This window comes from Staurois parvus, unplaced genomic scaffold, assembly GCF_062004578.1.
Source record: "Staurois parvus isolate SC_StPar_1 unplaced genomic scaffold, SC_StPar_1.0 ptg000311l, whole genome shotgun sequence".
NCBI classification, from domain to species: Eukaryota; Metazoa; Chordata; class Amphibia; order Anura; family Ranidae; genus Staurois; species Staurois parvus.
Window position 1 is genome coordinate 833,939 of NW_028318107.1, and position 136,132 is coordinate 970,070.

At 45.8% G+C, this 136,132-nt stretch overlaps 2 protein-coding genes across 4 annotated transcripts; both read right to left on the minus strand.

Moving 5' to 3' along the window:
- Positions 1-9,375: 9,375 nt before the first annotated feature.
- Positions 9,376-21,548, minus strand: LOC149457609 (uncharacterized). Of its 3 annotated transcripts, none has more exons than XM_089683464.1 (5): positions 21,447-21,548; positions 17,708-18,053; positions 14,932-15,138; positions 12,224-12,243; positions 9,376-9,707 (listed from the first exon to the last, which is right to left on the minus strand). In XM_089683464.1, exons 2-5 carry the CDS (start codon positions 17,973-17,975, stop codon positions 9,558-9,560), a joined length of 645 nt encoding a protein of 214 aa, XP_089539590.1. In that variant the 5' UTR covers positions 17,976-18,053; positions 21,447-21,548; the 3' UTR covers positions 9,376-9,557. The 3 variants fall into 3 exon arrangements, with proteins under 3 accessions (XP_089539590.1, XP_089539592.1, XP_089539593.1); XM_089683466.1 differs by having other exon boundaries at positions 21,400-21,465; XM_089683467.1 differs by lacking the exon at positions 21,447-21,548 and adding an exon at positions 21,282-21,386.
- Positions 21,549-52,065: 30,517 nt separating this feature from the next.
- Positions 52,066-121,562, minus strand: LOC149457610 (uncharacterized). Its single transcript, XM_089683447.1, has 11 exons — positions 121,410-121,562; positions 115,000-115,290; positions 111,121-111,312; positions 108,358-108,377; positions 95,409-95,579; positions 76,335-76,406; positions 76,237-76,243; positions 69,024-69,323; positions 67,591-67,770; positions 63,616-63,635; positions 52,066-53,121 (listed from the first exon to the last, which is right to left on the minus strand). Exons 2-11 carry the CDS (start codon positions 115,256-115,258, stop codon positions 52,978-52,980), a joined length of 1,365 nt encoding a protein of 454 aa, XP_089539573.1. The 5' UTR covers positions 115,259-115,290; positions 121,410-121,562; the 3' UTR covers positions 52,066-52,977.
- Positions 121,563-136,132: the final 14,570 nt, after the last annotated feature.

Sequence of the window (136,132 nt, forward strand, 5' to 3'; positions counted from 1 at the left end):
CCTCCCGTACTTTATCATAGAAGCAGACCTCTTATACCAGGTGTCACAGAAGGCGGGGGAAACCATAGAGCAACTGGTGGTACCTAAATCTTACCGCAAATTGGTCTTAGAGCTGGCCCATGGGCACATTCTAGGGGGACATTTAGAAGCTGAAAAGACCCGAGACAGAATCATACAGAGGTTCTATTGGCCTGGGGTCAACAAGGAAGTGGAAATGTACTGCTCTTCTTGTCCCGTGTGTCAGATTTTAGCCCCGATGCCACATTTTCGCAGTCCTTTGGTTCCTCTGCCCATCATTGAGGTCCGTTTGAAAGGATCGCCATGGATTTGGTTGGCCCCTTGCTAAAGTCTGCAAGGGGGCACCAACATATCTTGGTGATAATGGACTATGCCACCCGTTACCCAGAGGCAATTCCTCTCCGAAACACCTCTACCAAAACCATTGCCAAAGAACTATTTCAGGTCTTCAGCCATGTAGGCCTACCCAAGGAGGTACTAACCGACCAGGGCACCCCGTTTATGTCTAGGGTAACCAAAGAACTTTGTAAATTTCTGAAGGTGACACAACTCCGTACTTCAGTGTATCACCCTCAGACAGATGGGTTAGTAGAAAGGTTTAACAAAACGTTAAAACAAATGCTAAAGAAGGTGGTTGATAAAGATGGAAAAATTGGGATTGTTTACTACCGTATTTAATGTTTGCGATCCAAGAGGTTCCCCAATCATCCACGGGGTTCTCTCCCTTTGAGTTGTTGTATGGGACTATTGGACATTGCGAGGGAAACATGGGAGAGTGAGAGTTCCCCTCATAGAAATGTCATTGAACATGTGGCCCAAATGCAAGACAGAATTACACAAGTAATGCCTATTGTGAAGGAACACATGGCTCAAGCCCAGTTGGCTCAACAAAGAATTTACAACCGTGGAGCTCGGATCTGTTCTTTTTCACCTGGTGATAGGGTGTTGGTGTTGGTCCCCACGGTTGAAAGTAAATTCTTGGCCAAATGGCAGGGCCCTCATGAAGTGTTAGAAAAAATGGGGGACGTGAATTATAAAATTAGCCAACCAGGAAGGTAAAAACCTGAGCAGGTGTACCATGTGAATTTGCTAAAACCCTGGAAGGATAAGGAATCCTTGGTCGCTGAAACTTCCCCGATTCCAGCTCCGCCTACCTTGGAAGTCCCAGAGGTCGGGGTAGCGGAGACTCTATCAAAATCACAGAGATTGTTTCTCACCATAGGTTGGTTTGGTTGCTCCCCAGTCTGTCTTACACAGCCAACTGGTTCCAGGGTGGAGCATTCTCCCTATGCAGCCTGGGAGTTTTATAGAGCCCAGAGCCCTTAACCACTTGCCGACCGGCCGTTGTATATAAACGGCCGGACGGTGGCACTGCAGGGTCGGGTGGCCGTCAATAAACGGCCTCCCCGCACCCTGCTTGTGCGCGCTCCCTGGGAGCGCGCAGCACCGCGATCCGGTGCCCGCTGTGTCCTCCGGACACAGCGAAACACCGATCGTCGGACGGGACCTCTGTACGAGGTCCCGATCATGTGATCACTGATTGGCCAATCAGTGATCACATGCAAAGTAGTAAGCAAGATGTCACTTGTGACATCATTGCTTACTACGTGTGAAATCTGTGAATGATCACAGAGATCACATGGTACAAGGCTATTCACAAAAGCCTTGTACCATGTGACAGGATGTGACCAATCACAGCTCACTCAGTTCTTCTCAATGAGTGCATGAATGCACACAGAGAGAAAGAGAAATGATTGCTTTTACATCCTATATGGGTGTAAAAGCAATCAGTGTAAAAAAAAAAAAAAAAATCTTCATCACCCCTCACAAGTAGTACAGTGTCACCATGGTGACACTGTACTGCTAGGGTGACAGTATGTAAAAAATAAAAATAAAAATAAAAAATAATAATATAAAAAAATAAAATAAAAATGTAAAATAAAATGTTTAAAAATTATAATTTTTGCTTATAAACTAATTTGGATTTTTTTTTTTTTACTAAAAAGATAACGGAATAAATTTTGGCTAAGATTTATGATGAAATATTATTTATTTGCAAAATTTTATAAAAAAAACACTTTTTTTCAAAATTTTTGGACATTTCATTTACATAGCAAAAAAAATACAAATCCCAGTGGTGAATAAATACCACCAAAATAAAGCTTTATCTATCTCAAAAAAATGGTAAAAAATTCATTTGGGTACAGTGTTGCATGACCGCGCAATTGTCATTCAAAGTGTGATAGCGCTAAAAGCTGAAAATTGCCCTGGTCAGGAAGGGGGTAAAAGTGTCCGGTCTGAAAGTGGTTAATGCACTACACCTGAGCTCCATAACTCATCAAGGAGCCACACAGGATCACTACACAGCACAACAGGAAAAATAGTCTGTGTAGAGCAGGAACCTGGGGCAAATATATCTCCCATCCTGAACACATCCCCTAGTTCTTCCTGACCTCCTGTCACAATATATATATATATATATATATATATATATATATATATATATATTTTTTTTTTTTTTTTTGATTGCCAGATCCTAGTCCCATGATCTGAGGAACCTGAAACATGTTATCATGATGACCGGCTTCTCTCCTTTGGCTTGACATGGTTTGTGTTCTCCTAGGCTTCCAGTTAGCCCTCACCAGCTCTTGTTTGGCGGTCTTCTGCCTGGTTTGGAGAAACATGACTCATGAGGGGACGAGCCATCTCAGTGATCCCAGAGACCACCATACACACACTCCTACCATTGTCCTGAGGCTTCTGGGCTGAGCATCCAACCGTTGGGTCCAGGATTGTGTGTCATCCTCCAGCTTCTGGGAATCTGTGTCTCTCCTGTCCACTGACTTGGTGATGTATCAACGTGGGCACTCCTACATGTCATGCTTTTTAACTCAACATTAAAGTGAATTTCGGTTTTAATTGTTCCTGGGCTTGTGACTCTACTGACTTCCACAGGATTGGGAGCGCTCCATTAGTTGTTTTGTGCTCAGGTCTCATTGCTGGTCAGATGAGTAGTTGGAGCCGCCTATACTGAGGTCATCCACATATCCCCTGGAACCTCATTGCACTTGGAGTTTGCATTTTTTTAAACGCTCTGTCCCTGTCTTCCAGTTTATGCTCCTGTGTTATCACCCTGTCATATGGGCTTCCCACAGAGATTCCAATCAGTAGTCATTCAACACACATTACGCCAGCATGGTCCTCTGTTGTCACCATCAGGAAACCCGTCCTAAAAGTCATTTGGTTCATTAAGAAACGAGATTTAGAAGAGATTTTCATTATTCAGAGATTCAGATGTATCTGAATTTCCAAATCACAATAGTAAAGAATTTCAAAGATTCTTTAGAACAAAATGAATTATCCAAATTCAAAAATGAATGTGAATTTGAAATGGAAACATATTGTAATAAATACAGTAAGGAATAAAAGAAAAATAAGATGATGGTTCCTACTAAGGCTGCATTATAGAATAGAAAATAAAAAAGTAACAAAATCGAATAGAGAATAAAGTTATAGAATAGAGTAGAAAATAAAAGAATAGAATACAAAAAATAGAATAGAATACAGTAGAATAGAATAGAACAGGACAGAACAGAACAGCATAGAACAGAAAAAATAGAATAAATATAGCCGTCTTCTGGAATTTGAATTTCAGAAGATGGTTATATTCATCCAATTCTATTTTATTCTATTCAGCAGTCTAGGTAGGAATCATCATCATATTTCACTTTTATACCTTAAAGTGTTCCTAAACCCCGGACCCTGCATTCACTATATCCGGTCTCCCCGGACCCCGCATTCACTATATCCGCTCTCCCCGGACCCCGCATTCACTATATCCGCTCTCCCCGGACCCCGCATTCACTATATCTGGTCCCCCCCGACCCCACATTCACTATCTCTGGTCCCCCCCGGACCCCGCATTCACTATATCTGGTCCCCCCCGGACCCTGCATTCACTAAATCTGGTCCCCCACAGTATAAAGAACATGGAAATGCATTTATCCCAACGCTCCTTCAGTGTTATCCACTCTCCCCGGACCCTGCATTCACTATATCCACTCTCCCCGGACCCCGCATTCACTATATCCGCTCTCCCCGGACCCCGCATTCACTATATCCACTCTCCCCGGACCCTGCATTCACTATATCCACTCTCCCCGGACCCCGCATTCACTATATCCTCTCTCCCCGGACCCCGCATTCACTATATCCGTTCTCCCCGGACCCCGCATTCACCATATCCGCTCTCCCCGGACCCCGCATTCACTATATCCGCTCTCCCCGGACCCCGCATTCACTATATCCGCTCTCCCCGGACCCCGCATTCACTATATCTGGTCCCCCCCGACCCCACATTCACTATCTCTGGTCCCCCCCGGACCCCGCATTCACTATATCTGGTCCCCCCCGGACCCTGCATTCACTAAATCTGGTCCCCCACAGTATAAAGAACATGGAAATGCATTTATCCCAACGCTCCTTCAGTGTTATCCACTCTCCCCGGACCCTGCATTCACTATATCCACTCTCCCCGGACCCCGCATTCACTATATCCGCTCTCCCCGGACCCCGCATTCACTATATCCACTCTCCCCGGACCCTGCATTCACTATATCCACTCTCCCCGGACCCCGCATTCACTATATCCTCTCTCCCCGGACCCCGCATTCACTATATCCGTTCTCCCCGGACCCCGCATTCACCATATCCGCTCTCCCCGGACCCCGCATTCACTATATCCGCTCTCCCCGGACCCCGCATTCACTATATCCGCTCTCCCCGGACCCTGCATTCACCATATCCGCTCTCCCCGGACCCCGCATTCACTATATCCGCTCTCCCCGGACCCCGCATTCACTATATCTGCTCTCCCCGGACCCTGCATTCACTATATCCGCTCTCCCCGGACCCTGCATTCACTATATCCTCTCTCCCCGGACCCCGCATTCACTATATCTGGTCCCCCCCGGACCCCACATTCACTATATCTGGTCCCCCCCCGGACCCTGCATTCACTAAATCTGGTCCCCCACAGTATAAAGAACATGGAAATGCATTTATCCCAATGCTCCTTCAGTGTTACCTATAACGCTACCACCTCCCCCTCTCTCCTCCTCTCTGTTGGGGTCCCCCAAGGCTCGGTCCTTGGGCCCCTTCTCTTCTCCATCTACACCTCCTCCCTCAGCAAACTGATACACTCCCACGGCTTTAACTATCACCTCTACGCTGATGACATGCAAATTTACCTCTCCCCCCCTCGCCTCACCCCTTCAGTCTCCGTCCGTATCACCCACCTCTTGAACGACATATCAGACTGGATGTCACTCCATTTCTTCAAATTGAACCTTTCCAAAACCGAGCTCCTGATTTTCCCCCCAGCCCACACCTCCCCCCCCACCCTCTCCATCACGACCAACAACGCCACCATCAGTCCCACCCCGCAAGCCAAAGTCCTGGGTGTCACTCTAGACTCAAACCTGTCCTTCCAAGCCCATGTCCACTCGTTGGCAAACTCATGCAGGCTCCACCTCCGCAACATCTCCAAAATACGTTCATTCCTAACCCCAGACACTACTAAACAACTCGTTCACTCCCTTATTATCTCACGTCTGGACTACTGCAACTCCCTCCTCACTGGCCTCCCTCATCACAGACTATCCTCGCTTCAGTCTATCCTGAATTCAGACTCATCCACCTTACCACCCGCTCCGCATCTGCCACCCCCCTCTGTCATTCCCTCCACTGGCTCCCGATTGCCCAACGCATTAAATTCAAACTACTAACACAGACATACAAAGCCATTCATATCGCTGCCCCAAACTACCTCACCGACCTGATACCCAAATACCACCCAACCCGTAATCTTCGCTCCTCACAAGACCTCCTACTTTCTAGCTCCCTGTTCTCCACCACCCACGCCTGACTGCAGGACTTCTCCAGGACTTCCCCCATCCTCTGGAACTCACTACCCTAATCCATCAGACTGTCACCTACCCTCCGCACCTTTAGGCGCACCCTGGAAACCCATCTCTTCAAGGAAGCCTTCCCCGCCCTAACCTAACAGCCAATCTCCTCCACTCCTCCTACCACTCCATCCCCCACAGCCACTTCCTCCTGTACCTCTACCCCCTCCCTCCTAGATTGTAAGCTCCAAGGAGCAGGGCCCTCTCGAACCCCTCGTGTATTGTATTGTTACTGTATTCATCAAAATATAGAACTTGATTACCATCTAATCACACTATAGTGTAAATATACAAACACAAACCCCAAAAAAATTAAATAATCATCCCCAAAAAAAATATAATAAAATAATTAAATAAAAAAATAATAAAAAAATAAAAAATAAAAATAAAAAAATCACAATCCAAAACACCCAAAAAAGTCCAAAAAGGGGAGTCCCAAAATTTTCCAAATCTTTATCTGTGATATCTTAATTCTTCATATCTTCCAACATACTTAGTGATATACTTCAAACCCGATCTTCATATACCTCAAGAAAAAAGAGCTCAACATGTGTGATATCTTCAAAAAAAAAAAAGGTATCTAAACAACTGTGCCACACGTGTTTCATGCACATAAAGATAAATGTGCCACCATAACCGTGAGAAAGAAGATAACCCTCAGCCTTAGGAGTCAATCCACTGCATACCACCAACGGGAGTTCATAGTTACCCTCACATTAATATCAAGGGTCTGAGTATTTCCTTCACTTTGTAGGTATTCTTTCAGCCTTTCCAGCCACTTCCCACAGACCTCAATAACAGACCATGGATCAGTATATATCAAAAAACTTATAACACTTTATTGTAGCAACTTACATTCAAGTAAGATGACATCAGCTTCACAAACGGTATGTTCACAATCCTTCCTCTCATCGCAAGTGTACAGATGCCACACTATCTCACCTCCGAGGGAGGAACGATTGCCGTGGGTTCCCAGTCCCTCAAAGCCCCATGAGGATTGCAGTAAAACACATCCGCATGTACCAGGATCAAAGATGGCCGTCGCCGCACTTCCGGAAGAGCATGCCTACGTCACCACGTCACGTGCCCCGGACGCGTTTCGTCACATCCGACTTTTTCAACAGGGATCCCTGTTGAAAAAGTCGGATGTGACGAAACGCGTCCGGGGCACGTGACGTGGTGACGTAGGCATGCTCTTCCGGAAGTGCGGCGACGGCCATCTTTGATCCTGGTACATGCGGATGTGTTTTACTGCAATCCTCATGGGGCTTTGAGGGACTGGGAACCCACGGCAATCGTTCCTCCCTCGGAGGTGAGATAGTGTGGCATCTGTACACTTGCGATGAGAGGAAGGATTGTGAACATACCGTTTGTGAAGCTGATGTCATCTTACTTGAATGTAAGTTGCTACAATAAAGTGTTATAAGTTTTTTGATATATACTGATCCATGGTCTGTTATTGAGGTCTGTGGGAAGTGGCTGGAAAGGCTGAAAGAATACCTACAAAGTGAAGGAAATACTCAGACCCTTGATATTAATGTGAGGGTAACTATGAACTCCCGTTGGTGGTATGCAGTGGATTGACTCCTAAGGCTGAGGGTTATCTTCTTTCTCACGGTTATGGTGGCACATTTATCTTTATGTGCATGAAACACGTGTGGCACAGTTGTTTAGATACCTTTTTTTTTTTTGAAGATATCACACATGTTGAGCTCTTTTTTCTTGAGGTATATGAAGATCGGGTTTGAAGTATATCACTAAGTATGTTGGAAGATATGAAGAATTAAGATATCACAGATAAAGATTTGGAAAATTTTGGGACTCCCCTTTTTGGACTTTTTTGGGTGTTTTGGATTGTGATTTTTTTATTTTTATTTTTTATTTTTTTATTATTTTTTTATTTAATTATTTTATTATATTTTTTTTGGGGATGATTATTTAATTTTTTTGGGGTTTGTGTTTGTATATTTACACTATAGTGTGATTAGATGGTAATCAAGTTCTATATTTTGATGATTTTCTGTACTTCAGGGGAAGGATTGTGGTAGTAACTTGATGGGGATTTTATTTTGAGAAAGGATAGTGCTATTCCTTCTATATTGTTACTGTATTGTCTCATGTTCTGTCCCCCACTATAATGTACAGCGCTGAGCAAACCTTTTAGTGCTATATAAATACTATATAATAATAATAATTTATTTTAGTAAATATAAACTGCTAAATACCTTTTCTCATCAACAGTATATTGCAGTCTTGTAACTTCTATCAGTATCCAGCAGAGCAATCATTAAAGCTTGTAGGAGTTTTCTTTCTGCTCTAGGAGGATGCAGAACCCCTTACCACTGTTTGGGAAGTGGTGATTGGCCCTGCACTCTCCCAAGAAATAAAAACTCTCTACCAATACACACCAAACTGAGCATGTGCAGGGTGGCTTCATACGATATGTCTTATCAGGAGATAAGAGGGGAGCATTGGAAGAAGGGGAGGATCAGAGAAGACAGGATCAACCAGTCTTTGTGCGCAATGCAGAGGATTAACCCCTTAGGTTCCACAGTGAGTATAACAAGCATGCTTTACTGCATCTACAGACTGATTGTACTGTTGGGGGTTTAGTAACACTTTAATGTATTTATTAAAATATGTTTCCATTTCAAGTTCTAAATAATTTTCGCATTTTAATTCACATTCAAATAATTTCAAATTGATTTGTAAAATAACGAATATACGTAACGGATCCGAAGATACAAAACAAATTCTGAAAATGAATCATTCTAATGAACAAATATGACAAAACTAAATTATTAATCTAATGAACGAATTTGAAACAAAACAAATGTTTTCTGTGGTCACATCTCCAGGCGGGCAGTCATCGCTGGATTGTAGGTAGGAAGGAAGTAGCTGTAACAATGCTTCAGGAGATGAAACATCGTCACCACTGTTGTCACCGTACTCTCGGTTTTTCATTTTGTATGATTGTGAGCTGCAGTAGGACCCACAAAGGAAGCTCCTTTCAGCCGAGGGATTGTAGCTGATGATGGTATGTGGACAACCCCGCGCATGTGTCCTGCAGAGAGCTGCCACTTCCAGTATTGGGTCAGTGGAGAGATGGCTGAGCATTAGGTTTCCTTACTCAAATGATACTGGTGTGGTCTGGAGGCAGGTGTGGTCCTGGACAGTGACATCTAAGGAGTGTTGGAGTAACTAGAAGAACCCGGGAGGGGAGATATCCACAAGTCTGGATATCTCGTATACTAACAGCAGGAGGTCAGAGATCTCTGGTGAGTGCAGGAGCACCTGAGGGGGGTCACAGATTGGTCATAGAGGTCACCATGAATGAATATATCATTGCACCATACTAGAGGACTTCTCTTCCACAGACTGTAACTAGAAATTGAGAGACTTCATTCTTTATTGATCATATGTTGGTTATACACAGCATGTTATTCATGAGTTCAGAAACTAGACAGCACTGTGAACGATTACTTATTAACAGTATAAAGTGCCTGAAAGTATGACATGCCTGTTCTAGAGGAAGGATTATTTTACAATTCCAGAAGCTGAGTAGATCTGTTGTCAGCCATGTTTGTGTCCGCTCTTTATGTGCCATGTCTTGTAGGGATGATGAAGGACTACATACACTATCAATGCATAACCCACGATAGAACAAAATAAAATGAGAAATAAAGCCAGAAAAAGCCATCTGTATTTCCAACATTCTGTGACCTGAAAAAGAGGAAAGACATAAATGCCCTGCAGCGGTAAGACCCAATAAATAGTTGACCAAATTTCTAGCATCTATGGAAGCTTAGGTTGACTTGGAGTCATGGATACAGTTTGCAGGAAACAACCCAATGTCAGGTTATATGGATACAGGAAATTGCCCAATATCAGGTTATATGGTTACAGGAAACCATCTCAATACCAGGTTATGGGATACAGGAAACTGCCCCAATGTCACATTATGGGTTATAGGAAACCACCCCAATGTCAGGTTATGGGTTATAGGAAACTACTCCAATGTCAGGTTATGGATTACAGGAAACTGCTTCAAAACCAGGTTATAGGATACAGGAAACTACCCCAATATCAGGTTAAAAGGAACAGGAAACTATCAAAATCTCAGGTTATGGGTTACAGGAAACTGCTTCAATACCAGGTTATGGGTTACAGGAAACCACCACAATCTCAGGTTGTGGGTAACAGGAAACTGCCGCAATGAAGGTTATGAGTTTGTAGGGAGGTGCTGTGTGGTACAAGCAGTAAATACAGAGTCCAGTTACAGTAAAACTTGGAACTTGTATTAGACAGAATGCTAATGTTACTAACACACTGGCAGAAGAGCATCGCTGGGGGAATAACTCATAGTCAGATGTGGCGGAGGAGAGGTGCCAACAGCATCTGTTTCAGAAGGTGCAGCCCGGCCTGGCTAATCTGATCCCAAGAGGGAAGTTTCTTCCCTAATCTTTCCCTGCTCATCAGGAACCTTTTCCTACCACTAGTTACTTTTCCTAACAAGCGGGGTCTCTCTCTCTCTCTACACCAGCCACACACCAGAAGAGTACCAAAACCCAGAGGGCAGGGACAGATAGACTTTGCTGAACCCAGGTGGCCGCCAAGGGTCACATGGGTTCACTGTAGCCAACTGGAACACTGCTCCATTGACCCAGGAAACCCAAGAGAAATGTTGTTATTCTTGGACTTCCTCTCCAGGCTGAGGTGTCACTTGATTTGAGCATCACCAACAGTGGAGAAAACCTACCTGCCTACAAGTTACAGGAAATCGCCCCAATGTCACATAATTGGTTACAGGAAACCACCTCAATGTCAGGTTAAATATTACTGGAAACCATCCAAATCTCAGGTTATGGGTCATAGATAACCTTCCCAATGAAGTTTATGAGTTACAGGAAACTGCCCCAATGTCACATGATGGGTTATAGGAAACTACCCCAATGTTATATTACAGGAAACTACCTCAATGTCAAGTTACAGGGAACTGCCCCAATGTCACATTATGGATTATAGGAAACTACCCCAATGTTAGGTTATGGATTACAGGAAACTGCCCCAATGTCACATGACGGGTTATAGGAAATCACAGCAATGTCAGGTTATGAGTTACAGAAAACCACCTCAATCTTTGGTTATGTGTTACAGGAAACCACCACCATCTTGGGTTTTGGGTAAAAGGAAGCTGCCACAATGTCACTTTATGGGTTTCTGAAACCACCTCAATCTCAGCATATGGGTTACAAGAAACAACCACTATGTTGGGTTTTAGGTTACAGGAAACTGCCCCAATGTCACATTATGAGTTATAGGAAATCACCACAATGCCAGAAAATGGGTTACAGGAAACCTTCCCAATTTTAAGTTACAGGAAGCCACCACAATCTCAGGTTTTTGGTTACAGAAAACTATCCAATGTCACTTTATGGGTTACAGGAAACCACCCCAATGTCAGGTGATGGGTTACAGGACACCACCCCAATGTCAGGTGATGGGTTACAGGATACCACCCCAATGTCAGGTGATGGGTTACAGGATACCACCCCAATGTCAGGTGATGGGTTACAGGATACCACCCCAATTTTAGGGTTTAGGAAACGACTTCAATGTCAGGTTATGGGTTATGGGAAAGTGCCTCAATTTCAGGTTTTGGGCTACAGAAAATCACCCCAATGCCATATTAGGGGTTACAGAATACCAACTTCCCAATTGTTTCCCACATTGGACACTCAATAACGTTACATAGTTACATAGTTAGTCTGACTGAAAAAAGACAAAAGTCCATCCAGTTCAACCATAAAAAAAAAAGTTATAATCCTATATCCACAGTTGATCCAGAGGAAGGAAAAAAACCCAGCAAAGCACGATCCAATTTTCTCCTGCAGGGAAAAAAATTCCTTCCTGATCCCATGAGAGGCAATCAGATATTCCCGGGATCAACTTTATCTATGGATGTTACTATCCAGTTATATTCTGTGTATCCAAGAAAGATTATTACCATATTAACTGTCATTTCTTTATTTTATATCCTCACTGTAAAGTCATCACCTCTGTATTGTGGATTGCAGTAATGATTGTACACTTGTATCACTGCTCAGAGCTGTACATTATTAATGGAGACACGGCCAGAAATAGGTCAGTGGGCATTGCGTGTCACCATGTATTGGGCTAATAGTGAGCCATCACTGTGATGTCACAGATAAAAGTTGTCACCCGATGTTATGACTTACCCACAGTCTTCTGTTGTGAGCTGTAAAAGGTAAAAAGAGAGGAAATCAATACAGAGAACTCAGTGGCCTTTCATCTTTTTGTCTTTCATTATTCTGTACATTTTTCTATCCATGGTGAGTCGAACTGATGAATCAAACACCTTTTTTTTTTTTAGAGGGTTCACAGTATTATGTTAATAAGGACCTGGTCACTCTACCATCCAGCCACAGCAGACAGCAGGGAAAAAGCTCACCTACTTCATGCGTTGCTCCCTTTCACGCCATAAAAGTGAAGTGTCTCCTCCTCAATGACAGGAAACTCTAGAGAACATCAGTGACCAGCAATGGAGGGCATCCAGCCGGTGAGGAAGTGACACATAGAAACAGCTGAGTATTTCACTTGCACTGCATAGCCCTGCAGGGCAGTAGATAGTTATTTTTCCTGGGGGGGTCAGATCTCAGACTCTAAGAGAGATACAAGATGGTGCCTCTTGCATTGCTCAGTAAGGTTGGCTATGGGGGTGTTTCTGAAAGCAGTGGTCCTGTGTGCATGCGGAAATAAAGTGTGGTGCAACGAATATTGGAGTTGGTTCTCATAGTGCTGAATATTGGCCGTGGCTTATATGGACACAGAGTTCAGGTGTCAGTAGTAAGTGTGTGTTACATTTCTGAGAGTAGTTATGGTTAGGCAGGAATACCACTTTAGGAATAAATGAAAGAACATGCCAGCCACATAGGGAGTGCATTGTTTTATTGTTGACTGTTTGTCACAAATAATACATTTCCAGTGTGACAAGCATGGCAGAATGAGGTGTGTAAGGGGCTCTGACTGGGGAGGAAGGTTTAGGAGAGTAGGAGAGAGGTGAAATTAGTGGGAGATGGGTGGAAGTACCTATAACCTGGGTGGGACTAGATGGGTGACAGGGATGCACAGTGATTAGGAAGGGATAGAGGAAGGTGCTAGACCTGGAAGAGAGAAGGTGAGGTGGTATGGAGGGGGTGAAGCAGTATGGGGGGTAGGTGAGGAAGTATGGGGGGTAGGTGAAGTGGTATGAGGGGTAGGTGAGGTTGGTGAGATGGCATGGGGGGTAGGTGAAGTGGTATAAGGGGGAAGGGGAGGCAGTATGGGGGGGTAGGTGAAGCCGTATGAGGGGTAGCTGAGGTGGTATGGGAGGTTGGAGAGATGGTGTGGGGGGTAGGTGAGGAGGTATCAGGGTAAGTGAAGTGGCATAGGGGGATAGGTGAGGAACTATAGGGGGATAGGTAAGGCAGTATTGGGGGTGGATGAAGTGGTATGAGAGGGTAAATGAGACAGTATGGAGGGTAAATGAGGTGGTATGGGGAATAGGTGAAGTAGTATGAGGGGGTAGGTGAGGTAGTATGAGGAATAGGTGAGGAAGTATGGAGGGGGTAGGTGAAGCAGTTCCGAGGTAGGTGAAGTGGTATGAGGGGATAGGTGAGGTGGTATGGGGGGGTAGATGAAGTAGATTGGGGGGGTAGGTGAGGCGGTATGGGGGGGTAGGTGAAGTGGTATGAGAGGGTGGGTGAGGCAGTATGGGGGGCGTAGATGAAGTAGATTGGGGGGGTAGGTGAGGCGGTATGGGGGGGTAGGTGAAGTGGTATGAGGGGGTAGGTGAGATAGTATGGGGTAGATAAAGAATTTTGGGGTTGTAAGTGAGGTGGTATGGGGAAGGGGGGGAAGTGGAATGGTATGGAAGGTAGGTGAAGTGGTATGAGGGGGTAGGTGAGATAGTATTGGGGGTAGGTGAATTGGTATGAGGGAGTAGGTGAGGCAGTATGTGGGGTAGATGAGTGGTATGAGGAGGTAGGTGAGGCAGTTTGGGGGGGTTACACACAGAGTGCAGGGTTCAGTACTGCACTGCATACAGAGTGCAAAGTTGGACCTTCTTCCACAGCTACTTACCTCTGCATCCCCCATCCACATCTCACTTTCACCCCTCATCATCTCTGACCTCTGCATACAAACCCCCCCCCCCCCCCTCCACTGCCCCCATTTTCTCCCTCTCCATCTTCCACATCTTACCTTTGTTGCTGTATTAAGCTGAAGCACCCAGCTGGATCTAGTAACTCCTCCCACACTGTAGGTGGCTCCACCTCTCTTACTTGCGGGGCGATCATCGTGTGGGGGTGTCGGCATCCGCACTGCACCTGCATCTCCTTTGTCCCCATTCTGCACTCAGTGGGAGCCACTCAGGATATCAGATCTATGGGATCCACTGGGGGACAAGCTGTCCCTTGTAAGCACAGAAGCCAGACTTCTGCCTTTACAAGTGATATCGGTGAGCGGGGAGCAGAGGGGCGGAGACAGAGGTGGGGGAAGTTACAGCTGAGAAAAGTCCTGATTGGCATGTTAATTCAATTTATAAAGTAATTTTATTGTTTTTTTTCTAAACTATAACTTTCACTAAATAATCCCGCTGATTTTGACTACTCCAGGCACTTCCTGTTACAAGCTGACAACACTCTGTTCCTGTCTCCTAATTGTTCTCTTGTGTTGTCACCATGTCACATGCTCTTCCACTGCAGACTCCAAGTAGCCGTGCACTTTTCCCCAATACATGGGCCCAAAATCATACTAGTAGATTTAATACACGAAACACAAATATGGCCATAGCTTGTCCGTGTGTTTCTATGATTGTGGTGCGGGCATTAGAGTGTAAGCTCTTCTGAGGAGGGAAACAGCAACACAACACAGATGAATTCATTACCTCGAATGATGTGTTGGATCTGTTGATGCTTTTTCCAAGATGCTTTTGTTTTTATCTGGTTAATGAAAATTTTCTTGTCCTCTTTTCCAAAAAGGATAAGTTCCTGGGCCAGTTCCTCTATACTTGGCTGACTTTCCAGAATCCTCATCTTCTCTTCATCACTGGCGCTCTCCACATCATCGATCACCACAATCACATTCCTCCTCCCTGTGGGGAAATGATTGCCTTATTGATGATCAGGTTTGTATTATTACATTGCACAGATCTGTGTAGCAGAGCTTTATTGTCTATACAGTACATACTCCATGCAGAGGAGTAACTAGAGCCTTTCATGCAAGAAACCATAAAGGGCCCCCCTGACCCCCGGCCAGAAAACTTCCCACACTGTGGTGGAATGCCAGGGCCCGGTCACAAGTACAACCTTTGTGACCCTGGTAGTTCAGCAACTGGTGCCAGTAGTTTTTTTTTTACGTTTTTGTCATTTAATTTTTTTGTCATTTTGTTGGGGGCTTTGGTGAGATATCAGGGGTCTAAACAGACCTCTGATGTTCCACCTTTGAGACAGAAAGAGGAGATTGATGGCACAGCCCTCAATCTCCATCTCTGCAGCCTCAGCTACACAAAATGAATGGACAGGAATAGCTCTGTACAGAGGCGTCCTATTCATTCACAAACTGAAGCATAGGAAACACAGTTTTCTATGCCTTTGTTACTGTATGAATGAACAGAATCAGCAATCAGTACGGATCACTGACTCTATTCATTAACCATTAGCCGCCAGTCCAATGGCCGTTTGGTGGCTTCAAAAGTGCTTCGGCATTCCGGGTGCACACCATTTGGCGTGCTCCCGCACATGCGCAGTTTGCGCTAATGCAGAGCCTAGCAGCGGCGCGATCTGTCACCGGCCGTGCACCTCGGACACGGCCGATGACAGATCTGAGTACCGGCCCCCGTTGCTGGTACCATGTGACCTGCTGTGACCAATCAAAGCAGGTCACATGACCTTTGTATACAATGGATGGCTTCATTCATGATGCCATCCATTGTATACTAGTGCCTAGCTGTGAATGGTCACAGCTAATCACATGCACATGTCATGTGATTAGCTGTGACCAAATCACAGCTAAGCACAAAAAAAAAAAAAAAAACCTGAATGAATCGATTTCATTCAGGTAAATGCTTGCTTATAGCAAAGTAATTCTTTGCTATAAGCAAATTGTGTAAAAAAAAAAAATACTGATCACTTCCCCAAAGTAGTACAATGTTACTATGGTAACATTGTACTACTTTGGTCATAGTAAAATATGAAAAAAAATCTTAAAAAAAAAAAAAAATGTAATAAAAAATTAAAAAAAATAAAAAAAATAAAAATATATATATATATTTTTTTTTTTTTCATACTGTCACCAGTCAGTGTCCCTGTTCACTGCCATGCCAGTTATATGATGACGCTGTACTGCACTGGTGACAGTATGTAAAAAAAAAATAGTGAAAATAATTTTTTTAATTTTTTCATTTTCTGAAAAATTATGACAAAAAAAATACAACTTCAAAAAACTCGCCATGCCTCTTATGAAGTACGTCAGACTGTCTACTCTGCAAAAAGGGGTCATTTGGGGATATCTGTACTATTCTGACATTCTTGGACCTCAAGAAATTAGATTGGCCGTCAGTACTTCAGGATTGATCAATATTCAGATCTATACCATAGTCTGTGAACTCTATAACTTTCCTACAAACTAAAAAATACATCCTAATTTGGGTTATTTTCACCAAAGACATGTAGCAGAATACATCTCGGCCTAAATTTATGAAGAACAATTATTTATTTGTAAACTTTTATAACAGAAACAAAGAAAAACGTGTTTTTTTTTCAAAATTTTTGGTCTATTTTTGTTAATTTAGCAAAAAATAAAAACCCCAGCAGTGATTAAATACCACCAAAAGAAAGCTCTAGTTGTGTGAAGAAAATGATAAAATTTTAGTTTGGGTACAATGTTGTATGACCGCGCAATTGTCATTCAAAGTGTGAGAGCGCTGAAACCTGAAAAATGGCCTGGGGGCAGGAAGGTGTAAAATTGCTCGGTATTGAAATGGTTAAATCAAGGAAGGGCTGGTAAATTACAAATTTACAGGCCCCTTCCCCACTTTCCATTCTGACACATCCCATACAGTAGGTGACGGGAGAGGGGAGGGGGGAACGCTGGGGGTGGGGGGGGGGGGGGGGGTGAGGAGAGCTTGGGGAATACACAGGGGCCTGATCACATCACAACAGGAGGTGGATAGGAAAGGCGGCGGTGCAGCATAGAGAGGAACCGATCCACTCCATTAACCTCCTGCATCCCCTGAAAAGCTGGATGGGATTGGACCCTCTAAATGCCAGCCCCATTGCCCCCTTCACAGCCCCCTGCAGCATGGGGCTGTGTCACAATTGTGACCCTTGCAACCCCTGTTCATATGCTCCTGACTCTATGTCATTCCTTGACTCCATGATGTCTGGGTAACAGTGTCAAGCTGTTCTTGGCTCAACTTAGTATAAATAAAGACAGAAATGTTTTTTTAAACACACAAATAGCCTGAGATCTATTGTAGATATATGTTTGTGAAAGACACTCGGTGGCCCTGGTCAAGGACATGTTTCGTCCTCATCCCTGTGGTGTCCCCCTGTAGTCACCACCTTACAGAAGGAAGTTTTGGCTCATTTTAGCAGATGAGAAAGATTATAAGTACAGCGATCATCACAAATAAAGTTTAGAAGAAATCTTAGTCCTTTCACCTAGGATGTCTGATAGAGCCTTCAGTTCCTCATCGTACAAAGAGTCTTTGACATCGGTGACATTAATTCTTCCTCTGTTCTTGGTGTGGTAGAGAATACCAAACGTACATTGGCGTATTTCCTGTCTGAGGCTCCGGGTTGTATTTGAGATGTAGATGCGGCGGACATCTCTCACAAGGGATGAATCCATGAGTAAATCAATCAGCCATTCAAAGCAGCTGGCATGTTCTCTGGAGAAGATCCCAACCAGCCCCTTCTTCTGACACATCTCCCTTCTTATCCAAGGAGACTCCTGAAGTCCTGGATCTCACCATCGGCTCCTAATAAAGACGGTTCTCCATGATTTCTGTAGAGTATATAGAAAATGGCAATGTAATCTCGTGGTGCTAATTCCTCATATTACATTTATGAGGCTTCCTACGATGGCTGCAAGGAGGATGAACATTTTTTATAGTCTAAATTCTACTGGTGGTGTTCCTCTCTTCCGAAACTGAATTGAAATGCCATTTTGCTGGACAAAATTTGTTCTAAATGTTAATCAATTTGTTAAAGATAAATTACTTGATACAGTACAAAAAGAATAATAACGCCACACAATCATTCAATGCAAACCCTTTTGGATGACACTTAGGGGGTTATTTACTAAAACTGGAGAGTGCAAAATCTGGTGCAGCTCTGCATAGAAACCAATCAGCTTCCAGGATTTATTGCCAAAGCTTAATTGAAGAAGCTGAAGTTAGAAGCTGATTGGCTATCATGCACAGCTGCACAAGTTTTAGTAAATGTCCCCCATAGCTTGCTCTGTGCACTGCATATGATAAACAATTGTCAAAAATTCCTGCTTTCCACCTTTTTTAATCCTTTGTTCCATCTCAGTGCTGCTGATTGCAGTCTCTATAAAGCCCCTTCCTGTCTATGTGCATTGCTGCATTGGCTACATGACATTTCTAGGGCGGGTTTACTGATGACCACAGTGGATCATGTCACTTGCAATGTTCTATTAGAAGCCCATGTGGGGGGGACCACTAGACTTGTGTGTTTCGTTTCATAACGATTCAGTTTTCGGAGGAAATTTAGATTTCCGAATATTTCGATGTATCTGAATTTCCAAATGCACATAATGTAACAAATGTTAATGAATCTGAGAAAAAGTTATAACTGCCCCCCTTTTCAAATCTATACCAGGCCCATCAAGTCTTGTATGGATTTTGAGGGGAACCCCACAACATTTTTTTTTTAAATGGCATGGTGTTCTCCTTAAAATCCATACCAAACCCATATCTGAACATGTGGCCTGGCAGGCCAGTAAAGAGGGGGAGGCAAGCAAGCACCTCCCCTCTTGAAGCATACCAGGCCCCTCACGACCCGCACAAACATAAAAAAAACACGTGAACATGACAGATATCATCGAGAGATGTTGCTCTGAGACCCGTTTCCATGACTTCATAGGGAGATTGATCACCCGGGACATCATGGGTCACCACGCTCCCATGTTTACTTGCTGGCACGTGCCTGTCATTCCGCGAGTATTTGGCTAGTATGGATTCAGGAATGGAAGGGGCTGGTAAGTGTGACATATTGGACACACATCCAGCACCTCCTGTGCTCAGGGACCAAGATCAGAAGAAGGCCAATTGAATAAAATGATAAATGTTCATCCAACACTGATCAAAGGTTGTGGGGCTTTGAAACACGTCAACTTGACCAAGAGTTTATCTCCCTTCCGGATGGGACTTGCACGTGTCTCCTAACCCTCTGTTTGGTTTTGGATGTTATTTGCCTTTTTTACTGCTACTCTTGTGAGTATAATTTATCAATAAATTTAGGAATTACTGAATTAATGCTCAAGGTTGGTGCGCTTTGTTTTTTGTTCTCTACTAAAGTGTGGCATATGTACAGGACCCCTCCCCCACTCTGCATCCTGAAGGATCCTATTGTGTGCTTGCAGCTGCCAGTAGGAAGGAGAGGAGGGAAGCCGGCACCACTGCAGGGGTAGGGGGCACACAGGGGGGATTCAAAAAAGGGGGGTTTGTGAAAAGAGATTCACAGAAAAGCGGCTACATTATGAACAGACCGTGACACTCAGAAAATTTTCCAAAAATTATGCTTTATTACACAGATATAAATATGACATATGGGCATTCGCCCTGGTTTACCATCACCTCAGTATGAGACAATAACACACAGACCTAAAACCATATAAAATGACATCAAGACCGGTCTAAGTGTATGTGCAACAGAAAAGTGACTGCAAGAGTCTAATATCTCTGTAGTACAAACACATAGGTAAACACTTCCCTAAAGAGGTGTATCCAAAAATTATACCATAGGTATACCATAATATTAAATAATGAATTTACACCAATATCATAATGGTGAATCCCGAAAAGGGAATCCAAAAATTGTACTATGGATATACGTATATCACATGTATGAAATGCATGGAAATAAATGGGGCTTATTTCCATTTAAGAGCTTTATGATACAGCTGTTCACATAACAGATGAACGGGCCCCAACCACGTGTGCCGGCACAGGAATGTATTGCATCATATATTTGACATTTATGTCTTTTTCCAAACAGGCCTGAGGCTTACTGTTCCCCTCTTTTACGCTTATTGTGCTTACTGCATTTCATGGGTGTCACGGTCTGTTCATAATGTAGCCGCTTTTCTGTGAATCTCTTTTCACAAACCCCCCTTTTTTGAATGCCTTCTTTGGCTACTGAATGGAAACCAAACATTGGGTGACACGATAATTTAATTAACAACCTCTTAATAACTACCTATAATATATAGGCACACAGGGGGGGCCTGGACAGCAGAGGGAATTGTATGGTGCACAGGGAGGGTGATTGGTGTGGCGGGGGGGGGGGGGGGAAAATTACTGGAACACCCCCCTGTATGGCTTTTTCTGCAGCAGCTGAAAACCAGCGGGAGGAAGAGAAGAAGCCAGCTTTCAGCTGCTGCAGAGAAAGCCATACAGGAGGTTGGTTCCAGTAATCCCCCGCTCTGTGCCGATCACCCTCCCCGCCTACATCTGATTCACCCAGCTGCCTGGGCCCTATACAGGGGGATTGGTAACACCCTCCCATCTACAGCCCTGATACACAGTACACAGAGCAAACTAAATGTTCTTCAATTTACATCAACAGTAAAGGGCGACCTTACTCTTCCTAGCAAGTTTACAGACTTTTTCTCAGCCCCTCCTTCTCCAAAATGATTGTAATTTTTTTAGGGGGGAGGTATAAACACAGGGACCCCCTCCCTGCACGTCATTATTTCTGGCCTAGTTCTTAAAGACCGATGCTACCGTTGTTCACATCCTATGTGGCCCAGGGTAACCTACAGCTCATGACTCCAAAGAAACAGCCCCCCCGGAGATATCAGGACAAGAAGATGGGATGTTTACTGTGGTGAAGAGACAGATCCCTAAGGAACACCCTGGATTGCCAGATTTGTGAGTATACTTTTGGGGAATAACCCGGCTACACAGGTAAGGGGGGGGGGGGATGATAAGCTCTTCCTTAAAAGACATCGTAGACTTACTGCTGGCTTGGCTTCCCATCTACTTACTGTAGTTACCGTCTCATCTGATTTACATAAGAATCCATTGTTCCTCTAAACTACAATCTGGGCTCTCCAGTCTTCTGGAGCTTCAACAATAACATGAAAATAATCAGCCGGTGCTTACCATCCATAATGGCTTCCCAACCGCTGTACCCTCCCGCTTCGGCTTACCTGTGTGCACCTCTCCGACTGCCACGTTTGCTGATCATTAAAGGGTTTTTCTTCTTTAAACTTTCTTCTGATCTGCAAGAATAACAATTGTGAATGGTGAAATGTGGAAAAACCAGTCCCCAGCCTGATATTTCCCCTAGCTGCTGTAGGGCACATCACATCTTTACCTCTCTTCCATCCACCAACATTTTAAAAGAAAAAGAACCTTTTTCTTCGATCTGATCGATATATATTGTCCAAAGTATGCAGATCACTTCATACCCGGCTGTGATGAGCATGTTATGTAGAAATACAGACAGACTTGTATTCAATGTGATATATTTTAACCACTTGCCTACCAGGCACTTATACCCCCTTATTTACCAGGCCAATTTTCAGCTTTCAGCGCTGCCGCACTTTGATTGACAATTGCGCGGTCATGCAACATTGTACTCATATGAAATTTTGATCATTTTTTTCTCACAAATAGAGCTTTCTTTTGGTGGTACTTAATCGCCACTGGGTGCTTTACTTTTTGCGCTATAAATAAAAAAAGTACAAAAAATTAGAAAAAAAAAAAGTTTCTTTGTTTCTATTATACAATTTTTCAAACAGGTAATTTTTCTCCTTCACTGATGTGCGTTGATGAGGCAGCACTGATGGGAACTGATAGGCGGCACTGAAGGGCACTGATAGGCAGCAGTAAAGGGCACTGATAGGCAGTACTAATGAGGCGGCACTGATAGGCAGCACTAATGAGGTGTCACGGATAGGCGGCACTAATATGCAGCACTGATAGGCGGCACTGATAGGTGACACTGATGATGGGTACTGATAGACGGCACTGACTGGCATCACTGCTGGGTACTGACTGGCGGCACTGACTGGCACAACCGCTGGGCACTGACTGGTGACACTGACTGGCAGCACTGCTGGGCTGCACTGGTGGGTGGCACTGGTGGGCAGCACTGGTGGGTGGGCACAGGTGGGTGGCACTGGTGGGCACAGGTGGGTGGGCACAGGTGGGTGGCACTGCTGGGCACAGGTAGGTGGCACTTCTGGGCACAGGTGTGTGACACTGCAGAGTGGCACAGGTGGGTGCACTGCTGGGCACAGGTGGGTGCACTGCTGGGCACAGGTGGGCGGAGCTAGTGGGCGCACTGCTGGGCACAGGTGGGCGGAACTTGTGGGTGGCACTGCTGGGCACCGATCATCAGGGCACTGATCATCAGTGCCCTGATGATCGGTGCCGATCCCCGCTCTGGCAACTGCCGGTTCTCGGCAGTACTTTCCTCACGATCTGACAGCGTGAGGAAAGTGCAGCCGAGAACCGGCACTTGCATTTCCCTGTGATCAGCGTGTCATTGGACACCGCTGATCACATGGTAAAAGGCCGCTGTGATTGGCCTTTTACCACATCACGTGATCAGCTGTGTCCGTAGGACACAGCGATCACGGAGATCGCCAGGTGCGCGCCCCCTGGGGCGTGCAGGAGAGAGCATTCTGGGAGGACGTCATATGACGTCCACTCAGAACTGGCCGGCCGCAGTGCAGCCGCCATTCGGCTATCTGCGGTCAGCAACTAGTTAATGTAGATATAAACCCAACTGGTAAAATCTCTAACTTGTTAATTTTATTCCAAGTATAGTTTCCAAATGTTTCAACTGTGCATCTCACATTAAAATAATTCCTGGTGATCCTGCCATAAATGTCCTTGTCTAGCTATTTCCTGTAATAGTGTGACACAGCTCTGTTACTGTCTCCCAATTGCTCTCTTGTGTTGTCACCCTGTTACATGGCCCCTGGTGGAGAATACAAACACCTGTCTTCACATACATTGTGAGGGTGAAAAGGAAATATAATATATAGCTACTGGTCAGGATCAGACACCAGTAGTCATAGCAGTTGAGAGATTCCCAGTGACCAGCAGGATAAATACATGAGCAGATCATCTTGGCAGATGACACGGGCTTACCTGAGGTGTGAGATCTAAGCACTAGCCACAATTCACCAGAGCTCCTGATGGTGGGGATGGGTTTTGCTACATGTTAGTACAAGGTTTTAGTCTTCAAGATCGCCCCACCAGGAGGTAAGCAAGCCACAATCCAAATGCAGATGTAGCAGTTAGGGATCGCAGAAGCATAGAAAGAACACAAGCCAAAGGTCAGTAACAAGTGGCTGAAGGTTAAGATTAGACAGAAGTGTAGTCGAGGATCAAGTCAAGGTCAGTACAAATGATTGGAGGTTGGGATTAAGCAAAAGTGTCAAGGAACCAGCCAAAGATCATTAACAAGTGGTAGCAAAGATATGAATGGCAGAATGAGTAAAAGGAGCAAGATATTGGCTGGAGTTAGCTCAATAATCTGGCAAACGGGAAGTGCAAAGGCATGGCTTAAAAAGGAAGTTCACAGGAGGAGCAAGGAGTTCAAGGTTCACAAGAAACAATAAGTGCATTATCCAAGGTTTATTTAAAAATGATTCAAAAGCGATAACATACAAACATGGAAGTCTATAAAGCCATTAAGATGACCCAACGTGGTAGCAGAGTTTGCAACTGGTTTTGAAGTTAGCCTGCTGACGTGTTTCGGGGAGGTGTCTCCTTCCTCAGAGCTCTGAGCTCTGCTACCACGTTGGGTCATCTCAATGGCTTTATAGGCCTTTATGCTTCCATGTTTGTGAGTATGTTATCGCTCTTTTATGTTTTTAAATAAACCTTGGATAATGCGCTTGGTGTTTGAGCTCACTGTGTGCTTCTTTTTCCAGTTTGCGGTTTGATCCCCCAGTCACAGGAGGGCTGCACCACCAAGACCTGTTCCAAGGCTAGTTGCACTTTTGAATCTCTTACCCATTGTCTGCTTTCCGGTGTCGATCCCTTTGGAGTGCTGGAGAGATGGTTCTTTTGTGTCACAAGAAACAATGTACAAGGGCAAGATTATCTTAAGATACAAGCAAGATGTTGTCCAGCATCCCAGGTGGCTGAATAAGGGGAGCTACTGCCAGATGCAGTGGATCTTGAGGGGTCAGATCCTGGCCCTGACATCTAATGAATAAATAACAATAGAACATGCTTACAGTGGGGCAAAAAATTATTTAGTCAGCCACCAATTGTACAAGTTCTCCCACTTACAAAGATGAGAGAGGCCTGTAATTGGCATCATAGGGAGACCTCAACTATGAGAGACAAAATGAGAAAAAAAATCCAGACAATCACATTGGCTGATTTGGAAAGAATTTATTTGCAAATTATGGTGGAAAATAAGTATTTGGTCAATATGAAAAGTTCATGTCAATACTTTGTTATATATCCTTTGTTGGCAATGACAGAGGTCAAACGTTTCCTGGAAGTCTTCACAAGGTTGGCACACACTGTTGCTGGTATGTTGGCCCATCCTCCATGCAGATCTCCTCCTCCATGCAGATCTCCTCTAGAGCAGTGATGTTTTGGGGCTGTCGCTGGGCAACACAGACTTTCAACTCCCTCCAAAGGTTTTCTATGGGGTTGAGATCTGGAGACTGGCTAGGCCACTCCAGGACCTTGAAATGCTTCTTACGAAGCCACTCCTTCGTTGCCCGGGCGGTATGTTTGGGATCATTGTCATGTTGGAAGACCCAGCCACGTTTCATCTTCAATGCCCTTGCTAATGGAAGGAGGTTTGCACTCAAAATCTCACGATACATGGCCCCATTCATTCTGTCCTGTACATGGATCAGTCGTCCTGGTCCCTTTGTGGAGAAACATCCCCAGAGCATGATGTTTCCACCCCCATGCTTCACAGTAGGTATGGTGTTCTTTGGATGCAACTCAGCATTCTCTCTCCTCCAAACACGACGAGTTGTGTTTCTACCAAACAGTCCTATTTTGGTTTCATCTGACCATATGACATTCTCCCAATCCTCTTCTGGATCATCCAAATGCTCTCTAGCAAACTTCAGATGGGCCCCGGACATGTACTGGCTTAAGCAGGGGGACACGTCTGGCACTGCAGGATCTGAGTCCCTGGCGGCGTAGTGTGTTACTGATGGTAGCCTTTGTTACGTTGGTCCCAGCTCTCTGCAGGTCATTCACTAGGTCCCCCCGTGTGGTCCTGGGATTTTTGCTCACCGTTCTTGTGATCATTTTGACCCCACGGAGTGAGATCTTGCGTGGAGCCCCAGATCGAGGGAGATTATAAGTGGTCTTGTATGTCTTCCATTTTCTAATTATTGCTCCCACTGTTGATTTGTTCACACCAAGCTGCTTGCCTATTGCAGATTCAGTCTTCCCAGCCTGGTGCAGGTCTACAATTTTGTTTCTGGTGTCCTTCGACAGCTCTTTGGTCTTCACCATAGTGGAGTTTGGAGTGTGACTGTTTGAGGTTGTGGACAGATGTCTTTTATACTGATAACAAGTTCAAACAGGTGCCATTGATACAGGTAATGAGTGCAGGACGGAGGAGCCTCTTAAAGAAGAAGATACAGGTCTGTGAGAGCCAGAAATCTTGCTCGTTTGTAGGTGACCAAATACTTATTTTCCACCATAATTTGCAAATAAATTCTTTCCAAATCAGCCAATGTGATTGTCTGGATTTGTTTTCTCATTTTGTCTCTTATAGTTGAGGTCTCCCTATGATGCCAATTACAGGCCTCTCTCATCTTTGTAAGTGGGAAAACTTGCACAATTGGTGGCGACTAAATACTTTTTTGCCCCACTGTATATGCTAATGTTAGGTTCTTTGCAAAATAAAAGGTTTGTTTGCTAGAATGTCTTTGCAGCGAGATGTTATCAGAACATTTTGTTGTTCCCCATTCTTGGAATGTCCTGTTTTTCTAAAATTGTAGATATAGTTATACTCCATATATTCTATAGCGAGGCATGTCAGCGTTTGGGTTAGACATTTGCAGTTTGTTCCATTATGAATTGAAATTTGTTCAACATTTTTGTAATTCAGCGATTTGAATGTATCGGCATTTCCAAATCACAAAAGTAACACATTTCAATGAATCTGAAATAAATAATATTTTGAATTTGAAGTAAATTGAACGAATATAAAAAACAAATCCGAATATACAAAACAAATTCTGAAAACAAATCATTTGAACATAACGAATATAACAAAACAAAATGATTAACTTATTGTAATGAACGAATCTGAAGCAAAACTATTTTTTTGCTCTGTGGGGGTCGCAGTCCCACTGATAAGGTGTTCCAAAATAACAGAAATGAACATCTCTTCAAATTGTTGATATGGTGGAAATTCCTCAGTGAATGAGTTTGTGCTTTGGGGGTCCTACATGATAACAGTCCAGGATTAAAGCTTAAAAGCCTCCCCTTAAATCCTTGGTATACTTATTATATCCAGAACCTCCATGTGCATGAATCTCTCTGCTAAACTTTACTTTTACTTTTTAACTTTTCTCTTCTAAATGTACTTTCAAAACTTTTCACCGTTAGCAGAGGTTGATGATTTACTTATTAGTTGGTGGAGAATGCGGGTCTGTCCACAACCTCAGCTGACATGTCAAATGTGTCACTGCCATGGCAAAGTAAGAAACAGACAACTGGGAGAAAATCATAAAGTCCACACATTTCTCTGCTCATTTCTGAGCAAAATGGCAATAATGGCCACAAGTGTAGCAAGTATGTGTCAGGGCTCCGGGTATGACCAGAGGTATGTGAACTGACGCAGGGAAACGCAGGCTTCAGATATGTTATAAACAATATAATTTATTAATACCAACAATACAAACGCAGTGCAATACTAAAACATAACACAGTGCAAACAAACCAAACCAAACCACCCACAGATAACAATACATACAATGCAAGCGTCGTCAGGCAGGCCGGGTCAATAACAATCGGGCAGGTAGGAACAGGAGGAGCAGGCAGAGAGTAGTCAGGTCACGAGCCGGGTACAGCAACTAACGGGCAGGTAGGTACAGGGGGTCAGGCAGAGAATGGTCGGGGTCACAAGCCAGGGATCAAACAGGAGAAGTCAGCAGAGGTCAGGATCAGGCAGGGTCGGCAAAGAGTCAGTCAGGCAGGAACAGGAAGATACAGGGGCCCATAGAAAAACACACACCAAGGCACAGACTGCAGGTCTGGCCATTCCTTAAATACACCTCCGTAATCAGCTTCAGGTGTTTGGCTGACTACAGGGTTGAGTCTCTGATTGCTGAGAGCACCCGCTGGCCAGCCCTGGTACTGCAGCCCACAAGGCAGGTGAGTCCCACCATTACTGGCAAGTCCATTCCTGACAGTACCCCCCCCTCAAGGAGCGGCCTCAGGACTCTCCAAACAGTCCTAGCTGGGCAAAATGTTCCACCACCCTGGTCTGGTAACTGGCGGGATATCAAAGACTGGCACATCGGGCTGGACTCCGGGCAGCGGCACATCGGCCTGGACTCCGGGCAGCGGCACATCGGCCTGGACTCCAGGCAGCGGCACATCGGCCTGGACTCCGGGCAGCGGCACATCGGGCTGGACTCCGGGCAGAGGCACAGGGCCCCCAGGAGGAGCGGCAGGCACAGGGCCCCCAGGCAGGGCGACAGGCACAGGGCCCCCAGGCGGAGCGGCAGGCACAGGGCCCCCAGGCGGAGCGGCAGGCACAGGGCCCCCAGGCGGAGCGGCGGGCGCCGGATCATCAGGCACGACAGCGGGCATCAGGTCACCAGGCATCAGGTCATTTGGCTCGCCAGCGGGCACCGCGTCATCTGGCAAGGCAGTGGGCACCGAGTCACCAGGCACGACAGTGGGTTCCAAGTCAACTGGCATGACCGCGGGCACTGGGTCAGAGATTGGATCGTCTGGCTCGACAGCGGGCATCGGGTCACCAGGCATCAGGTCATTTGGCTCGACAGCGGGCACCGCGTCATCTGGCAAGGCAGTGGGCACCGAGTCACCAGGCACGACAGTGGGCTCTGAGTCAATTGGCACGACAGCGAGCACTGGGTCATCAGGCATTGGATCGTCTGGCTCGACAGCGGGCATCGGGTCATCAGGTACCGGATCGTCTGGATCGACAGCGGGCACCGGGTCATCTGGCGTTGGATCGTCTGGCTCAACAGCGGGCATCGGGTCACCAGGCATGACAGCAGGCACTGGGTCATCAGGTACCGGGTTGTCAGGATCGACAGCGGGCACCGGGTCATCTGGTGCTGGATTGTCTGGCTCGACAGCGGGCATCGGGTCACCAGGCATGACAGCGGGCACTGAGTCATCAGGCATTGGATCGACTGGCTCGACAGCGGACAGCGGGTCACCAGGCATGACAGCGGGCACTGGGTCATCAGGCATTGGATTGTCTGGCTCGACAGCGGGCCACCAGGTATGACAGCGGGCACTGGGTCATCAGGCGTGATAGGATCATCAGGCTGGATCAGTTCATCAGGCTGGGTACAGACATCAGGCTGGGTAGAGACATCAGGCTGAAGTGCGGGTGCCGAGGCAACAGGCTGAACCACGGAAGGCAGGCTCACCGGTTTGGATACTGGCAGGATGGTACTGGTTGGAAAGAATTTTCGCTTTTTTCTGGTTTTAACTACTGGAGCACTGCAAGTAAACGCAGGTCTGCAAACGAATGGAGCAGCTGGAGACAGAGAAGAGCTGGAGGACGGAACAGAGGAGGGAGCAGTTGCTACAGAGGACTTCTTTACAAGGTTAAAGAAAGGATAGGTGCAGTGAGTGGGAGCAGAGGACTGGTATGTGGTAGTTAGAGTATACTGGGCAGTCACTGGGGGTGCTGTCAGGGATGCAGGAAGAGTGCCTTGAGTGGAGGAATGATGTTGTAAGCTGACTGAGGCTGGGTGCAACAAGTCTGACCATGTCTGCAGTATGGGTTGAACAAAGCTCAGCTTACACAAAGCCTGTCTGGTCAAAGACTGCACTGCGTTTATACAATCTCTTAGTATCTGTTGTGAACATGCAGAATAATGCTCCAGAAAGTAACCCACATCATCCTCTAATAACCACACCAGGGACTCTACCTGGTCTGCACTAAATAGCGGCAAAAATTCATCCCTGCATTCGGGGGTACCAGATGAAACCAACTCAGCACAAACCTGAATCAATGGCTGCACCTCAGAGAATTCTGTGCCCTGATCTACTAGGCAATGAGCGATCCGTATACATTCTAGCAGTTGATCCCGGGGATACTCCCTCAGAGTCTGATAAGCATATTCTCTGTCATCAAACACTAGCAGAGATAAATACACAACCTCATCAAGATGCATCCTTCCCAGCAACAAGCCAAGATGGCTTCCCTGTGCAGCCACTTCTGGTCAGGATTGGCCTTGGTGTAATGTCAGGGCTCCGGGTATGACCAGAAGTATGTGAACTAACGCAGGGAAACGCAGGCTTCAGATATGTGATAAACAATATAATTTATTAATACCAACAATACAAACGCAGTGCAATACTAAAACATAAAACACAGTGCAAACGAACCAAGCCAAACCACCCACAGATAACAGTACATACAATGCAAGCGTAGTCAGGCAGGCCGGGTCAATAACAATCGGGCAGGTAGGAACAGGAGGAGCAGGCAGAGAGTAGTCAGGTCACGAGCCGGGTACAGCAACTAATGGGCAGGTAGGTACAGGGGGTCAGGCAGAGAATGGTCGGGGTCACAAGCCAGGGATCAAACAGGAGAAGTCAGCAGAGGTCAGGATCAGGCAGGGTCAGCAACGAGTCAGTCAGGCAGGAACAGGAATGCAGGTAACAAGATACAGGGGCCCATAGAAAAACACACACCAAGGCACAGACTGCAGGTCTGGCCATCCCTTAAATACACCTCCGTAATCAGCTTCAGGTGTTTGGCTGACTACAGGGTTGAGTCTCTGATTGCTGAGAGCACCCGCTGGCCAGCCCTGGTACTGCAGCCCACAAGGCAGGTGAGTCCCACCATTACTGGCAAGTCCATTCCTGACAGTATGTCTCCTGGCCTGTCCACCCCAACTGGGACGATTACAAGGGCAAATACAATTTAAATGTTGGGTAAAGCCATACGGGTTGGAAGAGAGGTCTCTTTCATATTGGCCCTCAAATCCTGGATGTCTGTGGTACCTAATGTTTTAAGGTTACTTTGAATCCCTCCTCTTCTGTAGTAAAGACCCTTACTGAAATCATAATAATGAGGTTGGCAGAGCCAATTTGTTGGAATGAGCACTGACTTTACACTCTGCAGAATCCCTGCCTCTGAAGAATGGGTACAGTCTACATACATCTCCTTCAATTGAAATATAATATAGCCACTACAGTCCATTAAACCCATTACATGAGAGAGTGGAAACATGAATGCATTAACCTATTTGATGGCACTCTCGGAAGAAGTCATAACATCCTCCATGCTCCCAGGGGCATATTTACCATGAGGCAAACATCATGAGAGGACTTCCCCGAGGTGGGTTCTTCTGGGCTGTGCTAGGCAGGGTCACTACTTTACACATGGGGTACTTTTACTTAATGGACTAAATGCAATTTCTCCTGCGCTCCGGGACCCAGGGCCGGTGGTGAGTAGATCAAATCCCAACAAAACAACCACCGGGGCATACAAGGTCGTGCAGCTCCAAACCAAGGCTGGGGAAGCCCGAACAGAACTGTGAAGTAAAACAAGAAGAAGGGCACCAACCTTGCGCATTACCTCAGTAACCAAATTTATTTAGTAAAAGAATGGTACTCACAAACAGCGAATAAAAACAGGCATGTAAGTCCTCCCAGGGACTTCAAAGGCAAGAGGCCAGCGCGAATCCCATCATGGGGGTGGACACTTAAACCATGCTCATGACCCAGTAGATGACAAACATGAATGAACTCTAGTAAACTCTCTTGATGTAATATACACCAACACTTAGAGGGACATGCAGAGCCAATGTCCCCTCCATCGGTCTAGTGTATCACCACTACCTCACTCCCAGGAATGGTATGGGGTGTGTGCACTTCACTTAACTCTTTGTCTTCTATACCTGTGTACAGGATGTGGGCCCTGGTGGTACAGATCTGCTCCTGTTGCTATGGGAGACAGACCGCTGCTGAACATCTCACTCACTGCCAATGGTTATCTCACCTGCCACATCTACACACTTAATGAAAGACTTCATGTGAACCCTTTATTACCCTTGGTAACCACTGTATCTGCATGCTGTATTAACTCTTGTAGTGACGTCTTCATACCCCAATGTGTTTAGTGATCCGAGCTGTAGACTATATGTACTGGTTAATTACATTGCACCCCTTTAGTAACATCAGACCAGGCAAGGGCAAAGTTTCAAAAGCTTTATTTAAAGAATACAATAACATGATGGCAATCACAAGTAAGAGTTCATAATAAAGTTCAGACATTCCCCTAGCATCCCTAGTCCCTAACTAGAGGCTTGTGGCTGCCCCAGCATACCTGCTTAGATTAAATCCATAATTGGATGAATCCATAGTGGGGTTAAACTTTGATTTCAGCAATTCTCTGGTCCTCCAGACTCTGATGGCAGCATGGCAGCATTCCATTCCCTGCGTCTCTGGGCCCCATTTGACTTTGGCAATCTCTTATTCTTTTCCCCTTTTTTTGGCTCAGGCTTTATCTCCTGGGTGCGGACCCTCATTTTCCTATTTATATCACACCTGGGCCGTACCCAGCAAAACCCACCATACAGGAAACCTGAGAACATACTTAACGCTTCCTGACTTGGCAGTGTAAATAGCCAGCTGGAACCTCAGCCTGACTACAAGTGTGTGCAAATAGCTGCAGTCCAACTGCTGGCTATGGAGGGCCTTCAATTTGCCGAGTATTGATCTGCTGCATATCATAGTGTCACCTACTTGTAGCCTAATGGATGATAATGACACTGAGTGTACCTGAAGGCATTAAATAAGGTGATAACAATTCACAGGGCAAAGGTAAGTCTAATATGTGTCTGTAGTGCTGTCCCCAGATGCCTGGGGCCACTAATCAAAACTTCGGCCATAGACCATGTTACTGCTTATCCCATACAACAGCAGTGGTGAAGAGAGCCCCAAACTCATTCTTAGCAACCAGATTAATTTAGCAAAAAGGTTAACGAGAATTCAGAGAAATATTCACTGTGAGAGGGACTGAAGCTTCCCTATCAGCATACCTTTCCACTACAAGCCCTGCAGCAAGTTCTACCCGCAGCCATTGAGTGTCAGTCCCAATCCACCAGTCCCAGTGGAGGAAACCCCTGTCAGTAGATGAATAGATGCATGACTAGTTGGAAAAGTGACAGCCCAACTACTACCTGGAATTTGCTGTCAGAAATAGTTTGTAGTTTCAGGTAGTGCAGCTGATAATGGATGATTTGTGCAGACATTAGCAGCTTTAAACTGATGTTCACCCAACAGCAAAGGGTAATGTTGAGCATTACAAATTAAGTTTGAAAAATGAAAAAAGCAAAGTTTCCTGAGCAGTCAAGTCTAAAACGAGATGAAGCCCCCAGTTTGCCACTGATATCTATAGGCCCCAACCCTATGAACTGATCTCCTTTTGAGATAATCGTAAGTTCAAGCTCCTAAGACTGGACTTCGTTGTATTCTTTATCTTGCTTTTTAGAGCTTAGAACTGAACAAGGAATACATGTGAATCTTATACTCTGACCTGCGTCCCCAAAGTATTTTCTTCATTGCCAGATCCTGAACTAAGGACACTCAACATTACCTCTGTACCAGAGATTGGGGATTGGTCCAGTAACACCTTGCCAAGCCTCTGCAGCATCACTGAGACGGACCTTTCCAGGTTCTGTGGACTAATTCTACATCAGTCAAGGATGAAGGGTTTAAATCACATAGTAAATTGCAGTGCTACAGTAACTACAAAGAATACACACAAATCACTCCGGACCCTCTCAAATCAATCAAAAAGGAAAAAGTGCATCCAGTGTCCAATGTTCAATATGCCAGCCAATGATTGCGGCAAAAAAAAAAGTCTCAGTGTTCAAGTAATTAAAGTGTTCACCATGTGATATATAAACACTCCATAGTGTGGCCTCCACCTTTACATAAAATGCAGACTCACCAGAACAACTTGCTGTCTAATTATAGAACAGCAATGAGTGCCTAAAACATAGAAAATCTCTCTCTCCCCCTCCCAAGGTCCAGGAGAACATACACTCTGAAGCCAGGAATGGGGCATCTGGTCACATCTCCAGCTTTCCCGGGATCAAATACACTCACATCAACAAGGATACACCGATTAAACTGAAACATTCCTCGCAGTGTAGTCACTTTAATGGAAATCGAACATGAGTGCGACATTTCAATAAAAAAATGGTTTAAAAAAAATAATAAAATACATTTATATACACATGCCTCTGTACAAAAGTTACACAGGAGGCCACAGACCAACAAGGAATGGCGGCACGAACTTCGGCAATACACCTCAAACCCAACGCCATTTTGTGCGATCTTCAGGGGTATAGGATGAAGGTATGTCAATCTGGAGCCACACTGTTAGGGATCCGGGTATGACCAGAAATGTGTGGACTGACACAGTGAAGTAGCAGGCTTCAGGAACACAGGCGTAGTCAGGCTGGAGAGGTGGAATGGTCAGGCCTGGCAGTGTCGCCAGGCAGTGTCTCTAGCAGCCCACAGCATGGATTTCCTCAGGGCACGGGGTCATCAGGCCGGATTGGGTCATCGGGCATCAGTGCATCAGGCTGGACAACAGAAGGCGGGTCCTCAGACGTCAGGCTGACTGGTTTGGATACTAGCAGGATGGTACTGGTTGGAAAGAATTTTCACTTCTTCTTGGGTTTAGTTACTGGAGCACTGTAAGTGAATGCAGGTCTGTAAACAGATGGAACAGCTGAGGACAGGGAAGAGCTGGAGGATGGAACAAAGGAGGGAGCAGTTGCTACAGAGGACTTCTTTACAGGGTATAAGGCAGGATAGGTGCAGTGAGTGGGAACAGGGTACTGACATGTGGTAGCTAGCAGAGTATACTGGGCTGTCACTGGGGGTGCTGTGGGAATGCAGGAAGAGTGCCTTGAGCAGAGGAATGGTTAGAAGCAGGACTGGGTTGTTGCAAGCTGACTGAGGCTGGATGTAACAAATCCGACCATGTCTGCAGTACTGGCTGAACAAAGCTCAGCTTACACAAAGCCTGTCTGACCAAAGACTGCACTGCGTTTATACAATCCCTTAATACCTGTGGTGAATATGCAGCATAATTCTCCAAGAAGTAATCCACATCATCCTCTAATAACCATACCAGGGACTCTACCTGGTCGGCACTAAATGGTGGCAAAAAGTCATCCCTTCCCTCAGGGGCACCAGACGAAGCCAACTCTACACAAACCTGAATCAAAGGTTGCACCTCAGAGAACTCTGTGCCCTGATCCACTAGAAAATGAGCAATCCGTATGCATTCTAGAAGCTGATCCCGGGTATACTCCTGCAGAGTCTCATAGGCATAATCTCTGTCATCAAAGACTAGCAGACACAAATATACAACCTCCTCAGGATGCATCCTTCCCAACAAGCCAAGATGGCTTCCCTGCGCAGCCACTTCTGGTCAGGACTGGCCTTGGTGCTCTGTCACGGATCCGGGTGTGACCAGAAATGTGTGGACTGACACAGGGAAGTATCAGGCTTCAGGAACACAGGCGTAGTCAGGCTGGAGAGGTGGAATGGTCAGGCAGGCCGTAAGGTACTGTCAGGTGCCGCCTGGCAGTGTCTCTAGCAGCCCACAGCACGGATTTCCTCAGGGCGCGGGGTCTAAGTCCCAGCCTGCTATTCACCAGGGCCCCTGATGGTGGGGATGGACTTGGTGCAGACTGGAACCAGGTCGCGACCCCTGAGTGCATCCGGCTGTGGTAGAGAGTACTGGCAGGGGAGTGCAGGAACGGAGTCTGATGGGAAGAGGCAGGCAGACTTACTAAAGGTGATCCATGCGGGATGGATGGATCGTCGGGTGAAGTAAGTGTAGTCAGACAGGCCGGGTTGGTATCATGCGGGCAGCGTGGTACAGGAGGAGCAAGCAGAGAATGGTCGGGGTCAAAAGCCAGGTTCAGCAGGTAGCGGGCAGCGCGGTACTGAGGATCAGGCAGAAGGATGGTCAGGCAAGCCAGGGGTTCAACAGGAGATGGTCAGCAAAGATCAGGATCAAAGCAGGGTCAGCAACGAGGCAGGAACACAGGATACCAGGTACAGGGGCTCATGGGAAACATACACCAAGGCCCAGATCACAGGCCTGGTCATTCCTTAAATACACTTCCTGCAATCAGCTTCAGGTGTTGGCTGACTGTAGGAGTGAGCTTCTGGCTGCTGAGAGCACCCGCTGGTAAGCCCTGGTACTGCAGCCCACACGGCAGGTGAGTCCCACCACCAGTGCTGAGTCCATTCCTGACACACACCTACTATTGGAACCTCTATGATGTCAGCAATCCAGGCAGCTCATGTGATTGAGTTACCAGCCAAGTCACTGCTTGGTGAGAAGCTACTTTCTAAGTTGAATGGAAATTTCCTACAAGTGTTTGTTTGTAATTTTCTGCTATTTATGTGCTACCTTTTAGTAATGTTGCTTAAAGTGTTACTAAACCCCGGACTATATCCCCTCTCCCTGGACCCCGCATTCACTATATCCAGTCTCTTCTGACCCTGAATTCACTATATCCGCTCTCCCCGGACCCTGCATTCACTATATCCGCTCTATCCCGGACCCCGTATTCACTATATCCGCTCTCCCTGGACCCTGCATTCACTATATCCCCTCTCCCTGGACCCCGCATTCACTATATCCGCTCTGCCTGGACCCCACATTCACTATGTCCGCTCTCCCCGGACCCCGCATTCACTATATCCGCTCTCCCTGGACCCCGCATTCACTATATTCGCTCTGCTCAGACCCCGCATTCACTATATCCGCTCTCCCCGGACCCCGCATTCACTATATCTGCTCTCCCAGGACCCCACATTCACTATATTCGCTCTCCTCAGACCCCGCATTCACTATATCCGCTCTCCCAGGACCCTGCATTCACTATATCCGCTCTCCCCGGACCCTGCATTCACTATATCCGCTCTCCCCGGACTCTGCATTCACTATATCCGCTCTCCCCGGACCCCGCATTCACTATATCCGCTCTCCCCGGACCCTGCATTCACTATATCCCCTCTCCCTGGACCCCGCATTCACTATATCCGCTCTGCCTGGACCCCACATTCACTATATCCGCTCTCCCCGGACCCCGCATTCACTATATCCGCTCTCCCTGGACCCCGCATTCACTATATTCGCTCTCCTCAGACCCCGCATTCACTATATCCGCTCTCCCCGGACCCCGCATTCACTATATCCGCTCTCCCTGGACCCCACATTCACTATATTCGCTCTCCTCAGACCCCGCATTCACTATATCCGCTCTCCCAGGACCCTGCATTCACTATATCCGCTCTCCCCGGACCCTGCATTCACTATATCCGCTCTCCCCGGACTCTGCATTCACTATATCCGCTCTCCCCGGACCCCGCATTCACTATATTCGCTCTCCCCGGACCCCGCATACACTATATCCGCTCTCCCGGACCCCGCATTCACTATATCCGCTCTCCCCGGACTCTGCATTCACTATATCCGCTCTCCCCGGACCCCGCATTCACTATATCCGCTCTCCCCGGACTCTGCATTCACTATATCCGCTCTTCCCGGACCCCGCATTCACTATATCCGCTCTCCCCGGACTCTGCATTCACTATATCCACTCTCCCCGGACCCCGCATTCAGTATCGTGATTTGTCTATTACCAAGACTATTGGACTCCCTGCCCAGTGCAGAATCTGCCAGCCACTGACATAGTTCCATGCACACCAACAATACAGATTCAGTCTTGGGGATGTCTTTGTAGAGTTTTGATGAAAAACTTGGAATGGGAGGAGTTTAGGGGTCCAGGATATTCCAAAACGATCACAGGTAATCCTTTAGCACAAACCCTTCTAGCTGCAGACACACATGAAAGTCTCACAGTAGGCCTTACTCACAATGTCCCAGGATCTGGCTGCCACCCAGCTTTCACAGGAAGTTCCTCTGTGAGCGAGATAAAAGATCCTTCTGCAGACCAGGGCTTCAGAACAATGTCTTCCAGAAAAACCCTTTAGAAATCTTCTCCAGGTCATCAGCACAACTCCTGCTAAGGCTCAAACTGCAGTTCTTGTCTCAGTATAGCTGCCTCCAAGGATAGCAGCCCCAGGAGAACAGGAACCCTTCCTAGCAGAGGAAGGCTCCTCTGGAAAGGCCTCCCAAACATTTATTGACCCTCCAGCCACATGTTGGATGCCCCTCTTCCAGGGATTGGCTGAGGAATTATAAATATTCATTACTGCATATCTGACTCCCCCTGCCCTATGTTCTGGAATCTTCTCCAAGAAGTAGGAGGGAAAAATCAAACACCCAGCTCAGAAAGCCCTGACTAGACAAAAACAATAGATCCATGCTCCACTGGCTACAGTGAAGTCAGCAACTAACAGCCTAAGTAGAGGAAGGTGACACTGTCTGTATGTTTTGAAGTATATCTACATTTATATTATAAGTTCATTAGTCAATGGGGTTGTAGTGGATAAACAAAAAATATATATATATACTGTATGTATTCTACCTATAAATGTAGTTTTGCATATTCTACACATAAACCTTTCTTTGTTTTCTTATACCATATATAATCACTTAAATGAACGAATGTTTATGAACAGGATCATTCTATTTCCACATGAAGCATTTCCTAGCACGTGCATTTTTATGTTTCCTGATTGAAGATCTCATTAACCGTTAGAATGTTGTTCCTTCAGATAAGAAACAAGACACATGTTCTGTTATTTGCTTTTGATTTCTCATCACTACGGTCAAAATTGACCTTCCATTTGTCCCTATTAGCCTTTCCAACTTTGTATCAAAAAAATTTCCCACTCACATGTAAAACAGCATACTCCAGCTTTTACCCATATCATGGGTGTATGTGCATGGTTGTGGGTGATCCAAGATGGCCCCCATGCTGGAACTGATATGGGTAAAAGCTGGATTATGCTGTTTTACATGTGAGTGGGAAATTTTTTTGATACTTGAGTATTAAAATACTGATTTACACTATGGAGGATCTCTGTTTGTTTCTGCTATGATCCTCTGTAAGAGAACGACCAGTTGAGTTGGAGTACTAAAGAGGATTGCTGATCTGTGGGAATTTCCAGGAGGGTCCATCTGGTGGTGATGAGGATATCCCTGTGAAAGTGTGACTTAACCTTAAAAAGCGAGCTGGCCCTTGTGGTCACTGTAAGGAGGTGAGGGGGCATTTTGGCTAATTCTGGATTCATGGTTTGGCACTGGATTCACTTCACGTTGGGTTGAGTTTACACGTGATTTATTTTTGTGGAGCACTATTTAATATTATAAGTGCAGCGTGTGGACTTGGAGTGGACATTTATTTTCACTGAGCGTGGTTTGTACACTTGCACTGTGTTTTTATGTTCACATATATATTTTTTGATCCCTTAAATTGAGGGAATCATCCGAAATGTATTTAATGTAGTGTTTTGCACTTTATTATATAACATTTATTTATATTTTATTTTTATACACGGTTTAATGAGTGATATTTAGAATTGTGATGCACATGTTAGTATTTATTTAGCGCTAGACCAAGTTATTTATTTACTTTTACTTTGTACCTTTTCTCTTTTAAATAAACGTTCACAACTTTCAACCCTGAGTAGAGGTCGTTGATCTCCTTATCACAGGCATGGTCCACCATTGTCACTGTGTGGGGGGGGGGGGGGGGGGGGGGCAGCCCAGAACTATGATGTACAATCATGTGAGACTATAGTGATTGGGTTTACTTCTACATTGTATTTTAACAGATGCAGATATGGTAGCACACAATGCCTGCTTACTGGCTGCTCTCTACCTCTGGAACACGTTCTCACTTCAGGGCTGCCATATAAAATCCTAGTAATTGTCTCAGGTATGACATACGATGGAGCAATGAAACATGAAGTAAAGAAAATATTATTATACAGGATTTATGGCTCCAACAGTTTGCTCAGCGCTTTACAATATAACGGGAGACAATACAGCAACAATACAGTTCAATACAAGAGGGATAGGAGGACCCGATCCTGGGAGCTTACAATCTAGGAGGGAGGGGCTAGTGGTACAAAAGGTAATAACTGTGTGGGATGGACTGGTAGGAGGAGTAGAAGATTCCATTATTAGCTGAGAGCAGGATATGCTTCCCTGAAGAGACAGGTTTTCAGAGATTGCCTAAACGAGGGCAGAGTAGGAGATAGTCTGATAAATTGGGATAGAGAGTTCCAGAGGATGGGGGAGGCTCTGGAGAAGTCCTGGAGATGAGCATGGGAGGAGGAGACAAGGGAGCTAGAGTGTAGGAGGTGATGCGAGGAGCGGAGAGTACGTTTGGGTGATACTTGGAGACAAGATTGGTGATGTAATATGGGGCAGGGTTATAAATGGTTTTATATGTTAATGTTTTGAATTTTATCTGTTGGGCAATGGGAAGCCAGTGGAGGGATTGGCAGAGAGGGGTGGAGGACACTGATTGGAGGCCAGCGGAGGGATTGGTAGAGAGGGATGGAGGACACTGAGTGGAGGCCAGTGGAGGGATTGGTAGAGAGGGTTGGAGGACACTGAGTGGAGGCCAGTGGAGGGATTTGCAGACAGGGGTGGAGGACACTGAGTGGAGGCCAGTGGAGGGATTTGCAGACAGGGGTGGAGGACACTGAGTGGAGGCCAGTGGAGGGATTTGCAGACAGGGGTGGAGGCCAGTGGTGGGATTGGATTGACAGAGAGTGAGTTACAATAGTCAAGGCGAGAGATAACCAGGGAGTGAATACGTTGCTTAGTGGTTTCCGAGGTTAGGAACGGGCGTATCTTGGAGATGTTGTGGAGGTGAAGTCTACAAGATTTGGACGGCGATTGGATTTGGCACTGAAAGGACAGATAGGCATTCGGGATTACACCTAGTACCCTGGCATGAGGGGAGGGACTGATGGTTGTATTATTGGTCGTATATTCTGATAAGTGTGGTACATGGCTCCTCCTCTGCACCCGGGATAAGGACACCTTACCATAGAACACAGTATAAGGGTGTCTCATCTTTCCCAAGAGAACTAATGCTGCTGCCTATATCAATATAAAATACACACATTTATCACTCATACTGGCATTTTTTTATTTTCTTGTATCAGTTCATGAGTTCATTAACCACCTCCCATCCGATCCCAATGTTTATAAACGGCTGGACGGTGGCAGTGCAGGGTTGGGTGGCCGTTTCTAAACGGCCTCCCCGCACCCTGCTTGTGTGCGCTCCCTGGGAACGTGCAGCACCGCAATCCGGACACAGTGAAACACCGATCGTCGGATGGGACCTCAGTACAAGGTCCCGATCATGTGATCACTGATTGGCCAATCAGTGATCACATGCAGAGTAGTAAGCAATAATGTCACTTGTGACATTATTGCTTACTACATGTGAAATCTGTGAATGATCACAGAGGTCACATGGTACAGGGCTATTCACAACAGCCTTATACCATGTGACAAGCTGTGACCAATCACAGCTCATTCATTAGTTCTCAATGGCTGCAAGAATGCAGACAGAGAGAAAGAGAAATGATTGCTTTTACATCCTATATAGGTGTAAAAGCAATCAATGTAAAAAAAAAAAAAAATCTTCATCACCCCCACAAGTAGTAGTGTCCCCATGGTGACCCTGTACTGCTAGGGTGACAGTATGTAAAAAAAAAAAAACCATAAATAATAAAAAAATAAAATAAAAATTTCAAAAATGTTTTAAAAATTATCATTTTTGGTTATAAACTAATTTCACTTATTTTCTTTTTTTACTAAAAAGATAACAGAATAAATTTTGGCCACGATTTATGATGAAATATTATTTATTTGCAAAATTTTATAAGAAAAATACTTTTTTTCAAAATTCTTGGACTTTTTCATTTACATAGCAAAAAAAATAAATATCCCAGCGGTGAATAAATACCACCAAAATAAAGCTTTATCTGTCTCAAAAAAATGGTAAAAATTCATATGGGTACAGTGTTGCATGACCGCGCAATTCTCATTCAAAGTGTGATAGCACAGAAAGCTGAAAATTGCCCTGAACAGGAAGGGGGTGAAAGTGTCCGGACTGGAAGGGGTTGAAAGTGTCCAGACTGGAAGGGGGTGAAAGTGTCCAGACTGGAAGGGGGTAAAAGTGTCCGGACTGGAAGGGGTGAAAAGTGTCCGGACAGGAAGGGGGTAAAAGTGTCCGGACAGGAAGGGGGTGAAAATGTCCGGACAGGAATGGGGGAAAAGTGTCCGGACAGGAATGGGGGAAAAGTGTCCGGACTGGAAGGGGGGAAAAGTGTCCGGACAGGAAGGGGGTAAAAGTGTCCGGACTGGAAGGGGGGAAAAGTGTCCGGACAGGAAGGGGGTAAAAGTGTCCGGGCTGGAAGGGGGGGAAAGTGTCCGGACTGGAAGGGGGGGAAAGTGTCCGGACTGGAAGGGGGGGAAAGTGTCCGGACTGGAAGGAGGGAAAGTGTCCGGAATGGAAGGGGGTAAAAGTGTCCGGACTGGAAGGGGGGAAAGTGTCCGGACTGGAAGGGGGGGAAAGTGTCCGGACTGGAAGGGGGGAAAGTGTCCGGACTGGAAGGGGGGGAAAGTGTCCAGACTGGAAGGGGGGGAAAGTGTCCAGACTGGAAGGGGGGGAAAGTGTCCAGACTGGAAGGGGGGGAAAGTGTCCGGACTGGAAGGGGGGGGAAAGTGTCCGGACTGGAAGGGGGGGTAAGTGTCCGGACTGGAAGGGGGGGAAAGTGTCCGGACTGGAAGGGGGGGAAAGTGTCCGGACTGGAAGGGGGGGGAAGTGTCCGGACTGGAAGGGGGGGGAAGTGTCCGGACTGGAAGGGGGGGGGAAGTGTCCGGACTGGAAGGGGGGGAAAGTGTCCGGACTGGAAGGGGGGGAAAGTGTCCGGACTGGAAGGGGGGGAAAGTGTCCGGACTGGAAGGGGGGGAAAGTGTCCGGACTGGAAGGGGGGGAAAGTGTCCGGACTGGAAGGGGGGGAAAGTGTCCGGACTGGAAGGGGGGGAAAGTGTCCGGACTGGAAGGGGGGGAAAGTGTCCGGACTGGAAGGGGGGGAAAGTGTCCGGACTGGAAGGGGGGGAAAGTGTCCGGACTGGAAGGGGGGGAAAGTGTCCGGACTGGAAGGGGGGGAAAGTGTCCGGACTGGAATGGGGTGAAAGTGTCCGGACTGGAAGGGGGTGAAAGTGTCCGGACTGGAAGGGGGGGAAAGTGTCCGGACTGGAAGGGGGGGAAAGTGTCTGGACTGGAAGGGGGGGGGAAAGTGTCTGGACAGGAAGGGGGTAAAAGTGTCTGGACAGGAAGGGGGTAAAAGTGTCTGGACAGGAAGGGGGTAAAAGTGTCCGGACTAGAAGGGGGTAAAAGTGTCTGGACAGGAAGGGGGTAAAAGTGTCCGGACTGGAAGTTAATAGCAATAAGTGTATAGAAAATGCAATGCAATAAGGAAAAAGTCATCGGTTTAATTATCAGCACAATTCGAGGTCTCCTGTGACTGTATTGATAATCAGAGCTGACCCTGAACCCCACATCACTGAACATTCGGGGTAACAACTCTCGTCTTTATAATCCTGGAACTCTGGGCAGGATACAAAGTCACCAGAGCACTTCCATCATCTATGGCAATGTTTCTCAACCTTATTTCAGGCAAGGCACCCTTTAAAATTATGGACAGTCTGGAGGCGCCCCATTCTAAAATGTGAAAAACTATTCTAATGGTTTTATATAATGCAGCAACATCCACACATGTAGGACACCCAATGTTAGAGGTGATTTATTCTTTCAAAGCAAATACACTTTTGTACACTGGTACTGACTAGTATTCCCATGTTTCTCTTCTCCCTCAGTTTTTCTCTATCACTGAGCTAATGTGACCCCAGCACTGATGGAGAGGGGTAGAGGAGTATCAAACTAGGATGTTGTGCAGGCAGATGACATCCTCCCTATCAACTGGTGATGTCATTGGTTGTCAGGACATTGGTGGATAAAAGGTCATAATGGCGCACAATGAAAACCTGTGGCTTTTGTGTAACTAAAAGGCCGGCTTGTTCCACCTGCAGGCTTGTATACAAGTTTTGGGCAATTTTTAGACATTTTACCAAGGCACCCCTGAAGAATTCTCAAGGCACCCTGGTTGAGAAAGGCTGATCTATGGTTACCTGTACTTGGAATATCTCCTGTAATGGTGAGCTACAGTGACGCCTGCACTGAATATTCCAAATCTTTTCACAATGGCTGAAGGAATTTCCTCCAATGAAAGGCAAGTAAAAGGAATAAGCCAGTTATTGATTACTCTAGAGCAGTGGGCTCCAAACTGCGGCCCGAGGGCCAGATGCAGCCCTTTGCTTGCTTTAATTCGGCCCTTGGGGCACTATTTCCTCCTCTGATACCAACAATGGGGCATAATTCCCCCTACTGACACCAAATGATGGGGCACAATTCTTCCCAATGACACCAATGATGGGGCACAATTTCTCCCAATGACACCAACAAGGGGGGCCCAGTGACCCCACTGATGGGGCACATTTCCCCTCACTGGCACCAACAATGGGGCACAATTCCTCCCACTGACTAAAGATGGGGCATTGTTTTCTTCCCCGCTGACATCAGGACCTTTGCTACTCCCAGTGACCACAGTCTGTCCCCCTCTAAAGTCTGAAGGATAGGAAATTGGCCCTTTGTCTAAAAAGTTTGGAGGTCCCTGTTGTAGAGTGTTCTAATACAATGATATTTTTACTTTTTTGTGGAAAAGGGAAGGGAAAGATAAAGAGAAAGGTAAGGGGGAAAGGAAGTAAAGGAAAGGGATGCGCAAGGGAAGGGGATGGAAAGGGAAAGGAAAGGGTAATGGATGAGCCCTCCCTGGACCCCAATGACCCGAACAATCTCAGACCCATCTCCCTGCTCCCACTTACATCTAAACTCCTCGAGCGCCTCGTCTACACCCGCCTATGCTCTCACCTCAACGACAACAACCTCCTCGATCCCCTACAGTCTGGCTTCCGCCCCCTACACTCCACCGAAACCGCCTTACTCAAACTCTCCAACGACCTTCTAACCGCCAAAGCTAATGGCCACTATTCAGTGCTCCTACTCCTTGACCTCTCTGCGGCCTTCGACACAGTTGACCACCCCCTCCTCCTCAAAATACTACACTCCCTCGGCCTCAGAGATTCTGCTCTCTCCTGGCTCTCATCCTACCTGTCACAACGCTCTTTCAGCGTTACCTATAATGCTACCACCTCCCCCTCACTCCCCCTCTCTGTTGGGGTCCCTCAAGGCTCTGTCCTCGGGCCCCTTCTCTTCTCCATCTACACCTCCTCCCTTGGCCAACTCATACACTCTCACGGCTTCAACTACCACCTCTATGCCGACGACACACAAATCTATCTCTCAACCCCCCACCTCACCCCCTCGGTCTCTGCCCAAATCACACACCTACTGAGCGACATATCAGATTGGATGTCGCTCCACTTCCTTAAACTGAATCTCTCCAAAACCGAGCTCCTTGTCTTCCCCCCAGCCCGAACCCCACCCCCCATTGACTTCTACATCACATCCAACAACGCCAATATCAAACCCGCTCTGCAGGCCAGAGTACTTGGTGTCATTGTCAGGGACCACGGCTCCAGGGTCCGCTATCGCGGCTCCGTCCCTCGCGCATGCGCAGTGGCGGCGGCTCGCGCCGGGACACGGGCACTTGGTCCCGGCGAGCCGCGGATGACAGGACGCCGCGCATGCGCAGTAGGAGCCGCGGGCGCGCCTCAGGCGTCCAATGACAGCCGGGGGCGCGTCCTAGCCGGCCAATGACAGTGCAGGGCGCACTATTTAAAGATGCCCTGCACTGTCACAGATTGCCGCAAGGTCTTCTGTGATCCTGAGTTCCTGCACCTATCCTGTGACCCTGATTGACCCTGACTATTCTGCCTGCTCCTGCATTTGACCCGGATTGTCCTGACTACTCTGCCTGCTCCTGCGTTTTGACCCGGATTGTCCTGACTATTCTGCCTGCTCCTGCGTTTGACCCGGATTGCCCTGACCATTCTACGGATTGACTTCCCTGCTGACCCTGCGTGTGACCTGACTACTCTCGCCTACCGATTCTGTACCCCGCTTACCCCCACGGGCCCACAATCCGTTACTACCCTGCTGGGGCCGCCATCCTCTTCATATCTGGCTCTCCCGGTACCTGTCCCCAAGGGTCTCCTCAGCCACTGGCGGGCCTGCTCGGAGGTCGTGACCTGGCCCGGGACTGTTTCAAGTCCATCCCCACCATCAGGGGCTCTGGTGAAAGCACAGCCCGGGCTTAGACCCCACGCTCTGAGTAGGTCTGTCAGTTGGCAGCCTGAGGCACCACCTGGCGGATCATAACAGTACCTTGCGGCCATGACAGAGCCAGGAAGTGGACCGGCGTCCCTAGAGGATATTTGTCAGCACCTGGCCACCTTGACCCAGGCTTTTCAGAACTTCCACAGTCGCTGCGCCCGACTGGAGGACCGCATGGAGTCAATAGCCCCCCTGACTCCCCCTGCTCAGAGTCCTCCACCTGCAGGACCTCCCGCTAACCCGGTATCCGGAGCGGTTGCCACATCCCCAGCTCCTGAACCCCGCGTTCCTCTGCCGGAACGGTTCCGTGGTGATCGGAGCCGCTTCCGGGCCTTCCGGAACGCCTGCACCCTATACTTTGACTTACAACCCCGCACGTTCACCACTGAGACCGTCAAGGTGGGGTTTATAGTCTCCCTCCTTCAGGATGAGCCCCAGGATTGGGCTCACCGTCTGATGGAGAAGCACGACCCCCATCTTGAATCCGTGACCGAATTCTTTCGGGCCATGGCCGTCTTGTATGACGACCCTCAGCGAGCTGCTTCCGCTGAAGCGACTCTATACTCCCTGCGGCAGGGCCGCCGGACAGCCGAAGAATACGCGTCCGATTTTAGGCGCTGCATGGGCGACACCAGATGGAACGATGCGGCCTTATGCCACCAGTTCCGCATCGGGCTGTCTGAGCCTCTCAAGGACGAACTAGCGCGAGTAGGCCTACCTGACTCCCTGGAAAAACTGATTGAGTTGGCCATTCAAATCGACCGTAGACTAAGGGAACGTCGGCTGGAAAGGAGCGGTCAGGGTCAAAGGGTGGCATGGATTCCTTCCAGGGATACAGCTCCAACCCCAGGGAACCATCCGCGAAGCACGGAAACAGGGGACAACCCGGAACCCATGCAGCTGGGATTGGCCCGTTCTCACTTATCGGTCGAGGAACGTCAAAGGAGACTATCACAGAACCTATGTCTGTACTGCGGGGAAGCTGGTCATCAGGTGCGCTCCTGTCCTGCTAAAATGAGTAAGTCCACGCCCGTTTCTTTTTCTCTACCCGCAGGAAGGGATGATCTGTCGAGTTACCTGGCCATTCCTGTGTCTTTACAGCTCCCCGGAGGAACATTGTCGGTGACTGCAATCGTTGACTCAGGAGCCTGTAGTTGCTTCATCGATCTGACTTTTGCCCACCGGCAAAAAATCCCTCTCCAGACCAAAGAAAGGGGGTTCAATATCTTCTTGGCAGATGGGTCTCGTATAAATTCAGGGGTGGTGGACCAGGAGACACCACCCATTCTCACCACGATGGCAGACCATCACCAGGAGTTCCTCCGTTTGGATGCCATCGCATCCCCCCTTTTTCCAGTCATTCTGGGCCTCCCTTGGCTGAGGGCCCATAACCCCCAGATTGACTGGGAAAAGGGAACAGTTCAATTTTGCTCACCCTACTGTTTAAGTCACTGCCACGTCACAGGATCCGTAGTCCCCCGGTTCCTCCTGTGCTTGGATGGTGACACCGATCTTTCCCAGGTTATTCCCCCGGCCTACCATGACTTCTTAGACGTCTTTAGTAAGCGAGGAGCTGACGTTCTCCCTCCGCACCGTTCCTACGACTGCCCCATAGACCTCCTACCCGGATCTGAAATCTCTTTCGGCCGTATCTTTCCCTTGTCCGAAGCAGAATCAGGAGTACTGAGGGAATACATTGATGAGAACCTTCGGAAGGGATTTATTCGTCCATCCACATCCCCAGCCGGGGCCGGGTTATTCTTCGTAGAGAAGAAGGACAAGTCATTACGGCCCTGCATAGACTACCGTGACCTGAACAAAATAACGGTAAAGAATCGTTATCCTTTACCCCTAGTCCCCGAGCTCCTCCAGAGATTGAGATCGGCAACGATATTCACTAAGTTAGACCTGCGGGGGGCCTATAACCTTGTCCGTATCAGGGAGGGGGATGAGTGGAAGACGGCGTTCCGTACGAGATTCGGTCACTACGAGTACTTGGTGATGCCGTTCGGGCTCTGTAATGCACCGGCGACCTTTCAGCACTTTATCAATGATGTTTTTCGTGACCTTCTTGATATTTTTGTGGTGGTTTATTTGGATGACATCTTAATTTTTTCCCCTTCACTGGAGGTTCATCGGGGTCATGTGATACGGGTATTAGAACGGTTGCGTCAACACGGGCTATACGCAAAGGCAGAAAAGTGCTGTTTCGAACAGCACGAAACCACATTCTTGGGACTGGTTCTCTCTTCCGCGGGGGTCGCGATGGATCCCCAGAAAGTCACGGCGATCTTAGATTGGCCAATACCCGCCGACAAAAAGGGGGTACAGCGTTTCATCGGTTTTTCCAATTTTTACAGGAAGTTTATTAGGAACTTCTCCGGTCTGGTCTCCCCGATCACGCAACTGACGAAACAAGGGGTCCGCTTTAAGTGGACTCCCGAAGCGCAGACAGCCTTCGAAAAGCTCAAAGAATTGTTCACCTCTGCTCCCATTCTCTGCCATCCAGATGCTTCTCTCCCATATGTGTTGGAAGTGGACGCCTCCGAAAATGCTGTAGGGGCGGTTTTGTCCCAAAGGAATGGTACCAAGGAACTTCTGCACCCTGTGGCGTTCTTCTCCAGGAAGTTGACTCCAGCGGAACGCAACTACGACATTGGAGATCGGGAGCTCCTGGCCATTAAAACTGCTCTAGAAGAATGGAGGTATTTACTGGAAGGAGCCACACACCCAATCCTAATATTCACAGATCACAAAAACCTCGAATATTTGAGAACGGCAAAACGACTGAGACCTCGCCAAGCGAGATGGGCACTTTTCTTCTCTCGATTCTCATTCCATATAACGTACCGACCCGGTACTAAGAACACTAAGCCAGACACTCTGTCCCGCATGTTTGAGGACCCCGACGACGCTGTGCTACCTGACACCATCTTACCTTCTGGGAGTTTCCTCGCTCTACAAACGGAACTTCGCTCTCGACTTCTTGATGCTTCTGTAGGACTACCAGTTCCGTCAGAATCACCCCTCCAGAGCCACGGTGGGCTAATTTGGAAGGAAGACCGGATCATGGTCCCAGAAGAAGTGCGAACCCTGGTCCTAGGGCACTGCCACGACCATCCTATGGCGGGCCACTTCGGGGTAACGAAGACGCTGGATCTGCTACGGCGCTCGTTCTGGTGGCCAGACATGATCAAGGACTGTGAGCAGTACGTCCGAACGTGTTCCACCTGTCAAAGGAACAAGCCCTCCAGGAGCAGGGCATGGGGATTGTTACGTCCTTTACCCATACCCAAGCGGGCTTGGCAAATGATAGCCATGGATTTCGTGGTCGAACTTCCACCATCCCAGGGCTACACTGCAATAATGGTGATCGTTGACCGCTTCTCAAAGATGGCACATTTCGTGCCCCTGGAGAAGACCCCATCAGCACCGGAAACGGCACGGATCTTCATCAAGGAAGTGGTTAGGCTTCATGGTGTTCCCGAAGATATAGTATCAGATCGGGGGGTCCAATTCACCTCCAGGTTCTGGAACGCCTTGTGTAAATCGCTGGGAATCAAGCTGTCGCTTTCATCCGCCTACCATCCACAGACCAACGGCCAAACTGAAAGAACAAACCAGACGCTGGAACAGTACTTACGGTGCTACACATCCTACCTTCAGGACGACTGGCTGTCATTGCTGCCTTCCGCGGAATTCGCGTACAACAACTCGAGTCACTCAGCCACGGGTCAATCCCCGTTCTTTTCCAATTATGGGTATCATCCCACATTCCTCCCTGATCTGATGCCTGAGAATCCGGTACCAGCTTCTCAAGACATCTTGAACTTCTTTTCTGTCAATAACAAGACAATTCAGGAAGCCATCGCTAAAGCCCAAGAGGACAGTAAGAGGGCATTCGACAGAAAGAGAAGAGGAGAATTACTGCTTCAACCAGGGGATCAGGTTTGGCTGGCAACGACCAACTTGAAGATGCTATGTCCTTCAAGGAAGCTGGGACCCAAGTTCATCGGCCCCTTTCCGGTAAAACGAGTGGTTAACGAGGTGGCCTACGAGCTCGAGCTTCCGCAGACCTTCAAAATACATCCTGTCTTCCATGTATCTCTCCTGAAGCCATCCAGACCAGATCCCTTCCCGGACCGTGAATCCAGACCTCCCGAGGCAGTCACTATAGGTGACCAGGAGGAATTTGAAGTGGAGACTATCCTCAGTTGCCGAAGGAGGGGGGGCCAGACGCAGTTCCTGATAAAATGGAAGGGGTATGGCCCTGAGGAGAACTCATGGGAACCCGCCCAGAACGTCCACGCGCCCAGGCTCATCCGGGAGTTTTTTCGTGCTCACCCGCGGTGGAGAGATCAGTGGGGCTCCCGGAGGGTGCCCATTGGGGGGGGGGCAATGTCAGGGACCACGGCTCCAGGGTCCGCGATCGCGGCTCCGTCCCTCGCGCATGCGCAGTGGCGGCGGCTCGCGCCGGGACACGGGCACTTGGTCCCGGCGAGCCGCGGATGACAGGACGCCGCGCATGCGCAGTAGGAGCCGCGGGCGCGCCGCAGGCGTCCAATGACAGCCGGGGGCGCGTCCTAGCCGGCCAATGACAGTGCAGGGCGCACTATTTAAAGATGCCCTGCACTGTCACAGATTGCCGCAAGGTCTTCTGTGATCCTGAGTTCCTGCACCTATCCTGTGACCCTGATTGACCCTGACTATTCTGCCTGCTCCTGCGTTTGACCCGGATTGTCCTGACTACTCTGCCTGCTCCTGCGTTTTGACCCGGATTGTCCTGACTATTCTGCCTGCTCCTGCGTTTGACCCGGATTGCCCTGACCATTCTACGGATTGACTTCCCTGCTGACCCTGCGTGTGACCCGACTACTCTCGCCTACCGATTCTGTACCCCGCTTACCCCCACGGGCCCACAATCCGTTACTACCCTGCTGGGGCCGCCATCCTCTTCATATCTGGCTCTCCCGGTACCTGTCCCCAAGGGTCTCCTCAGCCACTGGCGGGCCTGCTCGGAGGTCGTGACCTGGCCCGGGACTGTTTCAAGTCCATCCCCACCATCAGGGGCTCTGGTGAAAGCACAGCCCGGGCTTAGACCCCACGCTCTGAGTAGGTCTGTCAGTTGGCAGCCTGAGGCACCACCTGGCGGATCATAACAGTCATTCTGGACTCCAACCTATCCTTCCAGCCCCAAGTCCAATCTTTAACAAACTCGTGCAGACTCCACCTCTGCAACATCGCCAAAATCCGCACGTTCCTAACCCCAGAAACCACTAAACAGCTCATCCACTCCCTCATCATATCACGACTCGACTACTGCAACTCCCTCCTCACTGGCCTGCCTCGCCGCTGGCTATCCCCGCTTCAGTCGATCCTGAATACGGCTGCCAGACTCATTCACCTTTCCAACCGCTCCATTTCCGCCACCCCCCTCTGCCAATCCCTCCACTGGCTTCCGATTGCGCAACGGATCAAATTTAAAATCCTAACACTGACGTACAAAGCCGTCCACCATACTGCCCCGAACTACATCACTGACCTAATATCCAAGTACCGCCCAGCACGCACACTCCGCTCCTCACAAGACCTCCTTCTCACAAGACCTCCTCCTCCCATGCCCGCCTCCAGGACTTCTCCAGGGTGTCACCCATCCTCTGGAACTCCCTGCCCCAACCCATCAGATTATCACCTACTCTCCTCTCCTTTAGGCGCACCCTGAAAACCCATCTCTTCAGGGAAGCCTACCTCATCCCCTGCTAACTTGCTGACCTCCTCCACTCTTCCTACCACTCCATCCCCCACAGCTATCTCCTCCTGTACCACCATCCCCTCCCTCCTAGATTGTAAGCTCGAAAGAGCAGGGCCCTCAATCCCCTCATGTTTTGCATTGTATTGGTATTGTTCTGTCACATGTTCTGTCCCCCTCTGTAATGTACAGCGCTGAGCGAACTATTGGCACTTTATAAATACTGTATAATAATAATAATAATAATGAGGAAGAGATGGGAAAGGAAAGGAAAGGAAAGGATAGGAAAAGGGAAGTGGAAGGGGAAAGGGAAGGGAAAGGAAGGAAAGAGAAGGGGAGGAGAGGGCAGTAGGAAGGGGAAGAGATGAGGAAGTGAAGGGGATGGGTAGGAGAGGAGATTTAGAAGGGGAGTAAGGGAAGGGGAAGGGAAGGGAAAGGAGATGGAACAATATTTTAGTCTGGCGTCTAAAGGAAAAAAAGTTACAATTAGAAACAAACCACTCATAACACCTCAAATCCATTAATATATTTACTTTTTTAATTTTTACAGGTACTTATATAATATCAGGTATAACATGCAAGTTTACAACAATATATTTTCCCATCTTCCCTTTCTCTTGTATGGATAAAGGATTCTGAGCTTTGCATTAACCAACTCAACATGTGTGGTATATACCGTATACAGGATATGTTATTACAAACTTTTCTTTATTTTTTTTTTTATAGATGTAAAAAAAAATATTTTCACCCAAGACTTCTACTGAGGATCTTTTTCTTTTCTCTCCACCTGTCACCCATAAATTTATGTGCATAATATATACTATATATAAAAAAGCGGAAACATTTTGACGACCCCTCGTATATATTAGAATCTACTTATGAATACAATTTTGCATGTGCTTTACGTAAACCTTTGTATCGTTCTTTCATACATTTTTATACCATACATGATCATTTAAATTATAATCATTTTACACAAATCTTCATAAACATGAAAGTTCTAATTCTGGAATAAACCTTTCCTAGCACATACATATTACAATTTTACTCGACCACAGAGATCTCTTTAACAGAATTTTAATAAATCACATAAAGGAAAAAGAAACATTTTTCATCTTTTGGCTTTGATTTTTCTCATCACTACAATCACAATTGATCGTCAATGTGTCTCCATTAACCATCCGAAAATTGCGCACACATTTTAATAATGAACATTTTTGAACAATATTCCAGCCTTGCCTAGTTTTAGTCCTCACGTGTTCTGCAGCAAGGACAGCAAGGCTTTATATGTGCTGCAAAAGATCAGAAATGAATATCTATTGTAACTGTTATTATGTTGCTTTCCTCCAACTGTTACCCATTCTATATATATATATACAGTATACAGAGCTCAGTAGTGTAGGAATTTCCGTGGCTATTTCTGATGGTTTATATTGTGGCGGTGGTGTTGGCGGTGATATTCCAGGGACTTGCTGTAGTCTGAGGCACAGAGATCTGCAGCTTCCCAAGCTTGTACAGTACCGTGATCATAAAAAGACCCACAACAATAGCAACGACCAGTAATATTTTGTTCTAAAAACAAGAAGAAGTATTATTGTATGTTGGGTTTTTGTATAATCGACACAAGTGAGTGATGCACGATGTATGATACATTATAATACGCTGTAGGTCAATGTTAGAACTAGGAGTGAGCAAAACTGAGTTTCCATTTCTTTGAAATTTTGGTAAATCTTTTACGGTTGGTTCACACTATAGAAACACAGTCCTCTTTTATCTTCAATTCAAAAGGGACATGTGCGTTCCAGTGCATTTTGGGTGCATGCTGGTGCGTTTTTTATGTGTTTTACAGCATTACAGTACAGTTCTGTGCAGTAAAAATGCAGCCTGTTCTTTTTTTTCTGCAACCGGAACGCACTGGAACTGCAAACGCTGATGTGAACTAGGACATTGATAACCATATGACCTATTTTCTGTGTGTTTTGGATGCAGAAAAAAAACCACACTGAAACGCATGGGGCGTGAACTGGTCCTTAGTGAAAAGGCATTGGAATCAATGGGGAAGGAGAAATTAAAGCTATGGCCTTTCATTACCATGTCCCATGATTACTTGTTGATCCTGCCATTGAAGCCCATTTTACAGCTTTCTGTGATTGGGTGGCAATGATGCTGCACTGCTTCTGAATTTAGAACAGAGTTGTATGGGCAGCAGAGGCGTCCCTAGGGTTGGTGTCACCCGGTGCAGTAACATGTAGTGTCACCCCTCCAGAGAGAATTAGCGGTGCTGGTGTAGCAGTAAAATGGCTATCCCCTGAAGCAACTCCACATGGGTCGGTTTCAGGCCGAAGAAGCCGATCTCCGAATTTAGCACAGAGCCAGAGATCAGCTTCTTCAGCCTGAAACCGGCACATGCACAGTTGCTTCACGGGATACTCATTTTACCGCTACACCGGGGCGGGGGCAGCTGTCACTGTGCCAGCATCCTGCTCCTGCACCCCCTGTGATGGTGTCACCCGGTGCGGCCCGCACCCCCCCACACCCCCCTAGGGACGCCACTAATGGGCAACATGGTGGCTTAGTGACCAGTACTTCTGCCTGGCAGCACCAGAGATGTTGGTTTGAATCCCAATCACAGCACTACCTGCCTGGAGTTTGCATGCTCTCCCTGTGCATGTGTGGGTTTCCTCCAAATTCTCCAGTTTCCTCCCACACCCCATGTTGGTATGGTAAGTAACCCTAGTATGGCTATGAATGTGAGTTAGGGACCTTATACTGTACGCTCCTCGAGGGCGGGGACTGAAGTGAATGTACAATATATATGGAAAGCTCTGCGTAACTTGATGAAGATATAAGTACCTGAAATAAATAATAAGAACTCCCATGTAAGCAATGCCTGATTATACAAATACAGAACGGACAAATGTTACAAGGGGCATGGTTGTCACTCAGCACCTGGCCACTCCTAGTCCCACCCACTGATCTCTGATGATGACACCCTCCCACTGTGAGCTGCAGTGTCTGGGAGGGGGAACGTGGGAGAGACAAATGAAGGCGGATTCCAAGGAAGGCACAAGATATTTGGTGATAGGTGAACATGTGTAGTTTGTTTCTATTTCAAAATTCTGACAACTTTTTTGTGATTCAGATGTATCCAAATGTTCGAGTTACATAATAAAATTATGAAGAGTAACAAATCTGAAATAATGAAGTTAAATTTGGATGAAATTTGCATCGACTTTGATTTGAAATTGAATTTGACTCAAATTTGAATATGAAAAGAATAGAACATAAATGACTAGAAAAGAACAGAACACTGATAGAATAGAATATAATACAATACAATATAAAATACTAGAATAGATTGAAAAAGAATAGAATAGAATAGAAAAAAACTATAGAATAGAATAAAATAGAAAGAATATAACTGTTTTCTGAAATTTAATTTCAAATAGAACAGAATAGAAAAGAATAGTATAGAATACAGCAGAAAAGAATAGAATAGAAAATCAATAGAATAGAATGGACTAGTAAACAATAAAATACATTATAAAAGAATAGAATAGATTAGAATAGATTGAAAAAGAAAAGAATAGAATAGAGGAGAGTAGAATAGAATAGAAAAAAAATAGAATAAAATAAAATAGAAAGAAAATAACTGTCTTCTGAAAATCCAATAAATCTGAAATTGAATGGAATAGATTAGAATAGAAAAGAATAGAACAGAATAGAATGGAATGAAATAGAATAGAAAAACAATAGAATGGAATAAAATAGAAAGAATGTAACTGTCTTCCAAAATTTGTATTTTGAATAAAATACATTTGAATTTGAATATTATTATATTATTATTATACAGGATTTATGGCGCCAACAGTTTGCTCAGCACTTTACAATAAAACGAGAATCAATACAGCAACAATACAGTTCAATACAAGAGGGATAGGAGGGCCTGATCCTTGGAGCTTACAATCTAAAAAGGAGGGGCTAGAAGTACAAAAAGTAGTAACTGTGGGGGATGCACTGGTAGGAAGAGTAGAAGATTCCATTATTAGCTGAGGGCAGGATAGGCTTCCCTGAAGAGATAGGTTTTCAGAGATCGCCTAAAAGTGGGCAGAGTAGGCAATAGTCTGATAGATTGGGGTAGGGAGTTCCAGAGGATGGGGGAAGCTCGGGAGAAGACCTGGAGATGAGCATGGGAGGAGGAGACAAGGGAGCTAGAAAGTAGGAGGTCTTGCGAGGAGCGGAGAGTATGGTTCGGGTGATATTTAGAGACAAGATCGGTGATGTAATTTGGGGCGGAGTTATAAATGGCTTTATATGTTATTGTTAATGTTTTGAATTTTATCCGTTGGGCAATGGGAAGCCAGTGGTGGGATTGGCAGAGAGGGGTGGAGGACAGTGGAGGGATTGGTAGAGAGGGGTGGAGGCCAGTGGAGGGATTGGTAGAGAGGGGTGGAGGCCAGTGGAGGGATTGGCAGAGAGGGGTGGAGGACACTGAGTGGAGGCCAGTGGAGGGATTGGAAGAGAGGGGTGGAGGACACTGAGTGGAGGTCAGTGGAGGGATTGGCAGAGAGGGATGGAGGACACTGAGTGGACGTCAGTGGAGGGATTGGGAGAGAGGGGTGGAGGACACTGAGTGGAGGCCAGTGGAGGGATTGGAAGAGAGGGGTGGCAGATACAGAACGGTTAGTAAGGTGGATGAGTCTGGCAGCAGCATTCATGATAGACTGAAGAGGGGATAGCCTGCGATGAGGTTGGCCAATGAGGAGGGAGTTACAATAGTCAAGGCAAGAGATATAACAAGGGAGTGAATAGGTTGCTTAGTGATTTCCGAGGTTAGGAACGGGCGTATCTTGGAGATGTTGCGGAGGGAAGTCTACAAGATTTGGACAGCGATTGGATTTGGGGCTGAAAGGACAGATGGGAGTCCAGGATTACACCTAGTACCCTGGCATGAAGGGAGGGACTGATGGTTGTATTATTGGTCTTGATGGAGAAGTCAGGGGAGGGGGCATGGGCTGGGGGGAATACTAAGAGCTCAGTTTTGGAAAGATTGAGTTTGAGGAAGTGGAGTGACATCCATGCCAATATGTCGCTTAGTAGGTTAGTAATGTGAGAGGAGACTGAAGGGGTGAGGTGAGGGGTAGAAAGATAGATTTGCATGTCGTCGGCATAGAGATGGTACTTAAAGCCATGGGAGTTGATCAAGTGACCAAGGGAGGAAGTGTAGATGGAGAAGAGAAGGGGTGCAAGGACAGAACCTTGAGGGACCCCTACAGAAAGAGGGAGTGAAGAGGAAGTGGCAGCGTTTTAGGTAACGCTGAAGGAGCGCTGTGATAGGTAGGAGGACAAACCAGGAGAGAGCGAGTCTCAGAGGCCAAGAGAGTGGAGTTTTTTGAGGAAGAAGGGATGGTCAACCGTATCAAAAGCCTGTCAAGGTCCTACCTTTCCTCAGAGCTTGTGCATCCCATGTGCTGGCGTCCATCTTGGGTTTCTGCAACCTTTATGCCTTCAGGCTTCTGCGGCTCCTCCTCAGAAGGGTGTGGTTCATCACATTTAAGCCTGCTGTCTGCAAGTGCTCTCTGCATTCGTGTCTTGTGTGTTTGTGTTGCTATAGCTCTGTTTATACTCTCGTGGCTCTCCTGGAGACTGACTCTTGACGAGACCATTCTCTACATTTTCCATTTGATCTGACCTCCCGTTGCTGAACCCGGCCTGTGACCTGTTATTCTTGTCTACCGTTCGTCCTGTTGTTATCGACCCGGCCTGCCCGACTACGCTTTGTCTGATCTGGTTCCTACCAGCTACACGCCATTGGCTGCGGCCATTAGCACAGCTGGGGTGTCTCGGGGGCCGCGACCTGGTTCCTGGCTGAGTCAAGTCCATCCCCACCATCAGGGGCCCTGGTGAAGGGCAGCCTGGGACTTAGACTCCGCGCCCTGAGGGACTCCGGTCTGTGGGTGGTGGTTGTCGTCATTAGGTGCGTGACCCTGCCACTAGGCCTGCCTGTCCGTACCACAGCTCCTGCCCTGACAAAGCCGCAGAGAGGTCAAGTAGTAAGAGTATGAAGTAGCGGCCATTGGTTGGGATGAGTACAGAGTAGCGGCCATTGGTTGGGATGAGTACGGAGTAGTGGCCATTGGTTGGGATGAGTACGGAGTAGTGGCCATTGGTTTTAGCAGTTAGTAGATCATTAGTGAGTTTTAGTAGGGCAGTTTCAGTGGAGTGTAGTGAGCGAAAGCCAGACAGTAAAGGGTCAAGAAGGTTGTTGTCAGTGAGGTGGGAGCTCAGGCGATTGTAGAATAGATTAAAATAAAATAGAAATCAATGAAATATATTAGAAAAGAAAATAGAATAGAAATCTATAGAATAGAAAGACTCTTTGCATTTTTAATAGAATAAATTTGAATAGATTTGAATAGAATAGAACAAAATAGAAAGAATTTAACAGTCTTCCAAGATTCAAATTTTGAGTAGAATAAATTTGAACTCAAATGCTAATTCAAATTCAAATGTGGATTAAAATTTTCCGAATTTGGTCAAATTGAATTAGAATTAAATCCAATTGAATTTGAAAACTAAATTAAATTAAACAAATTGTGTAAATAAATTAAACTAATCAAACAAATTTAATGGAACAAAATTATTTAAACAACAAATTGAAACAAAATGAGACAAGTGATTCGTTCTACACATGTCCAGATAAAGGTCGGTATATTGAGTTTTTATTTGGAGTGTATGTCCCCTACAGAGGAGTCCGGGGGCCCCATTACTAGGCAGCCACAATCTGCTCAGCAAGGAGTCTTTTGGGATTCATTGTCAGTATAAATAGTGTTGGGCTCTATGTTGGGGCCGAGTGTTCGTTTGATTGGAAGATCGGCCGTTCGTGTGTTCAGCAAATACACAAACAGTAAGGGTGTTCAGCGGGCTGTTCTCCTGCACCACAATGCACTGCACCCTGAGAGGGCATTGTGATTGGCCAAAGCAATGCATCTGACCACAGGTCAGGTGCAATGCTTTGGCCAATCACAGTGCATGATGATGTCACAAGGGGTGGGGTGATGTCATCCCAGTATTTAAGAACTGTCAGATTGGCACAGCCCTCAGATGGTGGGAGCCAGCAGCGAGAGCAGAGCGGTTCTTTTTTTTGTCTTTTTTCGGGTCGGCGGTGGGCATCATGATTGACGCTGGATCTACTTCGGGAGACATTTTTTATTTTTGTTTTTTGTAAAGGACCTATCAAAGACTATCGTTTACACTACACTTTTTTGTGAATGGGTAGCGGTACCATGTACCCCATACTCATTTATGTGGGGGGTGGGATCTGGGAGCCCTTGTTAAAGGGGGCTTCCATATTCTGATAAGCCCCCCGCCCGCAGACCCCCACATCCACAAGCCAGGGTTGTGGGGAACAGGCTGTCCCCATGGGGACACGGTGCTTTGAGGGGGAGCCCCCCTGCCACCATAACACCAACCCATGTTGAGGGCACGTGGCCTGGTATGGTTCAGTGGGGGGGGGGGGGGGGTGCTCGCTTTCCTGGCCTGCTGGGCTGCATGCTGGGATAAGTATGGTATGGATTTTGGGGGGACTCCCATGCCATTTAAATTTTGGCCTGGGGGTTCCCCTCAACATCCATACCAGACCCGAGGGGTTGGTATGAACGGGGGGTACCCCACATGGTTCAAAAACCAAAAAAATTAATTGCCGGCCAGATTAAGAGAAACTCTATGAGTTCAGATATAAAGGGGAACTCCATGGATTCAGATGCAAGGGGAACTCTGCAGATCCAGATCTAAAGGGGAACTCTGCCAGTTCAGATCTAAGGGGAATGCTGTGGATTCAGATGTAAAGGAGAACTCTGCCAGTTCAGATGTAAATGGGAACTCTGTGGTTTCAAATGTAAAGGGGAACTCTGTGGATTCAGATGAGAGGGAAACTCTGTGGATTCAGATATAAAGGGGAACTCTTCAGATTCAGATGTAAAAGGGAACTCTGACAGATCAGTTGTACAGGGAATTCTGCAGATTCAGCTGTAAAGAGAAATTCTATGATTCAGATATTCAGATGTAAAAGGGAACTCTGCCAGTTCAGATGTGAAGGGGAACTCTACGGATTAAGATGTAAAGGGGAACTCTGTGGATTCAGAGTAAGGGGGGATGCTTGTGATTAAATCCATATGATTAAAAATGTTATTTAATCACAAAATATATGTATAGTGCATGGTACAAAAATTGATGATTTGCTGTGCGCCACTAACGTGTTTGGGTTTGGCTTAAAAATGTGGCAATCCTACCCAAAACAGCAGGAAGGGGGCCTGCTGCAGGACATGTGAAAGGGTCCCATTGTAATAAAGGACCCCATGAAGGGAATAAAGGGCCCCAGGATTAGTGGGAAGGGCACAAAAACCAGGGATTAAAGAGGCACTTCATGGTCCGTGCACCGGGGCCATGAAGGTTCTAGTCACACTTCTGCCCCCCCCAGGTACGTCGCTGGTCTCCAAGTAGGTATAGATACTTCTCTCCTGAACCCTATTCACACCTTTCCTGTAATGAAAGTTGTATGGGAACAGTGGTTGTACAGAAGTCAATTTACTGATCGACTTCTATACAACCAGCTTGTTGGATAAGTGCCGCCCAATCAGCACTGCAGACTATAGCCGGCAGCACTGATCTGTGTATTGCGATGGCAGGGAAGTCTCCCCACTGTCAGAATACAATAGCTGAGCGGGAAGGATTCCCTCATCCCTATCGAGTGTGTGGATGGGGAAATTGGGCCAGATTTTTTTTTTCGTTAAACCTGCTGGTCAAACAAAAAAAACCTGAATCATTTCTGGGCTGCTTTAATCAGCGTTGTCGCTCCTGTGTGTTACTGGCAGGATGACAGTTGGACATAAAGGAAATATAAGCCTAAAAAAGAGAAAACTAATGCAGCCATCACATCGAAGGACTGGTAGGCTGACTTCATGTTTATTCTTGTATTTAGATATGCTTAAAATTACTGAAAAGAATTAGTGAATTCAAGAAGTACGAAGTTCAGATTCTTCCCTACAGATGAAAACGACGGGTGGACCCATAGCTGCTCCTAGAGATGAATGTTCCTTGGCCAGCTCTAAATTGGCACATTAAGATGACCTGTGACCCGGGGTGTAGGCAGGGGTGAATGCGGTGCCCCTTTAAGATGGGAGTTCTTCAGAAACCCTCCCAGGAAGTGAGATGAGGTCATTTCTTTCCTGGTGGGATCCTTTATAAGTCTAGGGCGGGGTATTGAATTAAGATTCACGGAGGTCCGGTCATTAACATTTCCATCCAACAGAGGTCCAAGTCTCATGGTTATGACTCGGATCCTTCATGTCACAGCCCCACCCCCTTACATGACAGTTTCCTCTTCACATCAGTGTCATCAGTTCTCCCTTTACAATACAGCCCCCCTTTACATTACATTGCACCCATTTACTGTACAGCCCCCCTTTACATTACAGACCCCTTTGCATCCAAGAGCCCCCCATTTACATCAAAGCCCTCAATCCCCTCTTCACACCACAGCTCCCCTCCTTACATCACATTCCCCCTCCCCTTCTCATCAGTGTCCTCTGTTACTACTTCACAGTCGCCCCCGCCATGCATCCATGTCCCCTTAACAATCCCCTTCCTTGTATCCCAGTTTCCTTCACAGCCCTCCTTCCTTGTATCCCAGTTTCCTCTACAGCTCTCCCTCTTTGCACCCCAGCCCCCTTCACAGCCATGCCTCGTTGTATCACAGTCCCCTTCACAGCCATCCAAACTTGCTCCACAGTTCCCTTCACAGCCTCCCTTTACTTGCACCCCAACCCTATCACAGTCCCCCTCCTTGTATCTCAGACCCCTTCACAGCCCCCCCTACTTGCACCTGAGTCTCCTTCACATCCCCCCTCCTTGCACTCCTGGCCCCTTCACACCCCCTTCTTTGCACCTCACTCCCCTTCACAGTGCCCCTTCTGTGCACCCCAGTCCCCCTCTCAGTCCCTCTTCTTTGCATCCCAGTCCCCTTCACAGCCCCCCTTTCTTGTATCCTGGTCCTTCTACCAGCCCCCTTCCTTCTTTGCAACCCGGTCCCCTTTATGTAAATGCCCCCTCCCTTACATCACATTTTCCCCTGTCAATCACAATCCTTCAATCCCACCTTACACAGCAGGTAGCAGGCAGAAGGTGCAGCATGTCCGGACAGGGGGCGGGAGCTACCCAACTTTTTATGCTAACAGGCAGATGATTGGTTGCTAAGGGCTGCCTCTAGCATCAGATCACATATTTGTGAACTTGGGCAGCTCCTGTCCTCTGTCCAGACATGCTGCACTTTCTGCCTTCTACCTGTTGTTTGGAGATGAAGGTGGCGGCAGGGTGATGGGGCAGCGGGGTGATGGAGCAGAGGGGTGGAGGAAGGAATGGAGCCATGGTCAAGAAAGGACTGTCATGCGGTCAGTTTTTCGACTGTGGTCCACCATTTAGTGATACCTGATCTAGGAGGACCTTGGTTAGAGGAGTAGGCTGATGGGAATGGAGATGCCTTGTTAGAGAGATGCATTGAAGAACTAAAACCAATTTATTGGAACCCAAGGATGGGAACCACCAAAACCGAGTGCTGGAAGGTACATTGCCTACTTAAAGAGGACCTGTTCTGTATGACTGTGTTGGGGATTAATCATTACTAAAGACTGTTACTGATTGACTACCTCAAGTACAACACAAATGGAAATGTATGAGCCTCTGGCTGAATATTGGTGAATCAAGTGGATACCTTCTATCTGTGAGAGTGTGAGTTGTGACTGCACATTGTGAGGACCCAGCAGTGGATATCTCATGGAAGGTATACATTGCTGGATACAGAATCCTGAAGGGAGATTACACAAGTTCAAATCTGGTTGGGTCGGAGCTGGTGATGGATAGGGGATGAAGCCACCCTCTTGTTGGCAATGAGCTGATTTCCTCTATGTAGCACAAGGCAAGTGATCTGGACCCCCTCATCACATGGGCCTCAGGTGTTAGTTGGACTATCAGAAGCCTATCCTGTAACCATGGAGAAGATGTAAGACCTTTCACAAGCAGTATCCCCAGCCATAGGTGGATCATTGCTAATGGTGACCATGAGAATGGTCAATAAAAGGTTTGGAACCTTAGCTATGAGTCACAGGAAACTGCCTTAATGTCACATGATGGGTTATAGGAAATTACCCCAATGTTAGGTTATGGATTACAGGAAACTGCCCCAATGTTAAGTTATGGATTACAGGAAACTTCCCCAATGTCACATTATGGTTTATAGGAAATCACTGCAATGTCAGGAGATGGGTTACAGGAAACCTTCCCAATTTTAGGTTACAGGCAACCACCACAATCTCAGATTTTTGGCTACAGAAAATGATCCAATGTCACTTTTTGGGTTACAGGATACCACCCCGATGTCAGGTGATGGGTTACAGGATACCACCCCAATGTCAGGTGATGGGTTACAGGATACCACCCCAATTTTAGGATATAGGAAACTACTTCAATGTCAGGTTATGGGTTATGGGAAAGTACCTCAATTTCAGGTTTGGGGCTACAGAAAATCACCCCAATGCCATATTAGGGGTTACAGAATGACAGCTTCCCAAAGTTGGTATTAGAGATTTAATGCAAATACAGTTTTTATACTATATACAGGTAATAGGTCTTGATAGAGCGCGGCATCTATATTTTCTTCATTTGTATGCACTGATAACTCACATTTATGAGGGTGAGCAAGATAGCCTGCGATCTTATTGATAGAAGCTGTTTATTATACACCTTATTGGCTCACAAGTAAATTTTTAATATTCAGTTATTGGATATCATTGTTTCTCACATTGGACACTTAATAATGTAAAGTCATCACCTCTGTATTGTGGATTGCAGTAATGATTGTACACTTGTATCACTGCTCAGAGCTGTACATTATTAATGGAGACACGGCCAGAAATAGGTCAGTGGGCATTGCGTGTCACCATGTATTGGGCTAATAGTAAGCCATCACTGTGATGTCACAGATAAAAGTTGTCACCCAATGTTATGACTTACCCACAGTCTTCTGTTGTGAGCTGTAAAAGGTAAAAAGAGAGGAAATAAATACAGAGAATTCAGTGACCTTTCATCTTTTTGTCTTTCATTATTCTGTACATTTTTCCATCCATGGTGAGTCAAACTGATGAATCAAACACCTTTTTATTTTTAAAGGGTTCACAGTATTATGTTAATAAGGACCTGATCACTCTACCATCCAGCTGCAGCAGACAGCAGGGAAAAAGCTCACCTACTTCATGCATTGCTCCCTTCCAGACCATACAAGTGAAGTGTCTCCTCCTCAATGACAGGAAAACTCTAGAGAACGTCAGTGACCAGCAATGGAGGGCATCCAGCCGGTGAGGAAGTGACACATAGAAACAGCTGAGTATTTCACTTGCACTGCATAGCCCTGCAGGGCAGTAGATAATGACTTTTCCTGGAGGGGGGGTCAGATCTCAGACTGCAAGAGTAACACAAGATGGTGCCTTTTGCACTGCTCAGTAAGGTTGGCTATGGGGGTGTTTCTGAAAGCAGTGGTCCTGTGTGCATGTGGAAATAAAGTGTGGTGCAACAAATATTGGAGGTGGTTGTCATAGTGCTGAATACTGTCCGTGGCTTATATGGTCACAGATTTCAGGTATCAGTAGACAAGATAGTCAAGATGTCAGCCCCATAGGGAGTGCATTGTTTTATTGTTGACTTTCAGCAGACTAATACATTTCCAGTGTGACAAGCATGGCAGAATGAGACGTGTAAGGTGCTCTGACTGGGGAGGAAGGTTTAAGTGGAGTAGGAGAGAGGTGAAATGAGTGGGAGATGGGTGGGAGTTGCTATAACCTGCCTCCCTGTCACTCACCTAATCCCCCCATTAGGTGGGTGACAGGGAGGCACAGTGATTAGGAAGGGAAAAAGGAAGGTGCTATACCTGGAAGAGAGAAGGTGAGGTGGTATGGAGGGGGTAAAGCAGTATGGGGGGTAGGTGAGGCAGTATGGGGGGTAGGTGAAGCCGTATGAGGGGTAGGTGAGATAGTGTGGGAGGTTGGTGAGATGGTGTGGGGGGTAGGTGAGGCGGTATAGGAGGTCGGTGAGATGGTATGGGGGGTAGATGAGGCGGTATCAGGGTAGGTGAAGTGGCATAGGGGGGTAGGTGAGGAACTATGGGGGGATAGGTAAGGCAGTATTGGGGGTGGGTAAGGCAGTATGGGGGAGTAGATGAAGTGGTATGAGAGGGTAAATGAGGCAGTATGGAGGGTAAGTGAGGTGGTATGGGGAATAGGTGAAGTAGTGTGAGGGGGTGGGTGAGGCAGTATGAGGGATAGGTGATGAGGACGAGGGGAGGGTAGGTGAAGCAATTTGGAGGTGTGATGGATATGGTAAAATGCCTATTTTGTTTCCTATTGAATATATACATTTTTCTATACATATCTACTTTTATACTTTAATACTATTTTATATTCTAAATGTTTTGTATGAATATATATACAGTATATATATATATGTTGTGTGAATATTTTCTGCCTACTGGGCTTTGTGGTACTTTAAGAAATTCTTGCTTGGGAGGTGTCTGCTCACATGCACTGACCCCCTCCCATTGTGCCAACTTGAGACAAAGGAATGTTTTTCTTTCTATAAGATAAGACTTGGAAGAAGATCACACCTATACCATGACGGAGATTGTTTCCATGTGGAAATGACCAATCGAAAAACTAATATAATGCTTATGCTGTTGTCACATGACTCTCGCATCATTTTGCATATATAAGCTCACTTTCTCATTATAATAAACTAGAAGTGTTCATAGACTGAACTTGTGTGTCAGCGTGAGTCTCTTCCAATGTGCGCACATTCCAAAGCTAGCTAGAATGATTAATTTGGACAGGAGCAGATAATCAACGGACATTTTTAGTCCCTAACCAAATCAGAGGTAGGTGAAGTGATATGAGGGGATCGGTGAGGTGGTATAGGGGGTAGATGAAGTGGTATGTGAAGGTGGGTGAGGCGGTATGGGGTTCTGTGGGGCAATATGGAGGTTAGTGTTATGAGGGGGTAGGTGAGGCAGTATGAGGGGTATGTGAGGCGGTATGGGGGGGGGGTAGGTGAAGTGGTATGAGAGGGTGGGTGAGGCAGTATGGGAGGTTGTTGAAGTGATATGAAGGGGTAGATGAGGCAGTATGGGGGGTAGGTGAGACGGTATGGGGGGTAGGTGAAGTGGTATGAGGGGATGAGTGAGGCAGTATGGGATCAATTAAGTAATATTGGGGGTAGGCAAATTGGTATGAGCAGGTAGGTGAAGCGGTATGGGGGGTAGGTGAAATGGTATGAGGGGATGAGTGAGGCATTATGCGGTCAATGAAGTAGTATTGGGGGTAGGTAAATTGGTATGAGGGATTAGGTGAAGAGGTATTGGGGTAGGTGTAGTGCTATGAGAGGGTAGGTGAGGCAGTATGGGGGGTAGGTGAAGCGGTATGAGAGGGTGGGTGAGACAGTATGGGGGGTAGGTGAAGTGGTATGAGGGGATGGGTGACGCAATACGTGGGGTAGGTGAAGTGGTACGAGCAGGGGCGGACTGACAACTCATGGGGCCCCGAGTAATAGGAGATCATGGGGCCCCTGTGTCCTTGCCAAAACTCAAAAAAGCCTATAAAAAAAAGGTACCAGGGGCATCTCATGGGGCCCCCTACTGACCCCGGGCCCTCGGGCAGTGCCCAAATGGTCAGTCTGCCCCTGGGTACGAGGAGGTAGGTGAGGTAGTATTGGAGGTAGGTGAGGTGGTATGGATGAGGTGAAGCAGTTTGGGGGGTAGATGAGGCAGTATGTGGGGTAGGCGAAGTGCTATGAGAAGGTAGGTGAGGTAGTACTGGGGGTAGATGAAGTGGTATGAGGGGGTAGGTGAAGTGGTATGAGGGGGTATGTGAGGCAGTATGTGGGGAAGGTGAAGTGGTATGAGGAGGTACGTGAGGTAGTATTGGGGGTAGATGAAGTGGTTTGAGGGGATAGGTGAGGCAGTATGGAGTAGATTAAGAAGTTTGGGGTTGTAAGTGAGGTGGTATGGGGGTAAGTGGAGCAGTATGGAAGGTAGGTGAAGTGGCATAAGGGGGTGGGTGAGGCAGTTTGGGGGGGTTACACACAGAGTGCACAGTTCAGTATTGCACTGCACACAGAGTGCAGAGTTGGATTCTTCCACAGCTACTTACCTCTGCATCCCCCATCCACATCTCACTTTCACCCCTCATCATCTCTGACCTCTTCATACAACCCCCCCTCCACTGCCCCCATCTTCTCCCCTCTCCATCTTCCACATCTTACGTTTGTTGCTGTATTAAGCTGAAGCACCCAGTTGGATCTAGTAACTCCTCCCACACTGTAGGTGGCTCCGCCTCTCTCACTTGCGGGGCGATCATCGCGTGGGGGTGTCGGCATCCGCACTGCACCTGCATCTCCTTTGTCCCCATTCTGCACTCAGTGGCAGCCACTCAGGAGATCAGATCTATGGGATCCACTGGGGGACAAGCTGTCCCTTGTAAGCACAGAAGCCGGACTTCTGTCTTTACAAGTGATATCGGTGAGCGGGGAGCAGAGGGGCGGAGACAGAGGTGGGGGAAGTTACAGCTGAGAAAAACCCTTATTAACATGTTAATTCAATTTAAAAAGTACTTTTATTGTTGTTTTCTAAACTATAACTTTCACTAAATAATCCCGCTGATTTTGACTACTCCAGGCACTTCCTGTTACAAGCTGACAACACTCTGTTCCTGCCTCCCAATTGTTCTCATGTGTTGTCACCCTGTCACATGCTCTTCCACTGCAGACTCCAAGTAGCCGTGCACATTTTCCCAATACATGGGGCCAAAATCATACTAGTAGATTTAATACATGAAACACAAATATGGCCATAGCTTGTCCGTGTGTTTCTATGATTGTGGTGCGGGCATTAGAGTGTAAGCTCTTCTGAGGAGGGAAAAAGCAACACAACACAGATGAATTCATTACCTCGGATGATGTGTTGGATCTGTTGATTCTTTTTCCAAGATGCTTTTGTTTTTATCTGGTTAATAAGGACAAGTTCCTTGGCCAGTTTCTCTATACTTGGCTGACATTTCAGAATGTTCTTCTTCTCTTCATCACTGGCGCTCTCCACATCATCGATCAGCACAATCACATTCTTCCTCCCTGTGGGGAAATGATTGCCTTATTGATGATCAGGTTTGTATTATTACATTGCACAGATCTGTGTAGCAGAGCTTTATTGTCTATACAGTACATACTCCATGCAGAGGGGTAACTAGAGCTTTTCATGCAAGAAACCATAAAGGGCCCCCCTGACCCCTGGCTGAAACCCTTCCCCCACGGTGGTGGAATGCCAGGGCCCGGTCACAAGTACAACCTTTGTGACCCTGCTAGTTCAGCAACTGTTGTCAGTAGTTTTTTACATTTTTGTAATTTTATTTTTTATTATTTGCCATTTTGTTGGGGGCTTTGGTGAGATATCAGGGGTCTAAACAGACCTCTGATGTTCCACCTTTGAGACAGAAAGAAGAGATTGATGGCACAGCCCTCAATCTCCATCTCTGCAGCCTCAGCTACACAGAATGAATGGACAGGAAAAGCTCTGTACAGAGGCTTCCTATTCATTCACAAACTGAAGCACAGGAAACACAGTTTTCTATGCCTTTGTTACTGTGTGAATGAACAGAATCAGCGATCAGTACGGATCACTGACTCTATTCATTAAATCAAGGAAGGGACAGTAAATTACACATTTACCGGCCCCTTCCCCACTTTCCATTCTGATCCCATGCAGTAGGCGGCGGGAAAGGGGAGGGAGGAACTTGTTAGCACTGGGGAGGGGGGTGAGGGGGGATTGGGGAATACACAGGGGCCTGATCACATCACAACAGGAGGTGGATAGGAAAGGCGGTGGGGCAGCATAGAGAGGAACCGATCCACTCTGTTTTCCTCTTGCATCTCCTAAAAGGCTGGAGGGGATTGGACCCTATAAATTCCACCCCCATTGACCCTCCTATCCAGATGAACAGGGGCTTCACAGGCTCCCTGGAGTATGGGGCTGTGTCACAATTGTGACCCTTGCAACCCCTATACATGTGCTCCTGACTCTATGTCATTCCTTGACTCCATGATGTCTGGGTAACAGTGTCAAGCTGTTCTTGGCTCGAATTAGTATAAATAAAAGACAGAAGTTGTTTTTTTAAACACACAAATAGCCTGAGATCTATTGTAGAAGTATGTTTGTGAAAGACACTGGGTGGCCCTGGTCAAGGACATGTTTCGTCCTCATCCCTGTGGTGTCTCCCTGTAGTCGCCATCTTACAGAAGGAAGTTTTGGCTCATTTTAGCAGATGAGAAAGATTATAAGTACAGCAATCATCACGAATATAGTTTACAAGAAATCTTAGTCCTTTCACCTAGGATGACTGATAGATCCTTCAGTTCCTCATCGTACAAAGAGTCGGTGACATCAGTGACATTAATTCTTCCTCTGTTCTTGGTGTGGTAGAGAATACCAAACGTACATTGGTGTATTTCCTGTCTGAGGCTCCGGGTTTTATTTGAGATGTAGATGCGGCGGACATCTCTCACAAGGGATGAATCCAGGAGTAAATCAATCAGCCATTCATAGCAGCTGGCATGTTCTCTGGAGAAGATCCCGACCACCTCCTTCTTCTGACACATCTCCCTTCTTATCCAAGGAGACTTCTGAAGTCCTGGATCTCACCATCGGCTCCTAATAAAGACGGTTCTCCATGATTTCTGTAAAGTATATAGAAAATGGCAATGTAATCTCGTGGTGCTAATTCCTCATATTACATTTATGGGGCTTCCTACAATGGCTGCAAGGAGGATGAACATTATTTATAGAGTCTAAATTCTACTGGTGGTGTTCCTCTCTTCTGAAACTGAATTGAAATGCCATTTTGCTGGGCAAAATTTGTTCAAAATTTGAATCAATTTGTTAAAGATAATTACTTGATACAGTACAAAAAGAATAATAACGCCACACAATCATTCATTGCAAACCCTTTTGGATGACACTTAGGGGGTTATTTACTAAAACTGGAGGGTGCAAAATCTGATGCAGCTCTGCATAGAAACCAATCAGCTTCCAGGATCTATTGCCAAAGCTTAATTGAAGAAGATGAAGTTAAAAGCTGATTGGCTATCATGCACAGCTACACAAATTTTAGTAAATGTCCCCCATAGCTTGCTCTGTGCACTGCATATGATAAACAATTGGCCTTTTTTTCATTCATTCCTGCTTTCCAACTTATTCTAATCCTTTGTTCCATCTCAGTGCTGCTGATTGCAGCCTCTATAAAGCCCCTTCCTGTCTATGTGCATTGCTGCATTGGCTACATGACATTCCTAGGGCAGGTTTACTGATGACCACAGTGGATCATGTCACTTGCAATGTTCTATTAGAAGCCCATGTGGAGGGGGGACCACTAGACATGTGTGTTTCGTTTCATTACGATTCATTTTTTGGATGACAATTTGATTTCCGAAGATTTGGATGTATTTTAATTTTCAAATGTACATAGTAACAAATGTCAATGAATCTGAGAAAAGGTTATAACGAAATAAACAAATGTATTTGTTTAATTTGTTTTGGATACATTGGGAATAGCTGGTTGTTAAGGAGCGGGCGCCTGCTGCCACATCCTTGACAACTATGACTCATCTGCTTACAGTAGCATGTAAAGAAAATAAAGCACAGCAATGGGACCAGACAGGGATGCCCATTGTCTCCCCTCTTATTCATTCTTACATTGGAACCTTTATTGAATTGCATTAAAGATAATGCTAACATCAAGGGGATTTTGATCAATGGCAAAATACATAAAGTGGCAGCCTTTGCTGATGACATACTACTTTTCCTGACAGACCCACATATCACAATACCTAATTTTTTACAAGATTTCAAATTATTTCAATATTTGGCCAACTTTAAAATCAACTTTTCTAAATCCCAAGCGCTTAATGTATCATTAACTCCGGATGTGATTAGACAAGCGACATCAAACTTTCCCTTTACCTGGCAACGCGAGGCTATCACTTATTTAGGTATCCAATTACCATCCCATCTTACAGAATTATATGCAAAAAATTTTCTACCCCTCTTACGTAACATCTCCAAAGACCTTCAGATGTGGAATAAACCTTGGTTCTCCTGGTTTGGCAGAGCAGCTATACTGAAGATGAACGTGCTCCCCAGAATATTATATCTACTACAGACGATACCAATTCAACTACCAAACTCGTTCTTTCAATCTTATAAAACGCTCTGCTCCTCCTTTCTTTGGTATAATAAACGCCCAAGAATTAGCTTCACCCAACTCACTATGCCCAAGAAGAATGGAGGTATTGGACTACCGGATATTAATCGTTACTACAGGTCTTGCCACCTAGCCAGATTAGTAGACTGGACCACGAATCACATTCGTAAGGTCTGGGTTGGTTTGGAGGCTGATTTCTCAAAGATACCACTCTCCACCTCCCCATGGCTGAAAACCTCCCACGTCCCTTCTGAGTTTCGGAAACACCCACTTATAGGTCCCACTGTATGCTGTAGCTCGCAATTGTTCCAGAAAAAAGAACTTTCTTCCTCTCCAAGCCCTCTTACTCCGATCAAAATGAATCCGGACTTTATTCCAGGGATGTCTCCGACTTTTCTCGCTGGGTAGAGAAGACATTACAAAGGCGTGGCCATCCCTTACTCTAACACCTTGGATGTATAGACAAATCCACCACTTCTTACGTAATTCCCCACATTTAAAGGATTATTCAAGACCGCTTACTGCATTTGAGAAGCTCTGCTTTACAGACCTCCCTCAGAGGCATGTAGTATCTAAGATATACTCTTTATTGGAAAGTGCCAATACATCTCACTTGCAGAAGACCTGTGCAGCCTGGCAGCGTAATCTACAAATTCCAATCTCACCAGAGGACTGGGACCACATTTATGACCACATGCATAAAGGTTCCATATGTGTTTCTACACAAGAAGGCAACTATAAAGTATTTTCCAGATGGTACAGAGTTCCATCTGTGATTCATAAATTTGATCCTAACGTTCCAGATTTATGCTGGAGATGTTTCCAGGCAAAAGTTACTCTTCTACATATATGGTGGGAATGCCCGCTGCTGCAGCCCTTCTGGAGAAAAGTTTTGGACTTGATCGCACAAGTAACTACATACACCCTAGACTTTGCCCCAGCACAATGTCTACTCCATCACTCCTCACTTCCTGTGAGGACTTACCGTAAGTCGCTTGCATTACACATGATACAGTCAGGTCCATAAATATTGGGACATCGACACAATTCTAACATTTTTGGCTCTATACACCACCACAATGGATTTGAAATGAAACGAACAAGATGTGCTTTAACTGCAGACTGTCAGCTTTAATTTGAGGATATTTACATCCAAATCAGGTGAACAGTGTAGGAATTACAACAGTTTGCATATGTGCCTCCCACGTCTTAAGGGACCAAAAGTAATGGGACAATTGTCTTCTCAGCTGTTCCATGGCCAGGTGTGTGTTATTACCTCATTATCCCAATTACAATGAGCAGATAAAAGGTCCAGAGTTCATTTCAAGTGTGCTATTTGCATTTAGAATCTGTTGCTGTCAACTCTCAAGATGAGATCCAAAGAGCTGTCACTATCAGTGAAGCCATCATTAGGCTGAAAAAACAAAACAAACCCATCAGAGAGATAGCAAAAACATTAGGCGTGGCCAAAACAACTGTTTGGAAAATTCTTAAAAAGAAGGAATGCATCGGTGAGCTCAGCAACACCAAAAGACCCGGAAGACCACGGAAAACAACTGTGGTGGATGACTGAAGTATTCTTTCCCTGGTGAAGAAAACACCCTTCACAACAGTTGGCCAGATCAAGAACACTCTCCAGGAGGTAGGTGTATGTGTGTCAAAGTCAACAATCAAGAAAAGACTTCACCAGAGTGACTACAGAGGGTTCACCACAAGATGGAAACAATTGGTGAGCCTCAAAAACAGGAAGGCCAGATTAGAGTTTGCCAAACAACATCTAAAAAAGCCTTCACAGTTCTGGAACAACATCCTATGGACAGATGAGACCGACATCAACTTGTACCAGAGTGATGGGAGGAGAAGAGTATGGAGAAGGAACTGCTCATGATCCTAAGCATACCACCTCATCAGTGATCATGGTGGTGGTAGTGTCATGGCGTGGGCATGTATGGCTGCCAATGGAACTGCTTCTCTTGTATTTATTGATGATGTGACTGCTGACAAAAGCAGCAGGATGAATTCTGAAGTGTTTCGGGAATATTATCTGCTCATATTCAGCCAAATGCTTCAGAACTCATTGGACGCTTCACAGTGCAGATGGACAATGACCCAAAGCAGACTGCAAAAGCAACCAAAGAGTTTTTTAAGGGAAAGAAGTGGAATGTTATGCAATGGCCAAGTCAATCACCTGACCTGAATCCAATTGAGCATTTCACTTGCTGAAGACAAAACTGAAGGGAAAATGCCCCAAGAACAAGCAGGAACTGAAGACAGTTGCAGTAGAGGCCTGGCAGAGCATCACCAGGGATGACACCCAGCGTCTGGGGATGTCTATGCGTTCCAGACTTCAGGATGTAATTCACTGCAAATGATTTGCAACCAAGTATTAAAAAGTGAAAGTTTGATTTATGATTATTATTCTGTCCCATTACTTTTGGTCCCCTAAGAAGTGGGAGGCACATATGCAAACTGTTGTAATTCCTACACCGTTCACCTGATTTGGATGTAAATACCCTCAAATTAAAGCTGACAGTCTGCAGTTAAAGCACATCTTGTTCTTTTCATTTCAAATCCATTGTGGTGTATAGAGCCAAAAATGTTAGAATTGTGTTGATGTCCCAATATTTATGGACCTGACTGTAAATGCGGCAAAGCAGTGTATTCCGGTTCATTGGCGTTCAGACTATACTCCCACCGTGCGAGAGTGGATTCTTAGGATCAATAGGATCGCGGAAATGGAGGAGCTGATCTCAGTGGCAAAAGAACACCCGGAGAGATTCAGGAAGACTTGGGCATGTTGGACTCATTTCCAATCTACTGATACTTATCATGGCTTAATGAAGGAATGAGCGAGAAAGATCTGGAGAGATGGAAAGCCTCTAGAATTCTCTCCTCAGGAATAACTCCTTTAACGGACTTTCACTGAATTATACCCCTAATTAAAGATAGAATCTGTTACAGCCAGGCCAATGCTAATTGATGTGATTGGTTTGGTTATGCCTATTTAACTCTAAACCTCATCCTTACCCCCCCCCACCCCCCCTTTTTTTCTTCCCTTCTCTTCTTCCCCATCTTCCCTAATTATTTGTCCTCTATGTTCCCCCCCACCTCATTCTGATATTACATCTCATATTCTTCCTCCTTTCCCACGCTCGTCTCTTTCTTTTCTTTTCTTTCTCTCTTTTGCACCCCCTTATCTCATATGCTAGCTAGCCATATTTGTCACAAGGTACGGAACACTCATAGATGTACAGGTGTAACAATATTCCACAAAACTAGCCCACGCGTTACGGATATGGAAACATAGGACATATATGCCTTGAGATGATACTTGTGTCTTGCACTTCACAGTCATATTATTTGAGCTCTCCCTTCATAGAGACTAGTGTATACCGTATGTATCTAAATTACATACTGTTATCAGTACTGCTATGGTTATATCTTTTGCATCTGCCTTATGGTGGGACCTCGTCTCATGATGACCTACAATTTAATCTATTGTCCTGATCCCGTCTGCGTTACGAGAGATCATGTAAGAGGATGTGCGCGGACTGCGATCCATATCTGTTTATGACTTGTTTTGCCTTTCATACTTCAATAAAACTTTTTTGGAAAAAAAAAAAAAAAAGAAAATAAAGCAGTAACTTTTTTTTCCCAGATTCATTTGTATTTGGACCCTTTCAGATGGGGCAGATCCACCTGCTCAGTGGGGCGATCTCTCCTTTGATCCTCACTGAGCAGGCACATGACAGGTCTGTTTTTGGCATACAGGATCGGATCAGATGCTGGCGGGTGTTAGCAGACACTTGTCCGCTGACACCTGCTGGTCCATAGAGGTCTATAGATGGTCCGATCGGGTCTGCCTGAAAAACTGACAGGTGGACCCGATCGGACCATCAGTGTGAAAGGGATAGTGAGTATTTTTTGTCATCTTTTCTAAAAAAAAAAAAGGAAAAAATCCCAGACTAGTTGTTTTGTAAACAAATCAAATGCCAGCATTAAAAAAGTGGAACCTCACAACAATTTTTTTTTTTTTTTAATGGCATGGTGTTCTCCTCAAAATCCATACCAGACCCTTATCTGAGCATGTGGTCTAGCAGGCCATGAAAGGGGGGGAGGCGAGCGAGCACCTCCCTCCCCTCTTGAACCATACCAGGCTACATGTCCTCACAACCCACACAAACATGAAAAAAACTCACGAACATGACAGGTATGATCGAGAGATGTCACTCTGAGACCCCTTTCCATGACTTCATAGGGAGATTGGTCACCCGGGACATCATGGGTGACCGTGCTCTCTTGTTTACTTGCTGGCATGTGCCTGTCATTTGGCGAGTATTTGACCAGTAGGGATTCAGGAAAGGAGGAGGCTGGTAAGTCTGACATATTTACAGGACCCTTCCCCCACTCTGCATCCTGAAGGATCCTATTGTGTGCTTGCAGCTGCCAGTAGGAAGGAGAGGAGGGAAGCCGGAACCACTGCAGGGGTAGGGGGCACACAGGGGGGACCTGGGCAGCAGAGGGAATTGTATGGTCCACAGAAGGGTGATTGGTGTGGTGGGGAAGGGGGGGATAGTAATTACTGGAACTGGTCCCCTGTATGGCTCTCTCTACAGCAGTTGAAAGCCAGTGGGAGGGCAAGGAGAAGAAGCCAGCTTTCAGCTGCTGCAGAAAGAGCCATACAGGGGGTTGGTTCCAGTAATCCCCCTCTCTGTGCCGATCACCCTCCCTGCCCACATCTGATTCAACCAGCTGCCTGGGCCCTATACAGGGGGATTGGTAATACCCCCCTACCCCCCTATCCACAGCCCTGATACACAGTACACAGAGCAAACTAAATGTTCTTCAGTTTACATCAACAGTAAAGGGCAACCTTACTCTTCCTAGCAAGTTTACAGAATTATTCTCAGCCCCTCCTTCTCCAAGACGATTGTAATTTTTTTTGGGGGGGGGGGGGAGGTAGAAAGACCTTTTTTGGGGACCCCTACCTGCACTTCCTTATTTCTGGCCTAGTTCCTAGCTCACATCCCAGGTGGCCCAGGGTACTCTTCGGCTCATGACTCGAAAGAAACAGCCCCCTGGTGATATCAGGACAAGAAGATGGAATGTTTACTGTGGTGAAGAGACAGATCCCTAAGGAACACCATGGATTGCCAGATTTGTGAGTATACTTTTGGGGAACAACTCGGCTACACAGGTAAGGGGGGGGGGGGATGATAAGCTCTTCCTTAAAAGACATCGTAGACTTACTGCTGGCTTGGCTTCCCATCTACTTACTGTAGTTACCGTCTCATCTGATTTACATAAGAATCCATTGTTCCTCTAAACTACAATCTGGGCTCACCAGTCTTCTGGAGATTCAACAATAACATGAAAATAATCAGCCGGTGCTTACCATCCGTTATGACTTCCCAACCGCTGTACCCTCCCGCTTCGGCTTACCTGTGTGTACCTCTCCGACTGCCACGTTTCCTGATCATTAAAGGGTTTTTCTTCTTTAAACTTTCTTCTGATCTACAAAAATAAAAATCGTGAATGGTGAAATGTGGAAAAACCAGTCCCCAGCCTGATATTTCCCCTAGCTGCTGCAGGGCACGTCACATCTTTACCTCTCTTCAGTCCACCAACATTTTAAAAGAAAAAGAACCTTTTTCTTCGATCTGATCGATATATATTGTCCAAAGGATGCAGATCACTTCATACCCGGCTGTGATGAGCATGTTATATAGAAAGACAGACTTGTATTCAATGTGATATATTTTAATGTAGATATAAATCCAACTGGTAAAATCTCTAAATTGTTAATTTTATTCCAAGTATAGTTTCCAAATGTTTCAACTGTGCATCTCACATTAAAGTAATTCCTGGTGATCCTGCCATGAATGTCCTTGTCTAGCTATTTCCTGTAATAGTGTGACACAGCTCTGTTACTGTCTCTCAATTGCTCTCCTGTGTTGTCACCCTGTTACATGGCCCCTGGTGGAGAATACAAACACCTGTCTTGACATACATTGAGAGAATGAAAAGGAAATATAGTATATATCTACTGGTCAGGATCAGACACCAGTAACCATAGCAGTTGAGAGATTCCCAGTGACCAGCAGGATAAATACATGAGCAGATCATCCTGACAGATGACACTGGCTTACCTGAGGTGTAAGGTCTAAGCACTAGCCACAATTCACCAGAGCTCCTGATGGTGGGGATGGGTTTTGCTACATATTAGTACTAGGTTTTATTCTTCAGGATTGCCCCACCAAGAGGTGAGCAAGCCAGGATCCAAATGCAGATGTAGCAGTTAGGGATCACAGAAGCGTAGAAAGAAAACAAGCCAAAGGTCAGTAACAAGTGGCTGAAGGTTAAGATTAGACAGCAGTGTATTCGAGGATCAAGTCAAGGTCAGTAAAAATGATTGGAGGTTGGGATTAAGCAAAAATGAACCAGCCAAAGATCATTAACAAGTGGTAGAAAATATATGAATGGCAGAATGAGTAAAAGGAGCAAGATATTGGCTGGAGTTAGCGCAATAATCTGGCAAACAGGAAGTGCAAAGGCATGGCTTAAAAAGGAAGTTCACAGGAGGAGCAAGGAGTTCAAGGTTCACAAGAAACAATAAGTGCATTATCCAAGGTTAATTTAAAAATGATTCAAAAGCAATAACATACAAACATGGAAGTCTATAAAGCCATTGAGATGACCCAACGTGGTAGCAGAGTTTGCAACTGGTTTTGAAGTTAGCCTGCTGATGTGTTTCGGGGAGGTGTCCCCTTCCTCAGAGCTCTGAGCTCTGCTACCATGTTGGGTCATCTCAATGGCTTTATAGGCCTTTATGCTTCCATGTTTGTGAGTAAGTTATCGCTGTTTTATGTTTTTAAATAAACCTTGGATAATGCGCTTGGTGTTTGAGCTCACTGTGTGCTTCTTTTTCCAGTTTGCGGTTTGATCCCCCAGTCTCAGGAGGGCTGCACCACCAAGACCTGTTCCAAGGCTAGTTGCACTTCTGAATCTCTCACCCATTGTCTGCTTTCCGGTGTCGATCCCTTTGGAGCGCTGGAGAGATGGTTCTTTTGTGTCACAAGAAACAATGTTCAAGGGAAAGATTATCTTAAGATTCAAGCAAGATGTTGTCCAGCATCCCAGGTGGCTGAATAAGGGGAGCTACTGCCAGATGCAGCGGATCTTGAGGGGTCAGATCCTGGCCCTGACATCTAATGAATAAATAACAATAGAACGTGCTTATATGCTAATGTTAGGTTCTTTGCAAAATAAAAGGTTTGTTTGCTAGAATGTCTTTGCAGCGAGATGTTATCAGAACATTTTGTTGTTCCCCATTCTTGGAACGTCCTGTTTTTCTAAAATTGTAGATATAGTTATACTCCATATATTCTATAGCGAGGCATTTCAGCGTGTGGGTTAGACATTTGCAGTTTGTTCCATTATGAATTGAAATTTGTTCAACATTTTTGTAATTCGGTGATTTGAATGTGTCGGCATTTCCAAATCACAATAGTAACACATTTCAATGAATCTGAAATAAATAATATTTTGAATTTGAAGTAAATTGAACGGATATAAGAATCAAATCCGAATATACAAAACAAATTCTGAAAACAAATCATTTGAACATAACAAATATGACAAAACAAAAATGATTAACTTTCTGTAATGAATGAATCTGAAGCAAAACTATTTTTTTGCTCTGTGGGGGTCGCAGTCCCGCTGATAAGGTGTTCCAAAATAACAGAAATGAACATCTTTTCAAATTGTTGATATGGTGGAAATTCCTCAGTGAATGAGTTTGTGCTTTGAGGGTCCTACATGATAACAGTCCAGGATTAAAGCTTAAAAGCCTCCCCTTAAATCCTTGGTATACTTACTATATCCAGAACCGCCATGTGCATGAATCTGCTTTCTAAACTTTCCTTTTAAACTTCTCTCTTCTAAATCTACTTTCAAAACTTTTCACCATGAGCAGAGGTTGATGATTTACTTATTAGTTGGTGGAGAATGCGGGTCTGTCCACAACCTCAGCTGCCATGTCAAATTTGTCACTGCCATGGCAAAGTAAGAAACAGGCAACTGGGAGAAAATCATAAAGTCCACACATTTCTCTGCTCATTTCTGAGCAAAATGGCAATAATGGCCACAAGTGTAGCATGTATGTCTCCTGGCCTGTCCACCCCAACTGGGATGATTCCAAGGGCAAACAAAATTGAAGTGTTGGGTAAAGCCATACGGGTTGGAAGAGAGGTCTCTTTCATAATGGCCCTCAAATCCTGGCTGTCTGTGGTACCTAATGTTTTAGGGTTACTTTGAATCCCTCCTCTTCTGTAGTAAAGACCCTTACTGAATCATAATAATGTGATTAGCAGAGCCAATTTGTTGGAATGAGCACTGACTTTACACGCTGCAGAATCCCTGCCTCTGAAGAATGGGTACAGTCTACATACATCTCCTTCAATTGGAATATAATATAGCCACTACAGTCCATTAAACCCATTACATGAGAGAGTGGAAACATGGATGCATTAACCTATTTGATGGCACTCTCGGAAGACGTCATCACATCCTCCAGGCTCCCAGGGGCATATTTACCATGAGGCAAACAAGGCATTTGCCGTGGGTGGCATTTTTAAGAGATGGCGATTTTCCCCCCCTGGAAGAAAGTACTCTCTCTCATTGGGGGGACAATTTTTGTGTTGCCTAGGGCAGCATAAAACCTAAATGCACTACTGCATGCTCTTCTCCTCCTTGGGTGGCAAATGAGGGTCACATGAGAGGACTTCCCCGAGGGGGGTTCTTCTGGGCTGTGCTAGGCAGGGTCACTACTTTAAACATCGGGTACTTTTACTTAATCCATGCTCATGACCCAGTAGATGACAAACATGAATGAACTCCAGTAAACTCTCTTGATGTAATATACACCAACACTTAGAGGGACACACAGAGCCAATGTCCTCTCCATCGGTCTAGTGTATCACCGCTACCTCACACCCAGGAATGGTATGGGGTGTGTGCACTTCACTTAACTCTTTGTCGTCTATACCCGTGTACAGGATGTGGGCCCCGGTGGTACAGATCTGCTCCTGTTGCTATGGGAGACAGATCGCTGCTGAACATCTCACTCACTGCCAATGGTTCTCACCTGCCACATCTACACACTTAATGACAGACTTCATGTGAACCCTTTATTACCCTTGGTAACCACTGTATCTGCATGCTGTATTAACTCTTGTAGTGACGTCTTCATACCCCAATGTGTTTAGTGATCCGAGCTGTAGACTATATGTGTCAGTTAATTACATTGCACCCCTTTAGTAACATCAGACCAGGCAAGGGCAAAGTTTCAAAAGCTTTATTTAAAGAATAAAACATGATGACAATCACAAGTAACAGTTCAGAAAGTTCAGACATTCCCCTAGCATCCCTAGTCCCTAATATAGAGGCTTGTGGCTGCCCCAGCATACCTGCTTAGATTAAATCCATAATGAATCCATAGTGGGGTTAAACTTTGATTCCAGCAATTCTCTGGTCCTCCAGACTCTGATGGCAGCATTCCATTCCCTGCGTCTCTGGGACATTGGCAATCTCTTATTCTTTCCCCTTTTTTGGCTCAGGCTTTATCATGTGGGTGCGGACCCTCATTTTCCTATTTATATCACACCTGGGCCATACCCAGCAAAACCCACCATACAGGAAACCTGGGAACATACTTAACGCTTCCTGACTGGGCAATGTAAATAGCCAGCTGGAACCTCAGCCTGCCTACAAGTGTGCGCAAATAGCTGCAGTCCAACTGCTGGCTATGGAGGTCCTTCAATTTGCCAAGTATTGATCTGCTGCATATCATAGTGTCACCTACTTGTAGGCTAATGGATGAAACTGACACTGAGTGTACCTGAAGGCATTAAATAAGGTGACCACAATTCACAGGGCAAGGCAAGTCTAATATGTGGCTGTAGCGCTGCCCCCAGATGCCTAGGGCCACTTATCAAAACTTCAGCCATAGATCATGTTACTGCTTATCCCATACAACAGCAGTGGTGAAGAGAGCCCCAAACTCATTCTTAGCAACCAGATTAATTTAGCAAAAAAAATTAACGAGAATGCAGAGAAAAATTCACTGTGAGAGGGACTGAAGCTTCCCTATCAGCATACCTTTCCACTACAAGCCCTGCAGCAAGTTCTACCGGCAGCCGAGTGTCAGTCCCAATCCACCAGTCCCAGTGGAGGAAACCCCTGTCAGTAGATGAATAGATGCATGACTAGTTGGCAAAGTGACAGCCCAACTACTACCTGGAATTTGCTGTCAGAAATAGTTTAGTTTCAGGTAGTGCAGCTGATAATGGATGATTTGTGCAGACATTAGCAGCTTTAAACTGATGTTCACCCAACAGCAAAGGGTAATGTTGAGCATTACAAATTAAGTTTGAAAAATAAAAAAGCAAAGTTTCCTGAGCAGTCAAGTCTAAAATGAGATGAAGCCCCAAGTTTGCCACTAATATCTATAGGCCCCAACCCCATGAACTGATCTCCTTTTGAGATAATCGTAAGTTCAAGCTCCTAAGACTGGACTTCGTTGTATTCTTTATCTTGCTTTTTAGAGCTTAGAACTGAACAAGTAATACATGTGAATCTTATACTCTGACCTGCGTCCCCAAAGTATTTTCTTCATTGCCAGATCCTGAACTAAGGACACTCAATACTACCTCTGTACCAGAGACTGGGGATTGGTCCAGTAACACCTTGCCAAGCCTCTGCAGCATCACTAAGACGGCCTTTCCAGGTTCTGTGGACTAATTCTACATCAGGCAAGGATGAAGGGTTTAAATCACATTGTAAAATGCAGCGCTACAGTAACTACAAAGAATACAGACAAATCACTCCGGACCCTCTCAAATCAATCAAAAAGGAAAAAAGTGCATCCAGTGTCCAATGTTCAATATGCCAGCCAATGATTGCGACAAAAAAAAAGTCCCAGTGTTCAAATAATTAAAGTGTTCACCATGTGATATATAAACACTCCATATGTGGCCTCCACCTTTACATAAAATGCAGACTCACCAGAACAACTTGTGTCTAATTATAGAACAGCAATGAGTGCCTAAAACATAGAAAATCTCTCTCCCCCTCCCAAGGTCCAGGATAACATACACTCTGAAGCCAGGAATGGGGCATCTGTTCACGTCTCCAGCTTTCCCGGGATCAAATACACTCACATCAACAAGGATACACCGATTAAACTGAAACATTCCTCGCAGTGTAGTCACTTTAATGGGAATCGAAAATGAGTGCGACATTTCAATAAAAAAATGGTTTAAAAAAAAAAATAAAATACATTTATATACACATGCCTCTGTACAAAAGTTACACAGGAGGCCACAGACCAACAAGGAATGGCGGCACGAACTTTGGCAATACACCTCAAACCCAACGCCGTTTTGTGCAATGAAGGAATGAAGGTATGTCCATCTGGAGCCACACCTACTATTGGAACCTCTATGATGTCAGCAATCCAGGCAGCTCATGTGATTGAGTTACCAGCCAAGTCACTGCTTGGTGAGAAGCTACTTTCTAAGTTGAACGGAAATTTCCTACAAGTGTTTGTTTGTAATTTTCTGCTATTTATGTGCTACCTTATAGTCATGTTGCTTAAAGTGTTACCAAACCTCAAACCCCATCTATATCCGCTCTCCCCGGACCCCGCATTCACTATATCCAGGGGCAGACTGACAACTCATGGGGCCCCCGGGCAATAGGGGATCATGGGGCCCCTGTGTCCTTGCCCAAACTCAAAAAAGCCTATGAAAAAGGTACCAGGGGCATCTCATGGGGTCCCCTACTGACCCCCGGGCCATCGGGCAGTGCCCGAGTTTCCCAATGGCCAGTCCACCCCTGGCTATATCCGCTCTCCCCGGACCCTGCATTCACTATATCCGCTCTCCCCGGACCCCGCCTTCACTATATCCGCTCTCCCCGGACCCTGCATTCACTATATCCGCTCTCCCCGGACCCCGCCTTCACTATATCCGCTCTCCCCGGACCCCGCATTCACTATATCCGCTCTCCCCGGACCCCGCATTCACTATATCCGCTCTCCCCGGACCCCGCATTCACTATATCCGCTCTCCCCGGACCCCGCATTCACTATATCCGCTCTCCCCGGACCCCGCATTCACTATATCCGCTCTCCCCGGACCCCGCATTCACTATATCCGCTCTCCCCGGACCCCGCATTCACTATATCCGCTCTCCCCGGACCCTGCATTGCTATTTCCACTCACCCCAGACCCTGTGTTCACTATATCCGCTCTCCCCGGATGCTGCATTCACTATATCTGCTCTCCCTGGACCCCGCATTCACTATATCCTCTCTCCCTGGACCCTGCATTCACTATATCCGCTCTCCCCGGACCCTGCATTCACTATATCTGGTCTCCCACAGTACACAGAAATGCAATTATTTCAGTAAATATAAACTGCTAAATACCTTTTCTCATCAGTATATAGCAGTCTTGTGACTTATATCAGTGTTCAGCCCAGCACTGTCTAATCTTGTAGGAGGAGTTTTCATTCTCCTCTGGTTGTCCTATGAGGCTGCAAAGAAGACAGGATAAAACAGGCTTCATACACAACGCAGAGGATTAACCCCTTAGGTTCCACAGTGAGTATAACAAGCATGCTTTATTGCATCTACAGACTGATTGTACTGATGTGGGTTTAGTAGCCCAGCTGGCCACCTGTGTTTGGTCTGGTCCAAGTTCTCATGTTAGCCTTCCAATGGGTGGAGATAAGAGCTTTGATGTCCATGTTGGTTTTTCAGAGCTCTCCAACACCATATGGATGGAAAGTGGTATTTTGACTTGCAAAGTTTTGTATACCAGAAATATTATCAGGTCTTAGAGATTCAAAGACTCCGGATTAAAGCTCATACATACAATGCAGACATACAATTTTCAGAGTCATGGGTGCAGGAAGAGGGGACCTCATACCTCCAGCAACTCCTTTGGGGGGGTAAGTGCTACTTTTACAGAAACCCAAAACAATCTGGGGAATTCAATGAAGAAGTGATTACATCATTCTGTCAGCAGGGATGAGAGAGCGGTTCAGTCCAAACCTAGGTGCAGACCAATCATTGGCTGCTCGGGCATTTGGACCGAAGCCAGAACTTCATCCCGATCAGCTCCCTGTTCAGCGAGAGCCATTCATTGTATATAGAGACGGTACAACCTCCATATATGACAGCCTCCCGCTATCACTGGTTACTAAGGAAGATGTCGATGCTTGAACCCACAGCATCCCTAGGATCCACAGATGTCCCATCATTTCAGTAAAAAGGATGGCCATCTTTGGGCAATGACACCGACCATATAGGAGCCATATTTGGTTAATGTTGTCACCGCTCTCCCCACCCCTTCCCTTCTATATCTGATGACAGCTCATGGCGCTGTCATTCAGCCATCTGTACCACTGGCATCAATTGCATGTACTGAGTTATTCTGGGTTTGTTCAGCGAGTTGGCGGGTGGTGGGAATCATGACTGATGATACATTTATAACAACGGACATTTTGGGAGATTTAAATTTTTTTAAATAAAGGACTTATCAATCATTAGGTGTCTTGATTTCTAGGTTTCAGTTCTACCCCATACTCATTTTCATAGAAGGGCGGTATCTGGGGACCTCATATTATTAACCACTTGCCGCCCAGCCACTGTAGAAATACGGCGGCAGGGCGGCACAGCTGGGCAAAACCACATTTTAAAACGTATGTTTTCAAAACAGGTAGGGGGCGCGCGTGAGGCGTGCTGCTGCCCTACCTATCCCGCCAATCACTTCCGCGGATGTCAGTCGCCAGGTCACAGCCGATCGTTACCGGCTGTGTCCCGGCGATTAGCAGCAATCACTGACAGAGAGCACAGCTGCAGTAGCTCTGCTTTCTGTCAGTTCCCTGACAGCTCCTGACAAGCTGATCGGGACAGAAGAGTTTATCTGTCCGGATCAGTGTGTCTCCGTGCAGAACACACCCCGCCCCCTGGTAATAAAGTTAACCCCTTCCTCCCCAGTGCCATTAGTACAGTGTCAGTGTTTTTTTTTTGCACTGATCACTGTATAGGTGTCACTGGGGATGTCAGTGACTCCAAGTCAATTCCTCCCCAGTGTCAGAATGTCCGCAGTCCCACCTTAGGTCGCTGATCGCCGCCATAAGTCACTGATCGCCGCCATTATTAGTATAAAAAAAAATTAAAAATCCCAGTATCTTTCCCGCCATTTGTAAACGCTATAACTTTCACGTAAACCAATGAATTTAAACATATTGGGGTTTTTTTTTTTAGCAAAGACATGTCGCAGAATGCATTTTGGCAGAAATTTATGACTAAATTAGATTTTTACTGGACATGTTTTATAGCAAAAAGTCCAAAATATTGTTTTTTTTCCTCAAAATTGTCAGTCTTTTTTTTTATAGCGCAAAAAATAAAAACCGCACAGGCGATCAAATACCACCAAAAGAAAGCTTAATTTGTGAGGAAAAAAAAAGATGTAAATTTCATTTATGTACCGTATTGCATGACCGCCCAATTGTCCGTTAAACTAGCGCAGCGCTGTATAGCAGAAAAATGGCGTAAATTGCAGTATTTATACCATAGTTTGTAGACGCTATAACTTCACACAAAGCAATCAATATACACTTATTGGGATTTTTTTTACCAAAAACATGGAGCAGAATACATTTTGGCCTAAATTTATAACCAACTTTGAGTTTACTATATATTTTTTATAGCTGAAAGTAAAAAATATAGTTTTTCTTCAAATGTTTTGGTCTTTTTTTGTTTATAGCGTGAAAAATAAAAAGCGCACAGGTGATCAAATTACACCGAAAGAAAGCTCTATTTGTGTGAAAAAAGGACAAAAATTTGGTTTGGGTGCAGCATTGCATGACCGCGCAATTATCAGTTGAATTAGTGCAGTGCCGAGTAGCAAAAAGAGGCGTGGTCATTAAGGGGGGTAACTCCTCAGGAGGGCAAGTGGTTAAAGGAAGCTGCTAGATTCTGATAGGCGCCCCCCCAGTCCTGAAGACCCCCACAGCCAGTGGGCAAGAGTTGTGGAGAAGAGACTCTTTCCCTTGATCAATATAAGGGCAAGGTGCTTTGTGGGGGGGGGGGGGGGGCACAGTGTCTGGGAAGGGAGCGCACCAGGAGAGGAATGCCCCATATAGACATTCCAATTTCAGTACCGGCCTCTGACAAATGTACAAATCTGTATGTGATGGCTGTGAATCTGGCACAATCATCAACACCTCTGGGGTGGAGGTCTGATGACATTCTGAATGGTGTCTTCCTGTGAATTCCCCTCAATGCCTCTTTGTGTCAATTCATTTTTTCTCTTCTTCTGTAGCGTTCTGTGACCCCCTCCATCTCCTTCTTACTGTTAAGGGAAAAGAAAACCTCCATCTATTTCCTTGTTATTGTAACCTAACAGTACTGTAGCTGCAATGGCCTCCTCTTCCTTGTTATTACAAATCCCGTCCCGCAGTCACCTCCTCCGTAATATCACAAGAAGAGAGACCAGGACCAGGATTGGTCTATTACCAAGACTATTGGACCCCCTGCCCAGTGCAGAGACTGCCAGCCACTGACATAGTTCCATGCCCACCGACAATACAGACTCCGTCTTCGGGGTGTCTTTGTAGAGTTGATGATTAACTTGGAATGGGAGGAGTTTAGGGGTCCAGGATATTCCAAAACGATCACAGGTATAGCTTTAGCACAAACCCTTCTAGCTGCAGACACCCATGAAAGTCTCTCAGTAGGCCTTACAATGTCCCAGGATCTGACTGCCACCCAACTTCCACAGGAAGTTCATCCGTGAGCGAGATAAAAGATCCTTCTCCAGACCAGGGCTTCAGAACAATGTTCTGCCCAGGACATTTTTTGTGATATGGTGCTGCGTTACTTTAATTGACAATTGCGCGGTCATGCAACGCTGCACATAATTGAAATGTATCTCCTTTTTCCCACAAATTGAGCTTTCTTTCAGTGGTATTTGATCACCTCTGTGGTTTTTAATTTTTCTGCGCTATAAATAAAAAAACACTTCCAATTTTGAAAAAAAAAAACAATATTTTTGACTTTTTGCTATAAAACATGTAAAAAATCAAATATTGCCATAAAGTTAGGCCAAAATGTATTCTGCTCCATGTCTTTGCTAAAAAAAATCCCACTACCTGTAAATTGGTTTACGTGAAAGCTATAGCATGTGCAAATGGCGGTATATATACCGGATTTTTTTTTTTTTACTAATAATGGCGACGGTCAGCAACCTATAGTGGGACTGTGGGACTGCAGTGGGCATTCTGACACTGGGGGGAAATGACTTGGTGTTTACACACAGGTCTCTCCCCGTCACAGTTTCTCAGCAATTACTGGGTGCTGGCGGGGAATCTTTGGCCGGGTCCCGGGGATTGACATCTGTAGCCGCCAATGGCAGCGTGGGTAGGGTGGCATGCCCATGTGCACCTCCTACTTGGTCATGCAAATCATATATATATATATATATATATATATATACAGTCAGGTCTATAAATATTGGGACATCGACACAATTCTAACATTTCTGGCTCTATACACCACCACAATGGATTTGAAATGAAACAAACAAGATGTGCTTTAACTGAAGACTGTCAGCTTTAATTTGAGGGTATTTACATCCAAATCAGGTGAACGGTGTAGGAATTACAACAGTTTGCATATGTGCCTCCCACTTGTTAAGGGACCAAAAGTAATGGGACAGAATAATAATCATAAATCAAACTTTCACTTTTTAATACTTGGTTGCAAATCCTTTGCAGTCAATTACAGCCTGAAGTGTGGAACACATAGACATCACCAGACGTTGGGTTTCATCCCTGGTGATGCTCTGCCAGGCCTCTACTACAACTGTCTTCAGTTCCTGCTTGTTCTTGGGGCATTTTCCCTTCAGTTTTGTCTTCAGCAAGTGAGATGCTCAATCGGGTTCAGGTCAGGTGATTGACTTGGCCATTGCAGAACATTCCACTTCTTTCCCTTAAAAAACTCTTTGGTTGCTTTTGCAGTCTGCTTTGGGTCATTGTCCATCTGCACTGTGAAGCGTCCAATGAGTTGTGAAGCATTTGGCTGAATATGAGCCGATAATATTCCCGAAACACTTCACAATTCATCCGGCTGCTTTTGTCAGCAGTCACATCATCAATAAATACAAGAGAAGCAGTTCCATTGGCAGCCATACATGCCCACGCCATGACACTACCACCACCATGATCACTGATGAGGTGGTATGCGACGGATCATGAGCAGTTCCTTTCCTTCTCCATACTCTTCTCTTCCCATCACTCTGGTACAAGTTGATGTTGGTCTCATCTGTCCATAGGATGTTGTTCCAGAACTGTGAAGGCTTTTTTACATGTCGTTTGGCAAACTCTAATCTGGCCTTCCTGTTTTTGAGGCTCACCAATGGTTTCCATCTTGTGGTGAACCCTCTGTATTCACTCTGGTGAAGTCTTCTCTTGATTGGTGACTTTGACACACATAGACCTACCTCCTGGAGAGTGTTCTTGATCTGCCAACTGTTGTGAAGGGTGTTTTCTTCACCAGGGAAAGAATTCTTCGCTCATCCACCACAGTTGTTTTACGGGTCTTTTGGTGTTGCTGAGCTCACCGGTGCGTTCCTTCTTTTTAAGAATGTTCCAAACAGTTGTTTTGGCCACGCCTAATGTTTTTGCTATCTCTCTGATGGGTTTGTTTTGTTTTTTCAGCCTAACCATGGTTTGCTTCACTGATAGTGACAGCTCTTTTGATCTCATCTTGAGAGTTGACAGCAACAGATTCCAAATGCAAATAGCACACTTGAAATGAACTCTGGACCTTTTATCTGCTCATTGTAATTGGGATAATGAGGGAATAACACACACCTGGCCATGGAACAGCTGAGAAGCCAATTGTCCCATTACTTTTGGTCCCTTAACAAGTGGGAGGCACATATGCAAACTGTTGTAATTCCTACACCGTTCACCTGATTTGGATGTAAATACCCTCAAATTAAAGCTGACAGTCTGCAGTTAAAGCACATCTTGTTCGTTTCTTTTCAAATCCATTGTGGTGGTGTATAGAGCCAAAAATGTTAGAATTATGTCCATGTCTCAATATTTATGGACCTGACTGTATATATATATAATCTCTTTCTCTGCAGCATCTGAAAGCTGGATTCTTCTCCTCTCCCGCCTGCTGGGAATCAATTTTGGTAATTGCCCCCCACCCACCATGCCAATTGCCCTCCCTGTGCACATCTGATTCACATAGCTGCCTGGGGCCCCACAATGCCGGCTTCCCTCCTCTCCTTCCCACCGGAAGCTGCAAGCACACAATAGGATCCTTCAGGATGGAGAGTAGGGGAAATGGTCCGGTAAATATGTCACATTAACCAGCCCCTTCCTCTCCTGAATTAACACAATGAGTAATTATTATAGATCACTGTGTTCATTCATAACTGAAGCATAGAAAACTGTTTTTTTTTTAAGTGGGTCCTGTCAAGTTGGCTGTAGGGGGCCCCGTGGTTTCTAACAGCAGCCCTGCCCAGAGCCTCCGTGTGCATTAATCTCTCTGCTTTTTAAGCTTTACTTTTACTTTGTACCTTTTCTCTTTTAAATAAACTTTCACAACTTTCAACCCTGAGTAGAGGTCGTTGATCTCCTTATCACAGGCATGGTCCACCATTGTCACTGTGGGGGGGTGGGGGGGGGGGGGCAGCCCAGAACTATGATGTACAATCATGTGAGACTATAGTGATTGGGTTTACTTCTACATTGTATTTTAACAGATGCAGATATGGTAGCACACAATGCCTGCTTACTGGCTGCTCTCTACCTCTGGAACACGTTCTCACTTCAGGGCTGCCATATAAAATCCTAGTAATTGTCTCAGCACAAATACAGGTATGACATACGATGGAGCAATGAAACATGAAGTAAAGAAAATATTATTATTATTATTATTATACAGGATTTATGACACCAACAGTTTGCTCAGCGCTTTACAATATAACGGGAGACAAAACAGCAACAATACAGTTCAATATAAGAGGGTTGGTGGTACAAAAGATAGTAACTGTGGGGGATGGACTGGTAGGAAGAGTAGAAGATTCCATTATTAGCTGAGTGCGGGATAGGCTTCCCTGAAGAGATGGGTTTTCAGAGATTGCCTAAAAGTGGGAAGAGTAGGCGATAGTCTGATAAATTGGGGTAGAGAGTTCCAGAGGATGGGGGAGGCTCTGGATAAATCCTGGACATGAGCTTGGGAGGAGGAGACAAGGGAGCTAGAGAGTAGGAGGTCATGCAAGGAGAGTATGGTTTGGGTGATATTTGGAGACAAGGTTGGTGATGTAATTTGGGGCGGAGTTATAAACGGCTTTATATGTTATTATTAATGTTTTGAATTATATTCGTTGGGAAATGGGAAGCCAGTGGAGGGATTGGCAGAGAGGGGTGGAGGACATTGAGTGGAGGCCAGAGGAGGGATTGGCAGAGAAGGGTGGAGGACACTGAGTGGAGGCCAGTGGAGGGATTGGCAGAGAGGGGTGGAGGACACTGTGTGGAGGCCAGAGGAGGGATTGGCAGAGAGGGGTGGAGGACACTGTGTGGAGGCCAGAGGAGGGATTGGCAGAGAGGGGTGGAGGACACTGAGTGGAGGCCAGTGGAGGGAATGGAAGAGAGGGGTGGCTGATACAGAACGGTTAGTAAGGTGGATGAGTCTGGCAGCAGCAATCATGATAGACTGAAGAGGGGATAGCCTGCGATGAGGTAGGCCAATGAGGAGGGAGTTACAATAGTCAAGGCGAGATATAACCAGGGAGGGAATTGGTTGCTTAGTGGTTTCCGAGGTTAGGAACAGCCGTATCTTGGAGATGTTGCGGAGGTGAAGTCTACAAGAGTTGGACAGTGATTGGATTTGGGGCTGAAAGGACAGATGGGAGTCCAGGATTACACCTAGTACCCTGGCATGAGGGGAGGGACCAGGGGCGGACTGATCATTCAATCACTTGGGCACTGCCCGAGGGCCCGTGGTCAGTAGGGGGCCCCATGAGATGCCCCTGGTACCTTTCATTGGCTTTTTCATAGGCTTTTGTTGGCGAGGACAAAGAGGCTCCATGATCCCCTATTGCCCGGGGACCCCAGGAGTTGTCAGTCTGCCCCTGGGAGGGACTGATGGTTGTATTATTGGTCGTATATTCTGATAAGTGTGGTATATGGCTCCTCCTCTGCACCCGGGATAAGGACACCTTACCATAGAACACAGTATAAGGGTGTCTCATCTTTCCCAAGAGAACTAATGCTGCTGCCTATATCAATATAAAATACACACATTTATCACTCATACTGGAGTTCTTTATCTTCTTGTATCAGTTCATGAGTTCATTAATAGCAATAAGTGTATAGAAAATGCAATGCAATAAGGAAAAAGTCATCGGTTTAATTATCAGCACAATTCGAGGTCTCCTGTGACTGTATTGATAATCAGAGCTGACCCTGAACCCCACATCACCGAACATTCGGGGTAACAACTCCCATCTTTATAATCCTGGAATTCTGTGCAGGATACAAAGTCACCAGAACACTTCCATAATCTATGGTTACCTTTACCTGTACTTGGAATATCTCCTGTAATGGTGAGCTACAGTGACGCCTGCACTGAATATTCCAAATCTTCTCACGGTGGCTGAAAGAATTTCCTCCAATGAAAGGCAAGTAAAAGGAAGAAGTCAGTTACTGATTAGTCTAGAGCAGTGGTCTCCAAACTGCGGCCCGAGGGCCGGATGCAGCCCTTTGCTTGCTTTTATTTGGCCCTTGGAGCACTATTTCATCCTCTGATACCAACAATGGGGCATAGTTCCCCCTACTGACACCAAATGATGGGGCACAATTCTTCCCAATGGCGCCAATGATGGGGCACAATTTCTCCCAATGACACCATCAAAGGGGGCCCAATGACCCCACTGATGGAGCACATTTCCTCTCACTGGCACCAACAATGGGGCAGAATTCCTCCCACTGACTAAAGATGGGGCATTGTTTTCATCCCCACTAACATTGGGACCTTTTCTACTCCCAGTGACCACAGTCTCCCCCCCCCCCCCCAACATCTGAAGGACAGGAAATTGGTCCTTTGTCTAGAAAGTTTGGAGACCCCTGCTCTAGAGTGTTCTAATACAATGAGAATAGGAAAGGAAAGGAAAAGAAAGGAAGGGAAGGGAAGGGAAGGGAAGGGAAGGGAAGGGAAGGGAAGGGGAAGTCAAAGGTAAAGAGAAAGGGAAGGCGAAGAAGAAGGGGGAAGAAAAGTAAAGGAAAGGGATGGAGAAGAGATGAGCAAGGGAAGGGAACGGGATGGAAAGGGGAAGAGAAGGGGATGGGAAGGGGAAATGGCTGAGGAGGAGAAAGGAAAGGAAAATGTAAAGGGAACTGGAAGCAGAAAGGGAAGAGAAAGGAGGGAAAGGAAAGGAGAGGGCAGTAGGAAGGGAAAAGGGGAAAAGAAGAGGAAGTGAAAGGGAGGGGTAGGAGAGGAGATGTAGAAGGGAAGTAAGGGAATGGGAAGATAAAGCGAAAGGGAAGAGAAAGAGGAAAGGGGAGGGAAGTAAAGGAAAGGGATGTGAAAGAGATGAACAAAGGAAGGGAAGGGGATGGAAAGGGGAAGGGAAGTAAAAAAGAAGGTAAAGGGAACTGGAAGGGGAAAGGGAAGAGAAAGAAAGGGAAGGGGAGGAGAGGGCAGTAGGAAGGGAAAAGGGGAAGACAAGAGGAAGTGAAAGGGAGGAGTAGAAGAAGAAGAAGAAGAAGAAGGAGGAGGAGGAGGAGGAGTAGGAAAGGAGATATAGAAGGGAAGTAAGGGAAGAGAAAAAGGGAAGGGACGGGGGATGGGAAGGAAAGGAACAATATTTTAGTCTGGCATCTAAAGGAAAAAAGTTACAATTAGAAACAAAACACTCATAACACCTCAGATCCATTAATATATTTACTTTTTTAATTTTTACAGGTACTTATATAATATCAGGTATAACATGCAAGTTTACAACAATATATTCTCCCATCTTCCCTTTCTCTTGTATGGATAAAGGATTCTGAGCTTTGCATTAACCAACTCAACATGTGTGGTATATACCGTATACAGGATACGTCTTTACAAACTTTTCTTTATTTTTTTGTTTCGATTTAAATAAATATTTGCACCCACGACTTCTACTGAGGATCTTTTTCTTTTCTCTCCACCTGTCACCCATACATTTATGTACATAATATATACTATATATAAAAGTGCGGAAACATTTTGAAGACCCCTCGTATATGTTAGAATCTACTTATAAATACAATTTTGCATGCGCTTTACATAAACCTTTGTTTGTATCGTTCTTTCATACATTTTTATACCATACATAGTTACATAGTTAGTCTGGCTGAAAAAAAAGACAAAGTCTGTCCAGTTCAACCATAGAAAAAAAAAGTAATAATCCTACACCCACACATACACATACATAATCATTGAAATCATAATGATTTTGCACAAATCTTCATAAACATGAAAGTTCTAATTCTGGAATAAACCTTTCCTAGCACATACATATCACAATTTTTCTCGACCACAGAGATCTCTTTAACAGAATTGTATTCATTCACATAAAGGAAAAAAGAAACATTTTGCATCTTTTGGCTTTGATTTTTCTCATCACAACAGTCAAAAATGATCATCAATGTGTCCCCATTAACCATCAGAAAATTGCGCACACATTTTAATTATTTTTTTTGAAAAATATTCCAGCCTTGCCTAGCTTTATGCAGGCCATAGACGGTTCGTTTATCGGCCGATTTTTCATCCGAAAAACGAAACATCGGTCATTCTGTTTCCACCAATGATTGCGAAAATCTGCTGTTTTTCACAAATTTTCCAGCATGACTCATAAAAGAAATGAGGAGGAACCGCGAAAATCGGCCGATGCCATTGCCCCACTAACAGTGCGAAAATCTTCCGGTTATTCTTTTGGACGAAAAAGCGGCCGATAAACAAACCGTCTATGGCCTGCACTCATCCTCACGTGTTCTACAGCAAGGCTTTATATGTGCTGCAAAACAGCAGAAATGAATGTCTATATGTATCTTGCGAGCCAAGCAGTATCTACCAAATAACCACCTTAAAGCACAAATCAGGACAAAAGATGTCCTTGATATTACTGGATCGCAAACACCCAACACATAACTACCACTGTGTACATAAATATATCACCTTCTTGTGTTGCGCTCCTTATTAATTAATATCTCTTTAGATACTTGTAATCTCAAAATAAATAATCATATATTACTTAGTGATCAAATATAAAAAAGTTGTATAGACATAAACTCATAATTTTCATAAATTCATATGTAATAATAACTTGATATATAAAACATATTATTAATCCATATACGTGATTAAATAATAAATTATAATTGATTGTGAATCATAATTTAGTGAAAAAAATAAAGATTTAGAAAATGCAGTGAATAAATACTCATATAAAATTAATTGATTAATTTAGTGCAAAAGCAAAGTCCCATTAATCAAAACAATATATAAAGTGACTCTGTGTTATAATAGATCTTGAATCCGTGACTGTATTTGTGAATCCTCCAATTAGTGCAGATGTAAGCTCACCTCCTTATCTGCCTACAATTAGGCTATATGCGCTTTTGATTCACCTCCTTTGGAACCTGCTTGATTAAGATTTCTCCTCTTTAGATTGTGGAACAGGGATATCCTTTAGGGGCTTGTATCACCGTGAGGAGTGATTAACCCCAGAGGGGAAAATCAGTACTAAAGGATATCCCTGTTCCACAATCTAAAGAGGAGAAATCTTAATCAAGCAGGTTCCAAAGGAGGTGAATCAAAAGCGCATATAGCCTAATTGTAGGCAGATAAGGAGGTGAGCTTACATCTGCACTAATTGGAGGATTCACAAATACAGTCACGGATTCAAGATCTATTATAACACAGAGTCACTTTATATATTGTTTTGATTAATGGGACTTTGCTTTTGCACTAAATTAATCAATTAATTTTATATGAGTATTTATTCACTGCATTTTCTAAATCTTTATTTTTTTCACTAAATTATGATTCACAATCAATTATAATTTATTATTTAATCACGGATATGGATTAATAATATGTTTTATATATCAAGTTATTATTACATATGAATTTATGAAAATTATGAGTTTATGTCTATACAACTTTTTTATATTTGATCACTAAGTAATATATGATTATTTATTTTGAGATTACAAGTATCTAAAGAGATATTAATTAATAAGGAGCGCAACACAAGAAGGTGATATAGAAATGAATGTCTATTGTAACTGTTATTATGCTGCTTTCCTCCAACTGTTACCCATTCTAAATATATATATATACAGTATATAGAGCTCAGTAGTGTAGGAATTTCCGTGGCCATTTCTGTTGGTTTATATTGTGGCGGTGGTGTTGGCGGTGATATTCCGGGGACTCGCTGTAGTCTGAGGCACAGAGCTCTCCAGCTTCCCAAGCTTGTACAGTACCATGATTATAATAAGAAGAAGAAGACACATAATGATGGCCAATATTATCATCAGATGTTGGGGTTTCATTAATATTTTGATCTAAAAACAAGAAGAAGTATTATTGTACGTTGGGTTTTTGTATATCGATACAAGTGAGTGATGCACGATGCATGATACATTATAATACGCTGTAGGTCAATGTTAGAACTAGGAGTGAGCAAAGAGGAGTTTCTATTTCCTTGAAATTTTGATAAATCTTTTAGGGTCGGTTCACACTATAGAAACACAGTCCAGATGTTTTTCCGCGTGTGCGTTTTCGGTGCGTTCTGATGTGTCTTTCATGCGTTTCGTTACATTTTTTCCCCTCTTTTTCTTCAATTCAAAAGGGACATGTTCATTCCAGTGCATTTTTGGAGCATTTCAGTGCATTTTTGGTGCATTCCAGTGCATTTTTGATGCATTTTACAGCGTTCTGTGCAGTAAAAATGCAGCCTGTTCTTTTTTTTCTGCAACCGGAATGCACTGTAACTGCAAGCGCTGATGTGAACTAGGACATTGATAACCATATCACCTATTTTCTGTGTGTTTTGGATGCAGAAAAAAAAACCCACACTGAAACGCATGGAGTGTGAACTGGCCCTTAGTGAAAAGGCATTGCAATCAATGGGGAAGGAGAAATTAAAGCTATGGCCTTTCATTACCATGTCCCATGATTACTTGTTGATCCTGCCATTGAATCCCACCTTACAGCTTTCTGTGATTGGGTGGCAACGATGCTGCACTGCTTCTGAATTCAGAACAGAGTTGTATGGGCAGCAGAGGCGTCCCTAGGGTTGGTGTCACCCGGTGCGGTAACATGTGGTGTCACCCACCCAGAGAGGAAGGAGCGGTTCCAGTGTAACCGTAAAATGAGTATCCCTTAAAGATATGTATCCCCTGAAGCAACTGCACATTATTATTATTATACAGTATTTATAAAGCGCCGATAGTTCACTCAGCGCTGTACATTACAAAGGGGGACAGAACATGTGACAGAACAATACCAATACAATGCAAAACATGAGGGGATCGAGGGCCCTGCTCTTTCCAGCTTACAATCTAGAAGGGACGGGATAGTGGTACAGGAGGAGATAGCTGTGGGGGATGGAGTGGTAGGAAGAGTGGAGGAGGTCGGTCAAGTTAGCAGGGGGTATGCTTCCCTGAAGAGATGGGTTTTCAGGGTGCGCCTAAAGGAGAGGAGAGTAGGTGATAATCTGATGGGTTGGGGCAGGGAGTTCCAGAGGATGGGTGACACCCTGGAGAAGTCTTGGAGGCGGGCATGGGAGGAGGAGACCAGGGAACTAGAGAGAAGGAGGTCTTGTGAGGAGCGGAGTGTGCGTGCTGGGCGGTACTTGGATATCAGGTCGGTGATGTAGTTCAGGGCAGTATGGTGGACGGCTTTGTACGTCAGTGTTAGGATTTTAAATTTGATCCGTTGCGCAATCGGAAGCCAGTGGAGGGATTGGCAGAGGGGGGTGGAGGACACTGAGTGTAGGCCAGTGGAGGGATTGGCAGAGGGGGGTGGAGGCCAGTGGAGGGATTGGCAGAGGGGGGTGGCGGAGACGGAGCGGTTGGAAAGGTGAATGAGTCTGGCAGCCGTATTCAGGATGGACTGAAGCGGGGATAGCCAGCGGCGAGGCAGGCCAGTGAGGAGGGAGTTGCAGTAGTCGAGTCGTGATATGATGAGGGAGTGGATGAGCTGTTTAGTGGTTTCTGGGGTTAGGAACGTGCGGATTTTGGCGATGTTGCGGAGGTGGAGTCTGCATGTTGCGGAGGTGGAGTCTGCACAAGTTTGTTAAAGATTGGACTTGGGGCTGGAAGGATAGGTTGGAGTCCAGAATGACACCAAGTACTCTGGCCTGCAGGGCGGGTTTGATATTGGCGTTGTTGGATGTGATGGAGAAGTCAATGGGGGGTGGGGTTCGGGCTGGGGGGAAGACAAGAAACTCGGTTTTGGAGAGATTCAGTTTAAGGAAGTGGAGCGACATCCAATCTGATATGTCGCTCAGTAGGTGTGTGATTCGGGCTGAGGTGGGGGGTTGAGAGATAGATTTGTGTGTCGTCGGCATAGAGGTGGTAGTTGAAGCCGTGAGAGTGTGAGTTGGCCAAGGGAGGAGGTGTAGATGGAGAAGAGAAGGGGCCCAAGGACAGAGCCTTGAGGGACCCCAACAGAGAGGGGGAGTGAGGGGGAGGTGGTAGCATTATAGGTAACGCTGAAAGAGCGTTGTGACAGGTAGGATGAGAGCCAGGAGAGAGCAGAATCTCTGAGGCCGAGGGAGTGTAGTATTTTGAGGAGGAGGGGGTGGTCAACTGTGTCAAAGGCCGCAGAGAGGTCAAGGAGTAGGAGCACTGAATAGTGGCCATTAGCTTTGGCGGTTAGAAGGTCGTTGGAGAGTTTGAGTAAGGTGGTTTCGGTGGAGTGTAGGGGACAGAAGCCGGACTGTAGGGGATCGAGGAGGTTGTTGTCGTTGAGGTGAGAGCATAGGCGGGTGTAGACGAGGCGCTCGAGGAGTTTAGATGTAAGTGGGAGCAGGGAGATGGGTCTGAGGTTGTTCGGGTCATTGGGGTCCAGGGAGGGCTTTTTAAGTATGGGGGCGATGTGTGCATGCTTCAGTGGGGAGGGGAAAGTGCCGGAGGAGAGGGAGAGATTAAAGATGTGGGTGAGGGAGCATAGGATGGAGGGGGAGGGAGGTCGTAGGAGTTGTGAGGGGATAGGGTCGAGGGGGCAGGTGGTGAGGCGGGCGTCAGAGAGGATCTTGGAGACTTCCTCGATGGTAGTAAGGTCAAAGGTGTGGAGTGTTGGGGGAGCTTCAGTATGAGGAATGTAGGGTGGGGTGGAAGTGGAGGTCAGAGCAGTGGTGGGGCCGTGGGAGAGGGGTGATGAGGGGGTAGTTGAGTGAGGGGGAAGGGGGTTGGAGGGAGTTTGAGCAGCGACGAAGTCCCTGCGGGTAATGTCGAGGGGGAGGGGGGATGAGGGGGTAGCTGTGTGAGAGGGGACAGGTTGAGAGGGCGTGTGAGTTGCGGCAATGTCCTTGCGAATTGTGTCAATCTTGTTTTTGAAGTGATTGGCAATCTCAAGGGCAGTGAGTGAGGTGCTGGGTGGAGGTGGGGGTGGAGAGAGTAGAGAGTTGAAGGTGGAGAAGAGTCGGCGAGGATTGGAGGAGAGGGTCTTGATGAGGGTCAGGAAGTAGGCTTGTTTGGCTGCGTGGAGGGAGGAGGTGTAGGTGCGGAAGGCAGATTTGTAGTGGGTGAAGGCTTGTTGGGATTTTGTTTTGCGCCATAGTCGCTCCAGGGCATGACTGTGTCGTTTGAGGGTTTTGGTGTGATCAGTCTGCCAGGGCTGGAGCGGTCGGGGTCTGATGTTACGTGTGGTTAAAGGCGCTAGTGAGTCAAGGGCTGCTGACAGCGCGTTGTTGTAGGCGGTCAAAGCCAAGTCGGGACAGGACAGGGGGAGGATGCTGTCATGGAGTTGATCAGCTGCAGAGTGGAGGGGGGCAGGGTTAAGGTTGCGGAGGTTACGGCTGGTAGTAGTGTGACATTTGGAGGGGTAGGCGTTGGAGAACAAGGAGATAGAGAAGGTAATCAGGTTGTGGTCAGAGAGAGGGAAGGGGGTGTTAGTGAGGTTGTGGGGAGCGCAGCGGTTGGAGAAGACAAGATCAAGGATATTACCGTTGGAGTGGGTGGTGGATTGTATGCACTGTGCAAGTGCAAAGGAGGAGGTTAAGTGGAGGAGACGGGCTGTGTCCGGGTTGTCGAGGTTGACAGGGATGTTGAAATCCCCAAGGATGATGGTGGGTAGCTCAGAGGAGAGGAAGAAGGGTAGCCAGGAGGAAAAGTCATCCAGGAAGCGGGGTATTGTTCCAGGAGGCCGGTATATCACAGCAATCTTCAGGGGGGTTGGGGAGAATAGTCGGACACAGTGGGCCTCGAAGGAGGAGAAGGATAGGGAGGGGGGGGTTTGGGAGGACTCGGAAGGTGCTCTGCGGTGACAGAAGCAGACCAACCCCACCAACTTTACGATCGTTGGGTCTGGGTGAGTGGGTCCAGGTGAGACCTCCGTAGGAGAGTGCAGCAGGGGAGGTAGAGTCAGTGGGCTGGATCCAGGTTTCCGTGATCGCTAGGAGGTTGAGGGAACGGGAAACAAAGAGGTCGTGGATGGCGGTAAGCTTGTTGCACACCGATCGGGCGTTCAGGAGTGCACATGAAAACGGGGGGGAGATTTTAGGGAGCAGGGGGACAGATACTAGGTTGCGGGGGTTGCGGTAGGACGTGGAGGCGGGAGGGTGTTGTGCGGGTGAGGGAAGTGGTGGAGGGCCAGGATTTGGGGAGATGTCCCCCGCGGCTAGGAGGAGGAGAAGGGTGAGAAAGGTGGCATGGGAGCGGGATGTGCAGGAGTGTGAGAAACTACTAGTGGAGGTGTTCGGGTCAGAGGGAGAGTGGAGTAATAGGAGGAGGTGGTGGGTGCCATAGAGGGGCGAAGGAAGCAGTGAGGACACAATATACAAGTGTTTAGGAAGAGCAGAGGGATATAGTGAATGGATTTTGGGAATGGAGGAGAGGAAAATGAGAAGGAGGAGTAGTAGAGGCATTTTGGGGGGGTGATGAGAGCAGTAGTAGGGAGATGATAGCAATGAGGGGGGAGATGTACAAGTTTTGGGGTGGAGCAGAGGGGTAAAGAAATGAGATTTGGGAACAGAGGATAGTAATATGAAGAGGAGAAGAGGGGCGTATTATATAAAGGTACACGGAGTGGAAGTCAGGCATGTAAGAGATGTTTCCCGGGGTGTTTGCTTGCAGTCTGTCCAGCGTGCAGTAGAGTTTCTTGCTGTTGTTCTGTCTTCCTGCTGCTTAAGTTCTCCTGCTTTAGTTCAACTGCTGTGTTTAACTGCATCGCACTCTTTCGAAGCCACACTCAATCTGAAGCAGCGCCCCCATCAGAGACTGTGCCCCCCATCAGTGATCTCCCCCCATGAGCTGATCTAAATTTACAGGGAGATGCTCAAATGAGCATTCAACTCCACCCCAATTAGAAGCTGATAAGGATCACATGAATAGTGGGGGATGTTTCTTAGGAACCAGACTACAGTCGTAAACTGGGTGCAGCTGGAGGTGAGGACTGGTCAACATACACAAACATAAATACACCATTTGTTCTGAATATAACAGGAGTGAATGCGATTTTGAGTTAAGAGTGGAGGTAGGAGAGATGCATTTACCCAGCAGGAAACCAGCAGGAGTCAATGCGTTTGAGTAAGTGTGCCAGTTTCAGGCCAAAGTAGCCAATCTCCAACTTTAGCATAGCATGAAATTAAATTCAGATAAAATTCACATCAACTTTGATTTGAAATCGAATTTGACTCAAATTTGAATATGAAAAGAATAGAACATAAAAGACTAGAATAGAAAAGAATAGAACAATGATATAATAGAATACAATATAAAAGAATAGAATAGATTGAAAAAAATAGAATAGAAACAAATAGAAAAATACAATAGAATAGAATATAACTGTTTTCTGAAATTTAATTTCAAATAGAACAGAATAGAAAAGAATAGTATAGAATACAACAGAAAAAAAGAATAGAATAGAAAAACAATAGAATAGAATGGACTAGTAAACAATACAATACATTATAAAGAATAGATTAGAAGAGATTGAAAAAGAATAGAATAGAAGAGAGTAGAATATAATAGAAAAAAGAATAAAATAAAATACAATAGAAAGAATATAACTGTCTTTTGAAAATCCAATACATCTGAAATCTTTTGGGATTCATTTTCCGTATAAATAGTGTTGGGCTCTATGTTGGGGCCGAGCGTTCGTTTGATTGGAAGATCGGCCGTTCGTGTGTTCGGCAAATACACAAACAGTAAGGGTGTTCAGCGGGCTGTTCTCCTGCACCACAATGCACTGCACCCTGAGAGGGCATTGTGATTGGCCAAAGCAATGCATCTGACCACATATCAGGTGCAATGCTTTGGCCAATCACAGTGCATGATGATGTCACAAGGGGGGTGAGGTGATGTCATCATAGTATTTAAGAACTGTCAGGCCGGTGCAGCCATCACATGGTGGGAGCAGACATCGAGAGCAGAGCATTTTTTTTTCTTTTTTCTTTTTTCGGGTCGGCGATGGCAGTGGGCATCGTGATTGATGTTGGATCTACTTCAGGGGACATTTTTTTATTTTTGTTTTTAATAATGGACTTGTCAAAGAATGTTTCCTGTCATTTTTTACACTTCACTTTTTTTTGAGAATGGGTAGCAGCCCCCTGCCCGCAGACCCCCACATCCACCAGGCAGGGTTGTGGAGAACAGACCCTTGTTCCCATCAACATGGGGACAAGGTGCTTTGAGGGGGAGCCACCATGCCACCAAAGCACCAACCCAGGTTGAGGGCACGTGGCCTGGTATGGTTCAGGAGGGGAGGGGGTTGTCTGCTTTCCTGACCTGCTGGGCTGCATGCTGGGATAAGTATGGTATGGATTTTGGGGAGGACTCCCACGCCATTTAAATTTTGGCGTGAGGGTTCCCCTCAAAATCCATACCAGACCCGAAGGGCTTGGTGTGGATGGGGGGGGCGCGCGTTAAAAAAACAATTATTGCCAAACAATGCCGGCAATTCTTTTAACATTCAGATCGGTGTGTTGAAATACTTTGTAAATTTAAAAATGGCGCTGCTTATCTGATGAAATTGGACCTGATGAATGCGCTGTATAACCACCACACAGTGGCGGAACTACCAGGGTCGCAAAGGTCGCATTTGCAACCAGACTCTGGAATTTCGCCTCTGTGGGGGCCCAAAGAGCCCGGACTGTGGCTCCCTGGCAGGGTTGCTCGCTGCAGTTGTAAGCAGAGTGTGGAGAGCACAGATGGGAGTGGAGAGAGAGAGAAAGGTGGAACTGCTCCTCCTGCCCCTCTCATCCTATGTGTGCCTGAAAATGATGGAAACCATGATGTACGTGGGGGCTCTGGTTACCAGAGACCCCCTTATATCAGAGTTTTCCTTTACACCAGAGTCTGCAGTGTTCTCCCTTACATCAGAGTCTGCAGAGTCCCCCTAACAGTCTAAGGGAAATCTGTGAATTCTGAAGTAAAGGGGAAACTCTGTGGATTCAGAGTAAGGGGGGACACTTGTGATTAAATCCATATGGTTAAAAATGTTATTTAATCCCAAAATATATGTATAGTGCATGGTACAAAAATTGATGATTTGCTGCGCGCCGATAAAATGTTTGGGTTTGGCTTGAAAATGTGACAATCGTACCCAAGACAGCAGGAAGGGGGCCTGCTGCAGGACATGTGAAAGGGTCCCAATGTAATAAAGGACCCCATGAAGGGAATAAAGGGCCCCAGGATTAGTGGGAAGGGCGCCAAAACCAGGGATCAAAGAGGCACTTCATGGTTCCCTGGTTTTCCCTGGCACGTGAAGGTTCTAGTCACGCCTCTGCCCCCCCCCCCCCCCCGGGTACATCACTGATACTTATATATAGATACTTCTCTCCTGAACCCTATTCACACCTTTCCTGTAATGAAAGTTCTCAGTCCCGCCTCTCCCTCCTCCTCCCTCCACACTCTCTGTATTAAGTTCCTGATATGTTTTATCCTTCAGACAGTTCACCACTTTTGTTGCATGTTGGAAGGAGATCATCTCTAATCCTAATACACGTTCCATCCTAGGGTGACAACGCTGCTCCATAGATACAGTATGGGTACAGCTGGCCATACATGAACTGAAATTCACGGGGTTCAGCAGGGATTGGCCACATTTAATCGATGTACGGGAACAGTGGTTGTACAGAAGTCAATTTACCGATCGACTTTTGTACAGCCAGCCTGTTGGATAAGTGCCGCCCAATCAGCACTGCAGACTATAGCCGGCAGCACTGATCTGTGTATTGTGATGGCAGGGAAGTCTCCCCACTGTCAGAATACAATAGCTGAACGGGGAGGATTCCCTCATCCATATTGACTGTGTGGATGGGGAAATTGGGCCAGCTTTTTTTTTTTTTTTTTTCAACCTGCTAATCATACAAAAAAAAACCTGAATCATCTCTGGGCTGCTTTAATGAGCGTTGTCTCTCTTGTGTGTTACTGGCAGGATAACTAGTTGAAAATAAAGGAAATATAGGCCTAAAAAAGAGAAAACTAATGCAGCCATCACATTGAAGGACTGGTAGGCTGACTTCATGTTTATTCTTGTGTTCAGATCTGCTTAAAATTACTGAAAATAATTAGTGAATTCAAGAAGTACAACGTGCAGATTCTTCCCCACAGATAAAAAAAGACGGGTGGACCCATAGCTGCTCCTAGAGATGAATGTTCCTTGGCTAGCTCTAAATTGGCACATTAAGATGACCTGTGACCCGGGGTGTAGGCAGGGGTGAATGCGGTGCCCCTTTAAGATGGGAGTTCTTCAGAAACCCTCCCAGGAAGTGAGATGAGGTCATTTCTTTCCTGGTGGGATCCTTTATAAGTCTAGGGCGGGGTATTGAATTAAGATTCACGGAGGTCCGGTCATTAACATTTCCATCCAACAGAGGTCCAAGTCTCATGGTTATGACTCAGATCCTTCATGTCACAGCCCCACCCCCTTACATGACAGTTTCCTCTTCACATCAGTGTCATCAGTTCTCCCTTTACATTACAGACCCCCTTTACATTACAGACCCCTTTGCATCCAAGAGCCCCCCATTTATATCACAGCCCCCCCATTTACATCAAAGCCCTCAATCCCCTCTTTATACCACAGCTCCCCTCCTTACATCACAATCCCCCTCCCCTTCTCATCACTGTCCTCTGTGACTGCTTCACAGTCGCTCCCTCCTTGCATCCATGTCCCCTTAACAACCCCCTTCCTTGTATCCCAGTTTCCTTCACAGCCCCCCTTCCTTGTATCCCACTTTCCTTCACAGCCCCCCTTCCTTGTATCACAGTTTTCTCTACAGCTCTCCCTCCTTGCATCACAGTCCCCTTTACAGCCCCCCTAACTTGCACTCCAGCCCCCTCACAGCCCTGCTTTCTTGTATCTCAGACCCCTTCACAGCCTCCCCCTTACTTGCACCTGAGTCTCCTTTACATCCCCCCCCCTCCTTGCACCCCAGGCCCCTTCACAGTCCCCCTTCTTTGCACTCCAGTTCTCTTCACAGTCCCCCTTCTGTGCACCCCAGTCCCCCTCACAGCCCCCCTTCTTTGCATCCCAGTCCCTTTCACAGCCCCCCTTTCTTGTATCCTGGTCCTTTTCACAGCCCCCTTCCTTCTTTGCAACCTGGTCCCCTTTATGTGAATGCCCCCTCCCTTACATCACATTTTCTCCTGTCAATCACAATCCTTCAATCTCACCTTACACAGCAGGTAGAAGGCAGAAGGTGCAGCATGTCCGGACAGAGGGCGGGGGCTGCCCAACTTTTTATGTTAACAGGCAGATGATTGGTTGCTAGGGCTGCCCCTAGCAACAGATCACATATTTGTTAATTGGGCAGCTCTTGTCCTCTGTCCAGACATGGTGCACCTTCTGCCTTCTACCTGCTGTTTGGAGATGAAGGTGGTGGAGGGGCGATGGGGCAGCGGGGTGATGGAGCAGAGAGGTGGAAGAAGGAATGGAGCCACGGTCCAGAAAGGACTGTCATGCGGTCAGTTTTCAGGCTGCAGTCCACCATTTAGTGATACCTGGTCTAGGGGGACCTCGGTTAGAGGAGTAGGCTGATGGGAATGGAGATGCCTGATTAGAGAGATGCACTGAAGAACTAAAACCAATTTATTGGAACCCATGGATGGGAACCCCCAATACCGAGTGATGGAAGGTACATTGCCTACTTAAAGAGGAACTGTTCTGTATCACTGTGTTGGGGATTAATCATTACTAAAGACTGTTACTGATTGACTACCTCAAGTACAAACAAAATGGAAATGTTCTGAGCCTCTGGCTGAATATTGGTGAATCAAGTGGATGCCTTCTATCTGTGAGAGTGTGAGTTGTGACTGCACATTGTGAGGACCCAGCAGTGGATATCTCATGGAAGGTATACATTGCTGGATACAGGATCCTGAAGGGAGATTACACTAGTTCAAATCTGGTTGGGTTGGAGCTGGTGCTTGACAGGTGATGAAGCCACCCTCTTGTTGGCAATGAGCTGATCTCCTCTACCGTATGTAGCACAAGGCAAGTGATCTGGACCCCCATATCACATGGGCCTCAGGTGTTCGTTGGACTATCAGAGGTCTATCCTGTAACCATGGAGAAGATGTAAGGCCTTTCACAAGCAGTATCCCCAGCCATAGGTGGATCATTGCCACCTCTACCCAGCACCTCACTCACCGCCCTCGAGATTGCCAATCACTTCAAAAACAAGTTTGACACAATTCGCAGGGACATTGCCGCTGCCCAGACCTCCTCCCCACCTATCTCCTCCCACACAGCAACCCCCTCAACACCCCTCTCCCTCGGCCTCACCACTCTTCGGACCTCCACCCCACCTAACATCCCTCACACTGAAGCCCCCTCAACACTCCACTCCTTCGACCTTACTACCACCGAGGAGGTCACCAAGGTCTTCTCCAAAGCCCACCTCACCACCTGCCCCCTCGACCCTGTCCCCTCACAGCTCCTACGACCTCCCTCCTCCTCCATCTTATGCTCCCTCACCCACATCTTTAATCTCCCCCTCTCTACTGGTGCATTCTCCTCCCCTCTGAAGCATGCACACATCTCTCCCATACTCAAAAAGCCCTCCCTGGACCCCACTGACCCGAACAACCTTAGACCCATCTCCCTGCTGCCATTTACATCCAAACTCCTTGAGCGCTTAGTCTACAAAGCCAAAGCTCCCACCTCAACGACAACAACCTCCTCGACCCCCTACAGTCCGGCTTCCGTCCCCTACACTCCACCGAAACTGCCTTACTTAAACTAACCAACGACCTGCTAACCACCAAAGCTAATGGCCACTATTCAGTGTTCCTACTCCTCGACCTCTCTGCAGCCTTCCACACAGTCCACCACCCCCTCCTCAAAAAAAACTACACTCCCTTGGCCTCAGAGACTCCGCTCTCTCCTGGCTCTCGTCCTACCTATCACAACGCTTCTTCAGTGTTACCTACAACGCTACCACCTCCCCCTCATTCCCCCTCTCTGTCGGGGTCCCTCAAGGCTCTGTCCCCGGGCCCCTTCTCTTCTCCATCTACACCTCCTCCCTTGGCCAACTGATACACTCCCACGGCTTCAACTACCATCTCTATGCCAACGACACACAAATCTATCTCTTGACCCCTCACCTCACCCCCTCAGTCTCTGCCCGAATCACTAGCCTGCTGAACGACATATCAGATTGGATGTCACTCCACTTCCTTAAACTGAATCTCTCCAAAACCGAGCTCCTAGTCTTCCCCCCAGCCCACGCACCCCCCCCCCCCTCCCCACTGACTTCTCCATCACGTCCAACAATGCCACCACCAGGCCCACCCTGCAAGCCAAAGTACTTGGTGTAATTCTTGACTCCAATCTATCCTTCCAGCCCAAAGTCCAATCGCTAATGAATGCCGCATCCACCTCCGCAACATCGCCAAAATACACCCGTTCCTAACCCCGGAAACCACTAAACAGCTCATCCACTCCATCATCATATCACGACTCGACTACTGCAACTCCCTCTTCACTGGCCTGCCTCGCCATAGGCTATCCCCACTTCAGTCCATCCTGAATACGGCAGCCAGGCTAATCCACCTTACCAACCGCTCTGTTTCCACCACCCCCCTCTGCCAATCCCTCCACTGTCTCCCGATTGCCCAACAGATCAAATTCAAAATCCTAACACTGACGTACAAAGCTGTCCATAATATCGCCCCAAACTACATCTCCGACCTAATATCCAAATACCACCCAAAGTGCACTCTCCGCTCCTCACAAGACCTCCTTCTCTCTAGTTCCCTGGTCTCCTCCTCCCATGCCCGCCTCCAGGACGTCACCCATCCTCTGGAACAACCTACCCCAATCCATCAGACTATCACCCACTCTCCTCTCCTTTAGGTGCACCCTGAAAACCCACCTCTTCAGGGAAGCCTACTCAGCCCCCTGCTAACTGCCAATCTCCTCCTCTCTTCTCACCACTCCATCCCCCACAGCTTTTCCTCCCATACCACTACCCCCTCCCTCCTAGATTGTAAGCTCCAAGGAGCAGGGCCCTCGAACCCCTCGTGTATCGCACTGTATTGTCATTGTACTGTCTCATGTATTGTCTCCCATTGTAATGTACAGCGCTGCATTATAGAAATACTGTATAATAATAATGGTGACCAGGAGAATGGTCAATAAAAGTTTTAGAACCCGCCATTCATGCAAACTTGACAGAAAGGTGTCCTGTGTGGGCCGTGGACTGCCAGTGGCTGGTTTGTTAAGGCCTTAGTCAGCCCTGTTCTGAAGTGGGCCCCCTAGTGGAGTGTGTGAGTGACTCAGTTATGGTTCTCTCTGCTTTAAAGCAGAAATACAGGAATTTTTTTTTTTTTTGGCAGCACTGCACGGGTTAAATGCTTGTTTTGCTCTAGGGGAGAGGAACCTGAAAATATACTCACCTGCACCCAGCACAAGACCAGTCCTTTTCAGTTTCTGCCCCCCCACTTCACGGTCCAGTGGCATTGGATTGCTCCACAGACAGGAACAGTCCACTGCTGGACCGTGGGGGAGCGCAGTTTTCGGGTGCATTGGTGGGTATAGGCTTTCTCCTCCCCCTTAGAAATAATCCATGCAGTGAGGGCACAGCCCCACTGCATGATAACAAAAAAGATAAAATATTCCTGGAGTTCTGCTTTAGAGTGCACACCTTGTATATTCGGATGTACTTACCAGGAGGCTTCTATTGTGAGCTGTAAGAAACAAAAACAGACAATTACAAGTCTGTATCACAAAATATTTAGTATAATGTTAAATGCCAGAAAAACCACAATACCTCAACTAAGATAAATGTCTTTTACCTTCCATATGTATCTAGAATGAGGAATACCTGAGTAGGGGTGTATTTACCATAAGGCAAGCAAGGCATTTGTCTAGGGCGGTATTATTTAGGGGGGCAGCACTGCCCCCTGGAAGAAGGACATATATGGAATGGGAACCAGGTGGGAACCAAGAGAGGCTTCAAGCTGCTTGATGGTGCATGCAGAGCCCAACTGTTGTTCCCGGGGATGTCCAAACCTGTGAAGGTGCGTGTCTCTCTCTGTCGCTGTGGAGGGGGTGTTAGTGAAGGCTCTCTCGGGTGGTTGGGGGGGATGGAACAGGGTTGTTGTTGGTCACTGCCTCTCAAAGGGTGGGGGGGGGGGGGGGTCTGGTGTTGGTCGGTGTAAGGCTCTCTTTCTGCTGGGGAGGAGGGTGTCTGATTTTTTGTGTTGCCTAGGGCAGCACAAAACCTAAATACTCCACTGTACCTGAGCAGACTGTTTTACTGTAGTCAGGCATTTTAGGAAAAATGAGGATCAGAAGATTGCTAGGTAGAGAAGCCTGTCCCCTAACAGCATGCAGCATGAAGGATCCTTGCTCTCTGTGTAAGCAGAGGTATCTCTGCAAAGATCTGACATAATACCTGATGAGTCAGAGCCAGAGCTCTCCAATCAGCAAAGCTCAATAGTTGCCTGCTGAAAAGAAACCCCCAACGAGTCAGACCTCTGCAGAGAGACTACTGTTTCCACACAGTGAGGAAGGGTTCAGTATCTGGGAAGGGACCAGGATTTCATACAAACGATGAGGCTGCATTTTGAAAACAAAACAATGTTAATATTTGGCACACCTTTTGTTTTGAGGCCCCTGGAATGTATTAAACTAATGTAAACTGCAAATTTAATAGGGCTTTAGGCTCGGTTCACACCGTCGTGACTTGGGATCCGACTTGTCACATGACATGTGAAATCCCATAATAGTCAATGAGAGCCGTCCTAATCAGCACCACTGAAGTCGCTCCGACTTTGGAAAAGGTTCCCGTACTACTTAAAGATGACTTCAATCCAATGTGTGCCCATAGACTGTAATGGAAGTCGCCTCCAAGATGGATCCTCATCTACATTGATGTGATTTGGATCCAACATTACAGGAAGATTATCCAGGCATTCCCTGAAAGTTGCTTCAGAGTTGTTATTTATTTATTTCAGGTACTTATATAGCCCCATCAATTTAAGCAGCGCTTTACATATATATTGTACATTCACATCAGTCCCTAACCCTCAAGGGGCGTACAATCTAAGGTCCCTAACTTACCTTCATACATACACATACTAGGGCCAATACAGGCAGGATCCAATGAACCGCTTACCTGTTGCCCTATAGCAGATATACTGCTACAGGGCAGCAGGGGTGCTCAAAATCACACACATTATATATATATATATATATATATATACTTAATTTTGCATTTCCGGGTAGGGGGCACATGCGCACCCTACCCACACTGCCATCGCGGCCACAGCTGTCATTCGCCAAGTCCCGGCCGGTAATTATCCACCAACACCGGGTGATTACCGAGCATCTCCAACGGGAAGGAGAACTGTTTTGTTGACTAACATTCCTCCTCCCTGTAAGCTCCTGCACACTGCACAGCACAGCCATCCAGAGCAGTGTGATTACAGTGAAGCACACAGACCCCGCCCCCTAGTAAAACACTCCCAGCACACAGTTAACCCTTTGATCACCCCAGATGTTAACCCCTTCTTACTCAGTGCCATTAGTACAGTGTCAGGGCTTTTTTTTAGCACAGATCACTGTATTGGTGTCACTGGGGATGTCAGTTCCCCCCACTGTCAGAATGCCCGCCGCAGCCCCACTATAAGTCTCTGATTGCCGCCATTGCTATACCACCATTTGTAAATGCTATAACTTTCACGTAAACCAATTAAATTACATGTATTGCCATTTTTTATAGCAAAGACACGGAGCAGAATACATTTTGGCCTAAATTTATGACAAAATTAGGTTTTTTAAATTTTTTTACTGGACATGTTTAATGGCAAAAAGTCAAAAACATAGTTTTTTTTTTCAAAATTGTTGGTCTTTTTTTTATAGCGCAAAAAATAAATATTCACAGGCGATCAAATACCACAGAAAGAAAGCTCAATTTGTGAGGAAAAAAAGGACGTACAATTCATTTGGGTGCAGCATTGCATGACCGCGCAATTGTCAGTTAAATAACGCATCAACGTAATGCAAAAAATGGCCTGGTTGGGAAATCCTCTGGAAGGCAAGTGGTTAACTTCTCAGCATGGCTTTGGAGGGTGGGAGGAAACTGGAGTACCCGGAGGAAACCCACATGGGCACAGGGAGAACATACAAACTCCAGCCAGGTGGTGCGGATTTGAACCAATGATCTGCCAGGCGGAAGTGCTAACCATTTAGCCCCTGTGCTGTTGCTTCAGAGCTTCTTCCAAGTCTCTTTAAAATAGTACTCCAGTCGCCTGGCAAAGTCGCACTGTAAGTCGCACTACTTTCAGGTCGCGGTGATGTGAACCGAGACTTATACATGAAATGTATCAAGAAATATTAAGCAGCAAGCAGGTAAAAAAATGTGCATTGATCTGATGGCCCAATAAAATTCCAATGACCAGCTGAGTTTGCTTTACCCTTAATTACCTTTTATGATGCGTTGGATCTCTCGTAGATTTTTCTGGTTGCTTGATGATTTTATCTTATCACGTGTAGAGCTGAAGAGGAAGAGATCCCGGGCATGTAGTCTAATGTTGTACTGTTCTCGCAGAATCTGGGTCTTCTCCTCATCACTGACATGTTCTGCATCATCCATTACCACAATCACATTCTCCTTTCCTGGAAACACACAACAATCGGTTATAATTGTATAATTCATGGAGGTTCAATAACGGCATCATCACCAACACCCCGCTCAGTTCTCATGTGAGCATTAATCAAACACTAAAGCCGGACAGAGATGGAGCAATTTTCTTTCCTGCAACCACTGGTAGCAGGAGCCATTGTGTTCTCCTGGAGGGGGAGAAATAATCGCACATAAAATCCAACAGGCTGGTTGTACCCAAGTTGATCGATCGATCAACCTGAGTACATTCAGCCTGCTCAAACAGGATTCCAACTGTCTATAGTAGGCTTAACCCCTTCACGCCGACGTCACACAGATATGTGACCTCACAGAACTGGGCTTTTTTCCATGGGGACGCATAATTGCGTACCTGTCTTTGTGCTGGGACCGCGCTGTACTGTGAGCTCCCAGCACAAAGACTGGGGTGCCACTGAGAGCCCTGGGTCCTGTACTAACGATCGGGACCCGGGACTCCCGATTCCGGGTCACATGATTGCTGTGATAGCCTCTGATTGGTTTTCGCAGTGATCAGTCACTGTACAGCCCGCCCCCCTTGTTTTTTTTTTCTCTCTGAATGGAGGAGAGAGATACATTGTATCTCTCTCTCTCCTAGCACAGGGAAAAAAACAACTGTCTGTAAAACAAAAAGATAAATAAATAAATGAATAAATATTATAAAATAAAAAATAAACAAAAAATACCTAGATCAAGGTTTGATCTAGTTCAGTGCCAGGGTTAGTGTTTGGGTCAAGGTCAGGGTCAAAGGTCAAGGTCAAAGGTCAGGGTATCAGTGTCACTTAGGGGTTTATTTACTAAAGCTGGAGAGTCCAAAATCAGACTCCCTTCTGCATAGAAACCAATCAGCTTCCAGGTTTCATTGCCAAAGCTTCATTGAACAAGCTGAGGTTAGAAGCTGATTGGTTTCTATGCAGAAGGGAGTCTGATTTTGGACTCTCCAGCTTTAGTAAATAAACCCCTTAGTGTCAGTGTCAATATGCTTTAGGTAAAAAAAAAACAAAATGCGCACTATTGTTTCTGGGATGTACTCCGGGTACAAACAACAAATAGCATCCACATAGATGGTATCGCTGCGATCGTCAAGAGCTGGAAATTTTTTTGGGGTTGTTCTTTGGTGGTAGGTTATGGTAGTAACAAGAAACACACAGCTAAATAAAAAAATATTTAAAAATATTTTTTTTACTATTTTGGGCCAGTTTTACTTTGATAATAAAAAAAATATCAAGAGATATCCATTACATTTTACCACCAAATGAAAGCCCAATTTGTCCTGAAAAAAAAAAAAGGTTTAATTTACCTGAATGTAGTTGTAATGGTATGTACAGCTTTACTAACACATGTCAAAGTTGTACAATTTGACTTAGGCTTTAATATTTGTTTTACCCTCAGGCATGAAGGGGTTAAGCATCAAAAAGAGCAAAAATGAATCACTTTAGGTCTTCCGTGCATTTGGATTGGGGCACCAACTGGGGTTTGCAGTGCACCTAACCTCTGAACAAAGAGTTGTCCTCGGTAAACTGTTTTAACATGGGACTGTTCCTTTTTACGGTTAATTGCAAGAAAAGTTAATAAACTGGTAAATGTAATGTACAGATCTGAACAAGTGACGTCACACATTGCTTAGCGCCTTAGTTCAGTTAAGATTGAAACATAGGAAAGTGACAGCAGAAAAAAGACCAAGTGGCCCATCAAGTCTGTTTTCTTTTGTTAACTTATACACGTTTTAGGTTTTTCTTTATTTATATTTTTTTTTACTTTTTTTGTTCCCTTTTTTTTGTCGGTGTTTGTCCCAAGCATGTTTGAAGCCACTTACTGTTGACTGGCTCGCTACCTCTGCTGGAAGCCTATTCCAAGCATCAACTACCTCTTCAGTAAAATAATACTTTCTAAGATTAGTTTTGAACTTTCCTCCTGTCCGTTTGAGGTCATGTCCCATGTTCTTCATTTTGGTTTCAGATTGAAAATCCTGCCCTCTTGAACCTTATTCACCCCCTTGATGTATTTAAAGGTTTCAGTCATGTCTCCCCTTCCCTTCTTTCTGCCAGACTGGACATGTAAAGTTCCTCAAGTCTCTCCTGATATGTTTTTTCCCCCCAGGCCTTTCATCATTTTTATTACTCGTCTCTGGACTCATTCTATCTTATCAATATCTTTTTGTAAGTGAGGTCTCCAAACTGGACATGGTGTCATAAATGAGGTCTAACTAAAGATCTATATAGAGGAATCAGGACCTCCTTCCTCCTGCCGGTGACCCCTCTAGTGATATAAAGATCTATATAGAGGAATCAGGACCCCCTTCCTCCTGCCGGTGACCCCTCTAGTGATATAAAGATCTATATAGAGGAATCAGGACCTCCTTCCTCCTGCCGGTGACCCCTCTAGTGATATAAAGATCTATATAGAGGAATCAGGACCTCCTTCCTCCTGCCGGTGACCCCTCTAGTGATATAAAGATCTATATAGAGGAATCGGGACCTCCTTCCTCCTGCCGGTGATCCCTCTAGTGATAGGATCTATATAGAGGAATCAGGACCTCCTTCCTCCTGCCGGTGACCCCTCTAGTGATACAAAGATCTATATCGAGGAATCAGGACCCCCTTCCTCCTGCCGGTGACCCCTCTAGTGATATAAAGATCTATATAGAGGAATCAGGACCTCCTTCCTCCTGCTGGTGACCCCTCTAGTGATATAAAGATCTATATAGAGGAATCAGGACCTCTTTCCTCCTGCCGGTGACCCCTCTACTGATATAAAGATCTATATAGATGAATCAGGACCTCCTTCCTCCTTCCGGTGACCCCTCTAGTATTATAAAATCTATATGGGGGAATTAGGACCTCCTTTCTTCTGCTGGTGACCCCTCTAGTGATACAAAGATCTATATAGAGGAATCAGGACCTCCTTCCTCCTGCCGGTGACCCCTCTAGTGATACAAAGATCTATATAGAGGAATCAGGACCTCCTTCCTCCTGCTGGTGACCCCTCCAGTGATAGGATCTATATAGAGGAATCAGGACCTCCTTCCTCCTGCTGGTGACCCTCTAGTAAGGAGGTCAGAGGAGAAGGAAGAGTTTTTGGATTTTCTTCCCCAACAGCTTCACCTTATGGCTGATCTAAATAAAATGAGCCCACCAAGTTTCTTAGATAACAGGGTAAGTTTAATGCGGATCACAAATGGACCATTCCTGTCCTAAACGTGCTAGGTGATAATGAACAAACAACCTATTTCTTACATACTTCTGAGGTTGTTGGAAATTCTCTATGCTTCCCGTTTAATCCTTTTAGAAGTGAAGACTAGTGATCCACGACTGCAGCCAAGGCCCGAGCTATGCAGTCTTTTTTACCACCCCTCATCATAATATCACTATACTGCTGCTTTCATTAGGACCATTTGGGGATCCCACCGACAGACCCAATAGGAAATGTCCATATTACCAGGCAACAGCACAGGTGCCTGTAAAAGATCCTCCCACTCTTCCGTTCACAAGACAGAAGACTCGCGACCCGGCACCTAATTGTCCACAGATTCAGGGGTACATTTGGCCCATTTTCTCTTATTAAGTATTATTACAAAAAAAAAAACACAGGAAATTTCCTAGATCTTCCTTGTTTTTTCCAAGACTACAGATACACTTTAGTTAACTGAATGCATGTTCTCTCACCTAGTATATGGAATAAAGTCTCCAACTCCTCATCATACAGAGAGTCCTCCACGTTGGTGACATTCAATCGTCCTCTGTTCTTGGTGTGGTAGAGAATAGCGAATGAGCATTGATGGGCCTCATGACTGAGGTTACAGGTGGGTATGCAGACTGGACGGACATCTCTCACCAATGAGGAGTCAAAGAGGAAACCAATCAGCCAATCATAGCAAACCTGGGGCTCTCTGGAGAAGAATCCAACTACAGCTTTTCGGAACATCCTCCGTTTGCTCTGCAGAGACTCCCTGAAACCTAGATATGGATGTTATTCCAATACAGAGACCATGAGTGCTGGCAAAGGACAAGACAAAGACAAAGACAAGACAAAAGGCTGTAGGATGCCCTTTTACAAAAGATAAAATGCAGTGCAGGAAACAATGGTCAGGATTTTCAGTGGTGCCACGTTTTGGTATCATTCCAATGATAAGTATCTATTTTCCAATCTGCTATTTCCCTGCACATATTTTGGTGAAATAATTCCCATGGGAGGTTCCCTTTGGATATGAAATGGAGAGAGAGGATAATTCTTAGTTTTAGTGGAACTGATTCCTTCATATTTTTTGCTCAGGACTTCCAGGCAAAAAATGAGGTGTCCCTGATATGTTGTGCTAACTCTGACCAGATGTAGGTCTATCAGACTTTTTACAGTGACTGGTTTTTAGCCAGTATAATGGCTTCCTAGAACATTAGGGAAATATACAGGGAAATATAAATATATATATATACAGTGAAGAACAGAAGTATTTGAACACCCTGCAATTTTGCAAGTTCTCCCACTTAGAAATCATGGAGGGGTCTGAAATTCACATTGTAGGGGCATTCCCACTCTGAGAGACAGAATGTTAAAAAAACTTCAGGAGATCACATTGTATGATTTGTAAAGAATGTATTTGTCTCGCACTGCTGAACAGAAGTATTTGAACCCCTGAGAAAATCAGTGTTAATATTTGGTACAGAAGCCTTTGTCTGCAATTACAGAGGTCAGACGTTTCCTGTAGTTCCTGACCAGGTTTGCACTGCAACAGCGATTTTGGCCCCCTCCTCCACACAGATCTCCTCTAGATCTGTCAGGTTTCGGGGCTGTCGCTGAGCAACACGGAGTTTCAGCTCCCTCCAAAGATGTTCTATTGGATTTAGGTCTGGAGACTGGCTAGGCCACTCCAGAACCTCGATATGCTTCTTACAGAGCCACTCCTTGGTTCTCCTGGCTGTGTGCTTCGGGTCGTTGTCATGTTGGAAGACCCAGCCACCACCCGTCTTCAATGCTCTGACTGAGGGAAGGAGGTTGTTGCTGAAAATCTCACAATAAATGGCCCCATTCATCCTCTCCTTAATACAGTGCAGTTGTCCTGTCCCCTTTGCAGAAAATCACCCTCAAAGCATGATGTTACCACCCCCATGCTTCACAGTAGGGATGGTGTTCTTGGGATGCAACTCATCCGTCTTTTTCCTCCAAACACAACGAGTGAAGTTTAGACCAAAAAGTTCTACTTTGGTCTCCTCTGACCACATGACTTTCTCCCATCCCTCCTCTGGATCATCCAGATGGTCATTGGCAAACTTCAGACGGGCCTGGACATGTGATGACTGGAGCAGGGGAACCTTCAGATGGGCCTGGACATGTGATGACTTGAGCAGGGGAATCTTCCGTGCAATGCATGATTTGAAACCATGACGGCGTAGTGTTCTACCGACAGTGACCTTGGAAACTGGGGTCCCAGTTCTCTTCATGTCATTGACCAGCTCCTCCCTTGTAGTTCCTGGCTGATTCCTCACCTTTCTTATCATCAGTGATACCCCACGAGGTGACATCTTGCATGGAGCCCCAGTCCGAGGGAGACTGACAGTTGTCTTTAGCCTCTTCCATTTTTCTAACAATTGCTCCAACAGTTGATCTATTTTCACCAAGCTGCTTGGCAATTGCCCCGTAGCCCTTTCCAGCCTTGTGGAGGTCCACAATTTTGTCTCTGGTGTCTTTTGACAGCTGTTTGGTCTTGCCCATGGTAGTAGTTGGCGTCTGACTGACTGTGGGGTGGACAGGTATCTTTAAAGAGCTCAGACAGGTGCTACTAAGTTAGATTAATGAGTGGAGTAGAGGTGGACTTTTTAAAGGCGCAGTAACAGGTCTTTGAGAGGCAGAATTCTTGCTGTTTCTTAGGTGTTCAAATACTTCTGTTAAGCAGTGCGAGACAAATACATTCTTTACAAATCATACAATGTGATTTCCTGAATTTTTTTTCTAAATTCTGTCTTTCAGAGTGGGAATGCCCCTACAATGTGAATTTCAGACCCCTCCATGATTTCTAAGTGGAAGAACTTGCAAAATCGCCGGGTGTTCACATACTTCTGTTCTTCACTGTATATATACACTATATTGCCAAAAGTATTGGGATACCTGCCTTTCCACACACATGAACTTTAATGGCCTTCCAGTCTTAGTCCGTAGGGTTCAATATTGAGTTGGCCTCGCCCTTTGCAGCTATAACAGCTTCAACTCTTCTGGGAAGGCCGTCCACAAGGTTTAGGAGGGTGTCTATGGGAAGGTTTGACTAGAAGCACATGTGTCAGGTCAGGCACTGATGTCGGGGGAGGAGGCCTGGCTCGCAGTCTCCACTCTAATTCATCCCAAAGGTGTTCTATGGGGTTGAGGTCAGGACTCAGTCAAGTTCCTCCACCCCAAACTGGCTCCTCCATGTCTTTATGGACCTTGCTTTGTGCACTGGTGCGCAGTCATGTTGGAACAGGAAGAGACCATCCCCAAACTCTTCCCACAAAGTTGGGAGCATGAAATTGTCCAAAATGTTGCCTTAAGAGTTCCCTTTACTGGAACTAGGGGGCCAAGTCCAACACCTGAAAATACAACCCCACACCATAATCCCTCCTCCACCAAACTTTACACTTGGCACAATGCAGTCAGGCAAGCACCATTCTCCTGGCAACTGCCAAACCCAGACACGTCCATCAGATTGCCAGACAGAGAAGCGTGATTGGTCACTCCAGAGAACATGTCTCCACTGCTCTAGAGTCCAGTGGCGGCGTGCTTTACACCACGGCATCCAACGCTTTGCATTGCACTTGGTGATATAAGGCTTGGATGCAGCTGCTCGGCCCATTCCAAAACCCATTCCATGAAGCTCTCTACACACTGTTGTTGTGCTCATCTGAAGGCCACACCAAGTTTGGAGGTCTTTAGCTATTGACTCTGCAGACAGTTGGCGACTTCTGCACACTGTGAGCTTCAGAATGCACTGACCCCGCTCTGTCATTCTACGTGGCCCACCACTTGGTGGCTGAGTTGCTGTTGTTCCCAGTGGTTTCCACTTTGTTATAATCCCACTAACAGTTGAGCGTGGAATATTTAGTAGCCAGGAAATGTCACGGATGGACTTATTGCCCAGGTGGCCACCTATCACGGGACCACGCTTGGAGTCACTGAGCTCCTGAGAGCGACCCATTCTTTCACCAATGTTTGTAGAAGCCGTCTGCATGCCTAGGGGCTTGATTGTATACACCTGTGTCCATGGAGGGGATTGGAACACCGGAATCCAATGATTTGGAGGGCGGGGCCAATACTTGGGGCAATATAGTGTATATACTGTATATATATATCTATATATATATATATATATATATATTTTTTTTTTTTTTTAAACTTGCTGGTCTATTGGTGGTCTTCCCTTTCGGTGACCTTGACATACATTCCCTTATTGCCCCTGTAGATCTAATCTCTCACTAATGTGACTCTGGTAATCCTATTGGCTCTTATTAGCTTCTGACCTTTGTTCACCATTATTGCTACTGTATATCTATTGTATTTATTCTATGGGAACATTGTCACTGGGACCGACCGTGATGACAAATACAAAATGTTGCAACTTTTGAGATTTCCAATCACTTTGGTGGGATTTCCTCCCATTTCCTACTGTGTTTACAGGACTGGAAGTAATGGGAAATCTCCCCTGCAGGACGTAGGAAAAAATAAACCCATGAAGGATTTAACTCTTCTGCACTCTGAGAAAAAATGGTTATACATATATTTTTTTTAATTCTTTTAAAGAAGGCGATTGTAAATCCTGGTTCACACTGGATCTGACCTTGAAATTATGTGACTTCACTTGAAGTTGTGCGATTTCAAAGTCGGATGGCAGTGCGACTTTGGGTGCAACTTCATAGACATCTGTGTGACTTCTTGCATCCCCAAATCGACAAAAGTAGTGCAGGAACTACTTTTTTAACCGGAGCGACTCTGCCAGTTCCATTGACGATCATCAGATGCGATTTGTCATGTTGAATGTACAATTCGCACTAGTGTGAACCAGGACTAATGGCTGATTGTTTAAAGAATAACAAACAGATTATACTTACCTGTTGATAGTAATGGTTTTACACAGACCAGCCCCAGTCTTCCCCTTTTCAAGTCCCCTGCCAGGACTGCTGGCCCCTCCATCCTGCCAAGTGCCCCCACAGCAATCAGCTTCTTATGGGAGCACCAGAGCAGTCTTGCTCCTGAGATTCTGCTCTGTGTGTCCATTCACACATGGACCTTGGCTTGGCCCCGCCCTCCACTCTCTCCTCATTGGCTCACTGGCTGTGATTGACAGCAGCAGGAGCCAATAGCTTTCACTGCTGTCTCAGCCAATGAGGATAGAGAAATCCAGGACAGCCAAGGCTCTTGTGCACATTGCTGGATCAAGATGGGGCTCACAAAAGTATTGGGGGTCTATTAGGGGGGTTGCACACAGAAGGTTTAGCCCTTACAACTACTTTATGAGCTTTGAGAAGAAGTATGAACATATAAAAAATAGAAAAAGAGGCAATAAAAGGTGTAAAGGCCACAATTGGCTCCGCAGCTGGTCATGCAGGATCAATACAAATTCAACAAAACACAACCCCCTCCACCCCCCTCTTACAAACCTCCCCCTCCACCCTACCCTCTTGTAACCCCCAGCCCCTTTCTGTGCAATACTCTCCCATTTTCCCAGCACAAGTGATTCTTTAACTGCTTCCCCACCGTCCTATAGCAGAACTACTGCTACATAGCGGCAGGGCTGTGCGAAATCAGGTATATATATATGATTTCGCATTTCCGGGTTTTGTGGCGTGCACCGCCCTACCTGCACCACCATTGGTGGCTACAGATGTCAATCAAGGGGTCCCCGACAGGGATTCTCCACCGGCACCCGGCGATCACCGAGTAACACTGACAGGTGAGAAACCTGTGTAGGGGTGGACTGACCATTTAGCCACTCGGGCACTGCCTGAGGGTCCAGGGTCAGTAAGGGGCCCCATAAGATTCCCCTGATACCTTACATAGGCTTTTTCATAGGCTTTTGTGGGTGTGGGCGAGGACACGGGGGGCCCCATAATCCCCTATTGCCCGAAGGCCCCATGAGTTGTCAGTCCGCCCCTGGACCTGTGTGTAAACAACACATATCTTTCTCCTGTCATCAAGGACATGCTGCTTTGTATCTCTCCACACAGCATGTCTCCCTAGTAAAACACACACAGTTAACCCTTTGATCGCCCCAGATGTTAACCCCTTCCTGCCCAGTGCCATTAGTACAGTGTCAGGGATTTTTATTAGCATTGATCACTGTATTGGTGTCACTGGGGATGTCAGTGACACCAAATCACCCCCCCCCCAGTGTCAGAATGCCCACCGCAGTCCCGCTATAAGTCGCTGATCGTCGCCATTACTAGTATTGCAAAAAAAAAATCCCAGTATACAGTATATACCGCCATTTGTAAACGCATAACTTTCACGTAAACCAATTAATTTCCACGTATTGGGATTTTTTTAGAAAGACGCGGAGCAGAATACATTTTGGTCTAAATTCATGACGAAAGTTGATTTTTCAAATTATTTTACTGCACATGTTTAATAGCAAAAAGTCAAAAATATTGTTTTTTTCTCAAAATTGCTGGTCTTTTTTTGTTCATAGCGCAAAAAATAAAAACGCAGAGATGATCAAATACCACCAAAAGAAAGCTCCATTTATGGGAAAAAGGACACACATTTCATTTGGGTGCAGTGTTGCACGGCTGTGCAATTGTCAGTTAAAGTATTGCAGCCTCATATCGCAAGAAAAGGCCTGATCAGGAATGGGGGTAAATCCTCTGGAGGCGAGGGGTAAAGTAGAGCTAGGGAAGGGTGAGGACAGCTGTCAGGTTTGTATTGCCATACTCTTCTTATTTGGGAAGAGTTCTTTATTTTCGGTGGTCACCAGGACAGGAAGTGAAGTGTAATCTCCACAACAGGGACACAGATGGCAATGAAAACACTCATGAATGTTCTAACCACAACCAAAACTAAATCTCGGCTGTGGTTGGATTTTTCATTCCTCTAGGCACATAGGCTGCTTGATAATTACCTGTTCACCAGGTTCGGGGGCTTATCCTCTCGGGGTGGACAGCCGTTCCTCTGATTTTCTGGGATGATGGGACTTTGTCCGCGGTCTTTATTCGGAAAGTGAAAGCAGATCCTATATGCATTGTAGAAGAAACCACCAGCCAGTTGTCACCCCGGAATTCATCCTACGACTGCACATTCTATCCCCTCCTCCAATCACAGCACAGATCTCATCTAATTTATTCACATTTTTAGGCTGACAAGAAAAGAATGTGACAGATCTGGTTTCCTCCCAGAAACAGTGATATTTACCATCTGTAAAGGTGACAATCACTGCTGTATGAACAAAAGGAACAAAAAAAACATATTCCTATTCAACACCTTATTTGCACTAATTAGCCCTAATTAACTCCTTGCTCACCTTTTCCCCTAAGCTTTTCTGTTAAATAATATTGTTTTTTTTTTTACCTTTTTATTTATGTTGTTTGTAATGTTTTTAAAGTGTTACTAAACTCCGGACCCCGCATTCACTATATCCGCTCTCCCCGGACCCCGCATTCACTATATCCGCTCTCCCCGGACCCCGCATTCACTATATCCGCTCTCCCCGGACCCCGCATTCACTATATCCGCTCTCCCCGGACCCCGCATTCACTATATCCGCTCTCCCCGGACCCCGCATTCACTATATCCGCTCTCCCCGGACCCCGCATTCACTATATCCGCTCTCCCCGGACCCCGCATTCACTATATCCGCTCTTCCCGGACCCCGCATTCACTATATCCGCTCTCCCCGGACCCCGCATTCACTATATCTGGTATCCCCAGACCCCACATTCACTATATCCGCTCTCCCCGGACCCCGCATTCACTATACCCGCTCTCCCTGGACCCCGCATTCACTATATCCGCTCTCCCCGGACCCTGCATTCACTATATCCGCTCTCCCCGGACCCCGCATTCACTATATCTGGTCTCCCACAGTACACAATACACGGAAATGCAATTATTTTAATATAAACTGCTAAATACCTTTTCTCATCAGCAGTATATAGCAGTCTTGTGACTTATATCAGTGTTCAGCCCAGCACTGTCTAATCTTGTAGGAGGAGTTTTCATTCTCCTCTGGTTGTCCTATGAGGCTGCATGACCCCTGGCCCTCTGTCTGGAGAGTGCCGATTGGCGTTGTGCTGATCACATGCACCTTCCCAAGAAAAAAAAAAAAAACTCTTTAGCAATACACACCAAACTGAACATGTGCAGCTTGCCCCCAAGGCTCTGTTCTATCAGCAGAAGGATTGGGGACAGTATAAGAAGGGGAGGATCAAAGAAGACAGGATAAAACAGGCTTTTTACACAATGCAGGGGATTAACCCCTTAGGTTCCACAGTGAGTATAACAAGCATGCTTTACTGCATCTACAGACTGATTGTACTGATGCGGGTTTAGTAGCCCAGCTGGCCACCTGTGTTTGGTCTGGTTGAAGTTCTCATGTTAGCCTTCCAATGGGTGGAGATAAAAGCTTTGATGTCCATGTTGGTTTTTCTGAGCTCTCCAACACCATATGGATGGAAAGTGTTACTTTGACTTGCAAAGTTTTGTATATCAGAAATATTATCAGGTCTTAGAGAATCAAAGACTCCGGATTAAAGCTCATACATACAATGCAGACATACAATTTCCAGAGTCATGGGCGCAGGAAGAGGGGACCTCATACCTCCAGTGACTCCTTTGGAGGGGGGGGGGGTGTAAGTGTTACTTTTACAGAAACCCAAAACAATCTGGGGAATTCAATGAAGAAGTGATTACATCGTTCTGTCAGCAGGGATGAGATAGCGGTTCAGTCCAAACCTAGGTGCAGACCAATCATTGGCTGTTCGGGCATTTGGACAGAAGCCAGAACTTTATCCCGATCAGCTCCCTGTTCAGTGAGAGCCATTCATTGTATATAGAGACGGTACAACCTCCATATATGACAGCCTCCCGCTATCACTGGTTACTAAGGAAGATGTCGATGCTTGAACCCACAGCATCCCTAGGAACCACAGAAGTCCCATCATTTCAGTAAAAAGGATGGCCATCTTTGGGCAATGACACCGACCATATAGGAGCCATATTTGATTATTGATGTCACCGCTCTCCCCACCCCTTCCCTTCTATATCTGATGACAGCTCATGGCGCTGTCATTCAGCCATCTGTACCACTGGCATCAATTGCATGTACTGAGTTATTCTGGGTTTGTTCAGCGAGTTGGCGGGTGGTGGGAATCATGGCTGATGATACATTTATAACAACAGACATTTTTGGGGGATTTTAATTTTTTTAAAGAAAGGACTTATCAAACATTAGGTGTCTTGATTTCTAGGTTTCAGTTCTACCCCATACTCATTTACATGGAAGGGCGGTATCTGGGGGCCTCATATTATTAACCACTTGCCGCCCAGCCACTGTAGAAATACGGCGGCAGGGCGGCACAGCTGGGCAAAACCACGTTTTAAAACGTGTGTTTTCAAAACAGGCAGGGGGCGCGTGCGAGGCATGCTGCCGCTCTACCTATCCCGCGGATCACAGCCGCAGATGTCAGTCGCCGGGTCACAGACGATCGTTACCGGGTCACAGATGATCGTTACCGGGTCACAGACGATCGTTACCGGCTGTGTCCCGGAGATTAGCGGCAATCACTGACAGAGATCAGGGCTGCAGTAGCTGTGCTTTCTGTCAGTTCCCTGACAAGTTGATCGGGACAGAAGAGTTTAGCTGTCCGGATCAGTGTGTCTCCGTGCAGAACACACCCCCGCCCCCTAGTAATAAAGTTAACCCCTTCCTCCCCAGTGCCAGTGTCAGTGTTTTTTTTTTGCACTGATCACTGTATTGGTGTCACTGGGGATGTCAGTGACCCCAAGTCAATTCCTCCCCAGTGTCAGTATGTCCGCCGCAGTCCCACCTTAAGTCGCTGATCGCCGCCATTATTAGTATAAAATAAATTAAAAATCCCAGCATCTTTCCCGCCATTTGTAAACGCTATAACTTTCACGTAAACCAATTAATTTACACGTATTGGGTTTCTTTTTAGCAAAGACATGGAGCAGAATGCATTTTGGCAGAAATTTATGACTGAATTAGATTTTTACATTTTTTTTTACTGGACATGTTTTATAGCAAAAAGTCCAAAATATTGTTTTTTTCCCTCAAAATTGTCAGTCTTTTTTTTTATAGCGCAAAAAATAAAAACCGCACAGGCGATCAAATACCACCGAAAGAAAGCTCAATTTGTGAGGAAAAAAAGGATGTAAATTTCATTTATGTACCGTATTGCATGACCGCGCAATTGTCCGTTAAACTAGCACAGTGCTGTATAGCAGAAAAATGGCGTAAATTGCAGTATCTATACCATAGTTTGTAGACGCTATAACTTCACACAAAGCAATCAATATAAATTTATTGAGATTTTTTTTACCAAAAACATGGAGCAGAATACATTTTGGCCTAAATTTATAACCAACTTTGAGTTTACTATATATTTTTTATAGCTGAAAGTAAAAAATATCGTTTTTCTTCAAAATTTTTGGTCTTTTTTTGTTTATAGCGTGAAAAATAAAAAGCGCACAGGTGATCAAATACCACCAAAAGAAAGCTCTATTTGTGTGAGAAAAAGGACGTAAATTCCGTTTGGGTGCAGCATTGCATGACCGCGCAATTATCAGTTGAATTAGTGCAGCGCTGAGTAGCAAAAAGAGGCGTGGTCATTAAGGGGGGTAAATCCTCTGGAGGTCAAGTTAAAGGAAGCTTCTAGATTCTGATAGGCACCCCCCAGTCCTGAAGACCCCCACAGCCACTGGGCAAGAGTTGTGGAGAAGAGACTCTTTCCCTTGATCAATATAAGGGCAAGGTGCTTTGTGGGGGGGGCACAGTGTCTGGGAAGGGAGCGCACCAGGAGAGGAATGCCCCATATAGACATTCCAATTTCAGTACCGGCCTCTGACAAATGTACAAATCTGTATGTGATGGCTGTGAATCTGGCACAATCATCAACACTTCTGGGGTGGAGGTCTGATGACATTCTGAATGGTGTCTTCCTGTGAATTCCCCCCAATGCCTCTTTGTGACAATTCAGTTTTTCTTTTCTTCTGTAGCGTTCTGTGACCCCCTCCATCTACTTCTTACTGTTAAGGGAAAAGAACCAGTATTACAAATCCCGTCCCGCAGTCACCTCCTCCGTATTATCACAAGAAGAGAGACCAGGACCAGGATTGGTCTATTACCAAGACTATTGGACCCCCTGCCCAGTGCAGAGACTGCCAGCCACTGACATAGTTCCATGCCCACCGACAATACAGACTCCGTCTTCGGGGTGTCTTTGTAGAGTTGATGAATAACCTGGAATGGGAGGAGTTTAGGGGTCCAGGATATTCCAAAACGATCACAGGTATAGCTTTAGCACCAACCCTTCTAGCTGCAGACACCCATGAAAGTCTCTCAGTAGGCCTTACAATGTCCAGGATCTGACTGCCGCCCAACTTCCACAGGAAGTTCATCCGTGAGCGAGATAAAAGATCCTTCTGCAGACCAGGGCTTCAGAACAGACAGTTCTGCCCAGGACATTTTTTGTGATATGGTGCTGCGTTACTTTAATTGACAATTGCACGGTCGTGCAACGCTGCACATAATTGAAATGTATGTCCTTTTTCCCACAAATTGAGCTTTCTTTCAGTGGTATTTGATCACCTCTGTGGTTTTTAATTTTTCTGCGCTATAAATAAAAAAACACTTCCAATTTTGAAAAAAAAAAAAACCACTATATTTTTGACTTTTTGCTATAAAACATTTAAAAAATCAAATATTGCCATAAATTTAGGCCAAAATGTATTCTGCTCCATGTCTTTGCTAAAAAAAATCCCACTACCTGTAAATTGGTTTACGTGAAAGCTATAGCATGTGCTAATGGCGGTATATATACACTGGATTTTTTTTTTTTTTTTTTTTTTTACTAATAATGGCGACGGTCAGCAACTTATAGTGGGACTGCAGTGGGCATTCTGACACTGGGGGGAAATGACTTGGTGTTTACACACAGGTCTCTCCCCTGTCACAGTTTCTCAGCAATTACTGGGTGCTGGCGGGGAATGTCTGGCCGGGTCCCGGGGATTGACATCTGTAGCCGCCAATGGCAGCGTGGTTGGGTGGCATGCCCATGTGTGCCTCCTACTTGGTCATGCAAATCACATATATATATATATATATATATATATATATATATATATATATATATATATATATATATATATATATATATATATATATATATATATATAGCGCTTTCTCTGCAGCATCTGAAAGCTGGATTCTTCTCTCCCTCCTGCTGGGAATCAATCTTAGTAATTGCCCCCCACCCACCATGCCAATTGCCCTCCCTGTGCACATCTGATTCACATAGCTGCCTGGGGCCCCACAATGCCGGCTTCCCTCCTCTCCTTCCCACCGGAAGCTGCAAGCACACAATAGGATCCTTCAGGATGGAGAGTGGGGAAAGGGTCCGGTAAATATGTCACATTAACCAGCCCCTTCCTCTCCTGAATTAACACAATGAGTAATTAGTATTGATCACTGTGTTCATTCATAACTGAAGCATAGAAAACTGTTTTTTTTTAAGTGGGTCCTGTCAAGTTGGCTGTAGGGGGCCCCGTGGTTTCTAACAGCAGCCCTGACCAGAGCCTCCGTGTGCATTAATCTCTCTGCTTTTTAAGCTTTACTTTTACTTTGTACCTTTTCGCTTTTAAACAAACTTTCACAACTTTCAACCCTGAGTAGAGGTCATTCATCTCCTTATCACAGGCATGGTCCACCATTGTCACTGTGTCACGATATAAGGTCAGGTTCAGAGACCAGTTGCTACAGCAGTGTAAGGCTTACCTGAAACCAGCAGGATTGGTACACCAGCGGCCCACCCTGGGAATGACGCAGGCTCACCTGAGGTGCGGGGTCTAAGCATCCACCGGTCTTCCCCAGAGCTCCTAATGGTGGAGATGGATTTGGCTGCGTGTGAATGCCAGGTCGCAGATCTCAGGATCACCCCACCAGGGAATGAGTAGGCTGGAAACCAAAAGCGGATCAAACAGTTCAGGGATCAAACAGAAGCGGAGTCAGTCACAAGCCAAGGGTTGGTCACGGATGGTAGTAGATAGGATGAGGCAGAATCGTAGTCAGTAGCAAGCCAAAGGTCGGTAACGTAGATGAAGACAGCAGCAGGCCCAGTAAGCGGGATATTGGCTGGTAAGGCACAATAATCTGGCAACCAGGAAGTGCAGAAACATGGCTTTTATAGGAAGTTCATGGGAGGAGCAAGGAGTTCAAGGTTCAAGACAAAACAGGGAAAAGGCAGGATCATCCAAAGAATTGTCAAGGGAGCTGTCCAGCATTCCAGGTGGCTCAGTGAGAAGAAACATTGTCTCTCACCGCAGAAGGCCCAGGTTCGATTCCAGGCTCTGACACACTGTGTGGGGGGTGCAGAAATACGATGTACAATCATGTGAGACTATAGTGATTGGGTTTACTTCTACATTGTATTTTAGCAGATGCAGATATGGTAGCACACAATGCCTGCTTACTGGCTGCGCTCACTTCTACCTCTGGAACACGTTCTCACTTCAGGGATGCCATATAAAATCCTAGTAATTGTCTCAGCACAAATACAGGTATGGCATATGATGGACCAATGAAACATGCAGTAAAGAACATATTATTATTATTATACAGGATTTATGACACCAACAGTTTGCTCAGCACTTTACAATATAACGAGAGACAATACAGCAACAATACAGTTCAATACAAGAGGGCTGGTGGTACAAAAGATAGTAACTGTGAGGGATGGACTGGTAGGAAGAGTAGAAGATTCCATTATTAGCTGAGGGCAGGATAGGCTTCCCTGAAGAGATTTTCAGAGATTGCCTAAAATTGAGCAGAGTAGGCAATTGTCTGATAAATTGGGGTAGAGAGTTCCAGAGGATGGGGGAGGCTCTGGAGAAATCCTGGACATGAGCATGGGAGGAGGAGACAAGGGAGCTAGAGAGTAGGAGGTCATGCGCGGAGAGTACGGTTTGGGTGATATTTAGAGACAAGGTTGGTGATGTAATTTGAGGCGGAGTTATAAATGGGTTTATATGTTATTATTAATGTTTTGAATTATATTCGTTGGGAAATGGGAAGCCAGTGGAGGGATTGGCAGAGAGGGGTGGAGGACATTGAGTGGAGGCCAAAGGAGGGATTGGCAGAGAGGGGTGGAGGACACTGAGTGGAGGCCAGTGGAGGGATTGGCAGAGAGGGGTGGAGGACACTGAGTGGAGGCCAGTGGAGTGATTGGCAGAGAGGGGTGGAGGACACTGAGTGGAGGCCAGTGGAGGGATTGGCAGAGAGGGGTGGAGGACACTGATTGGAGGCCAGTGGAGGGATTGGCAGAGAGGGGTGGAGGACACTGAGTGGAGGCCAGTGGAGGGATTAGCAGAGAGGGGTGGAGGACACTGAGTGGAGGCCAGTGGAGGGATTGGCAGAGAGGGGTGGAGGACACTGAGTGGAGGTCAGTGGAGGGATTGGCAGAGAGGGGTGGAGGACACTGTGTGGAGGCCAGTGGAGGGATTGGCAGAGAGGGGTGGAGGACACTGAGTGGAGGCCAGTGGAGGGAATGGAAGAGAGGGGTGGCTGATACAGAATGGTTAGTAAGGTGGATGAGTCTGGCAGCAGCAATCATGATAGACTGAAGAGGGGATAGCCTGCGATGGGGTAGGCCAATGAGGAGGGAGTTACAATAGTCAAGGCAAGAGATAACAAGGACGGGAATTGGTTGCTTAGTGGTTTCCGAGGTTAAGAACGGGAGTATCTTGGAGATGTTGCGGAGGTGAAGTCTACAAGAGTTGGATAGTGATTGGATTTGGGGCTGAAAGGACAGATGGGAGTCCAGGATTACACCTAGTACCCTGGCATGAGGGGAGGGACCAGGGGTGGACTGACCATTCAATCACTCAGGCACTGTCCGAGGGCCCGTGGTCAGTAGGGGGCCCCATGAGATGCCCCTGGTACCTTTCATTGGCTTTTTCATAGGCTTTTGTTGGCGAGGACAAAGAGGCTCCATTATCCCCTATTGCCCGTGGACCCCAGGAGTTGTCAGTCTGCCCCTGGGAGGGACTGATGGTTGTATTATTGGTCGTATATTCTGATAAGTGTGGTACATGGCTCCTCCTCTGCACCCGGGATAAGGACACCTTACCATAGAACACAGTATAAGGGTGTCTCATCTTTCCCAAGAGAACTAATGCTGCTGCCTATATCAATATAAAATACACACATTTATCACTCATACTGGAGTTCTTTATCTTCTTGTATCAGTTCATGAGTTCATTAATAGCAATAAGTGTATAGAAAATGCAATGCAATAAGGAAAAAGTCATCGGTTTAATTATCAGCACAATTCGAGGTCTCCTGTGACTGTGTTGATAATCAGAGCTGACCCTGAACCCCACATCACCGAACATTCGGGGTAATAACTCCCGTATTTATAATCCTGGAATTCTGTGCAGGATACAAAGTCACCAGAACACTTCCATCATCTATAGTTACCTTTACCTGTACTTGGAATATCTCCTGTAATGGTGAGCTACAGTGACGCCTGCACTGAATATTCCAAATCTTCTCACGGTGGCTGAAAGAATTTCCTCCAATGAAAGGCAAGTAAAAGGAAGAAGTCAGTTACTGATGACTCTAGAGCAGTGGTCTCCAAACTGCGGCCCGAGGGCCAGATGCAGCCCTTTGCTTGCTTTTATTTGGCCCTTGGAGCACTATTTCATCCTCTGATACCAACAATGGGGCATAATTCCCCCAACTGACACCAAATGATGGGGCACAATTCTTCCTAATGGCGCCAATGATGGGGCACAATTTCTCCCAATGACACCATCAAGGGGGGCCCAATGACCCCACTGATGGAGCACATTTCCTCTCACTGGCACCAACAATGGGGCACAATTCCTCCAACTGACTAAAGATGGGGCATTGTTTTCTTCCCCACTAACATTGGGACCTTTTCTACTCCCAGTGACCACAGTCTGCCCCCCCCCCCCCCCCTAATATCTGAAGGACAGGAAATTGGTCCTTTGTCTAGAAAGTTTGGAGACCCCTGCTCTAGAGTGTTCTAATACAATGATATTTTTACTTTTCAGTGGGAAAGGGAATGAAAAAAGGAAAAGAAGGGAAGGGGAAAGTAAAGGTAAAGAGAAAGGGAAGGGGAAGAGGAAGGGGGAAGAAAAGTAAAGGAAAGGGATGGAGAAGAGATGAGCAAGGGACGGGAAAGGGATGGAAAGGGGAAGAGAAGGGGATGGGAAGAGGAAAGGGATGAGGAGGAGAAAGGACGGAAAATGTAAAGGGGAACTGGAAGGGGAAAGGGAAGAGAAAGGAAGGAGAGGGGAGGAGAGGGCAGTAGGAAGGGACAAGGGAAAGAGAAGAGGAAGTGAAAGGGAGGGGTAGGAGAGGAGATGTAGAAGGGAAGTAAGGGAATGGGAAGATAAAGTGAAAGGGAAGAGGAAGGGGGAGGGAAGTAAAGGAAAAGGATCTGAAAGAGATGAACAAAGGAAGGGAAGGGGATGGAAATGAGAAGGAAAGGGGAAAGGGGAAAGGAAAGGAAAAAAAAGAAGGTAAAGGGAACTGGAAGGGGAAAGGGAAGAGAAAGAAAGGGAAGGGGAGGAGAGGGCAGTAGGAAGGGAAAAGGGGAAGGCAAGAGGAAGTGAAAGGGAGAAGTAGGAGATATAGAAGGGAAGTAAGGGAAGAGAAAAAGGGAAGGGAAGGAACGGGGGATGGGAAGGAAAGGAACAATATTTTAGTCTGCCATCTAAAGGAAAAAGTTACAATTAGAAACAAACCAATCATAACACCTCAAATCCATTAATATATTTACTTTTTTAATTTTTACAGGTACTTATATAATATCAGGTATAACATGCAAGTTTACAACAATATATTTTCCCATCTTCCCTTTCTCTTGTATGGATAAAGGATTCTGAGCTTTGCCTTAACCAACTCAACATGTGTGGTATATACCGTATACAGGATATGTTATTACAAACATTTCTTTATTTTTTTGTTTAGATTTAAAGAAATATTTGCACCCACGACTTCTACTGAGGATCTTTTTCTTTTCTCTCCACCTGTCACCCATACATTTATGTACATAATATATACTATATATAAAAGTGCGGAAACATTTTGAAGACCCCTCGTATATGTTAGAATCTACTTATAAATACAATTTTGCATGTGCTTTACGTAAACCTTTATTTGTATCGTTCTTTCATACATTTTTATACTATACATAGTTACATAGTTAGTCTGGCTGAAAAAAAAGTCAAAAGTCCGTCCAGTTCAACCATAGAAAAAAGAGTAATAATCCTACACCCACACATACATAATCATTGAAATCATAATGATTTTGCACAAATCTTCATAAACATGAAAGTTCTAATTCTGGAATAAACCTTTCCTAGCACATACTGTACATATTACAATTAGAGATCTCTTTAACAGAATTGTATTCATTCACATAAAGGAAAAAAGAAACATTTTGCATCTTTTGGCTTTGATTTTTCTCATCACAACAGTCAAAAATGATCATCAATGTGTCCCCATTAACCATCAGAAAATTGCGCACACATTTTAATTAATATTTTTGAACAATATTCCAGCCTTGCCTAGCTTTATGCAGGCCATAGACGGTTCGTTTATCGGCCGATTTTTCGTCCAAAAAACGAAACATCGGTCATTTTGTTGCCACCAATGATTGCAAAAATCTGCTGTTTTTCACAAATTTTCCAGCATGACCGATAAAAGAAATGAGGAGGAACCGCGAAAATCGGTCGATGCCATTGCCCCACTAACAGTACGAAAATCGTCCGCTTATTCTTTTGGATGAAAAATCGGCTGATAAACAAACCGTCTATGGCCTGCACTCATCCTCACGTGTTCTACAGCAAGGCTTTATATGTGCTGCAAAACAGCAGAAATGAATGTCTATTGTAACTGTTATTATGTTGCTTTCCTCCAACTGTTACCCATTCTATATATATATATACAGTATACAGAGCTCAGTAGTGTAGGAGTTTCCGTGGCCATTTCTGTTGGTTTATATTATGGCGGTGGTGTTGGCGGTGATATTCCGGGGACTCGCTGTAGTCTGAGGCACAGAGCTCTGCAGCTTCCCAAGCTCGAACAGTACGATGATCATAATAAAAAGAAGATACATAATGAAGGCCAATATTATAATCATCAGATGTTGGGGTTCCATTGATATTTTGCACTAAAAACAAGAAGAAGTATTATTGTACGTTGGGTTGTTGTATAATCGATACAAGTGAGTGATGCACGATGTATGATACATTATAATACGCTGTATGTCAATGTTAGAACTAGGAGTGAGCAAAGAGGAGTTTCCATTTCCTTGAAATTTTGGTAAATCTTTTAGGGTCGGTTCACACTATAGAAACGCAGTCCAGATGCATTTCTGCGTGTGCGTTTTTGGTGCGTTCTGATGTGTTTTTGATGCGTTCCGTTACATTTTTTCCCCTCTTTTTCTTCAATTCAAAAGGGACATGTGCATTCCAGTGCATTTTTGATGCAATCCAGTGCATTTTTGATGCATTTTATAGATTGAAAAAGAAAAGAATAGAATAGAAAAAAGAATAAAATAAAATAGAAAGAATATAATTTTTTCTGAAAATCCAATAAATCTGATATTGAATGGAATAGAATAGAATAGAAAAAACAATAGAATGGAATAAAATAGAAAGAATGTAACTGTCTTCCAAAATTTTAATTTTGAATTGAATACATTTAAATTTGAATAGAATATATTAAAATAAAATAGAAAACAATATAATATATTAGAATAGAAAATAGAATAGAAATCTATAGAATAGAAATACTATTTGCATTTTGTATAGAATACATTTGAATAGATTTGAATAGAATAGAACAAAATAGAAAGAATTTAACAGTCTTCCGAAATTACAATTTTGAGTAGAATAAATTCAAACTCAAATGCCAATTCAAATTCAACTGCCGATTCGAATTTTCCGAATTTGGTCAAATTGAATTAGAATTAAATCCAATTGAATTTGAAAACTAAATGAAGTTAAACAAATTGTGTAAATAAATGAAACTAATAAAACAAATTTAATGGAACAAAATTATTTAAACAACAAATCGAAACAAAATGAGACAAATGATTTGTTCTGCACATGTCCAGATAAAGGTCGGTATATTGAGTTTTTATTTGGAGTGTATGTCCCCCAACAGAGGAGTCCGGGGGCCCCATTACTAGGCAGCCAAGACATAATCTGCTCAGCAAGGAGTCTTTTGGGATTCATTGTCAGTATAAATAGTGTTGGGCTCTATGTTGGAGCCAAGCGTTCGTTTGATTGGAAGATCGGCCGTTCGTGTGTTCAGCAAATACACAAACAGTAAGGGTGTTCAGCGGGCTGTTCTCCTGCACCACAATGCACTGCACCCTGAGAGGGCATTGTGATTGGCCAAAGCAATGCATCTGACCACAGGTCAGGTGCAATGCTTTGGCCAATCACAGTGCATAATGACGTCGCAAGGGGGCGGGGTGATGTCATCACAGTATTTAAGAACTGTCAGGCTGGCACAGCCCTCAGATGGTGGGAGCCAACATCGAGAGCGGAGCATTTTTTTTTCTTTTTTCGGGTCGGGGATTGCGGTGGGCATCATGATTGATGTTGGATCTACGTCAGGAGACATTTTTTGTTTTTGTATTTAATAAAGGACTTGTCAAAGACTGTCTCCTGTCATTTTTTACACTACATTTTCTTTTGTGAATGGGTAGCAGTAGCATGTACCCCATACTCGAACCTCTCCTTCCAACCGCATGTCAAATCACTCACAAACACATGCAGGCTCCACCTCCGCAACATTGCCAAGATACGTACCTTCCTCACCCTTGACACCCCCAAACTTCTAGTACACTCCCTCATCATCTCACGCCTTGACTACTGTAATTCTCTTCTCACCGGCCTACCCAAGTGCAGGCTCTCCCCGCTCCAGACCATCCTGAACTCAGTGGCCAGACTCATCTACCTCACCACCCGCTCCACCTCTGCCACCCCCCTTTGCCTCTCCCTCCACTGGCTCCCGATTGCCCAACGCATCAAATTTAAACTTCTAACCCTGACCTACAAAGCCGTTCATAACACTGCCCCTGACTACCTCACCAACCAGATCCCCAAGTACCGCCCTACCTGTACCCTTCGCTCCTCACTGGACCTCCTTCTATCCTGCTCCCTGGTCTCCTCCTCCCATGCACGACTGCAGGACTTCTCCAGGTCCTCCCCCATCCTCTGGAACTCACTGCTCCAATCCATCAGACTGTCGCCTTCCCTCTTCACATTCAGGCGCTCCCTCAAAACCCATCTCTTCAGGGAAGCCTACCCCACCCTCACCTAATGGCCATTCTCCCTCTTTCCTCCCACCCCTCAGCCACTTCCTACTGTACCTTTACCCCCTCCCTCCTAGATTGTAAGATTGTGGGAGTTCTTCTCAAAATCCATACTAGACCTGAAGGGCTTGGTATGGAAGGGGGGGACCCCACGTTTAAAAAAATAAATAAATAATTGCCAGACAATGCCAGCAATTCTTTTAACATTCAGATCGGTGTGTTGAGATACTTTGGAAAATTAAAAATGGCGCTGTTTATCTGATGAAATTGGATGTGATGAATAGAGTCTTACAATTCTCTTATTAGTGAAACTTTAGCTCTTACCCACAGTGATGGAGGGAGATGGGGGAGGAAAGCTTGACTAATTACTACCACATGTTGCTAGAATGTAGAGAAAAAACCAAGATATATATATGTATATTCACATAGACTATAAAAAATCTATTTATCTTACTTTTCCCAATCTAGAACAAATATAAATATAATAACTCAATTATTCTATTAGGATCCAACTCATTCATACATATGTTAGTACTGTTAATACGCAGATAATGTACCCATTTACATCACAGCCCCCCATTTACATCAATGCCCTCAATTCCCTCTTCACATCACAGCTCCTCTCCTTTCCTCACAATCCCCTCCCCTTCTCATCAGTGTCCTCTGTGATTGCTTCACAGTAGCCCCCTCCTTGCATCCATGTCCCTTTAACAATCCCCTTCCTTGTATCCCAGTTTCCTTCATAGCCCCCCTTCCTTGTATCCCAGTTTCCTCTACAGAGCTCCCTCCTTGCACCCCAGTCCCCTTTACAGCCCCCTAATTTGCACCCCAGCCCCCTTCCCAGCCCTGCTTTCTTGTATCACAGTCCCCTTCACAGCAATCCAAACTTGCTCCCCAGTTCCCTTCACAGCCCCCCTTTACTTGCACCCCAACCTTTTCACAGTCCCCCTCCTTGTATCCCAGACCCCTTTACAGTCACCCTTACTTGAACCTGAGTTTCCTTCACATCTCCCCTACTTGCACCCGCGGCCCCTTCATAGCCCCTCTCTTTGCACCCCAGTTCCTTCACAGTCCCTCTTCTTTGAACTCCAGTCCCCTTCACAGTCCCCCTCTGAGCCCCCTTATTTGCATCCAAGTCTCCTTCACAGCCCCCCTTCTTTGTATCCCAGTCCCCTTCACAGCCCCCCTTCTTTGTACCCCAGTCCCCTTCACAGCCCCCCTTTTGTACCCCAGTCCCCTTCACATGCCCCCT

Bases quoted from the DNA above. Each gene is read 5' to 3' on its own strand.
- LOC149457609 (XM_089683464.1), bottom strand. From the start codon at position 17,975: ATGTGTCAGAAGAAGGGGCTGGTTGGGATCTTCTCCAGAGAACATGCC. The intron at 15,139-17,707 runs GTGAAAGGACTA...ATTTCCCCACAG, and splicing joins GGCTCTATCAGACATCCTAG to GGAGGAGGAATGTGATTGTG. The intron at 9,708-12,223 runs GTAAGTCATAAC...CCTCTTTTTCAG, and splicing joins CTCACAACAGAAGACTGTGG to GTCACAGAATGTTGGAAATA.
- LOC149457610 (XM_089683447.1), bottom strand. From the start codon at position 115,258: ATGTTCCGAAAAGCTGTAGTTGGATTCTTCTCCAGAGAGCCCCAGGTT. The intron at 111,313-114,999 runs GTGAGAGAACAT...GTGTGTTTCCAG, and splicing joins GACTTTATTCCATATACTAG to GAAAGGAGAATGTGATTGTG. The intron at 63,636-67,590 runs GTAATGAATTCA...TACCTTTTACAG, and splicing joins GATCCAACACATCATCCGAG to CTCACAACAGAAGACTGTGG.